The sequence below is a fragment of the Sciurus carolinensis genome, chromosome 1 (assembly GCF_902686445.1).
Source record: "Sciurus carolinensis chromosome 1, mSciCar1.2, whole genome shotgun sequence".
NCBI lineage: Eukaryota > Metazoa > Chordata > Mammalia > Rodentia > Sciuridae > Sciurus > Sciurus carolinensis.
In genome coordinates, this window is record NC_062213.1 from 111,693,854 (window position 1) to 111,835,375 (window position 141,522).

Genomic DNA, 141,522 nt, shown 5'->3' on the forward strand with positions numbered 1-141,522 from the left:
TCACCCCACCTTGGAGGTGAGAAAGCAGACCCTGAAGTTGACCAGCATATTCTAGGCCACCCGGGTGGATAGATGACAAAACCAGAACCCAGCAGCCTAGCCTCAAAACCTGTGCTCCCAGGTGGACCCCAAAGGGAGGATGGAACAGGAAAAGAGTCAGAGGGGTACTGAGTAGGCTCTGAGCCAGGCTCACTTGACATCCTGGCTGATCTGCCGCTCCAGCCGCTGCCGCCGCTCCTCCAGCTGCTCAATGGGGCTCTCCTCGGGGAACTCATACGGGGCACTTCGGAGTTCACTCTCAGCCAGTGAGCGGCTAAACAGCTCCTGGCAGGAGGGAAGCAATACAGGTCAGGGGGCCTCTCCCTTGGGCCCTCAGCCCCAGCCCTCCCCTGCAAAACCTGGGCATGGGTGTGGGCAGCAGGAGCTGGGGATCCTGGGGGAGACTGAGGATTGGGGACAGCCAAGCGTGAGGTGAGACAGCCGAGACAGAGGGGTGTGGGAACAGAGGTGGGGGCGTGGGGTGAGGGGTGGGGGGTGCCAGGCGATACCTCGGCAATCTCCTTGCATTTGCCATCCATAGACGTGCGCAGGTCGAGCGGGAAGTGCTTGAGGCAGGGGGCGGGGCCCGGCAGGGATCGGGCAGACTGCAGCGGAGGGGCCCCCAGACCACCCCGAGCCTCTGCAGAGACAGTGATGCCAGGGTCAAGGGTGGGACGGACAGGGCCTGGGTGCCCCGGAAGCTGAGGGCTTCTGCCTGCCCCAGGCCAGCCCCTGAGGAGGCCAAGGCCTAGACAGTGGGAAGTCCCTCCACAGAGGCTGAGGAAGGAGCCTGTGAATGGCTCCCAAAGGACCTCACCCTCAGCCTAGCACAGGGAAGGACTCCTCGCCATCCCAGGCTCAAGGGTGGAGGTCCTGCATCTGCCCCTAGGACACCTTCATTTCATTTCACCTGAGGCCCAGACAAGGGCCCACTTCCTCAGGTCATGAGAATCTACATGTGACTACCTCCCAGAGGCAGGTACACATGTGTACACGTGTATGCACTACAGAGACACACACACTCAAACATACACCAGGCACTCATTAAGGATCAAGTCGCTTCACCAAGGATCCCAGTCCACAGCTTCCAGGGCAGCTGATCCAGGATCAGACCTGCCCTAGGACTAGCAGATTCTCTACTCAAAGGGGCTGGGGGCCCCCCTGCTATCCCAGACCTACAGGGCACAGGGGAGGCCACAGCAGGCACTCAGCTCTGACCTAGGGAACCAGTCCTCAGGGAAGGGAAAGGCCTGGTTGGCAGAGAACACTGCCTTCTCCCTGGAGGCCTGCCCTCTCCCCAGGACCCCAAGGCTGCCAAGATGTGGCTTGGCCCCAGCCTGCCCCTCCCACTGCTGGCTGCCCCTCCAAAGGGAGCTGCCACAAACAGTCTGCGCCACTCAGAGGCCCCAGGATCAGGGCCGGAGGCCCCGTGGAGGGCCCTGGGGAAGGGAGTCTCAGAAGCCAGGGGTCTTCCTCTGGTAAGGGTAGAACTCTTCATCTGTACACCAGGAAGCTGACTGGAAGGGCCTTGGAGCTGCACTGATTGAGCAACCAGTCCACTGGGAAGGACCCTGCCTGGGCCAAGCACCCCAGCCTCCCCAGCAGGAAGCTCTCCACAGACAATTTGGTTCTCCTAGGCAGCTGTGAAGGGTGTACCCCTCCAGCTCTCTTTCTCCTCTCTATTCTGGCTTAGGGAAGGATTAGAGGCTCTGCCCAGGTAGCATGCCTTAAGGTTTCTGTGCCCATTTCCCAGTACTCCAGGTCTGGTCCCAAGCTGGACAAAGGGAAGAGAGAGGTGACTGTCCCAAATCCAAGACCCAATCCCTGCTCACCTTGGTCCCTGCCTGAACCCTACCTGCAGAGTTCAGGCTGCTCCAGCCAGCAGCCCTGTGCCCCTTGCCCGCCTGTTTGCTGAGTGAAGCTGCAGTCAGTCCCCCAGGACAGCTCAGGGGCCGGCACGGGCTGTACCAAGTGCAGCTGCAAGCAGGGGAGACCCTGGATGGCCAGAGCCAAGGGCTGGGGGAATTCAGCGGGGCCCAGAAACCCAAAGAAGGAGCATCAGATTTGGGAGATAAGAGGAAGTCCAGAACTGAAGAGGGCCTTAAGCTCTACAGTGCTGGGGTGGCCCAGCCAGATACAGGGCTCCCAAGGGGGAGAAGAAGCTAGGCAGGCTGATATGGCCAGAGCAAGCTGGCAGGGAGGGGCCAAGCCTCCTTAAAACCATTGCCCTGGGGGACAAAAGCAGGCAGGGCCTGGCTGGTCAAAGGGTAGGAAGAGAAAAAAAGAAGGGACAGCAGCTCTCTTCCTCTCTGAAACCAGCAACCACAGTTCAGCTTCCTCTGCCCACCACTATCCTCTTGGCCCTGACTGAGGGGTCCTTTAGGAGAAAAATGGTCTCTGCTGGGAAGAAGAGCTGACTAACAGCTAGATGAGTGGACCAGTCTAAGTAGGGGTCAGTTACTGAGGCTTTTTGGCCCCCAAACCTCCAATTCCTGTTCTACACCTAACTGTCAGCCAGGACAAACCCTCCAGGAGGAGAACTTTAGGAGAGGGGACTAGCATTTAGAGGACTCACATATGATATGGCTTCTACTTACTGGCTCTTCATAACCTCTGGGCGTGGGCTATAAACGGATGAGAAGCGGCCCCTGCCCTGCCTAGCTGCAGCCCCAGCACTCAGAGAAAATGCTCTGCATATATTCTATAAAGTCCCAGGCCAGGGCTAAAGCAACTGAGCAGAGAAGGGCAGTGAAGACAGTAGAACTTGACAGGGACAGAGATGAGATGACACCATGTCTTACTTAGAAGAGGAAGGAAAAGATGGGCACCTCCCCACCCTCAGGGTGTAAGGTCTTTGCTAGCCCAAGAGCCTGGAACCTATATACTACTCCCCAGATATGGCCCCAGAACACTTCTAACCTCCTCAAGGGAAGTAGACACAGGCTTCCAGGGCTGGTCTGTGCTGGTTCAGTAGCAGTACAGTCAAAAGTTCTAATCTTAAACCCTCTCCTACCAGGGTGACCTGGGGCCTGCACAGCAATGCTGGAGTTTGCAGGACAGGTTCCAGCAGGCAGAGCCACCCTGCAGCCTGCCAGGCCACTGCAGAGAGCCACCTGGGGTTCACTAGAGGCAACACATAGGCAGTAACCTCCATGCTCTCTGAGGCCAGGCCTAGAAGACAGCACCTACTGGTCTCTTCTCCGGAGACTAGTGCCAGAGGTTCCTGACCACAGTACCACACATCCACACCCACACTCACAAGCGAATCAATTAAAAGCCAGAGAGGGCTACTCTACCAACTCCAATATTCTGGCCACTTAGTAACCCATCCCCCAGACCAGAAGCCCCTCACTTACTGCTTCAGCAGGCAAGGACCCCAAGTATCAGATGCTCTCACCACCTGACCACCCAAGGGTCTCTGGTTCAACATAAGGGCAGCATGCACAGAGAGTACAGACCCTCACGACATTACAGACCTCCAACCAGGCATCTTCAATGGTACAAGAAAATACTGGAAAGAGACATTTGGGATATAGGTACAGATAACTGCAGGGAATTGGGAGGGTTGAATGACCTGGTCACCAAAGCAGGGTCACTGCTCAGCCACAAGGCCTAGAGGCAGCAGACGGCAGGTTTCTGCCTGCTGGAACCTGTCCTCAGTAAGCACTCATCCAGGAAGCCAAGCCTTCACTGAGATAAGCACAACATATCACACCACAGGCTCCAAACAGTGCACAGATACCCAAAGAGTGGGAACCAAACCAAAGGATGCAGGGCACAAAGCACACAGTTCTGCCCCAAGGGCAACACTCTCCTAAGGAGGCTCACAACACAGGCCAGGAACAAGCAAACAGCAGACCATAGAGGGAGTCAAGCCCAAAGCTCTGGGATGCTGGCCAGCAGTGGATGTGCCCAAATATCAAACCCCCAGGGAGGGGGTCCTAGAAAGAGAGACCAGTCACAGGAGGACAGCCTGGGTCTGCCTGGGAAAGGAACAAGCACCAATCAGGGTGGCCAGTCCGCAAACCAGTCAGTCCCACACACCCCCACTCCATTCACATACACTTCACACGCAGTCCTAGCATATGCACATGCAGACACGTGTGCATACACACCTCTTGCTGCACCCACACCCACACCCACTCCTTGTTACAGAGGACAGCATCTCTGACATAGAAACCTCAGTCATCCCCACCCAGTCTCCCTCTGCACACCACCTCCCAAGCAGGCATCTCTTGGACCCAGATCAAGGGGCACCACTGCAGAGAGAGGGCAGGAGAAAGGGCCCCTTTCCAAGAGGTGCAGGGACCTGGGCAGAAGGTGCTAGGGCAGAGCCAGTTGCCTAAGGCCAGAAACAAGCACACACTCACCTGGAACTGCAGTGGCCGACTGCAGGCTGGCCCGCTTCTTAAAGGGATATTTGGCCTTGGGCTTGCTGGGGCCAGATGAATACGATGCCATGGCTGGGGCCAAGGCGACAACACAGGAGTCTGAGCAGCACCGGCTGGGGCCCGGCTCTGCCACATCCAACCCCTTCCTCCGCCCCGCCCCCAGCGGGAGTGACTGATGCAGGAAGCAGCACCCCGCAGGCGGAAGAGGCCCTGGCCACGATTGCTGATGTTGTCTAGGCAACCTCGCGGAGTGGGGCCTCCATCCCTGCCCCTTATTCTTCCCCTCCCTCCTCAGTCCCCGCAGTGACGTGACTGATGGTGGCTGTGCCTGATGGGGGTTAGGGTAGATAAAATAAGATGCGGCAGGGCCAACCCCCAGCTCTGCACTAACCCCGCACAGGAACCCTCACCCCTTGCCCAGGCTCTAAAGCAAATGGGCCAAAGTCCAGGCTAGCTGGTCCAGCCAGCCTGGCAGAAAAAATAATAATAAATAGGAATTGAGCAGGCGCTCCTCCAAGCTCGGAGCACATTGCTCTCAGGGCAAGGCAAGTGTACTGGTGAAAACCCAGTGCCTCTGGGGGCAGAGTTCCCCATTTTTCTTCTCCACCTGACCCCCCAGCTCCCGGGGTAGTCCAGGTCTGAAAGGAGAGTGCAGAACTGAGAATCCCAGTCCAGGAGGGAGGGGCCTGTCCTGGGAAAATTCCACTGTTCAGCAGAAACGGCCTTCTAAGAAAGCAAGGAGGTCAAGAGGCAGGGGCGAGTCTGGGGTCCGGGGAAAAGACCCCAGACTCTTCTGACTTGTCCTTCTGTCCTTTGCATATTCAGATTCTGCTTCCCCAGGCCCTTCCAGGAGGAGCTGGTCGACGTCCCTGGGTTCTGCAGGCTGTGCTGCGCCAGGACCCCCACCCTCTTGTCCTGGCCACAGCACTTGTCTGTCCCAGACTCCCTCCCGAAACACAAGCGCATACACTTACCTGAGGTCATGCTGCCAGAGTCTCGAGGGGCACTAGGGAATCCTCCCACGAAAGTCTGCACAACCGGGAAGCCCGGGTGGTGAGGGAGAGGAGAGGGGATGGGGGCCCAGATCCCGGCCAAGTTGCCCCTGCCCTGGCACTAGGAAGAGGGGAGTAAGGCAATTTTTCAAAATTGCAAGCTGGCTGGAAACGGATTCCCGCCGACGACGGCAGCCGGACTGGCCTCCGAGACCCCGGCGTCCCGACCCCCAGTCCTGCACTCAAGAGGCGGGCAGACCACGTGCTCCCCTGAGAACGGTACCCGGAATTCGTCTTGGCTTCTTTCAACACTCCCTGGACTTTCGGGATCCGACTCCCACGGCTGGACGGAGGGGGAGTCACGCAACAGGTGCTACCCCACCAAAACCCCGCCGGCGCCGCGCCAGCCTCCGCAGCCGTAGGCCCCGCCAGGTCCGTGGCCCCGCCCCTGCCGTCCCCGCCCGGCGGCCCCGCCCCCGCCATTTTTCCTCCTCCCGGCTGCCACGTGGGCGGCCTCCACGCCACTTTTGGCCTGGCCCGGCCCTGGGTCTTGGGCAAGTTCGAAAAGTCAGCCTCCCCATTAGTAAAATGGGTTGGGGGTAATGAATGTATCTCACTCGCAGGGATTATTGTGAGGATTAAATGTGAAGCCCTTTTGCACAATTCCTGGCACAAAGTCAGGGCCCAATAAACTCGTAACTGTTATTTCATCCTGGGATTCACTTTGAACAGAAGTTCTGTCCTTGCATTCTCCGCATTCTCACCTGGGTCGTCGGTTTTTTTTTCTGGCAGGCATTGGTAGTCAGGGTGTGTGCCCTGCAATGCTAGCATCCCTTCCTACATTAATTTCTATATTTGATAGCTAATGAGCTTGAAGTCCGTAGCTGGAATGTCTGGGTTCAAATTCGGATTCCACCTACTTCCTGAATGACATTGAACAAGTTACTTAACTTCTCAGTGCTTCTGTTTCATCATTCATTTTAAGTGGAAGAGTACCTGTTTTATATGACTGTTAAGATAAATGAGTTAATATAAATGCTTAGAACTGTGTCTAGCCTGTAGTTACTACTCCATGATCATGTATTATCATTGCTTTGGGCTTGGCCTTGGATCCTTATTGACATCCTATTGATTCATCTTGCAGTCTGTAAAGAAGTGGAGTTTGACTCTTTGGAGGACTGCAGACACCCTATCCAACTAGAATCCCCACTCCCAAGGGGCAGAGAATCCTTATCTAAAGGGAACTTCATTGAATGTAATTAACTATGAGCAGCAATTAGTCTCTTCCCTATTCTCTCTCTTGTGGGAGCCCTGTGCCCCCACACCCAATTGTTCTAATGCTGTTTGTCCAGCTCCTCCCAGTTCTCACCTCCTCCACAGAGTTCCTTCCCAAAGTTGGTCACCTATTCTCTCTCCACCCTAGATTCTGGACTCAGAACCCTATTCTTTACCTATATCTGGTGTCAACCCCATGCACCCCTGCATCTGCTCCTCACCCCAAACAAACTTTAAAAATAAAAAAGGGTCTTGGGCTGAAGGTGTAGCTCAGACCTCTTGCCTAGCATTCCCTCCAGGACCTGGGTTCACTCACCAGCACTGAAAAAAAAGGCCTCCATAAACATGGCAGGTGGGAGAGTGTATCAAATAATAAGTCTAAAAAGAGAACAAGAAGATACTGTTTGCTTATCAAAAATAGCAAAGATAAGAAAAATATCCTAACAGAGCAAGCAAAGTGAATATAATGGGAGACACACACAAACACACACACAACTGGTGGCCATAAAAATTGATGTAATTGCTCTGAAGGCCATTTAGTAATATATAATCAAGAGTCCCAAAAAGGTTCTTACTAATTGATTCAGTAATCCACCTTCAGGAAATTGTTCTAAAAACCACTGCCAGAAAAATATGTATGCACAGGGTTGTCCATCACTGCAATGTTTATCACACAGTTAAAGGGCCTACATTAGAGAAATGTTTACAATTATTGTCATATGCATACAATGAAATATAGTCATTAAAGTTGGAGAATTATTTAATGATGCGAAAATGTTTACAATATGAAATTGAAAAAAACAGATGCAAAAAAACTGTATATATGATATGGTCCAAATTAAGCAACATATATACGCATAGAAAAGAAACACCAAAAAGTTAACAAATGATTATCTGTAAGTGGTGGGATTATGGGGTATATATTTTTTCTTTTTACCTATCTGCATTTTAAAATTTGTCTACATTATATATCCTTTACTTTCATAACCAAGGGGAAAGAAATAACAAGAGCTTGCAAACCCCTGTAATCATCTCCAGGGTGCCCCCAACTCCAGACTTGAAAAAGGAAGCTATTCTTAATATGGTCCTCTAAAGTGGTCTCGGGAGCTTCAGGAATTTTGAGGCAGTTGGCTCTTGAGAATGAACAAAATAGACCTCAAAATTAAAAATCAAGCACAATGTAACAGTGCAGGTCACCTATATGCTAATAAGATGCAAAGTTTGACATAATTTTAAGAGTCATAGTCTTGCATTAGACCAGGCCTCTTTAGTATCTGCCTCTTTAGATCTACCTACATATTTAGCCAATAGGTGGAATTCCCTGCTCTCCACCCAATCCAGGCAAACCAGATGAGTCCTTTATGAGCCTCTGTGGTCCCATGTGCAACACTCCTCTATATAACCCTCCCCTACTCCTGGCCATCTGGTAGACTGTGGCTGCTAGGAAGTCTGCCTTGGTTACAGCTAAGCATCTATCTCGCACCTACTCAACATCAGAAAGAATCTCAGTGGGTTTTCACTGTCTTCAGAAAAACAGAGCTTGGGAAAGGAAGGAGTGATCCTCCTACAGCCTCTGCTTTTTTCATATTGAGGTCTTAATGTTGAGCCTTTGGGATCTTTCCTACCTCTAAACACAGCTGCTTCCCTCCCAGCCTCTTCCCACCCCGGTTCTTTAATTGGCCCTCCTGGAACCCAGGCTCTTATTTAAAGGCCCCCAGTTTCTACACATTCCTATTTCTCTGAAGAACTGCTTCTCTTCTCTTCTGGCTCGCTGATGATGCCTGCTTCCCTAGGCCAAACCACTCCTAGAAGACACTAGATCTGGGAGGAGAGGACACCTGCTCTTCCAGAATGATCCTTGGCCAGGGCAATTCCCTAAGCCCCACCCTATGCCCAGACTCTTCTAGAACCAAGCTATTTAGCTCTTGTTTCTCAGCTTCTCCCAGCAGCCACCTCCTCTTACCCTGTCACCTCAGCCACCCAGCACTGTTTATTACACCATGCAGCTGTATCCTTCTGTACTTGTTTTTCAGTCCCCATTGGATTTTAGCCAAACCCTTTAACCTGGCATTCAAGGCCTTTCACTGGCCGACCCCAATTTCCCTTTCCTGTCCTCATCTCCCACCTCTACCCTCCATGCACCTTTCGCTTCAGTCCAGTTGCATCAAATTTTCCAGTCTTCTCTGAGCACATTTTATACCTCATGTGCCACTATGCCTTTTTTCATGCTCTTTCCTCTCCCCAAATGCATATTTCCATTTCTACTGCCGGTCTGCTTCTCTAGGGAAAGTCTGTTCATTTTACAACCACCCCTTCCTTTCTTTTACCACAGAACCTACCAGTGTGGCGGTTAAAATGTGTGTTTAACTGCCTCTCCTACCAGGGATGAAGGCTAGGTTTTAAACAGCTCTGAATTCCCCAGCATTAGCAGTGTTCCTTTAATTAAACTGTTGTTTTGTAAATTTCCCCCATCTCCTCTTTTGTACCGGAAGGTCCTGAAGGCATCTTCCTCCTAGTCATATCCCAGCACTGTATGTGGGACAAGATTTACCACTGATAATGACAAAAAATCCTAAGATCTCTCCTTAAGTCAGGAATATGCCCCAAATTTGGGGGAAAAGTTATTCCTCTTCCCCTCAAAATGATGTGGTGATAAAGGGATGTGAACCAACATCTGAGTGCTAACCCTGAGTCTTGACAGAAAAGTGGTTACTCAGGTAAGAATTTCCTGTGCTTCACTTCACTTAACTCTAAAATGGGAACTGCACTACCTGCCTTACCTATTTTACCAGAACAGCACCTAAATGTAACGATAAAGCAGAACAGTCGTAGGGAAGGCACAGAGCTGGTGACTGGAGGTAAGATCCCTGACGGGCATATCCTGGCATAGTATGGTGCCACTGTTGTGGATCTCAACATGTTCTCAAACCAGGCAAGGGTCAAGAGTTCCCTCACTAAAGCTAACAAAGCAGGACACAGAAGTCTGCAGCAGTGGAGGCTAAAAAAGGAACATGCTCAAGTATCTTCCCCACGTGTGAAGCAAGTTTGTGGCTCCTCTTATGATGCAAGTGCTGCTGTTCCTGGGTTCCCAGTTTGCCCTATGGCTGCTTATTGGGGGTTGCGGGGGGCAAAGGGTGAGTAGTGGCAAGGAAGATTACTGAATTGTCTGTTTATTGAGATATGTGACCTTGAACAAGTTTCGGAACCCTCAAGTCTCAGTTGTCTGGTCTGTAAACTAGGGACAACAGCACTCACCTTGAAGTTATGAGAATTAACTGCTGAGTTACATAAATTGTTTAGCAGAGTTCCTGGCAGTCCCTTGCTTTGAAAGGCACGTCTTCAGCACAACTCTGGCGTATGTATAAATTCCCAATACTGTAGGTAGGGCAGGCAAGGCAGGATGGCAGTGAGGTATAATTACTGAAACCTTATAGCCAAGATGCCAAGATGTCACAATTTCAGAGAGTCCTGTTTTCCCTTAAGTCAATAAGCACTCGCCAGTTTTCGATTGGGAAAACACCATTGCACCAAAGCCACTCAGCAGCTGCCTGCTTCTCCAACATCCCTGAGAGACTGGCCTCCCAGGTGCCAGCTGGAAGAGGTCAGAGAGGAGATCAGCCAGGGCTCAGGGTGTTTGGTAGGTGGCAGACCCATGTTCAACCTCCCACTTTCTTGTCCCACTGGTCACTGCTGGACAATTCCATCTCTAAAAGGGAAGAGAAGTTAAATCTTGTTAGCTTAATAGTTCTCCAGGTTGATTATACATGGGAATCACCTAGGGAAAATTTTACACCTTCATGCGTGGACTGCACTCTGGACCAATTAAATCAGTATTTTTTAAAAAGCTTTCAGTAAATGCCAACGTACACCAAAAATCGAGAACTGATGTAGGCCAGGATTTTTCAAACTTCGCAGATGACAAAAATTATATTAATTTAAAATACAGTTTCCCAGGCTCTGGAATAAACATTATCACTGAAATCTACTAATTCTAAAACATGCCTTTTTAAAATATGAGTACTATTTTAACATCTTTGAAAGCAAAGTGATCTTCCAGTCAGTGGCTTGTAAGACTTCATAAAATGGAAACAATCATGCCAGGGGAATTCTCAGGATGAGGCAAACTTGGGGGAAAAACAATTCCCTAGGGCAGTACTTTCCAACCTTAATGTCCTTAGAGTCACTTTTAATCTTGTTAAAATGCAGATTCTGAATTGGAAGTTCTGGATTGAGGCCCCAAATTGTGCCTTTCTAACAAACTTCCAGGTCATGATGTTGCTGGTCGTTACACTACATTTTGGGTAGCAAAGTTCAAAAGAATCTTGGTCTGAGAGGCTCCACCCATGATTCATTTAAGTGAAACAATAGCATAGAGAAATATGACCAGTGGAAATTCTTCAATGTCTGTGAGTTAACTGCCAAATTGCACCCTCATTTCTTCCTGGTTAGGGCAAGTGGGATGAGGGCCAGAATGAGATGCCCCAACTTCTGAAGACTAAGTGAAGAGTCCAGTTGCCCCAGAAAGCAGAGTTTGTTGTGTGAGGCAGCACAAACCCCTCTCTAAATACCACCTGCCAAGTGAAGTCAGGCATCAAGCAGCCTGGTGGTCAAGTGTAAGCAGTCCTATCCTCTCTACCATGGATCCTTTTCCCTTCACTTATTCATTAACCAAATCTTTAATGAGAATCCACTAATGAACTGCAAGTTCTGAGTGGTTCAGAGATGAATCAGATTTGATCCCTGACCTTCAGTGGGGTTGTGGGGGAGGATTCACAACAGCAAACAGATTAGTAAAACATGAAGGGCTAAATGCTAAGAACGGAAATAACATACAGAGATGGGCCCATACAAAAGAACAAAGATAGTAGCTTCCTGGAGCAACAACCACTGGAGGATTTGCATTAAATAGTCCTAATCTTTCCAAGGAAGGGAACCACCCCAAACAAAAATTTTTTGCCAGGACCAATCTGCTGTAATGTACAAGTACACTTTGATGCTTTGAGGCCCTTAAAACCAAGATCATATAATTTGGAGGTTCAGCATGAGGAATGCTTCCTACACTTGTGCCCCTAACCTCTAGCTCTACAATGCAAATAATTCCAAGGGCACAAGTGACTTTCAGGAGATGAGACCCTCAAAAGGATGGAGGTAGGCATATTTCATTCCAAAGAGTCCTATAACCTTCCCTTCTGTGTCAGAATCTGACATTCACTTCTCTCATTACAGAATGTTTGAGTCTTTGCCTTTTGCTTATTGGCAAAGCTCTTAATTGGCTTGACCCATCACATTACTAGACATAAAGACTACAATCCCTAGACTAAGACCGAGGTGTCCAATAGGGGTAGGGAGTCTCAGCCAGGGTAGGCAGGGTACAACAACCTACATACAGCCTGCTCTCTTACCCAGCCCCATGTAAACCAACCTTTAGGGAAGCAAGAGATTGATACTCCATCTGGACTTATTTTTTCCTTTTTTTCCATCTCACATATAGGAGAAGCCTAGAAACCTGAGGAAGTAGCTGAGGAGGGGACAGCAGAAATGGGGAGTGGAGCCAGTGCTGAGGATAAAGAACTGGCCAAGAGGTCCAAGGAGCTAGAAAAGAAGCTGCAGGAGGATGCTGACAAGGAAGCCAAGACTGTCAAGCTCCTATTGCTGGGTGAGTGAGATGGGATGACATGCCAGAGAAGGGGAAGGGAATGCTTCTTCCTGCTTTCCTTTAGGGTTGAGGGGTTTCAACACACACCATGGGGAGAGAGGACTGGCCAGTTTCCCTCTTCCCTATCCAGTCTCAAGCTAGGAGGGAGCTTGAGGGCTGTTATGTGAAGTCTGGATAGCCACCCCAAGAGGACCCAGAATGCCAAAGCTACTGGAATTTTTCTCCTCTTCCTTGAACTAGTAATAGTTCAAGAGTGAGACTGAACTCACCATCTCCAAATGTAACACCTCATTTTGGTTTTGCAAATCCAAGAACCCTAACCTTGCAGACACTTACCCAATCTGCAGTGAGAGAACTCTCAGTCAAGGAATCAGAAAGAACAGGACATTTCCTCATCAATGGATTCAGAAGTCTTAACATATAATCCTCCCACATAGTCCCAGGCAGAGGCTCACTGGTTCTTGCCAAATTCCTTTCAGTAAAAATTTTGGAAGTAGAGAATCCTGAGGTGGGAGGAGCAGTCTCCTGCTGCTTTCTATTAGGTAACTTCCTCTAAAGCCCCTGACAGATGGGAGGTTCATCAACTTGATGAGCTCCTAAGCAGATCACTGGTCTGTACTGAGAAAATAAAAGCATCTCAGTGGGTCAGTCAGGGAAATTGATCATGGCCATAAATAGAACCAAGACAAGAAAATTTGACAACTGACTTAAGGGGGTCAGGGGGAAAGCACCAGTAGTATCACAAGACTAACTGGGCAAGTGGGGCCTGGCTACCTGGGCTGGTTTTCCAAGCTCATGAAGAGCCTGGGAATTGGAGCAGCAAGCTAAGGGCATGTCCTTTCCCCAGGTCAATTGTGGCACAGCCTAAGGATACACCAGAGGAGCATCTCTGTAAGCTCAAACCATGCTCCTAGGAGCTCAGGAGTTATACAAGGGGAAATGGAGATAGTGGGACTACTGAGAGAGCTTTTAAGCTTAAGCAAATTTTAGGTTCAGAATAAGCAGCTTAGAGGACCAGCACAGACTAAGTGGGAGGAGGTTGAAGGATCAGGGTAGTATAGACTGAGGGTTGAAGGGAATGTCAATTTTCAATGTGGAAAGAAGAGTGTGAAGAGGGCATTAGGATATTTTAGTCAATAAAGGGAACCATGGAGAAAGAATAGTTCTGTGAAGAGGCCAGCTCTCTCCAATCCTACCCAAAATTACTCATTAGTGTTTGAGTCAAAAACAGTGAGAAAATGTATCCAAGGAATTCCCCTGAATCAATCAGTGATTTTCAATGGGGAGGTTTCTGACCCTCGGGATGTTTGGGAATGTCTGGAGATACTTTTGGTTGTCACAACTAAAGAGTGGGATGATGCTGATCTGTAGTGAGTAGAGGTCAGGTATGCTGCTAAACATCCTGCAATGCATAGGTCAGTTCCCACTAAAGGAAAATCCAGCCCAACATGTAAACAGTGCTGAAGTTGAGAAATTCTGCTCTCAATCCAGAGCAAATGACCTGAGCTCAAGGTGCCAGAAATTGAGGGCAACAATCATTCATCCAACAAGTTCTCCCCTTACAAGGCTCCCAAGCAAGCAAAAACTCTGACTTTTCACAGACCATCTACTGGAATGTTGGGGAGAACTGGTGCAAACTGGAAGCATAAGCATTTCTCTTTCCAGGTGCTGGGGAGTCAGGAAAGAGCACTATCGTCAAGCAGATGAAGTGAGTAGGAAAAAAGCCCCAAAGGACTGTGGTTGGGGGAAGTACTCAGTGTAGCTAGTGGAGATACTCAGTGAAAAGTTCTTTAGCCTCAAGAAAACTGAGTATAAAGACCTGATTTCCTGCTCTGCACTTTAAGATAGCAGTAGAACTAGAGAGATGGGGTTCTTAGAACCTTTTAAATCCCCTTAGGTTCCCAATCCCTTAGGTCTGGTTATTCAGATGCAGCTAAAGGCTGGGTGTCTGTCCCTTGAAGGATCATTCACCAGGATGGGTATACACCAGAAGAATGCCTGGAGTTCAAGACTGTCATCTATGGGAATGTGTTGCAGTCGATCCTGGCTATCATCCGGGCTATGTCCACACTGGGCATTGACTATGCTGATCCAAGTCGTGCGGTATGTGATTAATGTTATGTGGTTAAGGGTGGAAGCAGAAAAGGCTAATGAGAAAAAAAAAAAAAACAGACTAAAGTCAACAGGCTGAGGAAATTTGGGTAGAAGAAAATTATTTGTGTAACTAAAATCCCATATGCCAAATTTCAAATCTTAGTCCTAGAGAAGTAAGCGACCCTCACTTTTAATGTTTACAAAATCTGCTCTCAGCTTCTCTTTTACCATTTAAATTTCTCCCTTGTGCTTCTTGCCCTGGCTATGAAACTTAGAAGCTACATCCCTAGTTCTAGTATGAGCCTTTTCCTAGATTTAAACTATTGAAAAATCGAAGGTGATGGGTTCCTATCTTCCATCTTATTTCATGGTCAATGTAGCCTTTACACTTCCATTCTCCCTGCAGTAAAGGACCCACATTCTGTGGCAGTCTAAGTTCAGACTTAGAAGCTCAGAACATCAGAGAAGCACCTTCGACCTCTGCTATCCTCTAGGCATCCCAGGGTTGGATATATTGCCACCCTCTACTTCTGGCTTCTGGGGAGCATACTTAAAAGTTAAGTGTGTTTTCTCAGATGGACTCTTCACTGGAGACTGCCTCCACTTACCCACTGGTATCAATGCAAATTGCTTTCCATTCAGCAGTGTTCCTGGAAGTCTGCTGGAAAACCATTGCTCATGTCATTCTCAGCCAGGTTTCTGCATTACAGGATGATGGGCGACAACTCAATAACCTGGCCGACTCCATTGAGGAGGGGACCATGCCTCCTGAGCTGGTGGAGGTCATCAGGAAGTTGTGGAAGGATGGTGGAGTGCAAGCCTGCTTCGAAAGAGCTGCAGAGTATCAGCTCAATGACTCAGCATCCTAGTAAGACTGACTGGGGAGAAGGTGGGATGAGGCTTAGGCAATCTTCCAGGATTGCCTTAAATTTCTGGCATTGAAAGCTGGAGACTCACAATAAACTCAATGTTACACAGCTATATGCTAGTTCCCACCACTCTGCATTACCACACCCTGGCTCACTGCCACCTACAAAGCTGAAGAAACAAAATTCAAAGCAGAGGTGCTCTGCTTAACATCTCTACCTAGCTGTGTTCTCTTAAATTGAACACTTAGCCTCTCCCTTCAGGATAAAAACATAGACCTGTGGTTCTGTCACTCTCTCAGGAGACCTGTGATGTGTGAAGGCTCTTTCAGGATTGACTTTTCAAATTGTTTGACTCAGGCAACCTACTAGACAACCATGCAGGAATCAGTCTCCTTCGCCAAAGCTTTTGTCAGGATGCCAGGGCAGGGGACTCAGAAACTACCAGAGCAAACCAAAAGAAGGTGGTCAGGAATCAGAGACAAGCAACTTTGCAAAGCTGCTTCCAAAAGACAAAGACACTGAGTTGTCAAATCTGCCTTTAACAAATGTTAGATGGGCATGAGTTTTGCAACCAAACAGACGTGCATTTAATCCCCATTTGGATCATTTACTACCTCTGGAATGCTCCCTTTCAAAGGCCATCTCTGCTAGGTGGATCATGTGCACTGTTTTGAGACACTTTACATATCTAAACAATAAGCCTTCAAGGTAGATAGTACTTTTTACTAGTCCTATTTTATACTAATTGAACTGAGGTTCAATTAACTTGCCCAAGGTCACATATAGTAAACGCCAGAAGCTGGATGTGCATTCAGGTCAGCTTGACCACAAGGCTATTTCTTACAGCATAACACAATGTCTTTTGATCCCAGGCAAGTTATTTAACTCCTCTAAAATTTTCCATCAATTATAAAATGGGATATGAATCTTGAAGGTGTATGAGGTTCAATAATTTTAATGTAATACCTGACATACATTAGGCACTAGTGTTAATTTTCCTTCCCTCTTTATCAGTCATTTCATTTCACATCTGCCTTCCTCCTCTGTTTTTTGTACCAGGAATTGAACCCAGGGGTACTTAACCACTGAGCCATACCCCCAGCCCTTTTTTGCCTTTTATTTAGGGATAGGGTCTCACTGACTTCTTAGGACCTTGCCAAGTTGCTGAGGATGGCTTTGAACATATGATCCTATCTCAGTCACCTGAGCCACTGGGATTATAGGCATAGGCCACTGCATGGAGACTCCTATCCTTTTTTTAACTCTTTTTCATGCCAACTTTCAAACATATACAAAAGTGGACTAAAATAATGAATCATCTTTTTTCAATAGTTAATTCATGGCCACTCTTTTCATTTACCCCCACACTCAATTATTTATTTTTTCAGTACTGGGGATTGAATCCAGAAGTGCTTCACTAGATTATTTTAAGGCAAATCTCAGATATCATTTCATCCTAAAAACCTACCTATCTCTAAAATACTATGATTCTTTTTTTAAAGGAAAGCATATCATCATAATATTTAATAATACCTTAATATCATCAATATCCAAATCAGTGTTCAATTTTTTTAGCTCAAATGATTTGCCTCCAATTTGTCTTCATGTCTCTAGTTTCTTTGTCTACTCTTGCCTCACGATGGAACTTTTGTCACCACATTTAAACCAGTGAATTTCATTCAAAGTCTAGAAAAGCTTGCAGTCAAGCAAACTCCAAGGACTTAAATTGGATGGAACTCCTGCCTCAAATGGGAAGTCTCTTAGCCCATTGCCTCCCTTTTTTTTTGGAAGGACACATGGCAATTTGAAGGAAAAAATAATAGATTTAATGATATGGATCCCAGACCTGTTTCTATCACCATATTACTTGTGTGACTGTGGGCAAGATGCTTTACCTTTTTGGACTTGGTTGTGGAAAATGTAATGATATCAATGCAAACTACTTTTCTTTAGCTACCTGAACCAATTGGACCGGATTACAGACCCTGACTACCTTCCTAATGAACAAGATGTGCTGCGATCTAGAGTGAAAACCACAGGCATCATTGAGACCAAGTTTTCTGTCAAAGACTTGAATTTCAGGTGTGTACATGGTTTCCTGGGGGCATCTCAGATACACGTGTGTAATCCTAAAAAGGGACCTGGGCATGCTTCCAGGCCTTTGCTGAAACCCAATCTAAATTACTGTCCTACTTCTTTCCCTTTTCCTTCCCTCTTCTCATTTTGCTGCTAACTGGTTCCAAAGTGGCCACTTTTGGGGATTAAGACCAAAGGCATGTAAGGCCATATGCTGGGCATACCTATGAATAGTTGCTTTTTCCCTCAGGATGTTTGATGTGGGAGGGCAGAGATCTGAGAGAAAGAAGTGGATCCACTGCTTTGAGGGTGTCACCTGCATCATCTTCTGTGCAGCCCTCAGTGCCTATGACATGGTACTGGTGGAAGATGATGAAGTGGTAAGTGGCCTTTCAACCCATCAGCTTTAGTAGAACAAATTTTCCCATGAAAATTTCTCTAAGCTTGTATCATCCCAATGCCCCAAACTGGGTAAGTTCAGTGAACACTGACAATCTAGCTGACTTCTGGCAGACTAATGTCTTATGCACGCAATTCTAAAATACCTCTTCTGCAGGTTGGTTAGCACTTTAGAGCTCCAGATTTACTATGAGGTTGGTCTCAGATTAGACATCCAAGTATTACTTGACTATCACAAAGCTCGTGAGAGGCATTCAGTACTTTTTAATATGGCAAGGTAAGGGCTCATCAAGTAGGCAATGCAAGGAAATTACATTTATACTCTCCCAGGCTGCCTAAGGAAATAAGGAACAGGAAATGAAAAAGTCAGAACAAGGAAGACTACAGATGGTATGTATCTTTAGGCAACATAATAGAGATGTTGAGCTACTAACCTCACTTCAGAAACCTAGAAAGGTACTGAGTGTCAAGAGAAGTAAGGAGAGACTGGCAGACTGCGGTTTCTCAAATGCTAACTTGATTGACAGCTGGACCCTCAGGTGGTTCCCTTCAACCTGTAAAGTTCTATAAGACAGAGCATTGCAGGACAAGTGTCAGAACCTAGGCAGATACATTCTCTGAGTTTGAGATAAAGGATGTCAAAGGGCACTCCAATCTTTTAGCCAAAATGTTTTACAACGCTATTCAGTTTCCAAGTTCTCTTCTATCTTTAATCCTGATTTCTGGGGTCTTAAAGGGTTTTGGAGGAGTAGTAAAAGTGAGATAAGACTACAAATTATATTTTTCTTGTTTTATTATACAATTGAGCTCAAATCAGGTGTCAACCTTCTTCAGGTCTGTTAAGGTCTGTCTCCTACATGCAGGCTGGCATGGGCAAACTCCAGACTCGGCACATATATAGCACTGCTTCTCATTCTCTCAAAGTAGCAATCAGAGAAGGAAATAAAAAGAGCGAAGTGCTTGTGGTGTGCATTGGGAAGTTCTCTAGCCCTCACCATATGGCACTAGAACCAAAGTATCCCAGTCATGTTCCTGCCCAAACTGAGATCTAGGACCCTATTTATTGGCAGTACTTATGGATGTTGAAGTCTTTGCTTATGTCCTGGTTGCCAAAGAGCTACATAACTTTTATTGTGTACCTGTATGTCAGCCACTACATAGACCCATGATTTTTAACTTTCATGGTAACAGTATAAGGGAACTGAGACTCAAGAGAAGTTCAGTAATTTCCCCCAAGTCATATAGCTATTAAAATGACAGAAACGAGGTTAGAAGGAACCCAGATATGTTGGCTGTGTTCCACACTACAAAAAGATAAGCTGTTCCCCTATTCTTTTACATTTGGAGCACTGGTTCTCTAAGGGCAACAAAAACAGGAAGTAAATAACCCATAAACCCAATCTGATATCTCCAATGGTGTTTCCTCTTACTAGAATCGTATGCATGAGTCTTTGCATCTGTTCAACAGCATATGTAATCACAAGTTCTTTGCGGCTACTTCCATTGTCCTCTTTCTCAACAAGAAAGATCTTTTTGAGGAAAAAATCAAGAAAGTCCATCTCAGTATTTGTTTTCCAGAGTATGATGGTAAGTGTCAAGGGCTCCAGACAACCGTGATACCTTTTGGTAGTAACTGGCAATTAATCACCTCATACTCTATGCTAAGGAGATATAAAGTACTTTGTCTCAAGGGAAACTTGGGCATTCAGTTAGAGGTTTAAAATCAGATGTGTCTGGAACAGAGCACATATTATATGCAGGAGAGTCACTGTCTGTTCAAAGGATACCCACCAGAAACCACAGAGATACCTCCCTCCTCAATTTCCTTGGCCTACTCAAGAAAGAAACACTGGAGGGCGATAGGCTAAACCCTCCTTCCAGAGACAGGACCCCAGTTGTATTTGTTTAACAAAATTTCAAGGATCAAGTTGGTCACCTAAAAAGTAAGTAAGCAACTGACAATTCATCCCATTTCTTCACTATTTTTCTGGAAAACCAGGGAACAACTCCTATGAGGATGCGGGGAATTATATCAAGAGCCAGTTCCTTGACCTCAATATGCGAAAAGATGTCAAAGAAATCTACAGTCACATGACCTGTGCTACAGATACACAGAATGTCAAATTTGTGTTTGATGCAGTTACAGATATTATCATCAAAGAAAACCTCAAGGACTGCGGGCTCTTCTAATCTTCACTACTCCTCAGGTATACATTCTGGCTTGGAATCTAGATAATTTCAAGCAGAAAATTATGGGTCCAAATACTGTAACATGAAAAATGAATTCATTCTCCAATGGAGATGGAGAATGATGCATGGCTGCAACAGTATCTCACATCATCTTTTTAAAGAGGGATAGCTAGTGCAGTTTAAAGAGTACAAGGCTAGGACTCATAAGATCCGGGTTCCAGCACTGGCTTTGCTTAATACAAGAATGTGAATACTGTGAACACTTCATTTCTCTAAGCCTGAAATCTCTCATCTATAAAAAGAAGCTAACTTCGCTACCTACTTCACAGGGTTATTCTGAGCAGTGCAAACATAACTGAAGGGAAGACACATAAAAGCTGCAATGGTTAATCACAGAAAGCAAGCCCATAAAAAAAGCTGCAAAGTTTGTGAAATTCACCCACTGGCTTTTAGAATAAAGTATCTCGACAAACTACCCCAAGTCAAAGGTCAAGCCTTCCCTACAGTCCTCCCAAAAACTATTAAAAACAAAGCCTGAATAAATCTACCAGTCCCTTTTTACTAATAGATCTCTATGTGCCTTGCTTGATCCAGATTGCTGGGTAAGAAATGTTAGTCTGTTAGAAACTAAGGCACACTCCGAAAAATGATCATCTTTAATAAGCATAGCTTATCCCTCTGCCCTCAGGCTGCCAAAAAGACTGAGTTTCCTTTATCTCTATTAATAACTGCTCAGCTATGTAAGATACTTTATGACTAAACTTGGAGGATATCAACACACTCCCACTTAAGATATGATTTTATTGCTGCCATTTCTCTATCATAGAATTTAGAAGTGAGCAATTTTTAAATTCTCATTTCAACTGCTACGTGTTTCAGAACAAAAAAAGCAGCTGAGCTTGCTTTAGGCACTAGAAATCTTTGCTGTTGGGGCCATGTGATGCTGGCTGAAAACAGTATCTTCCCAAACCAACAAGGAGTAAATTATTCCTTTGAACTCCTTTGAGAGGAAACAAAGCTTGCATTTATCTTGACAGGAGGTGGTGAAGTCAAGTATAGATTTAGCATTTACAACTACTAGTGAGGAAAGCTCCTGGCAACCAAGATTTAACATATAAAAGAAAGAGTCCATTAAAATGAAAATCTGCTCTGTGCCAGAAACACCCATTCACATTTAGTCTGCTACTAGCAATATTAATACTAGAGAGGCATATAAGCTTGAAATACACTGTAGAATAAATCACAGCTGTTAAAACTGAATCCAATTAATAGTCTTTCTGATTTCCTTAAACAACAACAACTCGGGAGAATTACAGAAGAAGCTTATCTGGCTATAGGTACTGACAATTAAAAACTTAAGCAAGGATTCTGAGTCTGTTCTGTATCATGGATCCCTCTGGCTGTATGATGAAACCTGTGGACCTACCTCTTCACAGAATATATTTTGTTTGTCTGTTTGAAGGGAGGTCTCACTATTTTGCCCAGGCTGTCTCCCACTCATAGACTTGAATGATTGTCCCGCCTCAGCCTGCTAAGTAGCTGGGACTACATGTGTGAGCCATAGCGCCTGGCTCAAGAGTATTTTTATATACATAAAATACTGAGAATTACAAAGGAAACCATCATACTAAATACAGGTCTATGGATAGACTCCCTGATCTCTGAAGCCTCAGGTTAAAGAATCCTTAAATATGATCTTATCTACTCAGACCCCAAATGTACTTTACACCATTTATTCTATCTCCACAGAGGATGGCCCCACTTCCCTGAAATTGTGCCAGCCTGTTAGCTTCTTCTTATTAGCTTTTCCTTTGTCCATGAATCTATGAAGAAACAGATTATGAGCCAAATTACAGAAGTCTAAACCAGGGTCCTTGGTTAGTAATGTTCATATAGAACCTTCCCTCCGATACCTGTATGGAAGCTGAGCCAGTAGAACAGATCTTCTGAAAGAACAATTAAAAATCTCTCACAGACTAAAACAGGATTGTATTTTAGTAGTCTTCTTTTTTCTGACACATATCCAAAATTTTAACTGGCTTATGAACAAATTCACATCAAGTTATCATCTACAATTTTCAAAAAGTTTATCTTGGAGGATGGGGGGGTCGGATAGCAGTTCTTAAAGCAAGAGTCCTACAGCTGTTGACAGGATCCAGTTACATTTATCTTAAAATGCTTTCAAGTTAAAACTCCTCTAATGAGTCTACACAAAATAAAATTTGGGGGCGTTGGGCACCCCTTCACCTGTACATTAGAACAAAGTAAAAAAAAATTCTGAAACTCCTTGCCCAGAATGGATTCTCCTCCAAGTAAAGGTAAGAGGACTTCTTAAATGCTTTCAGCAAGTTTCCCAAAAAAAGCATTAACCCCTTACCCCAGCTTAATCCATCAGGCCCAGACATTGTTCCAAACCTTGTATTGTATAAAGTTGGAGAAAAAGTACACTTGTACTTCTACACAAGTGGCTTATTTTTATCTCATGGACTCTTTGTGTGCATGAAAAGTTATTTTTGCATAAAAAATGGTTATAAGAAAGCCCAAAACCAAATCTATGCCATGTACCCTGTCTTTAAATTTATATTGTACAGTACCTTTGATTTTTATATACCTCTCTTTACAATCCATCAGAAATTTTCTGTAACAAACTCGTAAACACAGATTCAACCCCATTTTCTTGCACTACAACCTTAATTCTAAGAATGCTGGTCAGAAGGAACTTAAAAATATTCTGGGCCCATTACTAGCAATTTAATAGGTAGGAAGTTCAGGCCTGAATAGGCAGGGTGTCCTTATGGAGATCCACACTGCTAGCAAGTAGAACATGAACTCTAATTGTTCTTCTGAATTCAAAGCAAGTGGTCCTTCTACAGACATGCCACCAACAGCCTAAATAAATAAAGTCAATTTTCCATTTTTATAACTCTATTCTCTCAACAAAGTCTTGGTTAACTTTTAGTTACACCATCTCTAAATCACTGATATTTAACAAAACCATCTGCAAACTAAGACACAGAGGTCCCAAAATGGAATGTGAAATTAGCAAAAAAAAAAAAAAAATCACGAAAATATAAACAAATTTGTCTGTTGAAGGCATAATCTTCTTCCCTAGCATTGCATAATTACAGAATTGATGACAATAAACCAAATGTAAATTAGGCTACATTTCACATATATCTAATGATAGTTTCTCTACTTTTAACAAAATACAATAAGATTGACACAAAAAGACAAATAGTCTATGATTCCACTTATGTGAACTACCTAAAATTCAAAGAGAAGGGCTGAGAGGTGGGAAACAGGTAATTACTGATCAATAGGTAGAATTTTAAATAAAGACGAAAAAAGTTCTGGAAATGAAAGGTATATTTTTATACTCAAAAATGATTAAAGTGGTAAATTGGATGTTATGTATACTTAACATGAAGAAAAGAAGGAAATATAAAAATATTGAATTTTTTCTTTTTTCTTTTTCTTTTTGTGGTGCTGGGTATTGAACCCAGGGCCTTGTGCATGCAAGGCAAGTACTCTACCAACTGAGCTATATCCCCAGCCCTAAAATATTGAACTTTTGAATTTAAAAAATGGAAAAGATAGAAGTGTGCTTTTGTGTTTTCTGTGAATAAAGGAGCAATGGATAAAAGAAACACAATAATTCAGTCTTAAAAGCAACATAAAAGACACATTTACTTGTAACAATTCCTACTCTGATGATAAAACTCACATGTTGTTTCCCCCACCAAATAGTCCAAATAAGAATATTAACCCCCATCCCCAAGGTAACAACAGCATTCAAACCCCATTCTCTACTTGGAGATATGCCGTAGACCAAAGTGTGCTGGCCATGCTGGGTGGAGAAGGTGGTGAAGGGTGAAGAGTTCTTACCTCCCACTGCCCTCTCTACCCGGCACAGCCCCTGCAGCACAGTTTCCAGCAGGACTTCCGTGTTGGGCGAGGGACTGCAAGTGTGCCAAAGCCTCTGGTGGTCCTGCTCTGTAAATGTGTGAAGACGTTTCTGTGAGGTCAGACAGACATATTGGAGACTGCGGGAGGGAACTTTTTTGCCTTTTGGATATGAAAAAGTAAGCACCAGTATGAACAGAAAATGAAGAAATGATAGATATGTAGAACAAAGCACCCAAACTTTTCACCCTGCCTCACAAATTTAGAGTAATTTATAGTTCGACTTCATTTCAGGTCTTCAGAATGACTATGGGGGAAATGCTGCAAAAAGACCACCAGCTACAAAGAATACGTTTGTTGGTACTGCCATAAGATGTTAACTTTTTTGCAGTGCAGTATAATTCTGAGTATCATAACATTACAAAGCATCTTCAAATATGTTATTTCTGTCTGATCAGGGTCACAGATAATAGCTGGAAGAAATAATTTAGTCTAGTCCATCTTTAGAAAACAGATGAGTGATATAAGACTAAAAGTAACCTGTACAAGACTTCATGGCAGGTGACAGAAAAAGGACCAGAACCCATCACTCCGAACATCTCTCAATCTCATGAGATTTTCAGAGGTTTCTGGACCTTTATGCTAGATGAACAAGGATAAACAGAAAGAACAGGTTAATTCTGTTATTCTAACTACTGAGAATCTCTCGTGTATAAATAAGTCTTTTGGGTTATTCTGGATTTTCTCAATATTAAGGCAAAGGTAGGCAGAAGATAGGAGCACACAGATAAACCAGGCAGTTCAGAATTAATATTTCAGCTGTCAAAGATCTTAACAGTTTAGTGAACAGCTAATACATTGAGATAGTGTATCCCACAGCATATTAATATTTGATTATTTCTGCTATCTTATGAATACCACTAGATTTCAGGAAGAGAAAACATTACTGCTGGACATACGAAGACTTTTACATTTGACCCATCAATAGTTTAGAGCTAGCCAGTGCTGCTTTATTTCACCAACTCATGCTACCACATACAATCACCTCTAATACAGGATTTTCTTGTCTTTAATTTGGTGTGCATCTTTCAATTTTTACTGTGTAATAAATGACATGAAATAAATGAAATAAAAATGTTCAGATACCAAGTTTCTTGTTTTAATTTTGTATAAAAACTAAATTCTCTGTATCTAAAATGTAGGAATGTTCTTTGACCAACCAGTCCTCAGGTTAATTTTTCTGTTGGAAGGCACTAAGTCATATACAAAAAGTACTTCCTATTGTCAAATAGAAAATAACTTAGTCATTTACTAGTAATTTTGAGGTTATCCATGTACTGTTGTTTAACATGTGTGCTGATCTTTAGTTCAGAGACTGAGGAGGCTGAGGCAAGAGGATCAGAAGTTAAAGGTCAGCTTCAGTAAAACTTATTGAGACCCTGTCTCAAAAATTAACTTTAAAAACATACACACACACACACACACACACACACACACACAAAACCACCTGTCCTGGTGTACACCTGTAATACCAGCTACTCCATAGGCTGAGGCAGGAGGATAAAAAGTTCAATGTCAGGTTGGGTAATTTAGTGAGAACCTGCCTCCAAAAAAAAATAAAATAAAATAAATAAATAAATAAATAAAAAGGGCTGGGGGTGTAGCTCAGCACATGCAGAATACTTACCTACATGTGCAAGGCCCTGGGTTCAAACCCCAGCACCACACAAAAAGAAAAAAGAAAATACCTGTTCTGCCCTGACTAGTTCTAAAGTATGTTGTCCTCAGCAGAAGTAACTCATAAAAGGCAATGACAAAATTGGGGGGAAACTTTTAAAAGCTATACAAAGATAAAGGAACAAAGACCTTGACCTGAAGTTATTTCCCTACTGCCTCAAAAAACCTTTTTACTCCCTGATAGCTGACAGCAAAACCAACTTCAATTTCAGACTTGGAGACAATCAACTTTTTGCTCTTGTGATTACTGAGAACAATATAACAAAATATGATGGTCATAAAGCTATGTGGAGAGCTATGCCTGTTCAGGTCAGATCTCTGATTTGTACTACGAAGTCTGAAACAGAACACAATAATTACCTGGCAGTCCTGGTAACTAAGATACCTTTGTTCTTAAAGTATTATATAGGAAAGGGAAAAGATTCCACTAGTAGTAACACTGAGGTAAATCAGTGCTAATGAGAGGATTTTGGAGTTTTGTCGTTATTGTTTGTTTAACATCTGAAAGGGAGAAAAGAATCAAGGGCAGGTTTTTAACTGAAAGGAGAGACTGGCTTAAACTTACAGGTAACTGCAATACAACAAGGAGTTCTGCAACACGAAATTCCATAACTTGTCACACGGGTTAAACAAATGGAGAAACATATGAAGTAACTAGTCAGGTAATGAAAGTAATGTCCAAAGTCACAGTCAAAAACAGAACAGTGACCAGGATATAAGAATACAGGATGAGTTAATAAACTAGAAAAACCAGTTTTTTTAGTCTAAAAAAGTCTAAGATATACATATAACACATGAACACATGCAACATAAGTAAGAAAGAAAAGATTTTTAAAATTTTGGTTCACCTATTATAGCACCTTGTGAAAAATAATGGTCCATCAGAAAAAATAATAAAATGTTAAACTGAACTAGAGATTTAGAATTTGAACTATCCCAAGATGAAAATATCATCTCTATATCTATTGATGAATAAATAATGGGCATTGGAATTTTCATTCCAGGAAGTGGAATCAATTACAAGCCTCAATTTGTAAGTTTAGGAAAGCCTGTCTATCAAGGAGAATGCTTCTCTTTGCCCAATGTTTGATCAGGAGATGTGGCTGTCCATAAAACTATTGTTGCAATCCTTCCTTCTAGGATGTATTTATGGTTCAAACTTTAACTTTCTTAATTATGCCAACTTCTTAGATGGTCCAAAAGTCTGGTCATGTAAACTCAGAAACATTATCCATTACAAATCTCCAGCATTCTCCAGGGGAAAAAAACAGACAATGCAACTTTTAGCTTCTCTGATTAAAAATATCAATCTTCTGTCCAGGTTCACAGATGTGAAGTTTCATCCCGACATTTTTGGCTCTGCTATAAGAAAAGATCTTTTATTTCAAAATATTAATTAGTGATTTGAATGCCTAGCTGATGATAAGAATCATCTTTTGAAAGTTACAGATTACCACTCTACCAGATAAAATTCAATCTCTTCAGATAGGTCCAGGTGATTATGATTCAAGCCATACTTGAAAAGCATTGACTTAAACTGCCTCCCATCTATCCTCAAGGGATGTACATTTAGTTGTTACTTGAGATAATAGGGTTGGAATAGAGAATATAAATGGTGTCAAGACAGAAAAATAGAACTATTTTTTGTTAACAGAAGGGCTAATTAAAAAAAAGTTATCAGATAGATATATTCAAATGAAAATATAAAATGCATTTCAAAGTAAAATTAACTTTGGATTATCTATTACTTTAGATTTTCAACACCATTCCATTAAACCCAGAGTACAGAAAAACTATAATAACAGTATTTCACTGGTTCTCATTTCCTATATTACAGAATACAGTAAGGAAAGGAGATAGTCAAAATGAGTAAGACCTATCAACCCATATTTACACTGTGGACTTTAAGTCAAACACCAATTAAAGCTAATAATTTTCCTCTTTCAAATCAAGTTTTCCTACACCTAATGAAAACTGTGTTAGATAATACAGCTATACCACATGCATAGTTATGATTTTCCAAAAAGAGTAAGAAGTTTAAAAAAAAATTTCCCACTAAAGGCCCTGAACTGCTATGGCTTGCTTTCTGAAGTAGCTTTGATAACCACCAACCTTCAATGAATAAGGTCACAGCAAAAGATGAAACAGAATCCAATTAAAAATGATTGGACCCCAAAGGCACTGCTCAAATTACTGATTTGAAATGCTCAAAATGCCTTCTCTTCTTTGCCTTTCTCCAATGGTCTGCTCAGTATTTAATGACATGCTGTACATTAAACAAAAAGACCTATAGGCTAAGGTGAATATAATTCTGTACACCAGCAAAACACAAATCTGGAGGATAGATTATGATTGCATATTACTTGTACACAGATAGGACATAAATACTTCAGCCATAAGTCAAGATTCACAATACTATTACACCAAGGGAATAGTCTCTCAAGGAACCCTTCCACCTAAACCCACTCTCAGACAAAGGCTGAGCACACTCAGCAGCAGTAAAAATAAACAGAAGACAATGCTTCCAGAAAAGACTGGTTACACACAGGAGAAAACCTGGACTCTTTACTCACCATTTTAATACTGCTGCCAACTATAACAGATTAAAATCTGTAAACATGACAAAGTGGAAAAAAGTCCTAAAATGCAACATTTGGGTAAAAGAACTTACTGACTAAGGATTACTACATTTAACATTACTACAGTAAAAACAATGGCAAACAGGGATTTGGCACCACATTTACAAAGTAAAAGCATGCACTGTTAATATACTTTATAGATGTCTCCCAACAAAAAAGACCACAGATGGAAAACAAGGGGCACCTTATATAAAACTCCCTATGACTGAGAAAAACAAGCAAGAATATCAAAGTGGTCAATTTAGTAGATATGTAGCAGCAAAGTCACTGGACCTGTTTGGAATTTAGCAATTTGCATTTTTAATTAACAGCTGCCCTAGGTGTATCTGTATCCAAGAAGTTGACTTTATCATACTACATCAGCATTTACCTAGTAATTTGGTAATGAGCATAAACAAGATTAACCTTCAGCCACATAAGCTTAAAGAAAAGAGAACTAGAATCTTATTGCAGACCTCTCAAATGTAATTACCATTTAGAAACCACCACGGTTTACTTCCAACATAATAGTAACATAAATTTCATTAAAAAAAAAAAAAGCTGCATTTACAGCCCCTATAACTGGACAGAATTTTAAGTAATTATGGATATATATTCTGAGCACACCAAGAGTTAAAAACGAAGAGTTCCTACTAAGAGGAATATTTTCAAGATGATCTGGTGACATCATATGCATAGTTAAGACTGTGTTTTAATCAAGATTTTTTGCAAATAAAGAAGTAAAATTTAGTAGATGAGTTATTCTTCTCTTGATGAAAAAAATTTTAGAAATGAACTACTGGTGATTTGTTAAGAAGGAAAAAAAAAAAAAAAGTTAAGCCACATATTGAAGTTCTAGAATGCAGCACCTCAACTTCAGATCTGCCCTAAACATTTGAGATTATAAAATCCAAGTGATGTCTTGATGAGGAAACCATGCTGTATAGCTGTTCCAATTCCAATGTCTGAATTGAGTATCTCATGTCAATTAAATGTTCCCTAATACAGAAGATTGTGCTAAAGAGTGCTAAGATTCTGCATGCTTCTGCCATTCCCTGGTCCCGTCATGCTTGCAGCTGCCCCATGAGACAGCAAAAGATGTCTGGTCTCAACACTCCATACTGCTGTAGCTAGAAAAGAAGAACATTTTTAATTAGAAAAAGTTTATAAAGCCGAGAGATTACACTATAGCACTTTAGCTAAATTGTATGATGTTTTTACCTTTTACTAACATCCACCCTCTTCAATAAAGTCCACATTCCTTTAAGTTGTTTTTAATGATGACATCTGTAACAGCATCAAAAACAAACTGCACGTTTTTGGTGTCTGTGGCACAGGTGAAGTGAGTGTAGATCTCCTTGGTATCTTTTCTTCTGTTCAGATCTTCAAACTGGCACTGGATGTAAGCAGCTGCCTCTTCATATGTATTAGAACCTAAAACAGATACTTAATATTGTCAGTTCAAATTATAACCACTGTCTGAACTCAATAAAGTCAGGTCATCCATTTCCTTATGAAGAAAGGAAACATGCTGCAACTGAATAGAGAAAGAATTTTATATTTCTATCATCATTATATTCTTCATTAGTGCAGTCTCCCATTGAAACTAAAATAAAAGAATCACAAAGACTGAGGAAAGTATAAAAGAATAAAAGGAAACAAGGGAAGTAGGAGGGTGCATTTCTAGAAGACACAGTTGCTGAAAAGGTCAAAGAGAGCCTGTGCACTTGAAAAGATCTTGAAATAAGGAATTCAAAAGGGTAAGGCATATTTCTTTTCAAAATCATGCCATAGTTTTAACAGGGCTTAGCCTTAGAGTTTCAAAGTAATAATTTAGACAACCAAAGGGGCAAACCAACAGATGCAAAAGGTAAGGTGAGTCCAATCATACACTTTTAAAAAATGTGATTTAAATAGTTTATGAATTATAGCTTAATGAAACCGTTATTTTTAGGGGGGAATTAGAAACCGCAAGTAAATCCTGCTTTCAATAACATCTGTAACTTTTTCTTTTTTTTGGTACGGGGGATTGAACTCAGGGGCACTTAACCACTAAAGCCGCATTGCCAGCCCTTGAAATTGACTCTAAAGCCAGGGAAACTTAAGGCATTACATACTTTTATTCCAGTGAATCAGAGTTTGTTTTCGATGACACCAAGCATGAAAAAAAAATCAATCACCAAGAATACAAAGAAAATTTGTTAACAAAGAGTTTAGAAAAGGAAGGAATATCAAACAAAATACTTAAAGAACTGAAGGAAGACAGCTTTGTAAGTGCCTATAGTTAGGTTTCTTGAAATCTGTAGGAAACCCATAATAAATTAAAGCAGACAAATGAGTAACAAGTAAATTATATCTGGTCAGAATGGATAACTATAAGAATCTTTAATGAAGTCAAAGGAAATTAGAAATGTTAAATTCACAACAAAATGGATATGATACTGAAGGCTCTCTGCCTTGGTGAAGACTCCTGGGGGGTCCTTCAAAATTAATGTTAACCCTTTGACTTGAGTATGATTTCTCTTTCCATCCTAAAAATGTGCCTACTTTCTATAAACTCATCTAATTGCCACCTCCCTTTGTTCCTCACTCTGAACAGATGACAATTCCTGCTTTCCTGAGAAAACAGAGGCCCTGAGGTTTAAAGTATACCTCAACTTTTTAGCCTAACACCTAATTTAAAAAGTTACCAATATCTGCTCTATGGATTTAGAGATGTCTTTCCTTTCTGTTCAAACACTAATGACTCTTCCAGGTGAGGTGGCACATGCCTGTAATCCCAGTGACTCAGGAGACTGGGGAAGGAGGATCACAAGTTTGAGACCAGCCTCAGCAACTTAGCGAGGTCATAAGCAACTCAGTGAGACCCTTTCTCAACATAAAATTAAAAAGGGCTCGGGATGTGGCTCAGTGGTTAAGCACCCCTGGGTTCAATCCCCAATACTAAAACAAAAGGAATTTAAAAACTGACTACCTAGACTTTTTTTTTTTAATTATCAAGGGAAATTCACCCAACACAACAATTTTAAAGTGTACAATCCCTTATCATTTAATGCATTCATAATGTTACACTATCATACTTCTGTAGCTTTAAAACTTTTTTTTTACCATTCCAAAGAAATGACCTATTCCCATTAAGTAACTGTTCCTCATGTTCTCCATATTTCCTCCCCTGGTAAACACCAACATGATTTCTATCTCTATGAATTTAACTATTTTGGATATTCTATACAGAGGAATCACATAATATATGATCTTTTGTGTTTGGTTTCTTTTACTTGGTATGTTTTTGACATACATCCAAGATAGAGCAGAGCTATCAGTATTTTTTTCCCTTCTTTGGCTATATCACATTCATTGTATGTATATGTCATAATTTATTTATCCATCCATCCTACCTAGACTCTTTTTTTTTTGCGGTGCTGGGGATCGAACCCAGGACCTTGTGCTAGCAAGGCAAGCACTCTACCAACTGAGCTATATCCCCAGCCCCTACCTAGACTCTTAATTCTTTCTTTTCCCACCTAGTTGTGAATCTTGCGCCACCAATTAAATCTGCTTCCAACAGCCTGTCTTTTGCCATAGGAACTTACCCTAAGCCTATGAACACTCTTAAATCTGCCCTTCCCCTTAAAACCACACTGCTCAAAGGCAGTTCACACTTTTCTTGAGTTCTTCACTTCCCATTCATAATTCATTGTACCTAGCTCTACTCTCACCATTCCACTGACATGTTCTCAAGAACAGTCAACAATTTCCTAAGTGACACCTCCAAAGACCATCTTTCAGTGTGTATCTTACTTTTACTTACCTGCACATGACACTGTTGACTAGTCCTCACACTTTTTAAACTCTCCTCTCGGCTTTTACGATACTTTGCATCTACTAGTTCTTCTCTTTGTATCCTTTATGAACCATTTTCTCTCCTTTCTCATTCTATTGGTGATTCTTTTCTCTCTTCATCCTATAATATCCTCTCCCTGTATTATTCCATCCATGTTTTAATTACAGATGATCACAAATCTATATATCAAACCCAACTTTTCCCAAAGTTCCCAGGCCACTAACACACGTCTCCATCTGGATGTTCCACAGATATTTCAAAATAACAATCCTAAATATGAATTCAGATCACAGCACCAACATTCAGTTGAGACAGAAATATGGATGGGTTCCTTTAACTCTTCTCACTTCCTCACCCTTACCACATCCTTTCCATTTCTTATAGAAAGCACTTACAGTGCCTCAGCTAACAAGAGTTGTCCTTTCCTGGGAATACCTGACTCAGATCTCCCTGGTAGTCATGTCTGCACCCCTGACCTCAAGTGACTGGCCCATGGATTTTAGCCTGATTTAACCATGGCCAGAATGTCTATCCTAGGAATTCAAACTTAGGACCAAGCAATCCTAATCCAGCCTGGTCTTTCTAATGGAGGAGAAACAAAAATCTAGACAAGGCCATTTTTTATCACAAAAGCAAAGTAGCACAGGAAGCTGGTAAAAAGAGAAACAAGAATAAAGAAGAAACACAGGACAGAAAACAGATGAGGATAAAGAGTGTTTCCAGGGATTGGTGTTATAGTTTTGTGGTAGAGCACTTGCCTAGCATGTGTGAGGCACTGGGTTCCACCACATAAAAACAAATAAAACAAGGGTATTGTGTCCATCTACAACTAAAAAAAAAAAAAATTTTTAAAGTGCTTCCAGAATTCCTAACAGCTCTGTATTTCCTAGTTTCAATTCCATTCTAATACCTATCTGCATTCTTGACCTTGGCTTATATGAGCTATCCCTGGGTCCTTCCCCAAAATTTTTATCTACATTCTAGCAAAGTTCTTCCTAATTCAACTGCCCTATTTGCTGTATTTAATATCATTTATTGCATAATTTTTTTACAGCAGTATTTATACTACCTTATGCACCCCAATTAAAATCTTCCAACAATTCCTCACTATCTCTCCATGAGCTGATTCCTGACCATCTAATTACTCATCTAACTACTGCTTTCCTACCACTTTAAATTTCTAAATACCACAAGGTTCCAGAACAAGTCCTGTCATTTTTGTAACCTCCATATTGTCAAGTATGCTATTTTCTTTTTCTAAAATGCTTTTATCCTGTCTGCCTGAAGACTTCCAATTCATCTTCTTCCTAGCTCATGTAAGTTTCATTCCTTTAGAAAAAGACTATGCTGAGTCCATCCGAGTGAACCATTTCTTTGTTTCTTCCATCAATGCACATTTTAAACAATAAAATTATTTGTTTCTCTTTCTGAAACCAGATGAGTTTCTTGAGCACAATGCATCTTATCCTGTATTTTCTTGAACATATATGAAATTTTAATGGTTATCCTTGTTTACTCTCCTCAAAAAATGAAGATAGAAATTTAAGATAGAAAACTTGATTATGTCTGAAATAGTACTCAGCTTAGGGAATCTTAAGCATTATGCTTAATGCAGATACCATTGCCAATGAATACTCTCCATTTTAGGGCACACATGAAGCATTTAAAACAAAACATAGCCAGGGATGGTGGTGCATGCATATAATCCCAGCTACCTGGGAGGCTGAGGCAGGAGGATTGAAAGTTTAAGGCCAGCTTGAGCAATTTAGCAAGGCTGTGTCTCAAAATAAAAAAGCAAAAAGGGCTCAAGATGTGGCTCAGTGGTAAAGCCCCCTGGCTTCAATCCTCAGTACCACAAAAACAAACAAGTTGGTTGGACAAATGTCACTGAAGTGTTGACCTGAGATACATACTTCCAATAAAATCTTTCATGAACCCTTACCTGTATATTCTGGATAACAGATAGTTAATGGACTCCTCTTTATTTTTTCTTCAAAAAGGTCTTTCTTGTTAAGGAAGAGAATGATTGAAGTGTCCGTGAACCATTTGTTGTTACAAATGCTGTCAAACAGTTTCATGCTTTCATGCATTCGGTTCTGAAAAAGAATCAAAGGACCGTAAGTCAAACCAGGATGGGTGATGCACATGCCTGTAATCCCAGCAACTGGGGAGGCTTAGGCAGGAGGACTGAAAGTTGAAGCCAGCCTCAACAACATAGCAAGACCCTGTCTCAAAATGAAAAAAAAGGGTTGGGGATATAGCTCAGTGGTAAAGCATCCCTGTGTTCAATTTCTAGTAACCCAAAAAAGAATAGGACAGCAAAAAGTAAAAGTGGATTAATTTAATAAAAAAACAGACCATCTGGTTTTAAAGCAGTGAATGGGATTCATGGAGATATGTCAGGCACTAATAACAAAGTTGATTCAGTCCTCATTTTTACAATTCTTGGTGGGAAGAAGGGCTGGCCAAGAAAAGGGCTTAGCCCTTGTCCACATACTCAATGTGGGCTATTACATCTCAAGAGATGGAATAATTCATTTTGAAAATCTACTCTCACTGACACACAGAAAAACTAAGGATCTTAAGTTTTGGTTTAGTGAACAAGTGGACACACCCAATCTTCCTGGGAGTTATTTTCTATTTCCTGGCTACATCAGCCAGTCTTTTAACCAGAAGCTTCAACATACCATCTCCTCATCCTCAGCCAAAACAAGGTCATAATCACTGAGGGCCACACAGAAGATAATTGCTGTTACCCCCTCAAAACAGTGAATCCACTTTTTTCGTTCTGATCTTTGGCCACCTACATCAAACATCCTGAGCAAGGAAAAAGAAAGCACAAATTCAGCAAGGACACATTTATACCTCCCCCTTAACTGTAATGATTAGAAAACTTTCCATTATTACATATTCAAAACCTCTCTTATAATAGAAAATACAAAAAAGAAGCAGATAAAATGTAGCCAAAATAATTATCTGTGACTAAAAGTAAAAAAGAGCAACATGAGAAAATAAAATTTAGGAATAATTTAAGTTCTCATTTAAGTAGATAGTTGAGTTTCTTCCCTATCAAAACTTGTTACTGGACATGCCAAATGTCAGCAAAATAGGCACAGAAATGGATTAAGGGAAGGAGGGGGGAGAGAAAGGAAAAATGAAGAGCTGAATAATACAGCTTAAGATAATAGTAATCATAATAAAACCAATATTTATTGAGTGTTTACCATTGTGCCAGACACTACCCTCGACATCTTAACATTTACTCACTTTACTCTCCTAACAACCCAAAAGTTGTATTATTATCATCCTCCTTTTATAGATGAAGGAATTAAGGCATAGATATGTCAGATAATTTTCTCAAAGGCACGCTACTAAAAAGATAGGGATGAGGATCTGGACCCAAGCACTCTAACTCTAGCATCCATACTCATCCATACCACCTATCTGCCTCTCAAAATCGTTCGTCTCTAAGTCCCAAACTTGTATTCTGCTTTCCAACGTCTACCCACTGGTTCCCAAGTTTGTTTTCCCTATGTTAAGTCAAAATATTTTAGAGAGAAAGTATAAAAAAATTTGATAAATTATATTTTATGGTGGGACTCTAGGAACTCAATATCTTTTAAAAATCCTTGACTAGTATTTTCCAACTTCAAGTCTTACTTGAACCTAATAAGTAATAACATGAAATCTCAATTATTCAAGCACTTTATGTTTCACTACAGGTTAGTTTTATTCCATCACACTCTAGTAATGTGCTGTCAATAGTGTCCTCACCTATTTACTATAATGCAAAGGACTATAACAGTGTCTTTTAGCTGATAACTTGGGTCTGATGGGGTAGGCATGCAAATGGATAGATAAAAACTCTTAAAATCTACATTTGATAACAATGATAAAAATTTTAAAGGTTAAACTCTGCTATATTGGTTTGTCAGATCTAGAATAACTAGGGACCTAAATTTCCGGGGATTATTTAACTCCCAGAGATTGAGAAATATAAGATACAGTTGGTGTTTTTTTGATGAATATTTGAAAGAGAACATTCATCTTATTTCTTCATGACCCAACTCTTCCTTTTGGTTGATCTTGTACAGTTCTTTATTCAACCTTTGGTCATGCATGACACCTGAAATGATGCAATCACAAGCTGGCTTTAATACAGGGTCATATCACAGGTTGTAGGAAGGTTAACACCACATATTTCACCATGGAACCCTTTCAAGGGGAGATACCAGTAAACCAATAATTCTAGTTTACTCCCACATTTTCTTCCACAAAGTTCATAAATGTGGTAGAACATCATGAAGTTCCAAGGTGGGCTTTTAGTACATATTAACATTTACATTATCATTCACTGACAGATCAACATTTTATAAACATTACCTCATAACTGAGAGGCAAGTAAGCAATTACACAATGCCTTGCATATGGTAGATGCTCAATAAATGTTTGAATAAATGGATAGTGGTTTTGCCTAGAGAGAAGAGGAAAAGGAAGAAATGATAGTACTTCATAACAAGATATCTCTACAAGCCAATAATAAAGTGTCGTGGCACTTTAATTCAATCTGCTACTTATTCCAACAGACAGGATTTACTTAAAGAACAATCTATTAACACTAAATAATGATCAGAACACTTAATTATAAAAAATTTGCTAAATTCACAGAAAACAAAGAAACATCTCATTCCTATGTGTCACTTGATAATCCATGTGGTTTTTACTGCTCTTGTTAAATAAATCCATCAGAAAGATAGGCAGCCAGTCTATTCTAAAAACATTCAGCTTAACTATTAATACACTGCACCAGGTTCCAAATATGTTTGGTGTATTACAATTTCAAGACCACAAGTAGTACCTAGTAATATGTAACTATCTATGGATTTCACAAATTCTGGAAAGCAACTGTTTCAAAGAAAAGAAAACTGAGAAGATTTATGGCAGTGGTTATTTACCTTTGTATGCAATAATGCTATCACATTCTACATATAAGCATAAAGAAACCAAAATGTACATCATGTATTAAAGGGAAAAGCTCACTCCTAAACTCAAAGGTCTCAAAAGTAGAAAATGGGAACCAAAGAAATTGTTCTATTATTTATAAAAGACCATTAACACAGAGACAAGCTGTGGCTTGTCTTAGAATTAATTCTGATGCTATGAGAAAATTCTTTGTTTTAAAATACTAGAATTTTCTCTCTAAAACAATCACCATTTATATGTCATCATATTGCCCCAAAATACCTCTATCTTCAAGTTCATTTTCCTTTCTGCACTGTACTAAGAACTTAGTTGTACATGATTCTATGCAAACACCAATCCAAGAGCCATGCCAATATTAGATCGATCTCCTTAAAGTAAAATGGGAACCAATAAGAAAGGAATGACACTGCTATTTCAAATTTAATATAAAAATGGCAGAACAAAGCCACATAACTAATCAGAAAGTTATATCTATTTAGTTTTGTTATCCTTCTAAACATTCAATATCTGTTTTCAAGACTAAAAAAAAGTAGCTGTAAAGAATAAAATTAAAAGTAACACAAATTGGTAATCACATGATTGAGTCTATGAGTGGGTAAACTACAATTTAATTCTGAATTTAATTTCATCTGAATGCACCAAATATTTTATTCTACTTGGATAAAAAAAGAAATGTTTGGGCTCCCAATCAGTTAAAACATTCAGATTATGCAGATAATATGATTATATGTTTCTAAAACAAGGAATATCACCTAGAGAAATTTTAGAGCATACTGAATGTAAGAGAGGCTAAAGTTTGTATTAGGCTTATCTAGCAAAAAGGCTAAAGACTTACTTGAAGTATAAATCTTTGAAGGTGAAATGTGTTTCCACAATGCCTGTGGTCTTCACTCTTGTCCGAAGAACATCTTGCTGAGTTGGAATGTAGTTGGTTTGGGATATTCTATCCAGATCATTTAGGTAACTAAATAAAATATACATTTCTTTTTTACCTGATGAAGCCAATCATGTGCACTGTGAGTTAACAGACTAAACGATTCCTTGCCAAAAGTAGATTCTGAACCTGTCACTAATGTGGCAGAACAAAACCAGATCTCTGTACCATGGAATGGTAATGAGGAAAAATGTGAACCTAGCACAGAACAATTAAAGTAGGCTATGTGTACACTAACAAAAGTAGTTTTAATTCTACAGAATTACACTGTGAGGGCCAATTTTAAAAACTACATGACAATGTTACTTAAGAAAAATTCCTGAAGTTTATAGTAGGAAAACCAAAGTTCTCTGACATTTAAGCTTAATGGGTCATTTGCAGTTTTAACTTCTTGCTAAAACATTAGAGAATGGCATTTGAATTACTAAAACTAAGAAGAGAACTACAGTAAGAATGAATATTTCCTGTTTTCATTCAGGAAGGATAATAAATTTGGGGGGGCTGTTTTCAAACCAAGGGCCTCATACATGGTAGGCAAGTCCTCAACCACTGAAAAACAGCCCCTAATCCTGTTTTTGTTTTGTTAACTTAAGTCAAAAACAAATTATAAAAGAAAAATTTAATTTTTGTTCAGTGGAATAATTAAAAGACTGCTTAAAAACCAAATTCTCCCCAGCAGCTCAGGAAGCTAAGGTAGGAGGATCATGAGTTCAAAGTCAGCCTCAGCAAAAGTGAGGCGTTAAGCAACTCAGTGAGACTCTGTCTCTAAATAGGGCTGGGGATGTGGCTCAGTGGCTGAATGCCTCTGAGTTTAAGTGTGAGTATCCCACCTCAAACAAACAAACAACAACAACAAAAAAAAAGCCAAATTCTCCACTGATTCCAGGTTGAAAAACTGAAGAGCAGGTGGCACCAATATAAGTGAATCATTAAAGATCTTCTATAAAACCATATATAACCATTAATGTTTAGAAGTCCAGGTTAGATGAATAATTATGGAGGGAAAAATCCAACTTTTTAAACCACATGTAGTTAGCAGATTCAGAACTTACAATTAAAATCTACCTCTGATGACCATGGGGAGAATTATTTGAATTAATATCTCCAACTAAAAAATGTGATTAAAAGGTGAGCAAGAATCTTAAAATATTTCCAAAGTCATTTCCATTGAAAGAATAAGCAAGCTTCTCAAATATCATTTAATTTCTTATAACAATTTGTGATAAATAAGAATGAGAAAGTAGGAAAATATAATATTGGAGAAATTACCTAATGTTTAAGTGCTTTCATGTAGTACAGAGGGGGACACAGATAACAAGTACTCATCAAGTTCTCCCAAAAGTATAATGAAACAAACAAAAAAATACACTGCCAATATAGATCTTAAAAACAAATGTGGACAGGGTCAAAATGGAATGACATATAATAGTGCAATCTAAGTATTAATAACCAATTTTCTAAAACTAACATCCAAGAAAATTTCATTAACAAAAATAGGCTTCAAACTTTATTTTATGATTCAATGTTCTCTTTCTATATTAAGTCTACTATTGAAATCTGGCAAAAGATTTGTAATTGGTGCTAGTACCACAGAAATCATATCATGCAGCCCACATATAGAGAACCGGTTGCATGAAAAGGAGTGTCACAATTCTAATTTCCCTCTCCAGCTGCTATCAGTGCCAAATCCTTATGCACAGAGAACTTACTAGAGCTGGAAGCGATCCAGGACCCAGCTACAGTAGATGTCTCTCCTTTGCTTGCTTATAAATATACCATGAAGCTAATTTTGTGGTGCCAAATCTTCCATTTATACTCCAAGAAGAACTCTTTTCTACTAATCATATAAATGACCAAGACCTCTATAATTCTAAACTGAGACAATTTTTAATAAAAGAGCCTATAAACTTCTAAGAGTTTCTATTACTTAAACATTTCCTTAGGGATGGGCACTGAACTTTCTCTAGGGCCATGATGTTATGTAGTTATGGATTCATAGAGCAAAATTACTTACTATGAAGCAGAATCATTAAGCTGATACTCCCTGGACCTGTTGAAGCATGCCTGCACCCCACCATCTCGCCATAACCGTTTAATCACTCCTGCTAGTTCTGAAGTCATGACTCCTTCTTCAGCACTGCCAGCTAAAACAAATAATTGGCGAGCATCATCCTGAAGAAAGCAATTAAGAGAGAGAGATGATTCTCCATTCTTTAAAACTTGATTATAGTCTCATTAAAGACACACACAAAATGTCACACTTTAGAGGTGTTTCGAAGACCTTTTCTAGTAAGGCACCATGGGAGAATTTACAATTAATTGTCAATCTATCTCACTTCATTATAGTCTTAGTCCAGAACTGAGCTGAGGAATGATTTTACGGCGCCCTAATTTCTCCACACCACACCACCATCCTCAGAAAAATAACCATCCTGGTTACTCATGATTACTAAAAGAAAACTGGTATGTAATACATTCCCATTCTATTAAGGGAAGCCTACAATTAAATATAGTAATGAAAAGACCAGCACATTAAGAGGTTAAGTTTAATAAGCCCTTAGCCAAACTAATCAAAAGAAAAAAAAAAAACTCAAATTAATAAAATTAGAGATGAATAAGGAGAAATCACAGACATCACAGGATATTATTAGGGACTATTAGGAAAACAAATTCCAATTTTGGAAAACCTAGAAGAAATGGATATATTTCTAGACAAATACAATCTTGCCAAAACTGAATGAAGAGGAAACAGAAAACCTAAACAGATCAATAACTTGTAACAAGATAGAAGCAGTAAAAAAAACCCTTCCGAAAAGAAAAGAAAAAAAAAAAAAAAAGCCCAGGATTCTTAGCAGAATTTTGCCAAGTCTTTTAAGAACTAATACCTATACTACTCGAATTACTCCATGAAATAGAAAGGGATGGAACACTTCCAAATTCATTTTATGAAGTCAGCATCATACTTATACCAAACCAGATAAGGATATCTCTGATGAACTTAGATACAAAAATACTTAACAAAATAATAGCAAATTGTGTTCAACAACATAAGATCATAACAACCAACTTGGTTTTATTCCAGAGATACAAGGATGGTTTAATAGTAATTCATTGCATAAAAAGAATTAAGGCCATAAATCACTTAGTCATCTCTATAGATGCACAGGAGACTTGACAAAATTCAGTACCCATTCCTGAGAAAAACACTGAAGAAACTATGGATAAAAGGAACTAACTGAATATCATAAAGCTAGCCTCACAGTAAATGGGGAAAAACTGAAAGCATTTCCTTTAAAATCTGGAACAAGACAAGGATGTCCACCCTCACCACTCGTATTTAATATAGTGCTAGAAATTCTAGCCAGAGCAATTAGGCAAGAGAAGGAAATAAAAGGGACAAAAAATATGAAATGAAAAAGTAAAATTATTACTGTTTTCAAAGATATCATCCTATACCTAGAAGATTAAAAAAAAAGGCTACCAAAAAACTGCTAGAGTTAATAAACAAATTTGGCAAAGTAGCAAGTTACAAAATCAACATACAAAAATCAATAGCTTTCCTATATACCAACAATGAATCTGCTAAGAAAGAAATCAGGAAAACAACTTCATTCAAAATAGCCTTCAGGGAAAGTGGGGAACTAGGAATAAATCTAACCAAGGAGGTGAAAGACCTCTACAATGAAAACTATAGATCACAATGAAGAACAAAATTGAAGAAGACTTCAGAAGACAGGAAAACCTCCCATGTTCATGGACAGGCCAAATTAATATTGTTAAAATGGCCATACTACCAAAAGCAACATACAGTTTCAATGTAATCTCAATCAAAATATCAGTAACATTCTTCACAGAACTAGAAAGACAGTCCTAAAATTCATTTGGAAGTATAAAATTCAGAATAGCCAAAGCAATTCTAAGCCAAAAAAGCAATACTGGAAGCTTCACAATACCTAACTTCAAATTATACTAACAGAATCATAGTAACAAAAACTACATGGTACTAGCATAAAACCAAAATAAGACTTGACCTTTATCTTTCACCCTGCACACACACACACACACACAAATCAACTCAAAATGGATCAAAGAGTTGGGAATTAGAACAGAAACTATGCAACTCCTAGAAGAAAATGTAGGGTCAACACTCAAGCATATATAGGTACAGGCAACTATTTTTTCAATAGGACCCCTGAAATTCAGGAAAAATGCCAAGAGTTAATAAATGGGACAGCACCAAATTAAAAAGCTTCTGCCCAGCAAAGGAAATGATTTGGAATGTGAAGAGAGAGCACCTACAGAATGGGAAAAAAATCATTGCTAGCTACTCTTCTGACAGAGGATTGATATTTGGAATATATAAAGAACTCAAAAAACTTTTATTTGAATATATAAAGAACTCAAAGAACTTAACACCAAAAAATAAAATAACACAATTAATAAATGGGAAAATGAATTAAATAGGCAATTTTTAAGAAAAAATACAAATGGCCAACAAATGTATAAAAAATGTTCAACATCATTAGCAATTAGGGAAATGCAAATCAAAACTACACAGAGATTTCATCTCACAACAATTTTAAGAATGGCAGTCATCAAGAATACAAATAATAATAAATGCTAGAGAGGATGGAGAAAAACACTTTTATGCTATTGGTGATACTGTAAATTTGTACAACCAATCCGGAAATCAGTATGGAGGTTCCTCAAAAGATTAGGCCTGGAACCACCATATGACCCAGTAACACCACTCCTTGGTATTTATCCTAAAGAATTAAAGTCGTCATATTATAGTTATACATGCACACCTATATTTTACAGCAGCAGAATTTACAATAGCCAAACTATGGAGCCTAGGTGTCTATCAATGCATGAATGGATAAAGAAAATGTGGTATGTATACACATACACATACACACACACACACACACAATGGAGTTTTATTCAGTCACAAATAAAATTATGTCACTTGCAGGAAAATGGATAGAACTAGAGACCATTCATTATGTTAAGCCAAATCAGTCAAACTCAGAAGGTCAAGGGTCATGTTTTCTCTCATATGTGAAAGCTAGAGAAGAAAAAGGAAAAGAAAGATGAAGGGGATCTCATAAAAATCAAAGGGATCAATACCGAAAAGTGATTCAGAGATGGAAGATGGGGAAGGAGGGAGGGAAGTGCCGGGGAGTGATATGGCCAAATTATATTGTTATATTGTGTGCATGTACAAATATGTAACAACAAATCCCATCATTACGCAAAGCTACAATGCACCAATTAAAAAATGTGTGTGTGTGGCGAGGATGGGGGGTGGGGAGGGAGAGTTAAAGTTTAAACATGCCACAGGGAATAAAACAATCAAATTTAAGGAAAAAATTATTTTCTTCTTCCCCTTTAGCCCAGGAAGCAGAACAGAAAGAAGAGATTTAAAGCATTTAAAAACCCTGGAAGACTAGAGGAAAGAATAAATCCCTCAGGGAAAAATTCAAAAAGTTTATAGATTTTTCCCCCCAAAATAACAAGGTCCTAAAAGAAGGGAACAAAGACAGCAGAAGGAATAAGTAACAAAGAGAGATATAAGCAAAATGTCATGTGTCACACACATTGTTTTATAAGTAGTACAGCTTTTAAGCTTAAAATATGTGAGAGGTAGAGAGGTCAGAAAGGGCTATAAGAAATCAGTTTCATTCTATTCATCCCTACTTATAAGTTTAAAAATAAAAGGGTCTCATGGAATGATTTTCCTAAGTATTTTATCTACCTTAAGAGATTCCAGATAGAGAAATGTGAATATTAAAAATAAACATATACACTATAAAGAAAAAGTACAGGGAAAATGGGAGCAGTCACATATTAATATTAAGCAGTCATCAAGACAAAATAAATAAGCAAAAGGCATTTCAAATCATAGATAAAAATCATAAACAAAAACTCCTAAAACTTCACCATTATCCAAACTTTACATCTACCTAAGCAAAACAAAACTGCCCACAGTACATTTTTGCCAAACTCTGGTTGGGTCTTTGGTCTTAATGTTTTTTTGCCTAATAATATTCCCTCCTTTAAGATTCTTTCCATATTCTTTCCTATCTAGTCATATTTAAGGCTGAACCTTCTCTAAAAATATTCATTTAAGATCTATATTCCTCTTTTCTTTTTCAAAGATGATGTTTTTTTTTTCTTTTTTGCAGTGCTAGGGGTCAAACCCAGGCCTTGCACATGCTAGGCAAGTGCTCCACCACTAAGCGACATCCCCAGCCCTCAACGATAAAAGATTTAAACAAAAGAATCAATGATTAAGAAAAGTTTAAGCATTACACAAATTGCCAAACACACTCAACAGTGAGCAAGCCCTTCTAAATATATGGCATAATGATTTATCTAATTTTTGAAGATTTGGCAGTCCTTTGATTTGAAATCTGACCTATATTCATGTAGGTATTCGAATAACCTCATGAAGCATTATTTATTTATTTTTTTTAATATGATGATATTCTACTTTAGAAATTTCAAAATAGAGGGAGCCATTACTACATATTTTTGCTCTTCTGGTTCTGGAAATGCTCTTTTAGCCAAAAACATTTTTCCCTTACCATTTAATCTCTCACCAACCTACTCTTTCTTCCCCATGATAAACCCTCTCTATAGGTCTATAAAGAGGATCTTTATAATGAGCTTCATACTTTCACCCTTAAGCAGATATAAAGAAGGAACCTATCCCACACTCAGCTCTATTCTTTCCATTCACTCTCTAGGTAACCACAGAAAAACTAAAGGAAGAGAGGAACTGCAAATATAAATTTTATATGTGAAAGAAAAAACAAAGAGAGAAACAACAAAATTACATAGGACTGTAGAATAGAACAGGCGGTACTAGAAAGTTAGATGATTCAGGAGCCTGGGAGAGATTAATGATGTCAACTCCATCCAGTGATATAGGAGTATTAGGACCTAAAAATTAATGACAACATACTTGATAAAGGAAATAAGTGAAAGGGAGAGGAGAAAGAAAAAAGGGGGAAAGAAAAAGGAGAAATAAAGAACTGAAATGGGGAAAAAGTCAACAGAGAGAGGGAAGAGAACACATACAGTATTACTAACTAATTATCAGATACAAAAAATACAAAAGAGAAGCAGAGTGAGGTGATAGGGAAGAATTAGAAAGTGGAGGAAAGTAAGATCACAGGAAAAAAGTTAGTACAAAGAAGAGGGGGTAGAAAGAAAAGGAAAAGGACTAGTTCTAGGAAATAATTCTATACTTTTCTTGAAATTTGGCTGATGATAACATAAACCATCTCCTGCCTTCATTGTGGCCCTCTCACCAATAGCATCAAACCTCCTAATTTATAAACTAGACCTTCAAGGTCCACTAAGTATTATTATAATTAATCAATATAGCTTTTTAATATTTGATATGTGAAAGGCATTAAAGAATATACTATAATTTTGTACAATCCAATTCTATTAGCCTGTGGTTCAATGTAGTATAAAGATGTAATATTCTTGAATTCCTAAAAATCACCCCCCAAAATTTGGACTTAGTGCTCATGTTGTTACCGAGTTTATTCTGGGAAAATACTTTTGCTTTTAATCTCTACACCTCACAAAGCAAAGTTACGTATCATGGCAACCTTTCTTTTAGATTATTTTAATTTACTATTATCATTAACGACTATAAAATAAATGTCAACAGTGTTGTAAAAGAAGCAACTGAATAGAAGTCATTGCAGAAATCTATAGTATATCTACAAAATTCCACTTCCTAGTCACTTGTGGTAGTAATCTAGTATTTTCTAAAGCAGATTGTTAACACTGTTCAAATGAACACACAGTACTTTGTTACATCTTATGTTGTTACTTAAATTCATTCCCCTAAAACATGACCTAAAATTTCTGCTTAACTTACACATACTGAATAAAAGCAAGTGAAGAGGAAATGAGAAACACTTACTGCTCTGGCAGTTTCCCCAAAATCAATCTTTAGCCGTCCCATGGCTCTGATGATCGCAATGATAGACTGTATAGTATTGCTGTAGACAACAACTTTATACTGTTTACATTCTTCCTCTGAATAACCATCCTCATGAATGATTCTTTAAAAAGAAAACCACAAATCAATACCATGGACCTAAAATGAAAAGATACTATGGACTTTTTACCCATTGGGAAGAAATCTACAAAAAGCCATGTTCCAACTCACTTCATCTGTTTCACAATGGTACTTTTACCAGATTCTCCAGCACCTGAAAGAAAACAAGAACAGATTTTCAATTTCTCTGATTCAAACATAAAAAGTATGAAATCAACATAAGTGATAACTCTAAATTAATGAAAACCACAGGTCCTAGGGAATCTGGGTGAGGCTGTTATGTCTATCAGGAAGAAACTATGGAGGTTCTCCATTAAAGCATTTTACTCTCCTTACATAACTCAGCAACAAAGAATAATCTATTCAAAGTGTCCCAGGACGTGCTTGCTTCAACAGACATACTCAAGAAGCATTTCTAGAAACTCATCATAAAACATCATATACACAGTGAATATAAGCAAAAAGGTAATGATTATTTAATTAATTCCTTTGTTGACTACTTGATTATGAACTGGAGGAACATTTCAAAAGTAATACTCTCATCATAGGACTTAAGAGACATTTGACTTCTTGTCAAAACAGAAGCAGAATAAAAGCATTGTCTTCCCCACCTTTTCACTATACATCTCCTCCAGACCTTTAACACTATAATTCCCTCATTGCAGAATAAGAATCATTGTGAGCTAATGATCACTAATGTCAAATAGGCCTCCGGAACTCCTTGACAATCTGCCTGCCAGATCTTCCCTAGTCAATTAACTCTCCCACCTTCCAAGATGCCTCAACACCATCACCTCTCTCTCCAACATTACACCCTGATGATCCTGCCCCCATCTTAGAAAAATTAAAGTGATCAGGAAAAATTATCTCATTTTCACATAACCAAATCTACCAATCTATCTGCACTTCCTTTAGTATGCTTGACCTTCATCAATGGATGAACTGGATGACTAACCTCTCTCCTTACACACTACTTCATTTTACCTGCTCACAGTCAAGACTTCTACAATTTCCTATGTTACTCAAATGTCATCAATTTTTCACCTCTTACTGGGTCATCCTCATCAGCATACAAACTGTATGCTGTACTGACTTCCATCTTTAAGTCAACAAACACACACCCATCTCTACCTTTCCTTGACCCCACTTATTTTTCTCAAGCTACTACTCCATTTTCCTCCTTATAGCAAAATTCCTCTGACATATCAGGTATACTTGCTGTCTCCAATTCTGTACCTTCAATTCTCTCCTTTGCCCATTCTAATAAGGCTTCTATCCTCACCCATCTACTAAAACCACTTCTCAAAGTCTCCAAAAATTTCCATCTTGACAAACCCAATGGTCATTTCTCTTCTTATTCAGTCTTTCAAGCACAATTTGTCCAAGTTGATGATTCCTTCCCTTGAAAAACTTTCTTCTCTAGGTATGCTTTCAGCTACCACACCTTCCTGGTTTTGATTCCTCAGTTTCTGCTCTACAGTTTCTGAATTCTAAAAGATGTACTGCTTTAAGGATCCTTCCTTGGTCCTTTTCTCTATCGATACCTAAGTTATATCATCTAATCTCATGGTTTCAAACACCATTCATAAGCTGATAATAATATCTAACAAGTATGATATGCCAGCCTGCTCTAAGAACTTTGCTGTTATTAGCTCATTTAATCTTCGCCACAATTGTGACATAGGTATTATTATTTTCATTTTACAGATGAGGCAAATGAAGAGAAGAGACATCAAATAACATGCCCACAATTATACAGTAAGTCGCATAACTGAAATGTAAGTTTGGCTCCAAAGTGGTGTAAGTTAACTTTTTTACTCCCAAATATAAATGTGCAATCTTGGTTTCTAACCTTGGCTCTGGAAAAATATAGCTAATTCACCTTCTTGATAAATCACAATAGACATTTAGTAGGCATCTCCCATTTAAAATGCCCAAAACTGAATTACTGATTCCCCACCCTCACCGCAAAACAAACTCTACTCCTCCCTTCTCATCCCAGTTAATGGTACCAGCATTCATCCAGTTGCTCAGGATAAAAATGCCAAGTGACATATAACTAACATGCAGATAGAATGGGGGTTCCAGTGCAGAATCATACATTAAATATTAATAAAGTTTAGTTTTTTTAAAAATAAAAACATATAAATAGTTTTAAAACAGTTTGTTCCTTGTACATTGGAAAACATGTCCTAGATGACGAAAAAGCTTCCTAAGTGGATCAGTGCTTCAGACCATGCCTTTCCTAGAGTTTTCACTTAGTGGCTGGAATAAACTGAAAAAAGTAAATCAGATCACGTCACAACTCTGACCAGTTGGCCCATGGCCACCATTTACACTCAAAATGCATGGCAATAAGGTCCAACAGCCCTTGCCTACCTTCTTACTCTCATCTCTTTTAGTCTCCACTTTGCTCTCACTGCTCTTGTCAGACCAGCTTTCTTACTTTTCCTCCAACATACCAAACTGGTTCTCACTGAGCCAGATCCTGACTCAGTCTTTGCATTTACTCTTCCCTCTGCCTGAAATAATTTTTGCAAGATTTTCTTCTTCACTCCCATTTCTGCTTCCTTCAACAGCCTTTTCTGACTAACCTATCTAAATAGCTTCCACTCTGTCACGCACTCCTTATCCTGTTACATTTTTTCACATCATTTCTTCACACAACAGATTTGCTTATTTCCTGTTTTCCCTACTAAGATATATGCTTAGTGAAGGCTTATTTATCCCTGTATTTCCAGGGTCTCTAACTGAGCCTGACATAAACTACTTAAATATTGTTGAACAAATGATTAATTAATAGTCAATAAGTATGATCTCTTACTAAATATTTCTCAACTTCATCAATCGAAAATGTAAATTAAAAGACAATTCAAACCACATAAAAATTTTAAACAACTACATTTTTTTTTAAAAAAAGAAATTTGTAGATGGATACAATGCCTTTATTTATTTAGTTTTATGTGGTGCTGAGAATCAAACCCAGTGCCTCACACATGCTAGACAAGCGCATTACCACTGAGCCACAACCCAAGCCCAACAATTACATTCTTGCAGAATCAAAAAGTACATTTATATATGACTTTATCTGTTCTGATTACTATGGTCAATAACCAGGGATGACACTGTATAATTAATACTTAGCAGCACACAGTGACTTTCTTATGATATTATTAGAAAGAAGTGGATTCTCCTATATATCTAGGAAAACTAATGATTTAATTTCAGAAATAAGAACACAAATGCATATGAGTTATAGGTTAAATTGTATGAAACAGAATCATTCTATATTAATAAGAGCTAATAGCTAAGAAAAGTATAGGTTCATAAAATAATGTATACCATTCTTTTATATATTGAAAACAGCACTTTTGCCCTTCATGTTGGACTCTTTTGAATGACAATCAATACTTTTATTAATCTCAGCATCAATTTCCACCTCTCTCATTAAGTTCTACCCTATTAAAGTGCTGACTTTAAAACAAAACAAAGCCTTTCCCAAGGCTCCCTTAGAAAACATCAGTTTGGGGCTGGGAATACAACTCAGTAGCACAGCACTTGTCTAGCATGTTCAATCCCCAGCACCACAAAAAAAAAGAGACAGAGGGATCAGAGGAAGAAAGAAAAAAGAAGAAAACAAAGTATCAGCTTGTCCTTCCCTTTATTAGCACACTGTATACCTCCCCCAAGCTTTTATTAGGCATCCAGTTCCATCTCATGAAAGATGACACCTCTTAACTGCTCACAGAACTAAATACAGGATTTGTTTCAGTGGGTGTTGCTGGGTATTTTAAACACATGAAGAGTGAATCACTGTATACTAAATGTCCTTGACCCATTCGGCTTCTAGATCACTAGGAGAAGTGCTACCATCTTATCCACCTTCCAAGTACAAAAGTAAGAAGTCATCTAGAACCCACTTGCTCTTCTCTCTTACCATGCTGTAACATAATCTTCTGTTTTTCTTAAATTAATCCTTTCTATTCTTCAAATGTCTGATTGAGTCTGACACTCAGCCTATTATGTGCTACTGCTACAATTGTCTCAACCTTCCAACTCAAAGGCCTTGTCCCTTCAAATCACTTCCAAATAGCACTACTAAAAAAGCATCAGTTTAACAATTCTCCAAATTCTTCAAACGCTTTTCATAACCCTTTCTTATTCGATCTGGGCTCTTCTGTTTTACCTAAGTCCCCCATAGTCCACTGTTAGTTCCAGTAGTAAGGTCTTCAATAACATCTCACTCTTAGGTTTTCCCCAAGCTGCTTCCCATGTCCCACCTCCTTTCCCCACTACATAGGTGGTGTTTGGGACTTTCTAATTTTATCTACATCTTTTTGCCTATACTCCTTCAAAAATTCATCCAAATTTAAGAGGAAATTCAATTGCCTATGTTCCTACCAAGAGAAGTTAATACCAGGATACAAAGAATGCAGTAAATGCCAAGACTACTTCAGAGACAATTTATGGCTTAGAGAAGGAGGAAATGATGACTTTGAAGGCCGAAGGGATGGCACAGGGCTGGGTGTAAACTATACGCAAGAGAATATTGGGATGGTCCCAGAAACAGAAGGGAATGAATGGGACCAGTTAAACTTAGAAGCAAGAGAATATTGGGAAGGTCCCAGAAACAGAAGGGAATGAATGGGACCAGTTAAACTTAGAAGCATTATCCTTAAAAGTATTATCTACCTAAAGGATATCCTATATAAATATGAAGAAAGAATGAGATAAAAATGATAAGATTTTGGGGAGAAAATGGAGGGAGGAAGCTATGTTAGATGGTCTCATTCTTAATAAAAGAGGCAAGGCAATCTGAAGAGAATAAAGAGGTAAAATTAATTTAGAAAATCATCTTATAAACACTCAAATAGAACAAGAGAAATAAGCACTGTTTAGATACATAGTTACCATCAATCACTGTTAGATGAAAAACAATTCACATATTCTACTGCAGAATGTTGCATTTACCTAAATATGTTCTTAATTTTACTTTTAAAGAAATTCCTTAAGAATAGGCACACTTCTTATTTGCCCCTTATACGCACATAACATTTATGGGTTTAAAAAAAAAAAAAAAATCAGTCTGTTTTTTAAATGCCTGATACTCAAACATACTTTTTTCTTTCATCTGACTAAAGCTAGTTCAAAGAAGGTAAATGATTATATTATACTCTGAATGTGTTTTCACTGTTCAGAATATCATCAAGTAATGTCAAGGCCTGCCAAAGTTTCATTTAATAAAAACTCTTGATATTGATATTGGTTCAAAATCCCAATAGAAATGGCATAACTATTCAGCAGTTGTTTCACAATAAAAAAAACCCTACATGGGATCTGGATTCACACACACAAAGAACTTATAACCTAAGAGCTACAGCACACTACGTCAAAGCATTAGTCATTTTCTCCACCCCACTCTCCTTAAATATATTTTTAGCTCTGTCTACTGCCTCCTGTCTCATACTTTTCTAACCCACCTTTGTCTCCACTGCTTTTCCTTAAAGTTTCCTCACAGGCCTTTATATCACTACCACTTGAGATGAGGCATTCCAGTGGTACCTGAAACACCTCCTTTTCCTTCTAAATACTTGTTTCTGTAGAGAAATCCTGAAGTTTTTAATAACTCAGGATTATAACTGGAGCACAAACCCTCCTCCACAGGTCTGCACAATGAAGTTCCAGAATGACACTATTTTTGGATAAACTTTAGCCAACACTAGACCAAGACTTACTCTTATACAGGTCCCATTATTATACATATGGCAACACATAACTAGACTTGATCAACAAATAAACTGGACATTTTTCCTAACATATTCTCACTTTTCATTTACAACACAGGCAGTTAAAGAGATTTTTTTCCTTTTTTTTTTTTTTTCTAATGACACCATGTACTAATAAACTCTAATGAAGAGTGAAATTTAGTCCTAACTCTGCCAAGTCTAGCTGTGTGACCTTGGGCTAATAACCTAATTTCACAATGTCTGTCTCCTTATATAAAAGATGGAAGCCTAGATGTGATCCATAGTTGCATTCTAATATCCTACTATTCCATGACTATAACTACTACAACACTAAAAGCTGACTAAATTTCTTATTCTGACAGAGTTCTCAAATCAAACCATGATTCCCTACCTTCCTATCAATTCAATTTACAAGAGCTATCATAACACAGTTATTAGCATGTTCTCCAACATGCACTCCTGCTCCAGAAGGGGCAAATAATAAAATTAGAATACATGATAGTAAGGAAGAGTTATATGGGATGCCAACTCGTATTAGTCATGCTCACGGGTAATCTATCACTACCTAGTCTCAAACTAGCAGAGCCTTCAAGTTAGAATGCTATGGTTAAAAAGAGAAAAAAAGAAAAGAAATGTGAATACCTACAATTCAAAATCACAGGAACACAGTTCATGCTATTTCCAATAGGGATACCTATTGTTCTCACTGGTTCCTTCTTATTAACAGGTAGAAAGTAGCTAACAGTAAAAATTCAGACAAAGGTTAAAAATAACATTTCATGTAAAGTGCTTTTCAAGGTACTAAATACAAAAACCAGTTGCTTCTTAATTCATTAAAATGAAAGATTAGAAGAACTGCAGATGAGGGCAAATGTCACTGAGCAAATAATTTTTATTCACTCTTTCTTTTTTCAACAAATATGCCTCCTACATGCCCAGAACTACAGGACATCAAGAGTTCAAAGTTCAAGTTTCCTTAGTCTAAAATAAGGGAATAATTGTTTACTCACCTCACTATTCCTCTAAACATCCTATGCCTTACATGAATAAACATCACTGATGACCCTACTCAAGTCAAACTCCAACTTCTTGCTGAAGCCTTCTCCATTCCTCCCACAGTTACCACTCCCATCCTGATGGCTGGTAAAGATTATTCACTTTTCACATCAGTCCCAGGTGTTAATTTCCAAAACTAAACTCCAGACCATCCCTTCCCAGTCACCTCACCTCAATTTTGTATCTAGCCCAGCTCTGGCTACTCTAAAAATACTACATGACTACCTTCCTAGCTCCTAATCTCCTGGTTTCTCATAAACAGTTAAATGGTCGTCTGGATTTTGATTAAAATAATTAGGAAATCTTTTTTAGCATGATCTAAAAACCCTTCCATGCCCATATGTCTCCCTTTAACAGTACCCTGACCAGGTCTAACCTGGCCCTACAGGGAATGATCAGACACTGTTATGCTAATACTTGGTTAATTTTTTGGTAATTATTCAGATATGTGCCTGTTTAGAATTCCACTTAGTCTTAAACTCTTTAAAAGGAAAAGCTGTGAAAGCACAAAAAGGTGCCTTCTTTCTTTGCCCCTCTCCTCCAAAACTACAGCAGAGTAGGCACTTAATAATTATCTATAGGATGATTAGCTTGAGTTTTCTTGAGTTTCAGTGGTTGCCCAATCTTATTTTGTAAGTGCGAGTTGCAATGGATGGAATTTTTAACGTGGGCAGTTAAAAGAAACAGATTTCTATTCCTCGGCTATCTTTACTCAGCTCTACACCCACTCCTCAACTCTCAACCCACTGTTATAATGAGAATAAATCTGGACTCACCACACTCCTTTCCCTCATTTAAACTTACTCTCAAACCCTGTCCTAGCTCCCTAGCACCCACCATTCTGTTTGTTCCACTGGCATAAACTGCTACAAATCTGTCCTTGTAACCCCAACACCTGAAAGTGTACAAAAAAATATAGTGAGCACTCTTTAAATATTTGCTCAGTGGATGAATGAATGAATATCTTATGGGTAAAATAAGTCTGTGAATTTGCAATTAAGACAGATAATGGGTCTCTCTTCTGAAAAAGATTTTTCAATGAAGCAATCACATAACAATCACCAAAAAGGCTTAAAGCACATATAAGAAAATTTTTATAAAACTTAACTGAGCAGGGTACAGTGGCCCAAGCCTGCAATCCCAGCAACTTGGGAGGCTGAGGCAGGAGGACCACAAGTTCAAGGCTAGCCTTAGCAACTCAGCAAGGCTCTAAGCAACTTTGTGAACTGCTGTTTCCAATATTTAAAATGGGTGTGTGTGTGTGTGTGTGTGTGACTCAGAGGGTCCTGGTTTCAATCCCCAATACCCCACCCCCCCCCAAAAAAAAAGTGCTGAGAGTCTCCTTAAATTGCTAAGGTTGGTCTCAAAATTGCAATCCTCTGGCCTTAGCCTCCTGAGTCACTGGGTTCACAGGCATGTACCACCACACACACCTAGACAGAATTTCAAAATAAACCCCCATAAACCCCCCCTGCCCATAAACCTCCCTATAGAAAAATCCTATCTCCACTTAGTGGTCAGTCGCCAACATAATCTGGGCCACATCCCTTCCATGAATGGATCAGTAATGAATGCCTGACACAGTACTCACCCAGTCACAGACTGTCAGGTGGCTATACCATGTGAAACCCACCTCCAAAAGATGAGCGGGAAAAATCAGATTATCTGAAGAATATGCAATAGAAGATACGGAAAACATTGTCCTAAACTAAAAGCTCACAACGTGAAAGAAAAACCATGCTACCTTTACAGAGCTTCATGAATATCAAGGTCTTAAGTAAAAGTGTGCAGAAAGACTTAAAGAAGCCATGAGAGAGAACAGAGAGCATTCACTCCAGAAGTAAGTTAGTGAGGAAATAAAGAATGGATGGGATCAAAGGGACCAAAAAAGAGAAAGAGGCAGAGGGGAACAAGTAAAGATAAGAAAGCCAAAAGAGGCAGATACAGTGAAGGCAAGAAGAAAAACAGGAAAATCAGAAATGGCTTGGCCAGAACTGCCTCAGTTCCTGCAACCAGTTCTTCAACTCTTCTGTATTCCCACAAAAACCTCCCTGTATTCTAACAATTTTTTAAGCTAGTTTGAATGAGTTTTCTATTCCTTGCAACAAAATAAATAAGCAAATAAAAGGAACTGTATGGAATTGGCTTTAAAGAAACTAGTGTTACTTTTGGGGAGAGCCTTTAAAAAGTTTATTGATTTTGGTAAATATTAAATGCTGGGCTGGGGAGATAGCTCAGTTGGTAGAGTGCTTGCCTTGCAAGCACAAGGCCCTGGGTTCAATCCCCAGCACTGCCAAAAAAAAAAAAAAAAAAAAAAAAATTTAAATGCTAAAAGGGTATATTTGTAACATGTAACAAAACAAATTTCTGTATACTTATTCCTCAAAATAAAAAATTAAATATTACCATTTATCTTTGATGCCACCTATGTGTCCCTCTCAATATCAATTACTGTTACATTAAATATTTCTAAAGGGTAAGTATGCAATGAGGGAAGGGCAGATAAAAACCAAAATATATCCATAACTTACATGGCAGTGTATGGTTTGTTCAGAGTTTCATGTCTTTTGCCAATTACATGAACGTGATCCTATAAGAAGTCTTATAAAACCAGACAATGGATTACTAATCAACCATTTTACGTTCATAAATAAATCATTTGAGGAAGCTGTTGGTTGATTTTTTTTTTAAGAGGCAGTTCACTCAGTTCCAAAAATATTACCAAAATGTCACCACTTGAGAATACGAACAAAGTAACTTTAGTAATGACAACTGGTCAATGAAGGGGGAGAAGCTAAGTTTCTTCCTCAACTTTGCAGGACACAGAATACTTAAGGGAGCAGCCATTTTGTGAATAAGGAGGACGACTACTATCTGTATGCCCCAATGTTCTAATTTTGACCTCTTGTGAGTAAGTTTCCTTTTGCTTCTTTGAAAGCAAAGCAACAAAAGCCATTTTGGTACTAATACTAAATTATTTGGTCTTTATATATGACATGGCTGAAAACTATTTTTTATTTAGAGTAACAAGGAACAGAAATGCCATGAACAACTGTAATGGATAATAATCCAAAGACCTCATTTTTAGTCCATACAAATAGTTCTATTATAGTGGGAGATGTTTCAAAAGTTAATAGGAATGCTAAATCCATTCATCAAAATCCATATATCCATCCAGGAGAGGTAGTACAAGCCTGTTATCCCAGGTTGAGGCAGGAAGATCATGAGTTCAAGGTCAGCCTCAGCAACTTAGTAAGGCCCTAAGCAACTCAGCAAGACCCTGTCTCTAAATAAAACAGAAAAGGACTGGAGATGTGGCTCAGTGGTTAATCACCCCTGGATTCAATATCCAGTATCCAAAAAAAAAAAAAAAAATCCAAACATCGCATAGTTTGACCTTTAAAAAATGTCAGAATCAAATCCTAGAACCCAGAAACATTGATGGCAGCACAGAACACTTTTCTACATAACTATTTAATCAAATGTAAAACAATATCACACTTTTAAAATTCACCAATAGCAACACATTACAAATTGAGTTGCCAGGTAAGAGTTTATTTCAATCTCCTTTAATATATAAATGTTCACCAATGCTGTTAAGCCAAAACTCAGAAGTCTGGGTTTCACTTATGTATTTTCTTCTATTTTTAAAAAAGTAGGTAATAAAAACAAAGCAAAGTCTAAAGACTTTGGGATATTACTTGTGTTTGTGTGTGTGTGTGTGTATAATATGTCTTAAAAACAGCTATTAAAAATTTCAAATAAACACCCTCCAAATCTGCATACCTTTCCAATCTCATCTCCTATCCTCCTCCTATACCAATCCTTCTAGTCAAATCTACTTGATCACTCATGCTGAGCCTTTGTGCACACTATTCCCTCTATCTGAATACATTCCTCTCCAGTTCCTGCTTTAAGCATTCCTATTTATCTTTCAAAGTCTATATCAAATGTCACATCCTTCAGGAGGACTTCTTGATATATCTTTTTTTTTCTTCCACCTTACAAAAGTGACTGCCTCTCAAATCACATCCCACTTTCATTGCCATTGTTTAATTGTATATCTACCTCACCTGAACTGCTTAAGAGTCTTGTCTATTTCTTATTTCTATCACTAGGCTATAAAAGTGCCATCTTCATATTTAAGACAGAGATACATAATCATAAATAATAAATGAGCCTCCTACTGGAGAGCACAACAATGAAAATCAAAAAGCTTAAAAAAAAGTAGCTTTGACTAAATGTGATGCAGTACCCTAGCCTGGATCACATCCTGGAATGAACCTGGAATGTGAGAATTTATTAATGTTGCAAAATGATTTAAAAGATTTACCTCATTAACTAAAGAAGTACTAACATTATTTTCAGAAATACTAAGTAACTTAACAGATGTAATCATATAATTACATCAAACAGAGCTGTTTTTTTAAACATTTTTTAGTTGTCAATGGACCTTTAACTTACTTATTTTTATGTGGTGCTGAGGATCAAACCCAGTGCCTCACACATGCTAGGCAAGCACTCTACCTCTGAGCTACAACTACAGCCCCAAAGCTCTGTTGTGAAGTTAATGATTCACAAGTTCTTGGGGAAATAAGAGCAAACAGAGGGGAGCCAGGTCCGGTGGCAAATGCCTATAATCCCAGCAGCTTGGGAGGCTGAGGCAGAGGAGGATCACAAGTTCAAAGCCAGACTCAGCAACTTAGCGAGTCCCTAAGCAACTTAGCGAGTCCCTAAGCAACTTAGCGAGAGACTGTTGCAAAATAAACAATTTTTAAAAGTTAGAGATGTGACTCAATGGTTGAGTGCCCCTAGGCTCAATCCTCAGTAACAAAAAATAAAAATTAAAAAATTAAATCCAATTTGAAAAAATAAAACCAATTTTTAGTATTTGACCTAGCGTAAAGATGTTACATAATCAATATTTACAGGAAAAGTAATTGCAAGATGACCAGAAACAAATTTCCTTGCTAATTTTAAATATGTCTGGTGGAAATAATCCCTATACAACCAGTCTGGTAAGTCTTATTAGTGGGCCAGCTGAATAAAAGTATACAAATGTCTGGATCATGGCAAGACCTATGTGATTCAACAGCTGTAGATTTACATAAGCAGCTAGAAAAAAATCAGAATATCATCTACTTTTAAGTAACAAGAATTTTTGAGATGTAAAATACATCATTCAAAAAACATTTTACATGAATATTAGAATTTATCAATTTAAAAATATGACTTGGTATCAAAAAGAGAAACCCACAGGAGCAAAACAGTAATGGATCAATAAACATGCTAATATCTCAGCTAATTTTTAACAATTTTTATTAAACCTTTAAGTATCTTTCAAGTCAAATTTAGAAATCAAAGAAGTTCAGGACTAAAAACTAGCTCCTGCTAAAAACTTGTTTCTAAGATCTCTAAGCCATTACACAGGTACAGTCAAACAAATTTGGTCTTTGGTACCTTGTTCTTGGCTTAGTTTACATCAGATATATTAACTTCTGTTACAAGTTAAAAGCAAAAATAGGCTATTTCAGGGGATGTGGTTCAGTGGTACAGTGCTTGTCTGGCATGTGTGAGGTCCTGAGTTTGATCCCTAGCACCAAAAACACACAGGATATTTTACACAGAGCCCTATATCAAAACTAGAACAATAAAACATCGATCCTAAACAATATTATTCAGTGCAAGCAGCTTGAATTACAGAAATAATACAGCTGTTTACTAAGCAGGTAACAGGATAGTCTGGATAGATAAAAGTTTAAAGATAACTCCAACTTACTAAACACTGTAAAAGAGCTAAACTACAATAAAGACAATTAAAATTGAGGGAAATTCAAATACTAGTAGAATTTATTTTCTTTGTACTCTTTTGAACATTTACATCATGAATATTTTTCTAACTTCAGTTTTTAACTATCTTTTCAGAAGCTGTATAGGGTTAAACAATTTCAATCACACTCAAGAATAAGAAAAATAACACAAAAATAGCACTTTATAATTTACTTAAATATTCCATCTGGCTAAGATCAGTTTAAATCCCTCACCAACTCAGAAAAAGGAAAATGAACTTCAAAGATTAGGACTCTAATCTCTCAATTTTCAGGCTCTTTGCCCTGTATTAATGGTATCTCCTATTTTGAATTGTGTAATTGCAGATGCGTTTTTAGTGAACACTAGTCTACTGTGTTCTGTTAGCTAGAAAACATATTTTAAAATAAACATCATTAATTTGAACGAATTTAGTGCCACTGCTCTAGACATTTCTTTATAATGAGACTTGCAACATTTTTATTTTCTGGTCTTTACTGCTATATTCTAGTTCCTGAGTATTTAGAGTACCCCTTCCTCCCCCTTCCCCTCAAAGTTCCACTCTCTAATGAAACTAAGCCAGACTAACTAAACATAAGAAAACAGCAGAGACAGCTAAAATCTACTTTACCAAATGTTTTTACCCACTCCTTAAGAAAAACCTAGGGCGGGGATATAGCTCAGTTGGTATAGTGCTTACCTTGCATGCACAAGGCCCTGGGTTCAATCCCCAGCACTGAAGAGAAAAAAAAAAAAAACAAAAAACCTAGAAACAAGGTATAAGCAGCAAAATAATCTGATTTACCTCTCTTCTTACTTTTGGACAATTTTTTGGTGCTCATAAAAGGTTTATGGGGGGAAATAAGAAAAAAACAGGGGTGATGATACGTGAATCCCCCCAAGATACATTTGATTATGTATATTTTAAAACATTCTAATGTAAAATAGAAGGTAATTAACTTCAGGTTACATTAAATATTCTGAGTTGGATATGCTGATAACAGGAGTTTAGAATAGAATCCTGCATCCTACCTCAAGGTGAATTTATATCTATCCCAACTATACAAAATGACAATACTGGGAATGAGTAGACATGTTCTCATGAATTAATGAGAAATTAAAGCAGTGATATGTTTAGTTGCTCAACAGTTCCACCTAATTCCATCATACTTGATTTATATTTAGTGAATTTCTACTAGATGGCAGGCATTGTCATCTATTAATTAATCATTAATTCTCTAGTCATGCCTTTTTAACTGTGCAACCCACCCTAGCACTTATAAAATTACAAAGATTTATAAAATTCAGTCTTTTAAAATTCACAATACCCCATCAATCCTGTCATACTTCCACCACAAAAGACTAGACTGGTGGGTACCTGACAAGGCTCGACTGATGTGATATTCTTTTCCAGGGTCCTCGAAGTATGTGATAGATGACACAAAACACTAACACTACCAGATCAGGCAGCATGAGACGTAGAAGGTGTCAAAATAAGCCAAAGTTGAATACTGGTGGGGTTGGGAGGGTATCAGAAGTGAGCAGAGAAAGTTTAAATGAACTGGTGACTTAGCCAGCAGAGCACAGCAAGTGGCCATTCTGCCCTAGGAGAAATGCGGGTGGAGGTAGTATCACACTCCATGAGAACGCAACCTGCTTATATTTCATTTCTTATCTATATTTTTGGATGTCTAATGCCTATGAAGTCATCTACCATGTCCTGTCATAAACCTCTCCTTTACTTGTATTGATATGAGTACTGTTATTCCTTACAGGCTCTTAGCATTATATTAGGTCTTATATAGACAAGAAATACCTAGTCCTCCTGAACTAAAAACCATATACAGTTAGGAGCAGTTACATATATAAGTAACCATGCAATAAGGCAGACAGTAGCAAAAAAAAGTACCATGAAATCTCAAAAAAGAGGGACACCATTCATTTCTCCACCAACCAGGAGGGACACTGATGTGGAGGAAAGTAATTGCCATGGCTTCCAGAACTTTGATGAATTCTCAGATGCAGGGCCTTCTATTTTTTTTTTTTGCGATGCTGGGGATCGAACCCATGGCCTTGTGCATGCAAGGTAAGCACTCCACCGACTGAGCTATCTCCCCAGCCCAGATGCAGGGTCTTCTGGCCAAGCATCTGGGGTTTCATATTGCTGGAGCATTCACAGTCATCCTGGGGGTTGCAGTCCTCTATAAGTTGTTATGGCTGAACCAAGAAAGACGACATATGAAGATATCTACAGAAATTAAGATTCCATGAAAGATTCTGAGGAGATGAAGAGGGCTGGAATCTTTCAGAATGCAAAGTGATTTTGGAATATGAAGAATTTCTTTGGATTGAGGCTTTAGATGTTTGTTACAGACTTGTACTCCTGAACTATAAAACATCAATATGTGGCCTAAGGAACAATTTTTCTTGGTAAATAAATAATCAACATATGAAAAAAAAAATAAAGAGGGATCAATCATATCTAATTCAGAATAACAAAAAGGTTTCATAGGAAAAGGAACAAAATGGTAATCATAGGACAGTAGTGTGTGAGTTATTTTTAAAATGTATTTACAAAGAAAACAGAATACTGGAATCCTAGGTCTACTAAAAGAAATTTTTTTAAAAAATTTTGCTGGTATAGAGAATTTGAAATCTGGTAATGACCAAGTGACAGAACTGGGCAACTGACTGATAATAAGAGATGGAAGCAAGAGAGGAGTTGAAAACAAATGCAGCTTTAGGTATAGATAATGTTGTAAATGTTGGTGTTAGAATGTAACAGGTAAATCTGGGGAGAGAAATAAAGAAGGAAGGCAAATTCTCTGTGGGATGTACTGACCTGGGAGTAAGTAGCAGCAAGTTTATTCACACACTGGGGGAAGAGGGGAAACCTGAAACATTCCAAGTACAGAAAAGAGACTTCTCAAAAACTCCAACTTAAAAAAACTGTCCTCTAAAAGGAAATAAAAGACTCCTAATCAAGACTCTTCACAAAATCTGGCATTTTTCCTTTTGCATTTTAAACATTACAATTTTTTCCCCAGCTACTCATTTGCCTGAATATGTCTCTTCATATTGCTTTATCCTGGTCACTGATGAGGGACTTTAAAGAAGGGAGGTTAGGTAGTACTATGGAGGAACCCAATAAGAAAAAAATAAAAGGTTCCCCTCCTCACAAAAACATATATAACCAAAATTTTGATAGTAATTTTTTTCAAAGTTCACAGATCTTCTGATGACCTAATGAGTGACAAGCATCCTAAGTTAAAAAAAAAAAAAAAGCATGCTGTGGAAGAAACCAAGGAAGGGAGAGAGAAGATGGATGGTAGGAAAAAAGGAAATATCTCAAAGATCCACCAACTCCCTTTCCCCCAGAAACAAGAAGGTGGAGCAGCTCAGCTGTTTGAGAGAGGGACAGAGTAAACAGCACTTTGCTTCAGGTTTCACTATCTTACAAAAGGGGTCTCTTAACCAGGAGCCACTGTTAACAGAAACAAATTCCTAAAATCTAAACAAAGTTTTGTAATAGTGCAAATAAGTATATGAGCTAAAAGGAGGATCATGAGTTCAAAGTCAGCCTCAGCAACTTAGTAAAGCCCTAAATAACTTAGTGAGGTGCTGTCTCATATTTAAAGTATAAAAAAAGGGCTAGGGATATGGCTCAGTGGTTAAGCATCCCTGGTTTCATTCCCAGTACCTCCCCCAAAAAAGAAAAAAAGAAAAGAAATATAAACATAGCCCTGATTAGAAAGTCACATGCCCTGTGGAATCTAAGTACTGTGCATCCTACTTATGATCATCACTGTACTACAAGAATACCATGGTCAGGGAAGATCACATTATGACGTATGTCCTAAAAAAGGATCATATTTCAGTCTGCAAAAGTGAAAAATGCACTTATATAAAAGATATAAAGAATAACAAGTGCCTATAAAGAAACTTTTCTGCAACATCTATTTCTATTTGCTATGCTATTTTCTTTTTCCCCCACAAGACAAATCCTCACAAGAAATTTAACTTCTATAAACTTTATCTCAAAAAAATGGCAAATGTTATAATGAATATCTTCCTACAGGAGAATAATAGCATTTTTATCAAAAGTCAGTCTTATTTCCAGTAATAAGCACATTCAGCCAGTAAAATGCAAATTTAAATGAACAATCATTACATGATACAGGATTAAAGATAAATTTAAATATTCTATAATATTAGTTTTAAATGCAATTATCTGCATGCAACCTTAATTCTTGCCATAGATTTAATTCCTTTCACCACAAGAGTATTTACAAAATTCTTTGGAGAACTTGGAAAAAAAAGTATTAATATGAAAAATAATCAAATAATTTTCTGAAATATCTCTGAAAAAAAGTAGCTAAAATGATAAGCCTCACAAACATAATAGATAAAAAAAGTCATTTACTGAATAGTATTTGGAAGGCACTAATCCTAAGCATTTTATATGCATTATCTCATTGCACATTGTTACAGTTTAGATATGGTGTCCCCCAAAAGCTCATGTGTGAGACAATGCAAGGTTTGGAGGAGAAATGATTGGGTTACAGACTTAACCCAATCAGTGATTTAAACCCCCTGATAGGGATTAACTGAGTTGTAACTGAAGTAGGAGGGTGCGGATGGAGGAGGTGGGAACTGAGGCATGGCTTTGGGTATATATTTATATCTGGCCAGTGGAGTCTCTCTCAGTTTCCAGATTGGATGTGAGCTGTTTCCCTCAGCCACACAGTTCCACCATGATGCCCTGCCTCACTTTGAGCCCCAAGGAATGGAGCTGACCTTCTGAAACCATGAGCCCCTAAATAAACTTTTCCTCCTATATAATTGTGCTCCTCGGGTCACTGAGTCACAGCAGTGAAAAAGCTGACTAAAACACACATTATAAAACAAGTATCACCATCCCTACTCTACATAGGTGAATATAATGATTCATATGGTTAAGTTACTTGTTTTAGATAGTGGTAAATAAAGGTGGAAATTTAATTCAGTTTTATGTTTACGCAGAAGCAGTGCCTTTATCCAGACATTTGGAAAAGTTCTGCTTCTTCAAGTTCTGACTGCCATCATACTAGTGCTTCCAAACTTCAGTCACATCAGGGCACACACTAAAAGTGATAAACTATGAGCGGTGCTGCATGCCAATAATCTCAACTACCAGCAAGGTTGAAGCCAGTCTGGGCAATTCAGCAGGACTTTGTCTCAAATTAAAAAATGTTTAAAGCAGGGGTGCTGGGGATATAGCTCAGTGGTAGAGTTCTTGGTTCAATCCCCAATGTCCAGGGGGAAGAAGTAAAGGAGTATCTTTAAGGCTCACTGGAATAAATTGGAGGGGCTTGGTAAAAAATATTCTTTGTTATGAAATTATGACATGAAAAAAAGCAAAGTATTACAGATGATTAAACTGAAATAAATCTTTCTAATAATTTTTTCAAATACTAACTTCAGGAAGTTTAGAGAATCACATCAAAAATGTTCAAATATTATTCCAACTACTGTAAAACTCTGATGTTATAAAAATAATTTGCAAACAGCTCACCTATATGCCATCCTATCTGATTGGGAAGCTTTTCATAATAGAATTCTGCCTTTCAAGAGAAAATTGTGATTGAACACTAATTTGGCATGTCAAGATCTTTCCAATAAGAAAGGAAATTCAAACTAAAAGTAATCAATGAAGAACAATACTCAAGTCTTAGCTAATTTAGCCCATACTAGCACCTTAAATTAAAATTTCTATGTTACCTGTCGTCTGTAACATACACTTTTAATTTCATAATAACAATAAGAGCTAATATTCACTGAGGTAGTACTATGTGCCTGGTTGTGTTCTGCTTCCCCTTTTCATTTTTAATCCACATAGCAACACCAAGAAATTTCTCTTATTTTCTCCATTTTAAAGAAACTAAGGTAGAGTGAAGTAAAGTAAATAACTTTTCCAAGTTTATAACTAGCAAGTGGGAATTAGGATTAGAAGCCCATTTTGTTAATGATCATTCAAAACTACATCCCTGTAAGAAAGAAAATCTACTGTGAGCCAGGAGAAACAAGAGTAGATAGATTTCAACTTAAACTAAATTAGAAAGTTTCATAGTACTGAAGTAAAAATAAAAGTGGCTTGCATGCACATCAAAGGAGATATTCTACAGCCAAAAAAAAAAAAACTCAGATACTGTGTTGGGTGTACTTTGCTTATAGAAATAGCATGAAAGATGATTTTAATTTCGAATGTGTCTTATGGTATGGCTCAAGCAAGAGCAGCTGTTTTTGCAACCTATTTGAATGTGTTGACTTAACTTTCTCAAGAATACTGAATAAAAATCATACGTAAAAAACAATGAAGCCGGTAAAAATTAAAAGCAAATGTTTTAGTACTTTTGATTTTTACTTATTGCTTTTTCAAGTTCTGTAAGTCACCATATGTTTAAGTTTGTTTTTAATTAAATTCACTATTTGTAAAATCCTGAATAAAAATTTTTCCAGACATTGGAAAAGTTCTGTGTCCAAACTCTGACTGCCATATCCTGCCATTTGGAAGAGAGCCTCACAGTTTACAACTATATTACAATAGGCTAGTGTCCTGAGGGTATCTCTGACTGTCAATGTAAATCAAATCACTCACAAAAAGATGAAAACCTGCCTTTAATTTCATAACCAAGTGATCAATAAAGAAAATGCTAATGTCTCGGGTGTTGTGTTTTGTATCAAATTTCTTAGGAACCCCAACAACAAACGTCCAACACTAGCTAATTCATGCTGGTTAACAATAAATACTTAAGAAGCATGGACTATGCTCCAAGGAAATGCTCATCCATAGAAAATTCCTGTTACACAGAGAGAGACAGTCCAAAACTACAATTCAAATTCATGCCTTCTGGAAGTTCAAGTATTCAAAATTGGAAGCTCAAGTTCCAATGCGCAATGTTCTGTCTATATACAAAAGCAGCTGTCACTAGAGCTTCTACAATCTACTAACAACTTTAACACAAAGAGAAGAGGGTCCGGTGGGCGGTGCCACATGCCTATAATCCCAGTGGTTCAGGAGGCTGAGGCAGGAGAATGGGGAGTTCAATGCCAGCCTCAGCAAAAGCAAGGCACTAAGCAACTGTCTCTAAATAAAATACAAAAGGAGATTGGGGAAGTGGCTCAGTGATTGAGTGCCATTGAGTTCAATCTCCAGTACTCAAAAATAAATAAATAAAATAAAAATAAAGAAACTAGGAGAAGTATCTGGCACATTATGGAGTACAAAACTGAGTCTTGGGTTACAGTGTTGGATTCTGTAACCCAATACAATGGAGCTTTACATTGTGAAAATCTGGCACTTCCCTAAAGTAACTCCTTTTTCTCAAAAATCAATTTGTTTTAAAAAGTAAAGTTTTACTGCTTATAGAAACCATGACTCCTACTTACTCTAATAGACCCCTAGAAAATACTACCAATGAAGAAATATGGCTTGATTTATTGATGTTAATGCCAGAGTACTTTACATGATTTATAAAGCCTCTCAGAAAACTTAAAACTAAATCATGCTGAGTAAAATGCATCTGACTGTACATAAAACCAGTTAAAATGGACATCAGGAACTTGGAGAAGTCCTAAAGCCAGTATTTTTCCTTTAAAAAAGGGACAAAAGATAAATCAGCTCCCCAAAACTTCAGCAGTCTTACAGTAAATATGTTCAATTCCATAATTTACCCTAAAATAACTCCATTCCCAATGCACACCACCCATAGCAACTATTCAGCAATTTCCAATGTGTAATCTATTGTCCACTAGACTGCCACAAAACTCAAACAAGTCATTCTTTGAATTTCCTCAGTTCATACCACCCCCCTCCTCCTCCTATAAAAAAAGAGTTATAAAGTCTTGAGAATAAAAATGGTTCAAAAAGGTAAAAAAGCATAGACGGTCTCTGCACCCAAGCTCTTTTCCTTCATATCTAAGAACTTACTATTTATCTCAAAACGTAGATACCTTCATGTTTGAACACGTTAATAACAATTCAAAATGCTCTAACAAATGACAAGGCCTTTATGTGACTACTCTGTCCAAGCCTCTCCATTTAATCATTCAAGTCTTGCAGCTTTATCCTGTCATCAAGTATCGCCACGCTCAAACTCCCAAACCATTGTACAAGTCCAACATACACTCTTTCGCGTCCTCCGGTTACCGACACGCTCCAACACAATGTAGAACCTTCCCTAATATCGGCTCTTCCTTTATGAGCTTTTCCCAAATTCCTAACACAATCTTAAAGCTCCGTATTCCCAAACTCTCTAAAAAGCCATACCAGCCGGAGTTACACCCTCTCCAGCCTAATTCTTACAACCTCAAAACCCCACCCCCTCATCACGCCCTCTCGAGCCTTAGCCACCAAACTCAACACCCCGGCACGCCCTCCAAATCCTTTCGGGGTACTTTCCACGGGTCTGGCTAGACCCCTCTCAGGCTTCGGAAATGCCTGGCTCTCCCGATCACATTCCAGCCCCGCCCCCAGCCCCTCACCGAGTAGCAGCAGCTTCACTTCTTTGGCCGCTTTCTCCCCGTCCTCCCGCAAATTGCGGTCGATCATCTTGCTCCGCTCCACCGCCGCCTTGTCTTCGGCGCTCAACGTGCAGCCCATGGCGGCGGCGGGAGAGGGAACCGGACCCGGGCTCACTCACACTCTGCTGAAAGTGCAGCTCCGCGGACTCACAGTGTCTACTGCTGGGCGGCGGCCCTCTCCGTCAGCTCCACTAGCGCTCGGAGGAACCGGATATCCGGCGTTTACGACACTTCCGGCGACGCCCTGCAGCCGTTACCACTTGAACCACTCCCGCTCTAAGAGAGGAGACGAGACCGAAAGCGGAAGTCCCCGGGAGGGCGAGGGTTCCGCGGAGCTATGAGGTTCTGTGAAGCTCGGTGCGCACCGCCCAACGTTAATTCCCCCCTTACCTTTTGGGTAAATGTATAAAAACTGGGGTCCCCTGTTCGTGTGCTCTTCTGAGGTCACAGAGCGGGTTTGTGCGGTGGGGGTTGGGATTCCCTAATAAGAACCCTCAGCCAACACTGGAATTTCTACTGGGAAATTCTTTGGGCATAAAACCCCTTTGATTTGTGGTTCTGCTGTAGCGACCCAGAGCCCTTGCCCAAGTATATGACATTTTTCTGCCTAAGTTGCGTCAGTCTGATCTGTGGAGTGACAACAAACGCCCAGCCTGAGCTCCGGCCATGACTGACATCAGAGATCTGTAACACCAGTCCTGCCTAAAACTATCCTTCTCTTCTGGCCCACTGCCTCCTGCTCCAAAATATATCCTAGTCCATATGACACTACATCCGAATTGACTTGTGGCCTTTACAAAAGGCCATTTGAAAGGTGTGTATTGCGTCCATAAAGTTAACATGCTGCCCATTTCTCCAACATAACTCTCCTATGTTAGGGGCTTAGAACGTCTAACAAAATAAATGAACGTCAGCCCCACCTGGAAACAAACCAGTGCATTCTCTTAAAATTTCCTGTTGTGATAACCACAGTAAAAGGGAAGGTCTAGTAAAAATTGGCTGTCGACTCTATTATCACCTAAAAATAAATCTGTGAAAGCCCCATACTGATACCTTGGGAACTACTGTGAAGCCAGTTCTAAATTAGCTTTACTGCCGAACAGCCCGAAGTTACTCTCATGGTACATTCTATGAAGAGGGACTTCTTTGCAGCCCCTAAAACCTTTCCCTGTGATTAAAAATTACTTTATTACCATAAAGAATCTAAAAGAATACAAGGTCCCAACAGAAAGGTCTATATAATGATGATTCATGAATTAGAAGTATTTAATTAGAAAATTAGAACCACCTCAAACAGCCTCATGCATCATAACTCTTATGCCAATTCTTAAAAGTTTTAAGTCCCTAGTTACTTCTAAATGATGTTAGAATGAAAGGAGCTCTCTATGATACTCTTCCATTATCAACACTTCTGGGGAAAAAGGGCCAGAGGAAAGGGAAGAAAAACCAATATTTATTGAGTACCTATTTACCAATTATGGCTAGTCGCTTCCATGTCTCATCTCTTAATCCTCACAACAACCCTGTGAGGTAGGTTATAATGATCCCCATTTTTACAGATGAGGAAATAGGCTCAGAGAAATTAAGCAGCTTTTCCAGGTTCAAACAGTGAGTAAGCAGGTCTGTCTGACTACAAATTCTCCCCTTTTCTAGACGATATCTAAAAGATATTGCTCTGGGGACACCAGATAACAAAAGGTCTAAGGTTTTCATTTAGTATTGGAAGTCACCCTGGTACCACCAGAAAAAGTAATTGGCAGAATGGTTGCCTCAGCCTGCTGATTCTTCTGTCTTAGGGAGGTCAGGTTTTACCCAGGAACAGCTTTCAGAGCTAAGGATTACATACTGAACTTTACCAAGCCATCCTGGTGACTAGAAAACTCCTGGAAGGTGGTCATAGCAGAAAATGTTGGGAACGTTCTCATCATAATAAAAGAAAAACTCTTAATTTCCTTCATGATCCATTCCTAGAGGGAAAAACAAATTGCAAATGAATCTATGTCAAACTCTGTAGTAAATGTCAGTGAATTCACAGTGTCGGGTAATTTCAGCCTGAATTAGAGATATCCTTGCACTTAAAACTTTGTTCTTGGATATATCAAAAGAAAAGGCAAAATAAATTAACAAAATGGCTGCCAAGCAATATTTAATGCCTTCCCTTTTCCTCCCACCCCTGCCACATATACCTGTCCTATTTCCACTGGAGTCACACTGCCATCTGCTGGCAATACCTCAGGTCTACTAGATGATTAGTGATTGAAAGTTTTTACCCTATCTAGGAAGGAGATTCCTCCTATGACTTTATCTTAAAAGGAAGTAGAGAGGTAAACAGGTTTTGAATCACAAAGGACACACCTTTGCTGTATATACATTTTTTTCCTAAGGGATTTCCTCAGTGTAATACACACTGGACTAGAATGATAGTCTAGTAGTAGGAAGACTGGAACCTGCAAATTTTCCTAGTTCAAAAGGGGAAAATCTATGTTTGCCCAGCTTCATTTCATTTACAACCCCCACACTTCCCACAATCTGCAGGAAACCTCTATATATCATTGCAATGAACTCTCAGATGTTAGAACTGTGGATATATTCTCTAATATATTTCTCAGGCATATTTTATAATGCTTTATCAGATTCAAATGCTTTATAAAGATACAAAGTATCTAATTATGAACTCCTTGAAGGCAGTGACCCACACATTCTCTGTGTGGGTCCCAGTGCATCATGGGTGTTAAACTATTATGTACTAAATTGAACTGAAGGAGTCAATGTTGGTATCAGTATAATTTTTATCATAAAAATTATTTATTGGCTGTTCAAAGGGGAAACAGCCCCACTCCCACCAACACATTTTCTCCCTGTGATGCTCAGTAAGACAAGAATTTGTTCAAATATAGACCACACCACCTTTGAGCCCTGCCATGACCCTTTAGTGTTACCTGATTCAACTGAGGGAAGTGAGATGGACAGGTGGTCCCAGATTCCTGTCCAGTTTGCAATTATTCCCTCTCGGTTGAAAATACCACCACCAAAGCCAATCAACACAGTTCCTACAGTCTCGATCAGTAAGCAACTGAGCCCAACTCATGTGCCCTCTCTTCAACCCAGGGCTGCAAATAGGAAAGAGATTTAAGTCTTTGTCACTGAAGCTAATTTTGAGAGCGATGAATGAGAGTAAGGAGGCATTTAATGGATCATGGAAACCCCACCCTTCCCATGCCCAACCTTAGTCTCTTGTACCCGATTGTCCAGGGGGCTGGAGGTGGGTCACTGCCATGAGGAGAGAGATCAGGGAGGCCAGTCCTGGAAAGAGAAGATTTGCAGAATTATTGATCAGGGTGATTTATGTGATCTGCCTGTATCCAGCCACCTTACTAATTCAAATGCTAACCCCCACCCCTAACTATCCAAACTTTAATCATTCTAGCTATTCATCTGAAAAGATAAGGAGAAGAAGCCATCCTGTCTTATTCTTGCCTCTGCTGAGATTAGTCCCCACACTTGATCTTCTACATGCAAGAGAAAGGCAGAAAAACAGAATGGCTTTTCCTGAAGAATGGGAGAAAGAGAGCTGCAGTCACCTTTCCTGTCTTCTATTTCATGTACCCTAATTGCTGTTTCCCCTTGTTCCTGGCTAAATGCAGGGGGGAAAGTACCCTGCTTGTCCTCCTTTATTAAGGAAACCTCAAGTATAAAACTACAAAATGATTTATTAACTCATGGAAACCCTTGATTGCAGTTTCATTCTTTTTAAACCCAATAGGGAAATGAGACACAGGTCATCTTCTTACCTTTGCTTGGGTGAAATTACCGCCCTGGACAATTACATTGAAAGACAAAATATCCTCAGTGGTCCCCAGAATAACTCCAAACCTTCCCTGCTTCCCTAATCCTCCAGCTCCTATATCTAGAGTTTCCCTGCTTCCTCAGGCATGTAAAGTTCACTGGTTGAAAAGCTTCACCTCACCTTTGTGACCCTTTTCTCTCATCATCGTCTCACCATACCCAGGTTCCCTCCCCCAGTAGTCAAAGATCACAGCCAAGTCCAAGACTTTTGCCACATATCCCTCCTGTTGGCTCTGGTCCTGACCCAGGAAACGCTAAGCAGAAGCTGTGTGCGGAGACCCCGGTTCTAGCCCTAGCTGGGAAAAAGGTGGTCCCACAAGGCAGTCCTTGCAATCATAGCTGGCCTCCAGCCCCATCTCCCTCCAAGTGTCCAGTGGCCCATCATGACTCCAGCCGGGGTGAGGGGGCAGGGCGGAGGTAGTTGTCCGACATGATGATGTCACTAGTGAGTTGCTGCTCCAGGAACTCAGAGGTCTCCTCAGCTATCTGGCCTGGGATTCGAAAGTCAACAGCAGGTGGCTCCTGCTTAGGACTGGGTAGGGGTCGGGAAACCCAGTTCTCAGATGGACAGCCAGTCCCCTGAAGGAACTGCAGGAAGTTCTCCTCAATGGAGCCCTCCCGGCTAGGCAGCCTCAACTCTTCCTCTGGAGCTGGCTTGAAGAAGCACACAAACTGCTTGCTGAGTTCCCCCCGGATCTGCCGGTTGAGACATCCATAGAAGAAAGGGTTGGAAGTGAAGCAAAAGTAGCCGATCCAGGTCACCACACTCTCCACCTGCCCTGTTGAAATAGGCTGAGCGCTCAGGGCAACGTAGAGGTGGAAAGAGAAGTAGGGCAACCAACAGAGCAGGAACTGACCCCCGACAGCCAGGAGGACCACTGCTGCCTTCCCTCCCCCAAACGTCCGGTGTGGAGTGGTCTGGGGTGCCCCCGAGCTGGTGACCATAGTGGAACGGCTGCTGAGAGACTCTGAGCGTTGCCGGGGTGTCTCCATCCACGTGGGCAGTGGCCCGTGTTGCATCGCAGCTACACGGGCCACTCGGAACATGCTGCAGTAGACCACAAGGATGAGGAGCAGAGGCAACAAGAAGTAAAGGACAGCAAAGACCACCACAAAAAGCTGGCAGTAGGCACTGTGGCTCCATTGAAGTGAACAGCCTGGGGCTACATTGGGACCTCCTTCTTCCCAGGAGACCCTTCCCAACACTGGTACAGATGCCATGGCCAGGGCCTTCACCCACACACCCACCAACACTGAGGCCACAAGCCCCAGTGTCATGCGCACTTCATAGCGCATGGGGTGGACTACGTAATAGTAGCGCTCTACATTGATGGCAGATACGGAGAGGATGGCCAGGCTGACAAAGCATACACTCAGGAACAAGTAGAGGCGGCAGGCCACCTCCCCAAAGAGGGCATGGTCAAAAAGGGCAGAACTGGAGAGCATGGCCAGTGGCATGAGGGTCAGGGCAGCCAGCAGATCCACCAGGCAGAGATGAAAGACAAATACAAATTTTCGGAGGGCAGGTGTCTTGGCGATAACGGCCATCACAGCAGCATTGCCAGCCACGGCAGTCAAGTCCAGCAGGAGCATGAAGAACAGGGCCACAGATTCTGAAGCTATATCCCTCAGCCCCACCTCTGGAACCCCACTGGCAGTAGAGGGACCTGGAGTTTGAAGGACCCTCCCCAAAGTGGAAGAGTTCCCTGATGACTGAGGGATGGGCGAGGACTCCATGGGGCCGAAAGAGGACACCCAGGGCACCTTCTGTCACAGGCCCATCCCCCATTCTAGTCCACGACCCTGGGATGATGAGCCCAGACCCAGGCTTTCCAATATTGTGGGTAGGTGGAGCTCCTGCTGGAGCCTCTTAATCACCAGCCTTTGAAGTTGGACTGCTCTGTGGCCAGAGCACCAGGCCAGGCAGTTGCAGTCTTAGGAACTCCTATCCCTGTTCTGGCAGGAGGTGGCTCCCAGGTTGGCCTTGGTGACTGGGAAGCAGGAGACATGAGAGATGGAGCCTTGACCACTCAACAGCGCTCCCCCTCCTGAATGGCTGCTGGTTCTTCCTTTTCCACTCTCCTTCCTCCATTCTCCATACCCTTCTCCCCTTTTAAGAGCTGTTATCCAGAGATTCTGAATCCTCTATCTCCCTTTCCCGGGTCCTGCTGAGTTCTGGGACAGTGCCCCAGTTTTAGGGTTGCTTATGCGAATTTCCGAATTTCTGATCTCCTCCAAATGGGGAGTAGAAGGAGCATAAGGTTAGGCTTCCGGTTCCAGGTCTAGGCATTACTAACTCTGCGACTCTTCTGGGCTCGTTTCCTCATAAAGGTATCTGTAAAATGAAGGGAATAGTACCTACTTCACAACTGTGTTTACAGCGAGATTCATTAACTGCGGTACTAATCATAAGCTTCCCACGTGTCCAACCCTGTTCTAAGCTCTCGATGAATATTAACTCACTTTAGTCCTCATGCAACCTTATAAGATGAGTGGTACTCTTACCTCCATTTTGCCAGGAAAAAACCTGAGGCTAGAGGTGTTAAGAAATTTACCCAAGGTCACACAGCTAGTAAATGGCAAGGTCCAGGTACCTACCCAGTAGTCTGGCCCCAGGGCCAGTTCTCTTGCTCACCATGCCCTGCTGTGCATGAAGGCGCTCTTTACACCAACTGAAATACAGTAGGCTTCTAGTAAGTGATTGTTAAGTATGAACTCTCCCTAAAAAATGTCTCTCACTGCTATAGGACTGTCACCTGAAAAGGAGAACTGTGCTTTAGTTTCTTCTGACATCACCACTCCCAAGACAAAGAGCTGTCACTTTGGGGATGTTAAAAAGGACCAGTGAAAATAGAATGTCCCAGCTGAAAGGAAACTGGTAGGCCAGCTTACCTTCTGATGCTTCCAGGGCCAGAAGGGCATAAATCACTTGAAAGCTATCCTCCTCTACCTACCAGAAGCTTCTCAAGGCCAATGTACCCCTGCGGGAGGGAGAAGAGCTACTTCTCACCTTCCCAGCTTCCCGTATCTGGGTATTGGACTGAGCCTCTAAGGATCCCTGACCCAAGGACTTGTTCGTTTTGGACTGTCACCTAGGTCACAGAACAAGGAGTGGGAGTAGGTACTGGGGTAGACCTGAGGTGAAGGTGCCCAGATAGCAGCATGATCTTGAAGTAGTAAGCATAAAGCCGACAAGGAAACTAGAAGAAACCAGCACCTCTCATTTCTCCTGATTAAATGGCAAGATCGCATATGTTTTATGTGTGTCATTATCCATGTTGAGTTTTCTTATCATTGAAATGGGTTGCCCAATGTAATTAATTTTTTTTTCATTTACACATATCATTCTTGCAGTGTGGATTCCCTCAATATAGTGTGATAACTTACGCAACTTAGAGGCAAACTGCAGCATGCCCCATTTGATGGCCTTTCTGTGGACAAGTTAAAAGTTTCCTGGGCCACAGTTTCCTCACATGTGAAATGGGAGGCTAGGACTGGATGTCCTCCAAAATCCTACAGATGATGACATTTGATTACTCTGTGTTGGCGAGTTCCTTGCTACAGAGGGCCTGGTGGTTGCTCAGTTTTAAACCAACCATTTCTATGACTTCAATGAAGAAGACAACATGGCCTCCAGGGCCCACTCTCCTTCAGTTATTATTTTAAAATCATCATGGGTTTTTGCTGTTACCATGAATCTCTCACTAATCCAACTTCTAACAGGCTGTGCAATAGGTGTTCAGTGCAATCTTGTGAAATGAATCAGACTCAGATTGACTCAAATTGAATCCCTAACTCCTAGTACTCCAGGAATATTTTGTCAGTCATCTGTGTGCCAACAGGGTACTCTCTTCTGGAAAGGATAACCCAGGCTCTTGAATTCAAGACTGCCCTAACTTTGGACATCTGCCTAGAGACATGCCTCTCTCCAGAGATAGCATAAAGCTCATTTCACAGTTGGGAAGGCCACATAGACTCAGGGTCCTCAGAGAAGTCGAAAAGAGGGCAAAAAAGTGGAGATGTCAGCTTCTCTTAAGATGATCTACCAGGAAAAATACCTGAAATGCTAGAGGAAGCATCCTTGTCTCTTATGCTCCAAGCCACAATTTACCCATCTCTTCTACCTGTGAGGGGCCCAGAAGATATGACTCTGAGTCCCTGGTAGCTAACAGAAGAAAGATACACCATGGGTGGATAGGGAGCAAGAGTCTAATCTAGCAAGCCTCAGCCAAGGTCCCAGACTAAGAGAGGCAGACATGGTTTCTGTATGGATGTGGAGGGGTGCATACAACCATGACGGAGCCCTAGGTAAGAAGGCATTAGACATTTCTCTTTCTCATAGCTCCTTCAGTCTTGCCAGCATTTCCACAATGCCTCTCAAACTCCAGGACTCCAATTTACCTCCTAACAGACAGACCAATATAGCTGGCAACTGGGCACTCCCTCTGATCAACTGCCTTACAGAGGGACGGGCCTTGGTGTAATGCTTTCATAGGGTAGACCAGGGAGCCTTGGTCCATTCCCAGCTCATGTCATCATGCCTTCTACCCCAACAGACACTCTCATCCTCCCACTGCTTCCTTCCAACACCACCCACCTCACCTCCAGGACCTCTTAGTTCCTGGAAGGTTTTGCCACCATAGGGACTGAGGTCTGGCCTCTAGTAGGGGCATAGTCAAGTAACAAATATCCTTGTTTCAGGACGCAGGATGCACACAAGTGCCTAGCCCAAGGCCACAGAAGTGTCGTTGAGATTCATATGCACCTGTTTCTCACACACAGAGCCTCCATCCCCAGATCAGAGCCCATTCTTCCTTCAGGCAAACTCATGCCCCTCCTAAACCAGGGGATATTTCCAGAAAGCTTCAACACCTCTCCCAAGCAGAGTTGCCCACACCCAGGACAGAGTTGCCCATAAGCCTGGATGCCAAAGGACCAATTTCTAAAATGTGGGGAACCCATCTCTGTGACATGGAGCAAGACAGATGGAGAATGCTATCTGTTGCAGAATGTGGCTACTCCCACCAGCAGGAGATCATCAAACCCCCATTTCTAGGCTCCGGAGATGCCAACACCCCAACACCGCCTCTGGGATACCTGGGAGCCCATCCCCTAACAAAACTGCCCACCATAGGATAAGATGAGCTGGTCCTTGGAATGCTACCCTTGCGTAGGGTGCTGCAGCACTCACCACCAGGCCCTGGATCTGGCCCGTTCCTGGCCTAGTCGGCAACTCCTACCTTTGCTGAGCAGCTCCCGGCTCCCATGTGATAGCTCCTCTCAGCTGATGCTTCTCCAAGGCTGCTGAAGCCTGAACCACTGCAGTGAGCGTGAGAGGCAGCCGGCAGAGCAGGATGCTCCAAGTGCTTCTGGGTCCTAATGGCCTCCTGCTTCCCACCTAGCCCCTTGGAACCACTCCTGAAGCAAACAGCTGGGTATTAGTGCCCCAGTTAAAGTGCTCAGGGGTGAGCCCAGTGCCTCTCACTTCTCTCAGGTTGCTGAACTGCTTCTTAAAAGTTTCACGGAGCCAGGTGATGACAGGCAGGGGAGAACTTCCTGAAGTAAAAAGAGCACTTGGAGTCAGAAAATTCAGATTGAAGGCCTGGCTATGGCACTCACTGGCTGTGTGACCTTAGGCAAATCATTTCCAGTTTTGGTCTTTGTTTCTTTTGTGTTCAACGGGCTTAGAGGATAGATGATCCCTGAGGTTCCTGACAGCCTTGTCATCTCATAGTTCTGTATGACTTCAAGTCCAAGGTGCTTTTGTAGCAGGTAGGTCAGTGCAAACACAGCGCCCCAAGGTTAGGCCAGGGAAGGGGAGGCTCCAGGGAACGGCCCCAGGTTTGATTCCTTTGGAAGATACCAAGTGTATACAGTGGACAGATTGAGGCGTAGTGGTCAGGTTCGAAGGGAAGCTGAAGGTCTTTTGTTAACCCTACATTTGTCCCCCCTCCCCTCCAAAAAACACATTATTATGTTCCTAGATCATATACTTATTTTGGAGTGGGGTTATGAGGGCTGATGGAGATAGGGGAATCCCTCTGAGCTACCCTGTGCACCTTGACAACACTGCTCTCTAAAGGCAGAATGGGAGCCAGGTATTAAGGAAGGATCAGATTGGTCTAGATTTATAGGACTGGGCAAAGCTGAGGAGCACCATCCACTGAGCATCATTATCCATGTGATGGGCTTTGGAGATGAAGTAGGGGCATGGCCTCCCACTATCTATAGAGAAAACTATAGCTTCTCAGGTACATGCCTGATACCAAGGGTAGGATCCTGACACAGCAGAGCTGTCAGGTATTCTACAAGCCAAGACATCTACATTTCCAAGGTAAAGAGACTGCTCAAAATCACAGCTCCACATGGCAAAACCATGAACTTAGACAGGAAATTCAGACATGGTATAGACTCCGGAACCTTGTGCCCTGCTGCTTGCCCACCAGGAACTCCTTCTGTCTCCAAAAAGGAAGAAACTGAACTCTAGAACTGTTTACTGAACCCAACAAAGAGTCATAAGAACAGCAAATTACCCAGCAAACTCAGAAGGGCAGGGTGGCTGCCCCAGGCCCCAGGTCAACAACAAAGAGGCCACTGACCAGTCCAGAGCTCACAGAATCATTTTCTGCTATCCCCAGTTACCATTTCCTGAGTCCTTATGAGAGCCAGTCCCTTAACCCTCATACTGATTTTTTTGCGGGGGGAGGTTCTGGGGATTGAACTCAGGCGCACTCAACCACTGAACCACATTCCCCGCCCTATTTTGTATTTTATTTAGAGACAGGGTCTCACTGAGTTGCTTAGTGCCTTGCTTTTTGCTGAGGCTGGCTTTGAACTCGTGATCTTCCTACCTCAGCCTCCTGAGCCTCTAGGTCTCATACCTATCTTTGAGGCAACCATTACTCACCTTGTTTTATAGGTACCAGAGGTGAGGTAACTTTCCACAGATCAAATATGGCCAGAGTTAATTTTCAAACTCAGGGCTGTTTGAAATCAAAGTGTTTGTTCCCTCCCCCTGGCCCCATGACCTCTATGGAGTCCTGACATGACACTCTGGGTAGAAGCCCAGGCTGGCATGGCCCTCTTCCAAGGGGTTCAGGGAGAACCCGAGCAGACAAGACTCTTTGGAATAGGATTATAGAAAAGGCACTGGACCATGGTCAGAAAATGTTTATTTTAGTTTGGCTCTGCTCTCCTGATTAGTTGGAAGACCTGTGAGTTGACCGGCTGTGCATTAGTTTTCCTATCTATAAAATGGGCAAAATTTGTCACTCCTCAGCTTATCTAGTAGGATGAGGAACTCTATCACAGTTGCAGCTCAGAGCTGGGGGGAGCTAGTATGGTAGCCATGACTGACCAAACAGGTGGTATGGTAGCTGCAACCAAGGTCATGAGACCTCTCCCAGAGAGCTATTGAAGAAGGTGGTACCAAGCAGGTGGTGGATCCTGGAGCTCCTCCTGGGTGCTGGAAATCATCTTGGTTCAGGGGAGAGAGAGTGAGACAAAGAGAGGTAGGTAGGCATGGACAGAACTGCCTGGCCAAGCCTTGGTGGCAACTGATACTATTAATAATAGTAATGATGATGATGATGGTAGTGCTAGTTGTTGTTGTTGCTCTTCTCCTCCTCCTCCTCCTTCTTTCTTTTTTTCTTTCTTGTGTGTGTGTGTGTGTGTGTGTGTGTGTTGTACTGGGGATTGAACCCAGGGATGTTCTACTGAGCTACATCCCCAGCTCTTTTTATTTTTTATTTTGAGACAGGGTCTCACTAAATTGCAAACGCTAGCCTTAAACTTGTGATCCTCCTGCCTCAGTCTCCCGAGTCACTGGGATTACAGTCATTCAGGTTGGTGCTACTTCTTGAGGGCCCAGTCTGGGGAGGTACTTCTTATGCTATACCTCATTAGATGATCTCAATCAGGGTTTGGAGTGAGCTGTTGACATCACATCACCCCACCACCACCACTCAGCTTAGCACAATGAAGGAAGTGAGGAAACTATGGTAGAAACACTGGGGTGAGGTTCCACAAACCATGTCAGAGATTCATGGTCCACTAAATACACCCAGGTTCCCTGGTACAGGATGAAGACCAGGACCCCTTCTCCCAGTGTCATGGGGAGGCCCTTGGTGCTGAGGACTGGTCCCTCCATCCTAGACTTGCTTCTTGGAACAACTCTATCCCACCCTTGCCCACAAGCCCCTCTTGACAGTGTTCTGTTCACCCGGCCCACCCTTTCCTGCCACCATGAGACATGGATACTGACCAAGTTTACTTTTCATTCATGTATCCATTTATTCAATATTGAATGTTTTCTATGAGCCCACAACTCCTTCCCTAGAGCCCTTTGTCTGCTTAGAGGTACCTACTACCTTCCCTCTATGTTCTCCCTGCCTTCTGTCAAAATCTATTCTGAGGAAAGAGGTTGATAAATCCATTGGTAATGATAGCAGCTTAATGGGTTCCCTCTCCCAGGAATATTAACAATTTATCAAGAAACAAAGTGAAGAAGCAAGATGTTGGGATTCCAGTATCGACCAGGGAAGTCCCTGAGATCCCACAATATAGCACTCCCCAGTCTGGCCTTACCCCCAGGAGGCCAGCATTGTGTCCCCTCAGCACCTGCCTCCATCCAAATGGACAGCCAACCCTCCCACTCAGGGAGCAGGTTCGCAGCTGAGGACTCTCCTCAGCAGCTCAACACCAGCGGTCCTGCTTCCCACCTTCCCCTACCCTCTTCTGGGGGCCAGGCTGAGGCACTGGGAGAGGGGCTCAGGAAGGCAGAGGTGAGAGCCTTTCCACTCCCTTTATTCCCCCACAGTCTGGCCCACACCCCCTGCCAGGAGCCGAGATCCAACAGTATATTCAGCCTGCAGCTGCCACTGGTCATGTGAGCCCATTGCTAGGTTACAGGGACCCAAAAATAAATCCTTTCCAACCAGATTAGAAACTGGGGGCCTCGGGTGAACCAGGCTCAAAAGAATGGCAGGAACATCCACAGTGTACATGTGCAGACCCGGCTATGCTGCCTGCCTCCTAACCATTAGCCAGGCCTCAACCCTGGACCCCTAAAGGAAAGTTCCAGACAGTTCCTGGGCCCTTAACAACACAATAAATAGGCTTACAGGCTGAGTGGCCTCCTCATTGCCAATCAGGGGCTGCTTGAGCTAGCTATACCATTGAACCTTCTCATCATTGAGCTCTTCCTCCATTTGCCCCACCCCATGTCCCCACAAAGCAGCATTTGCCATTTGCCCTGGGGTCCAGGGGCATTAAGTACCAATTGTCCTTTTTTCAGACTGGAAAAGAAAGATCTAGCAGTAGGCACAGTCCTGAGCATTTCACATGAGTAGTCTCACTCAATCTTCTGAGTTAGTTTCAATAACTCCATTGACTGGTGAAGAAACTGAAGCTCAGAGAGGTTAAGTGACTTTCTCAGAATCACACAGTTGAGTAAATGTAGATCCAGGGTTTGAATGTACATTTATTCAGACTGGGGATAGGACAAGAGAGAGGACGGGAAGTTCAGCAGAGGAAAGCAAGGGTGGGGTCGCTAAAAATCATTCCCTGGGGTCTAATAACTTGATACTTCTACTTGCTCTGAATTAAAGGTGTTGTCTCTACCAGTCACCCACCTCCACAGCCTCCAAACCAGGACATGACTTACCCAGGTCACCTGCCTGCTTCCCCACTGCATCAGGCTCTATCTACTTCTTGAGAAAAGGCAGTCCAGGACCTGGTTTAGGTCATTCCTACCGCTGAAGGCTGGGGAGGGACATATCCAAACCCCCCAGTGTAAGAATAGCAACACTGAAAGGGTCCTAGGAGGTCAGGCATCCAACCCCTTATCTTACGGATGAATAGACCCAGAAGAGAAAATAACTTTCCCTGAATGCACAGCTAGAAAGTAAAGGATGTGTGACCAGAACCCAAGCTTCCAGGACCCTACCCCTTCTTTTGCCTGTAAGTTTGCACAGACCTGTCTCAGGGTAACTCGGAGTCCCTCCCAATACCTAGTGCCCTTCCTCAACCCACCTCATCTCCAAGGCCCTCGTTTCCCATGCTCTTCAGCAATATGCTCCTCCTCTCTGGTCTGGTTCTGACCTCACCTCCCTGTGCAGGTCCTGGCCTCCCTGTTCTGAGCACACTCCTATAGTCTCCTGAAACCTCAGGGCACCCTGTTCCCACCTCCTTCTGCTCCCAGCAGCCCAAACTACAGACTGTATTTCACTCAAGTCAAGAAATATTTATCAATTCTCTGCTACATGCAAAGCTCTGAATAGGGGGTGAGGGAAAGGGAGACAGATGAAATGAATACAAACCTCTCTTGGTGTTTACAATCTAGGATAGACCAAAGTAGGTATAAGCTTCAAAGGAGAGTCAAAGTGCTGGGGAGATTCAGAGGAAAAAGTAAACCGGCTCCCTCAGGAAGTCTAGGACGAATTCATGAGAGGGTCTTAAAAGAAGGGTAGGATTTTATTTTGTCTAAAATTTTGCTAATTATTATTATTGATATGTATTTTAATTGTCACATAGTAACTGTACCTATTTATGGGGTAATGTATGGTATTTCAATATAGGCATATAATGTATAATGATCAGATTAGGGTAATTGGCCTATCGTCTCAGACTTTTATCATTTCTTTATGTTGGGAACATTCAAAAGTCTCTCTATTAGCTACTTTGAAACAGTCAACAAATTATTGTCAACCACAGTCATCCATCCCCCTGTGCTATTGAACATTAGAAGTTCCTCCTGGGGGTAGGATATTAACGGGGAACCATCAATGGAGGCTGAGAAGGTGAGCAGCCCTTCTCACCTTCTGAGATGAGGTGAGATGGTGGAGAATGGCAAGTTTAAGAAATATCGGGCACTGTGAGTTGTCCAGCTTGACTGAAAAATAATCTGCCTGTAAGGGAGAAGTTTTCTCACAAAAAGGAGGATTTGTGGAACTGATGGAAGACCTTGCAAGCCAGACTGGGAAGTCAGCACAGCAAAATGTTTTAAGCAGGGAGTTTGGTACCACAGATGTGCTCATCTCCTATGTTTTCATGAGTCAGTTGTTTACTATTACTGAACCCACAAGTTCCAGAGCAAGGGACTGAACTAGAGACTGGGAATTTTCCTTGTTGTTCAAGCCCAGAGGGAGGAGCACAAAAGTTTATACGTCATGAAGGAGCTAGGGCATGTGAAAGTATGGCAGAGTGAACTCAGAGGAGAGGGCAGGTCAGAGATGAGGAGAAACAGAGATCAAATGATACTCATGTTTCCAGGTGGGGCTTTCAGATCCTTGGCCCAGGTACCCATGCCTGATCTCCATGCCCATTCTTTGGGGAGGAGGTGGAGAGGGGTGGAGTGGCAATTTGAGTGTCTAGAAATTCTCCCTACAGGTTGGTGGTGTCATAGAAGCTATCCAGCCTGATCTGCAAGAACATGGCACCTTGGACCACTCAGCTGGTTTTTCCAGCCTGAGATGGCAGTTTAAGGTCAACATCCTTAGCTCCATACTGAGAACAAAGGGCTGGACTCCACAACGTACTCCCAGTTGTCTGGTCTCTCAGTCTGGCAGCGTCTCTAAAACAGCTGTCCCTAAGCTCCTCATCCTCAGCTAAGCCAGCCTATGCTGACTTTTCCCTCTCTAGGCTGGACACCGCTGGGCCTAGAGATACTGGCCTTGTAGCCCCTTTCCCAGCCATCCCTTTCCCTCCAAAGTCCTCTCCCTACACTCCTGGTCCACCCAAAAACAGGACTACCCCCTATTCAACTTTCATGTCCATTGGTTCAAGGAGGGCCACATGCCCAGACTCAGATCTCTCAAGGCTCCTTAGGGTTGCACAGAGGGCTTTGTGAATGACCCCTCATACAGGCGTGACTTCACCCACTCTCCTGCAGTCCTCTTAGAATGGCATATGGGAGTTGTCTCTCCAGTGGCCTACCCCTCAAGGGTCTAAATCAACCTCAGACTCCAGCAAGGGATCCCTGGGTGGGGAGGACCTAGGTAGGAAAGAGAACCCATCTACTCCATCTCGGGCCCCCAGGATGCACTAACAGACAGTAGCCACAAGAGGGCAGTGTTGCCATAGAGCTGCGAAACCTCAGCATCCCAGTGACAGTCTTTTCTCCCTGCCAACCCCCCACCTGCTTTCTTCTTCCTAGGGACTTACATCTTGTGGGACATCATCTTTTTACACTGTTGTGGTCTCAGTTGGGGCAGGGGGACAGGCAGTAAGGTCTTGGCTCCCAAAAGAAAATCTCTCCTACTCCTAGAAGGTTGTGAGGCAGATCTGACCAACTGGGATCCAAAAGCAGCCCGGAGCAGATAGTGCAGAGTGTACCCATATGAAGAGGGCAGTGCATTTGGGGCTCCTCTCCTAGCTTCACTGATTCCCAACTTCAAATGAGGAATTGAGCTATGATTCCAGACCTTCTCTGAGGTTCTTTTTCGCTCTAGATTTCAAGTCTGAGTCAGCAGCTTCTGTCCTTGCATGGCTTCTCTCTCCAGGGCCCTGACAGCTTCAGAGGCTCAGGGTCTGAGCAAGTGGGGGGTGAGTGCAGGAAACATCAGTGGGCACTTCTGATCTCTTCAAACCAGACCAATCTCTGGGAATTGTGTTCATAAAAAAGTGCAATGCTAGGACTGGGAAGGGAACCAGAAAGGGATGACCAGGTTTGGGTGGGTACTAGAAAGACCCCTCTGACAGACTCTATCTGATGGCTTGCATTCAACAGGGTAGGAGAGCTAGAGCCTGAGTGAAGAATGTCCCCTCGCCTGCCCAGACTACCCAAAAAGCCAAGCGATCATATTGGGCTGCCCTGCAGTAGAAGATGGAGAAAGTCTTGATTCCTTCCCTCCCAGATCTCCTTATTCCCAGACCCTCCAACAGTCCCTTCTACCCCCAAAATTGCTTCAACTCCTAATCCCAGTTACCTGAAAATCTCTCACCTCCAGAGAGTGGAGCCCACAGTCTCAATTCCAGGGTAGGTGCCTGTCTGACCTTTTCATTTCTGAACTGCCCTGCCCATTCCTATCCCCTCAGATCTGCCTTTGCTCAAGTCCATACAGCTGCTTCTTGGCCTCTTTCACCCAACCATTCTCTCCCAACTCCTGTAATTTTACAGCAGACCTCTGGACATTATCTACTCAGCACCTCCGCTTCCCTGATGGGCACCTGATCCGGCACTTGGGGCCTGACCCTCCAAGTATAGGGTGTGTCCTGGTTCTTTTATCTCATCTCCTCTTTCTTCCTTGATGCCCCATTTTCTCGCTTTTCTGTCTCTTATTTGGTTTCCATCCTTTGATATCTCTCTCTCTCTCTCTCTCACCTTTTCTTTCTGTAACCTGTTCTCAGAACTCTCCAAGTCTTGGAGTCTCTTGGCCATGGGCCCCTGCTCTCCCACCACTCTGTGTCTGCCTCAATGTACACCTTCCGCTTGCCATCTCTCTCCCCACCCTCACTTCCTCCTCTGCAGTGAGTACACGGAGAAGCTGATCCATCCCTCCCTGGACTGAGGGTATAAATAGCAGAGGGAGGCTGGGCTAGCAGCCAAACCTGCCTCCAGTCTCTTCCTTGCAGTCTGGAGCTTGGGTATCCAGGACCTAAGGTGTGGAGGTTCCTGTGCAGGGCCTCAAATGTAGGAAACTGGAGGGTCGGAATTGAAGGCCACTGTACAGAGTGACAGATGCAGGCAGAGAGAAGGGTGCAACAATAAGCTGCAGGGGATGAAGGGGGGGGCTTCATATTCAGGTCAGGTTCTCCCTGTAGTATGGTTCTGGAGTACTGACTTCTGCTACTGGAGAAGGAGCTCTGGGCCAGAAACCCTCCCAAGGGCCACTCAGGGCCCTGCCCACTCCTCCAGGGCGCAGATGCGTGGGCCCAGGTGGCTGCCAGCAGACAGCAGCTGGGGACTGGAGTGGAAGTGGCGCCCTCAGGAAACAGGCTACACGCTCACCCCAGCCAGCTCCCCGGCCTAATTAGAGACCGGAACGGCATTGATCGTCCCTGGGCTCATTATGTCACAGCTGGGGAACAGCTGGCCAGTCTTTTCCAGGCCATTAGCTGCACCATGAAGTGGAGAGAGGGAGGGGGTGAGCGAGCAGGATCAATACCCAGTCTGTCTGTGGGGGAAGCGCCTGGTGGCTGCCTCCTCTGGCACTCTGAGCTACGTTTCTTTCCAGGGCTGCGGCTGCAGCACTGGCCAAGCTCCTTGGAGTTCACACATGAAAGCTCAACTCCTCCTGTCCTGAAGCTTGGAGAGAGGGACTCGGCCTCCAGGCTGACACTGACCTGGCCCACAGGGGACCCTAGAGACTTCTCTCACAAGGGATCAAAAAGAACAGAAAAGGCTCAGGTTACTTATCCTGGTCTCAGAGGGGACCTTAAAAGTCCAGCTCCTCTCCACCCCCACAGCAAGATGACACCTAAGGCAGCTGCTTCTCTTGGCCCAGGGCCACCTCTCTGTGCCCCTGGGTTCAGCTATGTTTAATTTCCTGTGGGGTGGGGAGATCAGGGGATCCTCTGACCCTCAGGGAATAGAGGTGCTGGAAAGAAGGAGGGGAGAGACGATTGTTCTCCCTTTCTCCCTCTCCCTTTCTTTGGCCTGGGCCAGCAGATGCTCAGCTGGGCAGTATCCAAGGAAGACGTTCACCTGCCTGACCCCCTGACCCCACTGTCAGAGGGGAGTCCATTAAGTAATGAACCAGCTTTTTGCTTATAGGCATTATAAAGTATGAATGCTAGAAGATACCTTCAAAATATCCCAAGCTACACTCCTCATTTTAAGGAGTGAGACAGCTAGTTCTAATAAGCTTTAAACTCTGACATGCCTGGCTGACTCTGCTACCAAGTACACATTTCAGTTTTCTCTGTTCCTCTCCTATAGTCTTTGAATTGAGTTTTAATATAGCACTGAGGTCCCTGGGGCACAGGTTCTCAGGCCACTGATGGAGACTTTGCTCTCCAAGAAAGCAGTGGAGCCTGCTGGGCTTCTCCCTGTCCTACCTCAGGACCACCAGAGGAAACAGCATAGTCACTGGAGCACTGAGGGCTTTAGCTGCTAGGTTCCTGGGCCATGTCCCTACTCCATTGAACAGAGGCCAGGCTGGCCACAGTGCTCTCTGCTCCCCCAAATCCCTACAGTGACCTCCATTCCAGAATCAGCAGTGAACAGAGCACAGGAGTGAGAGGCCTGAATTCTAGACTTGAGTTCCATCTGGGCCCAGCTCCAGCCCTGAAGTCAGCAGAACAAGATAACTAGAAGCACACAGAGGGCAGAAGGGCCCTTAACATTCATATCTTATATGTGTGGAGGTGGTTTCTGATGGCTTTGCTCAAGGATATGCAGAGGCAGATTGGAGATCAAGGTTCCCAGTTCCCAGCTGGTCAGTGTTGGTCCTTTCACCACAGGTTGTTGTCCGTAAGATCTGCCACAATGAACAAATCTTCCTCAGGGCTCTCAAAACAGACAAGGGATCTGGGGTCAGTAAAAAGCACACTGGTCACATCACTGTCTCCAGAGTTATTCCTTTTCAGGTGAGCCTCTGTCAGGACAGGAACAGTTGCTACCCAAGGATGGAGCAAAGACCACTGGGCTCTGCTGTGTCTGACATGGAGCCATCTCTCTATCTGGGTCCAAGTGGTGCTCAGGACAGAAGGAGCTTAATGGGTACCTGGTATTTCTAGAACTTCCTCTAGCCTGATGCACAGGGATGGAGTGAAGTAGAAATGCAGTATTGTTTCTTTTTGGCCTTGGGAGGAAAGGGGGAGTCTCCATGGGCTGGAAGATAACATGGCAGCTGGACTGGGAATCAGGGAAGACACATAAGTGAGCCCCTGGGGCCTGCTTCCTGAGGCCCCTGGCAGAGCAGCCTCATCTCCATTTTCTTCTCTTGGCTCAGGAATAGGGAGTGATAACCTTAAGCAGCAGGGGCTAAAAAAGCCAAACCCCTGTGGTTCCAGCTGGATGGGGCTGGGGAAGGGATTGCCAGACAACCTGGAGAGGGAACTAGCATAGGATACTTCAGGACCAGAGATTTGGCAGGGGGGGGGGTGTCATTTGGGCAAGAGAGGGGAGCTCCTAGAAGTCAAGAACACTGGAAGCAGAAACCCCAGGGCAGGAAAGGAGCCCTGGAAAAGGCTCTGTGGTGCAGAGGGGCATTGTTAAAGTCCTTAGGGTATGTCCCTTGGGTGTCATTTATTATCCCTGTAGACTGTGGAAAGTCCCAGATCTGATCAGGGCAAGTCTTGATCTGTGAAGAATGCTAAGAGCGATATTTGCCTCCCAGGTTGCTGTCGCTCTAAGGCTCATAGGAGGGAATGTGTATGAAAGGCTATGGAAAGTGTTCAAATTGTAATGATGGTTTTCATTACCCCACACTGCTGTCTATCAGCAGTGTGTGGTGCTAAGACCCTGATTTCTAAGTTGCTAGAGAATGGTTTGCATCATAACATTATGTACACAAGTATTTTTGTCAGAGTGACAGAAGCAAAGGGGCTTTCTAGAAGTAGTCCTTCTAGAAGGGACTACCCAGTCCATATGAGCAGATGTTTATGAATCTATAACAGCATGTGTCAATCCCCACAGGATCTCTGCTCACAGAGAAGGCACTGGAAACCTAGGCTTCTAAGACATGTGCACACACATATGCATATACAGACATAGACACATGCACCTGGCAAGCCTTTCTAAGTGCTGGGCGTCCTCATTTCTCAGTCCATGATCAAGTTTGCTTCTCTGAGAATAACACTGAGATGGTAACTGGATGAAGAACTGAAAGAGATATGGGGACTGAAGGAACAGTTTTATATTCATTAGTTGTGGGTTTCTGGGAGAAAAAAGGTAATACTATGATTTATATTTGCTGCCATGCTTTATGACTTGCAAAGCTCTGTCACATAAATTATTTTATTATTATTATTATGATTATTTAAACCACATGGTGCTTTTGTGAGATCAGTATAATTACCTGAAGCCCAGAGAGTTAAAGTGCCTTCTTCCAGATCATCCAACTGGTAGGTGACAAAATCAGAAGCCAAGCTAGTTCATTTATTCCAAATCCTGCTTACTCTCTGACATTTTGCCCTTTCTCACCTCTTGGTAACTCCAAGTTCTTAGCAAGCATCTCTCTTGCCAGAGTCCGAAGGTGCAGGGGTTCTGTTCCACCAACTTGTTTTGTAACTTTTTATTTTGAAATAATTTCAAATGTATAGAAAATTTGCAAAGAATTCCTGCATACTTTTCACCCTGTTTCTCAGTTTGTTTTATGTTGAAATTTGGCAACAAAACTTGCCCAGTTATGTCTTTTCTCTCTCCTTCTCTCAACTTCCCTCCCTCCCTCTTGTATATACATACTTATGTAATTTCTTATCCACTGGAGAGTGTGAGAGTTGTAGACACAATACCCTATTACCCCTTGATATTTCAGTGTGTTTTTACTAAAAAGAAAGACATTATCCTACAAAACACCAGCAGGACATCATAATCAGGAAACTAACCTTAATATAAAACAACCATCAAATCTGGAGACCCCATAAAAATGTCACTGCTTATTCTAATAACACTGTATACAGGTTCAGGATTCAATCCAAGATCATGTGTTGTTTTTGTCTTTCTAGTCTCCTTCAATCTGAAACACTTTCTCAGTCTTTCCGTTCCTTGTTTTTTTGTTTTGTTTTGTTTTGTTTTGTGTGTGTGTGTGTGTGTGTGTGTGTGTGTGTGTGGTGCAGGGGATTGAACCCAGGACCTCCCCAGCCCTTGTTCTTAATATTTTTGAAGAAACTTCACTTTGTTACTTGGTAGAATGGCCCTCAATTTCATTTGGCCATTACCTTGATGACTGGATTCAGGTTGTGCATTCTTGTTGTGAATACTACAGAAGTGTGCTGTGTTCTCAGTTCATCTCAACAGGGGGTACACAATGTTGTGTTGTCCAGTTACCCAAGATGTTAACTTTTATGACTTGGTTAAGTTTTCCCACTGTAAAGACAATTAAGAAGTATTGTGTGCTCATCAATTAATGAGTGTTTGTGGGGAGATATTTGAGATTGTGTAAATATCATATTCCTCATCAAACCTCTGCTAGTTTTAACATACCCTGATGGTTCTTGCCTAAATCATTTATTACTATGATGATTACCAAAAGACAATTTTCTAATTTTATCCTTTTTTATATATTTATCAGTTGATGTGCTAATCTAAGATAAAGGCTTCCTTCTCTCCACATATAGATAGACAGATACATAGATGTATATACATACATACACATATGTATACATAAGTATAAATTCATTTAACCCTATTTTACTCAATAGGTTGCAACCTAATATTAAAATTACTTTGATGCCTAAGTTGTCCAGATATGGTCTGTAAACAAATGCTTCAAGTAGGTTCTCAGTCCTTTTATCATATTTTCATTATTCTTTGAGCATCTCCTTAATTTCTAGCACAAGATGTTCCAGGTTCACCTAGTAATTTCTAGGCTGATCGGTCCTGATTTCTTTATATATATATGTGTGTGTGTGTGTGTGTGTGTGTGTGTGTAAAATGATATTGGGAAGCCAATGTCTGGTGCTTGGTGTGCTTGTTGCTACTGCTTCTCATGTCTTTCAGAGAGGACGTGTGAGTTTCCTTATTTATGCACTGTACACACACACACACACACACACACACATATATATATATACACACACATATCTACATCTGTTTATATTAAAAACGTGAGTTCAAACTAATTCCCCAATCTCATGTTGAACTACAGCGTTTATTCCCTTTCAACATATGTAACTCCTAGCACCAGGAGAAATACAGCTTCCTCTATCCTCTGTCTTTTATCTGTTTGCTTAATCTTTGGTTGTAAACAAACTCCTAACCACTCAGGCCATCTTCACTGCCCCAGGCTCACCAAACATGCTGGTCATGGAGCTCAAATATTGGTCCTGGCTGCACTGACCACTCCAGCTATTCTGGCTCAACCCTCCATCCAATCAAAGGTAAGGAGGAGAGGAAGTGCACATTCTGTAAGTTTTTAAAGGATTGGCTTTATTGAAAAGTTCATCTTCATCACACATTGAAATCAATTCCATCATCATTCAGACAATTATCACATAACTCAAATGTATTTGTTCCACAATAGAGCACTTTATTATTTAAGAGAAATAGAGCCAGTATTTATGAAGCTAATTCTAGGTTAAGCTGAGAAACACATTATAATAAGTGTATATTCATTGCATTTTTAAAGTTCTCTCATAATCTAGTTTCCTATTTTTTATCATGCCAATTTATATGACAAAGTAGAGGCCCTTTGCCCTACTTATAAATTAGGAAACAAAATTCCAAACAATGCATGGTAGAGATTGATTGTTTACCAAACCATTTCCTCTCACCTCCTGTGTGCATAGCTTGACTACATTTCCCAGCATCCCCTGCAGTCAGATGTGGGCATATGACTGAGTTTTGTCCAGCAGTATGTGGCAGAAATGATGAATGCCACTTCCAGACCTGGCCCATAAAAGCTTCCACATAATCCTGCATGCTCCCTGCCTCTTCCCCCATCTGCTAACTAAAATACAGAGGATCTGGTAGAGAATTCCAAAGCCTGCAGTAATAAGCAGAGCCACAGAATGGATAGTTACTGGATGCCTGAATCAACCTGTGGAAAGCCCTCAACTAAATACCTGCATTAAACAGTTATATGAGTGAAATATTGACTTCTTCTGAAATTAAGCTACTAAGATTTGGGGGTTATTGGTCACATCAGTTAATTCACCTTAACCATTGCAGAAAGCAAACAAATCATCCAAGTTTTATCCTTTAGAAGTGATAAAGCATTATGTCAAAGGTGACCTTCTGATTCCCACCTGAGTGTTTGTCCCATCAGATCAGGTCAGGTAGCATGGACTTGGTATCTTGGGAGACCCTAACCCTCTTTCAGAATCTTTCATTATTTCAAAAGTAGCATTTTTCTTCTTTGCACAAGTATAACTGCCTTTTCTTCTCTCCCTTTCAAAAGGGCTCTATGACCCAGGTGTACTTTTTCATAGATTCATTTCATCAGATGAAAACATCTGGTTTATCTAACAGCTGAGCCCCTGGCAGAGGGAGGCTTACCCACCTTGTAGAGAGTTTCCCCAGAGAAAGGGGACAGCCCTTTGATTTCCTGCAAGTGGGCTCTGCAATTGGTGTGAAATTGGTGGCAGGGCCCACACTCAGGGATGGACCAAAATGCCTAGAAAGCAAGTTGATTTCTTCCTCTGTACTCAGTAGGCCATAGAAGTTACTGCTCCACATCCTGTCTCTTTGCAAGCTGGTAATTACTGGTTCAGCAAGTTAGCACGGTCTAGGCTGCTAGAAAGGGAACTCTTCCCAAAGAGGGTAATACTTGCCCTTCTCCCTTCAGGCAGGACCAGGAAGAAGGTAGAAAACAATGCAATAATATGGGCAAAAGGAAAATCCATTTTGGAGGTGTGGCCACAAGAGGGTCTGGCAGCTTTCTAGGCTGGGACTCCAAGGGGACACCACAGTCAAATTTCAGAGTTAGAGTCACAAAATTATCTTTCTAGGACTGAGCAAAATGCCAAGGTCATCATGCCTCATTTCATAAAGAGGTAATGGGGCCAGAATGAATAAGGAGCCTATCTAAGGTCACAGAGGTAGTCATGGCAGGACTAGTCTGGACTCTTCGTACTTTCCTACTTTGCTTGCTAGTCTGAGTGAAGTCACTCATTTCAAGGAGTTGGAGTAGCAGATGTAATTAGGATACTAAGTGCTGGAGTATGTGGTCCCTAAGGACCCATCACACCATGCCCTTGGCCAACCTCTAGCCTCCCTGAAAGCCTTTGCCTGCTCCTGTGAGAAGCCAGCTCCCGTCACCCACCAGGGACTGACATAAACAGTCTGTCTGGGGTGAGTCTCTCAATTCCAAGGTGAAGCAGGAGAGGGAATGTTTCCACTCAGAACTCCAGAGCATCTGGGAAGGGAAAGTATCTCCAGACTGGGAAAGCATGGAAATTTCCCTGAACCCAGAAACATGCTTGGAATAGTATCAACTGCCGCATCACTGCTCCAGCCCAGCCTTGTTAGTGAGGCAAGCCGCAATCAGGGAGATAATTAGCTTGCTGTTATTTATTCCCCGTGCTAATCAGCAGCCCACTGCTTGCACAGTGGAGAGGGCTCCCGCCCCCAGAGCTGTGGGGGTTCTTGGGGACCTTTAGTTATCAGCCAGGAAACAAGTAGCAGAAGACAAAGGGCTGGGGAGTGGGTCAGACTGAGGAGATTGGAACCTCAGGACCCAGGCTCCGTGAGGCTTCTGCACAGCACACAGATGTCAGGGGAGAGGCAGTTCTGGGATCACCAGGAGCCCAGGGCAGCACTACCCTCCTCTTGGTTTTGTTCTTGGGGCTGGCCTCTGGTCAATAAAGGGCGGCTGGTGCTCAGCTCCCTGTTCTGCCTCACTGCAGTCAAATTGCCTTTTTCCAAGGCGACTTTCAAAAAAAAAGATGACATTTATCAAAGCCTGCTGAGTGGTGACCTTGGTGGGAGGGAGGAAGGACGGGTGTACTGTTTGTGGAAGCAGGCACAGAAAATGGGGAAAACCTGCAGGGAAGGAAATGCTTTCAAACCTCAAAGTTGTTAGAACGATCATGGGAAGATGGTTGTGTTTGGGGACAGCCACTCCGTGCTCCACTGTACTCCCTCCTGCCTGCTTCCTCTTCCTCACCAGCACATTCTCACTGGCAGTCCAGACTTTCCAGCCTCAATGACAGAAGATACTCTGTTCAAATTCCAATCTCTAGGAAGGGCTCAGGCTGTGATTCGATAACTTTGTAAAATATAGAACCTCATGCTCAGTAGCAGTTCCAGAATTTCCATGTAGCACATGCTAAGGGACTGCCATTTGGTTGAAAGACACAAGGTTAAAGGGAGTGACTGGAAGACTGTTCTAGAGCTGTGTTTGTACAGCAAGTATATTGTTGTCTTAATAGATAGTATACATCAGTTCAGAGTAGCATGGCTAAAGATCCTTTGTCCCACCACTGCATAGGATACCAGTCTTGGAAGAAGACTTGGGATGAGCTACTCAACCTCTGATCCCATGTGGGACTTCTCCACAAGTTGGCTTCCTTTTCTTCTCTGGCCTCCTAGGCCTTTTACAAACAAGCTCTCACTGTCACCATGCTTTGTGACCATCTGTGTCTCTGTTTCCTTTACTAAACCATGACACTTGCAAACAGAGAGTTTCCTATGCATCTATCTTTGTACTCCGCTTTTCTACTCCTATACACTCACTAGACTTCTTGCCATGTGTGAATGGGGGTGTGTAGGATAGAGTGAATGAAAGAAATAAATGAATGGACATCCACACACTGGTCAGGCACATGAATACTTCCTGCAATGGGAAGTTCACTACCTCAAGATGGAAATGATTCATTATTGTACAAGTGAAATGTCAGAAAACATTTCTGAGCACGGAATGGAAATCTGCTTCCCTGGCACTTCCACTCAATAGTACAGCTCTGCCCTTTAAAACCCAAGAGGAACAGAAATTCTCCATCTAGACATCCATGGATGGGCCTTAAGAGGGCCATGTCTCCCAAGAAAAGTGTATAAAATCATATGTGCCTCTGTCCATGCACTTAGGGGGAGGGAATCTCTTGGTTTCACAAATAGGTGTGTATTACCAAATTTCAGAGCCATACTTCATGTCTATATTCCCTCTTTCTCATGAAAACCAATAATAGACAAATCAAGAGGCCTCAGAATGCTTACTTTTTTAGATTTTCCTTCTTTTCTTTTCTCAAGAAAACAGACCCCCAAGGCATGATGTACCCTGAGAAAATCCAACTCTGCTAATGTAGACAACAGGTGATTGGATGGGACTGGTCCACATACTAAAATTAACCATGTGTGGGTGGGGCACACAGAAGTCAAAGGAAAACACTTGATAAGAATTTTGTCCAAAAGAATGATCCATATTGGATAGTAATGCAATTTGACTCATTCAAAACAACTTTTGAGGGAAAATAAATATGCTGCTAGAAACAAAAAAGTAGGTGAATTTTGGGTTGCAAGTCTCTTCTGCCATTTCAAAACACTATTTCAAATCTTCAAGTTGTGGCATCCCCAGGCCTCACAGTGACTACTGCTAGTGAGGCAGCACCCCAGTCATGCTGAAACCTGTTAGGTATAACTCTTCTTTTCAGCTTCAAAGATTCTAATATATAGCACTTCAACTTTTAGAAGTGCTTATAATGACTTTCTCCCAAAGTTTTAAAGGTTTACATTGCTCAGTCATTCATTATATAGGGGCTATCAATATGTCCCCATATATTCCCATTTAATTCTCACAAAATCCTGTAACAGTGGTTCTGTAATTTGAGGTCACAAAGAATCACCTGGCATCACCTTAAAAACAGATTCCCAGGCCCCCATTTTCAGCATTCTAAGCAAACGTGTGGTGGGCTTTGGAATCCTCTTTCCAAGTTGGAAATCTCCTTGGAGATCCTGATATAGGCAATTTGAAGCCCACACATGAAGAACACTGCCCTAAAGAGTAGTGTTCCCCAACTCTCTTGATGATCAAAATGCTTCCCAGGCTTCATCTACAAAGATTCTAATTCAGTGGATCAGGGACTCTGGAATTTAGTAGGATAGGTAGGATAGGTATTACAACTTGCATTTCATACGTGAGAAAACTGAGGCCCAGTGTAACTTATATATAGTCACACAGCTATCCCACAATGTGTGAAACTAGAATCCAGCTGTGTTGAAGTCAATTCAATGCTTTTTCTACTGGGCTCCAAAGGCCGTACCACCTACATAGAATCCTGCACTTAACAAGCAGTTGATAGACGTTTGCTACATAGAATCGAACCCTTATATCTTACTCTTTAGGTCCTAGAGGAAAGAAACTATTTCCTAAGCAAATTTGCATCCCACTTCACCCAGCCTCACTCCAGGTTATGTAACACAGTGTTCTTCCATAGGGTTCAACAGGTATTTATGAGCAAATGCATATATTATGTTTACTGTACTGTACACCACTCCTTTGACTACCCCTGGCTGTGCTCCAGACTGTAAATGAGCTGTACAGAACTGAACTTGATATTCCAGCTACGGTTGACCCAAACTGAGTATAGCAGAAGCTCCTTTGCCTGTGTGTTAATAGCTCTGCTCTCTGGAGAGCCAGATCTTGCTCTTCCTGGTCTGGAATGTAGAAGAATAAGAACTGACAGCTCTGTTTCGGACCCTGCCCCCCCCCCACACTCACTGAGCCCCTTCTGTGACTTCCTTATGGCTTAATCCTAGCTTCCCACTCATCAACACTTAGAACTTTGACCTGCCCATAACCTGGACCCAGTATCCTAGAATTCAAATTATAAGCCACAGTTTTGTTTTGTTTTTCCAGTTCCATCTGCGTGGTACAATCCCTGGCAATGTTACAGTGAACTGAAAAGAACCCTAACCAAAGATGCAAGAGAAAGGCCCCTCCTCCCTCTTCATGTGTACGCAGTAAATATTGTCTGTTAGAGGCTCTATGAGGGTATATGAGCCTGTTAAATCCTCACAACAATCCCATTAGGCAAGTATTCTTATTATGCCCATATGATAGGTTAAGTAACTAGCTTAAGTCACATATAAGTGACAGAGCCAGGATCCAACCCCAAGAAGCTTGGCTCCAAAGACTGCTCCTAACTGAAAGCTACACTTCCTCTCTAGGCTCTTAGCTCTGTTGGAAGCCAGCTTTGAACTTGACTGCTTAGGTTTCTTCTAGCCTGCGTAAAGTTCTTTCATTATAGGTAAGGACCAGACCAGCCAATATAATAGTCTGAGAATCAGTTAATAACAGTATATGTGGTTGAAGTACTTCAAATACAAATGAGTAGGCCTCAGAGTTACTAGATGAGAAAGATCAATTAACTCAAATCGCCACAGATCAGGGAGGAAAAATAAAGTCTTTGACTATAAGCTTACTAGTTTAGCAATAATTCCTCCCAAAATCAGAAAAGGACTGACTTCCTAAACTTGAATCTTGAATATTAACTTTCCAAATACCACACAAACTAGTCAAGGATTCATATGATGTGAAAATTAACTGAGAAGTTAGCATTAGCTAGGATTTAATTTTAGATAAAAAGCCTTTAGAAATCAAAAGAAAGGGTTGCATGTACAGAAAAGGAAAATATTTTCAGATCTATAACAAGGTACCTTTAAAAAAAAAAAACAGCAAGTTCCTTTTGAAGGAGTGCATGACAGGAGCCCCTGGGGAGTCTTGGCTATAATGATGCCTTGGAATCAAAGTGCTCCATCTCCAGGTTGTCTGTTCAGGAGCAGGTAGACTATGGTAGTGGAACCTGGTCCCTGACTCCAAGGGCTGAAATAACATATTGAACCATGAATTTGTCAGCCATATTTCAAAGAAACATCTATCTGATGACTCACTCCAGGACTATTTTGAGATATCCATATGTGTGTGTCAAAAGTCAAAAAAGTGTTCATCATGTAGCCACCTGGAATCATCACCTTTGTGAAGGCAGGATAGCCCTGACTCTGAGAGTTATAGATTAAAAAAGGCAATGTCAGATTTGACAATCTTGACTATCCCAGAACACTGAAAGGCATCCATGGCACCCCTAAACTACACCAGCATTTCCTCTTCTGTCCCTAGTTAATATGCACATTCCTGAGATTTCTGCGGATCAACTGAAGCTTCCAGGAAGTGTACAGAGTTGAGGTGGAAAAGAGGAGTGAGAAAAAAGGAGTCTGATGTCAATGTCTAAAAAGAGGGACTATATAACTCCTGGACAGGGAATAAATCAATGCATGTGCACACTAAGGGACGGGTTAAAAGTCAAAAGGGCCAGTGAAATGAGTGATAGTTTATGGAGGTGGGGTAGAAATGGCAACACTTTCAGGGACCAAACGAAAATGGGAACAAGTAAATTGTTGGATATAGAAAGAGTTCAACCCAAGGGTGAGGGCTAGAGCTTCCACGCTTTAAGCAATTATTAATTACATTCATCTTTTTTGCTACCCACTCTAAAATAGTCTAATTTTGGAGCCCCTAAGAATTGCAAGAATTACCAATATTAGCAATACTCCTGAGGTTCTCCATAAAAAGCAAGAATACTTAAAATGTTTAAAATTTTTATATTTACATTTCTATTTAAAATTTGAAAATATGTTTAAATTGTAAAATATGGTTATGCTAGAGAAGGAGAGCTTGAAAATATGAGTGAAGGAGCCAAACAGGCAATACCTTAAGTATTGGTAATTGTGCAGACAGAGGCATTGAGACCAGAGTCCCTCCACTGAGAAAACTAGGAGTTCCAAAAATTATAAATGATAAAACATTTCACAACTATTAGCTCACTTGATCCTCAAAATAATCTCATGATGTAAGCTCAGGGAAAATATACTCTTCCCATTTTCCAGGTAATAGAATGAGATTTAGTAGAATGAAGTACCCAAACTCACATTCACTGCACAGCTGTGACTTATCCAGTCCAAGTTCTATGTGTCATCCTTACCTCCATGCCAGGCACTGAGGGGACTAATATATAATAAATGTGCTAATTTAAGGTCATTATTAATTAACTAATTCAACAAACATTTTGAATGCCTAATAAGATCCAGATCTGTGGCAAATTCCTCCTTTTGAGAAGCTTACGGTCTAGTGGAGAAGCAGATAAGTAAACAGACAATTAAAATAACGTGAACAGGTCTATAAGGACATATTCACAATGTGAAATGGATCACAGAAGGAAAAGCCTAAGTGGGACCTGCAATTCCAGTGACTTGGGAGGCTTAGGTGGGAAGATTACAACACCTTACCTAAACCCTGTATTAAAATAAAATTTAAAGGACTAGGAAGTATAGGTCAGTGATAAAACAATTCCCTAGCATCCATGAGTCCCTGGGCTTGAGCCTGAGTACTATAAAGGAAAAAAAGAAAGAAGGAAGGAAGGGAGGGAGGGAGGGAGGAAGGAAAGAAAGAAGGAAGGAAGACCTAAATATGTCCAGCGTATTAGACTACATTGTCCTAATAAAGGGTACTTAACCTTAAGGAGTCTTTAAAAAGGAGCCAAAAGTTAACTTCTTTATAGGGTATCTTTTCCTAGATTTCTCTGTTCTGATTCTAATAGCTGATAGTAGTTAATAAGAAAGAAAAAATATTCTTCTAGTGTGGAAAAAAGGAATTCATACAGTCTCCTAACCTGTTAGATATTCAACCTCTTTTGCTCAAGTGCTGAGCTAACCAAACAACCTTGTATTTAAGAACACTGGTTTGATCTGTTCCAGTGAGAGAAAATAAATACTCACTATAAATAACCTGTTGCTATTTATCCTGTGTAGGTCATCTTTTGTTGTGAATTAATAGATAGTTTATCTGGCCTAAAAAGCAGCTGTGGGAGAGTTATTATGAGTCAATTCTCTGTACCAGAGCTATTCAATGGAATTGTCTGTGATGATGTGTCGTTCAGTTCGGTAGCTAGCCACATATGGTTATTGAGCATTTGTAGTGTGGCTAGGGAAACCCAAGAAGTGATTCATAATGCTATTTAATTAATTTAAATAGCCACATGTGGCTAATGGCTACCTATTTGAGTAGCACGTCTCTAGACCCTTGCTACTGTGAGAGGTCTGTAGACATCAGTATCAGCATCACTGTTAGAAATGCAGGATCTCAGGCCCCACCCTAGACCTACTGATAACAATCAGTTAATAAGATTGTATTTGTATGCACATTAACTTTTTTAAAGGACTTGATTACTTCCAATGAGCTGAATAAGAGACTAGGGACTATATTTTTGGTAAACCCCCCTCCATATTATAGACATCCACTCTGAAACTGGCGTCCAGCATAAAGGGCATTTTGTTTCCTTTGTATTTATCTCTCTCCTACCTTTTAGACTTAGTAGAAAATGGAAAGGAGAGGAGAAAGAAACCTGGAACATTGGGATCTAGAGATGTAGGGATGAGGGGTGGGGTGGAAAAAGTATCTGTTTTTCACAGATATTTGTTCAGAATAAAATGAAGTTATTTCCTCAACAATTATTGAATATAGATGATGAGTACTGGAGGGTTCATTGTATTTTTTCTCTTCTTTTGTGTAGGTTTGAAATATTTCAAAATTTAAAAAATAGATGTGACCTCAGAGATGACGTGTATTATAGCCAGTTCCAAGATGGCCCCCAAATGAGCCTCTCTTTCTGAAATTCATGCTCTTGTAAAGTCTCCTGCCATGTGGAATCAGGGCTTGTCTGTGACCAAAGTGGAAGTGACAGGTATAATTTCAAAGAGTTAAGTCCTATGACTTCTGTCTGGTTCTCTCTTGGATCTGTTGCTCTGAGGGAATTTGGCTACCATGCTGTGAGGACACTCAAGTAGTCTTGTGGATAGACCTTCATGGAGAGGTGCCAAGGTTTCCTGCTCACAGCCAGTCATGTGAGAGATCCATGTAAGGCAGTCTTTGCTAAAGTTGATTCTCTGGCCCCAGTAAAGTCTTCCAATGACTGCAGCTCCGTAACATGTATTTGTATTCAACTGCATGAGAAACCTCCAACTACCTACCTACCATGTTGCTCCCAAATCTCTGACCAACAAGAACTGTGAAAGAAAGAAAAAAACAAACTATGATAGTCAGTTATATTGTAGTAAGCCACTGAGTTATGCAGCAATAGATAACTGATGTGATGTGATTTTAAGACTCTTCCCTCTCCTCTCACTGTTACCTGGAATGAACAGAAAAGAAAAACCTTTCACACCATGCATAATATCCCTTAAAGAGATAATACATCTACTTAAAATCATGGTAAAACATATGTGACATAAAAATTCTTTCTTTGTAAAACTCTTAGTGGGCTAAGCTGTTGAGATATTAATTTCAGTCGTGGTCTTGCTGTTGTAAGACTAGAAAGAATAAAATGGTAATTTCTCTCTCAGAGTCGACTATCTCAAGAAAAGCTAAGATCTTGAATGGTAAGGTCTTGGTTTTTCCTACATCCTCATCACCCCACTCCCCATCCTCAACAACATACACTAATTAACAGTTTCTTCCTCTTTCAGGGGCCACCCTGGATAAGTCACCCCCACCTTCACCCCTGGCCTTAATCTTGAGGATCAGGTAATAGAGAAACTGATGAAACTGCTCTATAACCAGAGGGGAAAGAGCTGGTACTGTTTAGGAAGGTGGCAAGTGGCCAGACCTAAGGGATGAATTACTTTCTTTAGGGAAGAATTTTGGTTTCCCGGAATGGAAACAGGTCCCTGGCTCTCATGCAGTCCACGCTGTGTTTAGCGGGTAGAATAGGGAAATCTACGAGGGCTGTCTAGGGCAGGGGATCCCACGGCCTGGGCCTGGAGACACCAGGGTCACTCCTCCCTGCCCCCACTCCTGCCCAGCTGGCTTGCCGGCTACAGAACTGTGCCTTTCGTGGTACCTCAAGGGTTATGGGCTAGTGGTATTGAGACTAGCGCGCGGCGGGGGGGGGGGGGGGGGACAAAACAAAACAAAAAACTCTCCCCAAGTTGTTGGGACTTCATAGCCCCAGAGAGAAAGGAGGAGGAATTTCAAAACGTGACTAATGAATTTCCCGCCAACATTGACAGGCGGGAGCTGAGCCAGATTTCTTTAATTTGGAAAATTAAAAGACATGCGACGCTTCATGCCCCGGAGTCAGCTGCAGCGAATTCACTCCAGTTAGACTTACTTTCGGGTTTGGGTAGGCAGAAGAGTTGTAGGGGAACGAAGGGGATGGAGGAAGGTGGAGAGGAGGGAGTAGGAGAGGGCCAGTGTCTCCCATTGTGCCACCAGCTGAGCACCCGGGACAGGTTCACGGAGAGAATGACTTAGCTGGTTGACACCTGCCGACGACCCCGCGCGCGTCCGCCAGGCCAGCTCCGACACAAACACACGCACGTGCGCCCCGCCCCCGCCGCGCGCACGCGCCCCGAGGCTCCGGCGGCGGCGACGGGCGCGCGCGCGGTGCTCGCTGCCCCCACGCTGCTCCCTCGGCTGGGATCGCGGCGCCTCCCGCTTCCCTCACCGCTCCACGCCAGGCCCGGGGACCCGGAGGCAGCGGCCGTGCTTGGTGGGCTCCGGCGGGCACAGCGGTCGAGGCGGCAGGGCAGGGGAGCAGAGCGGGGACCGGCAAGTTCCCTGGAGGCGATGTTGCCAGGCGCGGGCCCCTGCCTAAGGCGGGTGCGGTGACAGGCAGGCCAGTGAGGCGCCGCCGGGGGAGGCCGCGACGGAGCTCCCGGACTGGCCATGGGCTGAGACGCATCTTCGCTGAGCAGGTGAAGTAACCAGAGGTCCTGGGGTTGCGGGGAGACCGCCCGGGGACCCTCAACCCCATCAGGACGCGCCCTGCCCAGTAGGATGCCCTGTTGACCTTCCTTCGGCTCCTCCCAAAGGCCCTACTGACTCCACCTCCGAACCCCACCGAGTGCAATCCCAGTGACCCCTAACAGCCCGGGCATCCTGTGCATACCCCTGCCCTACACCCGTGACCCCAGCCCAGCAGGCCCTTCTTCTTTTACCCTGGTATTTTGAGCCCATTGCCTGTCTATACAGTGCTTGGGAACCCAACATCTCTTCCTTTCTCTTCTAGCCCAATGCGGGTGGGGGCAGAACTGGGTGGGAAAAGTGGGAGTGGTGGTCCTTGGCTCCAGAGTCCCTGGTGACCACAAAATCTGTCCCCTTTCTCTAAAGCCTGTAGTGAAAGTGACCCTTCTGTACCCCACCAGAACATGCCGGGGTGACTCCCTCCCAGATCCTCTTTGTGGCCTTCCCGGCCCTCTCTAGTGACGCTATGCAACCCCAGCTTGACCTGCGAGGCCTCTGGCTCCTGCTGCTATCCTTGTTCCTGCTCCTCTTTGAGGTGGCCAGAGCTGGACGACCTGTGGTTAGCTGTCCAACTGCCTGCCTGTGCGCCAGCAACATCCTCAGCTGCTCCAAGCAGCAGCTCCCCAATGTGCCCCACTCCTTGCCCAGCTACACTGCACATCTGGACCTCAGCCACAACAACCTGAGTCGCCTGCGAGCGGAGTGGACCCCCACACCCCTGACCCACCTGCACTCCCTGCTGCTGAGCCACAATCATCTGAACTTCATCTCCTCTGAGGCCTTCTCCCCGGTACCCAACTTGCGCTACCTGGACCTCTCCTCCAACCATTTGCGAACACTGGACGAGTTTCTGTTCAGCGAATTGCAAGCACTGGAGGTGCTGCTGCTCTACAATAACCACATCGTGGCAGTGGACCGCTATGCCTTCGATGACATGGCCCAGCTGCAGAAACTCTACTTGAGCCAGAACCAGATTTCCCGTTTTCCTCTGGAACTGGTCAAGGAAGGAGCCAAGCTACCCAAACTAACACTCCTGGATCTCTCCTCCAACAAGCTGAAGAACTTGCCGTTGACTGACTTGCAGAAGTTGCCAGCATGGATCAAGAATGGACTGTACCTCCATAACAACCCCTTACAATGTGACTGTGAGCTCTACCAGCTCTTTTCACACTGGCAGTACCGGCAGCTGAGTTCGGTGATGGACTTTCAGGAGGATCTATACTGCATGAGTTCCAAGAAGCTGCACAATGTCTTCAACTTGAGTTTCCTCAACTGCAGTGAGTACAAGGAGAGTGCCTGGGAGGCTCACCTGGGTGACACCTTGACCATCAAGTGTGACACCAAGCAGCAGGGGATGACCAAGGTGTGGATGACACCAAGCAATGAACGGGTGCTAGATGAGATGGCCAATGGCACAGTGACAGTGTCCAAGGATGGCAGTCTTCATTTCCATCAAGTGCAGGTTGAGGATGGGGGTGTATATACCTGCTATGCCATGGGGGAGACTTTCAATGAGACACTGTCTGTGGAGTTGAAAGTGTATAACTTCACCTTGCACGGACACCACGACACCCTCAACACAGCCTACACCACCCTAGTGGGTTGTATTCTCAGTGTGGTCCTGGTCCTCATATACCTGTACCTCACTCCCTGCCGCTGCTGGTGCCGGGGTGTAGAGAAGCCTTCCAGCCATCAAGGAGACAGCCTCAGCTCTTCCATGCTCAGCACCACACCCAACCATGATCCTATGGCTGGTGGGGACAAAGATGATGGTTTTGACCGGCGGGTAGCCTTCCTGGAACCTGCTGGACCTGGGCAGGGTCAAAATGGCAAGCTCAAACCAGGAAACACTCTGCCAGTGCCCGAGGCAACAGGCAAGGGCCAACGAAGGATGTCAGATCCAGAATCAGTCAGCTCGGTCTTCTCTGATACGCCCATTGTGGTGTGAGCAGGATAGGTTTGTGGGGAGATTCTGCCCCAGGAGAGGTAATGCACCCCTGAAGGATATGAGGGGATGGAAGAGAGGGCTGGCTGCCCAAGGGAGTGGGTTCCTCCTGGCCTCCAGGGAATTGGTCAAGGGTACAACAGCAGGCAAGTTTCCAATGAGGGTGTGGCTGCCGCGAGTTTCAAATATGGATATATTAATCCTCAGGCAAATGCTACACCCCTTCCCAAAGCCCTGGCAATTCTCAGTGTGGCAGAGGAAGAGGAGGGTGTCAGAGCTGGATGGGAATAAGGAAGGGGTAAGGGGAAAAGCACATTCCCTAAACTTTTTTGAGGTCATCCCTAGCTCCTTAAGAGAAAACATTTGAAAAACAATATTTTTTTCTGTCTCTTCCCACCCACACCTATGAAGTTGTGTGTGTTGGGGGAGCCTCCACAGGAGCCATACTGGGAAAGCTGCAGTATCTTCTTTGGTCAGTCACACTTCACAGCTGGGGAATTGAAAACCTTTGGAAAATGAGTCAGGAAAAGGCTGAGACCTGAATCCGTGGCACTCCCCATAGCGCTGTGAGACTTCCCACTGAAGTCATCTTCTTTCCCCCTGAGCCCTGGGTGGATGGATCTTTGCAGGAGCCTGGCCTGTCACCTGCTCGTTATGGTAGCAATGTGGGGTGTGGTATCTGTGCCTTGTCCAGAGACTTGTGGCACAGACACCTGTACAGCATGAACTAAAGGATCCCCGTCACAGAAATAGGTGCCAGCACAAAATTTGTAGATGGGGTGGGCTTCAGATAGGGTAATTCCTTGGATGGGGAAAGCCTCAGTTAATATTTGATTTCCAGCATGTGTGTATCAGACCAGGTTGGGAGCTGCTGGAGACAGAGCATTTATGGATGCCTGCCCCAGATGTGATCTGTGGGCCCACTCTCACTAGAAGAATGAGGGTAAACCAGCCTCTATAATGTAGCAGCCAGCTGGACCTACCTGATTTTCTGTGTATGCCATCTCTTCATTTAATCTCCTTATCCAGCTCAGGCAGGATTCTGAGTTTTCCCTAAAATGCTGCTCTGCAAAGGGAGGAGTCTAGGAAAGTCTGGCCCCAGCCAGGAGAGACTGGGCTTGAGATAGAGGGGACCCAGTATGTATCTCCTCAAATGTTGACAAGGCTACCTCGCTCCTTTCAGAGATCTCCTGCTGCAAAACCAAAGCATGAGGTTTTGTCATCTGAGGGGTTTGGAATTGGGTGGTCTCTGTCCCAGAATGTAGTTTGGAGTGCAGCTCAGGTGTCTGCCCTCCAGAAGGCTGCAGGCAGTCCTGCAGCAGAGGTAATCAGTGGTACTAAACTTCCAGAAGGGAAGTTCTGCCACCCCATTCCTCCCAGCCAGTGGTCTGTGCAGTTGTGGTTGTCAGTCCAGAGGAACATAAAACAACAAATCCATTAGGTTCCATCCAGGGTTGCAGAATACTTTGGGTATGGAGATGACTGCTCCTTTAACTTCTCCCTTTGACCATATCGCAGGTCCGGGAGGTGGTGGTTCTGAGCTTTGGCAGGGGGATGAGCAAGGCAAAGGTGAAAATGTTCTCTAACGTTGGTCTTTATCAGTGTCTCTTCTCTTCTTTGTTTCTTGTCCATTGGAAGTTCTCCAGGTCTTCGAGTTTTCTGGCCTGCTTTTTAGGTTCCAAGAGGTGTTATTTACCTGAGGGTGAGGGCTGCTTGCTAGGAGGGCCTGACTCATACACTGCCTATTAAGATGGGGAAGGGGACTGGAAGTCAACATCTTCTTGTCTGTTCCTGGGATCTCAAGGCTGCTGTCCATCCTTTAGTAATATCCTAGTTTTGTCAAGAGAGAGGTGCAGCAATTTCCCTCAAGTAGTTGCATGCTCATAGGTATGCATGCTCATAGGTATGCATGCACACCAGCACCTTGACCTCCACCAGGACAGTGAACCTGTAGTCCCCACTAATTGTCTACACCTATGTGCATAACATCATGCACACAATTTTCTTGTGCTGTAGGAGAGACGGTGACCACGCCAGGCTCCTCAAATACACAAACTTGTACTTTAATTTCTGGACTCCCTGTATCTTCACTCATATCTCCATGGCTCTGAATCACTTCCTTGCAAAGGCTGGAGTTAGGGGGACTGTGGGTTGAAGACCTTGGGAAAAGGGTGATGGGGCACTAGCTGGTTCTTCAGACTCCTCAGAAGCTTCCATAGAGACAACATATTAGGTGTTAAGCTAGAATCAGGACAGTGAAGGGCCCAGGAGGAAAACTGGCAGGGGGCCAAGCAGCTGTGACTTGCTGTTCCTATTAACTGCCCTGATAAGACAAGAGTAGAGAAGGAAAGCTGTCTGGTTATATTCTAGGGCTCTAACTCTTTAAAGTGAATGTCAAATGACGCAAGCCTTCTGGGGCATTTCAGCTGAGCTTCCGAGGACTAGGAGGGCCCTTTTCTTCCTAAGCCCTACTGTGCAGCTCTGAGTCTCCCTATTATACCCACTAGTTTGACTCCTAATTTGAGACACCTGGAAGATGTACCTGTATGTACCACCAAGAAGTTTAACTGATTATCTTCTTGCAGTGGTTTCAGTTGATAGAACCCAAAGGTAGCTGTCTACTTGGGTAATTGAATACTCAGTATAAGTAAGTTTCCTAGAACCCTGGGTAGAAAACTGCCAGGTATGGTTATAAGAAAAGGATGACAGATTACCTCCTCCCCTCACCCTCTCCTGCACCCATAAACCAGACATGTCTCCCCAGGAAGCAGGTGTCCCTGGAGACAGAATATGATAGGGCTCTACAATCTGTCTATGTAATCACTTGTGATCTTTTTTCTTTGCCTGTATTTGTGCCCCTCCCCCACACACACAGGGGCCTGGAGAAGGTACACCCTAGCTGGGGAGAGCAAAGCCAACTGATTCCAGTTTTGTGTGTCTTCTGACCTCTGTACTTCCTTCTTTTATGTTCAGGACCCTGTTCCTCCCACTTGTGTACACCCAGGGTGGCAAACCTCAGAGCCTCTGGACTCTGAAAACTAGACAATGACGATTAAACCTGGCTTGAGTCTCTGTTCTGGAATAGTCTATGGCTGGTTTATTTATCTTTTCAGCCTGTGGATGAGGTTCACTGTACCTCAGAAGGATGTGGCTTGTTTGGGGAAAGAGTCTTTAAATGCTGTTGTAAGGACATAGGTAAAACCTTGTAGGCATTAAGAAAGACTAGGGGGAGCCAGACATGATGGCACATGCCTGTAATCCCAGAAACTTCGGAGACTGAGGAAGGAGGATTGCAAATTTGAGGCCAGCCTCAGTCATTGCTTCCAATGGACATAGCAAGACCCAGTCTCAAAAAAATAAATGCACAAAAAGAACTGGGGCTGTACCTCAGTGGTAAAGCACCCCTGAATTCAATCCCCAGTAAGAACAACAACAACAAAAAGACTAGGGGTCAGCAAACTTTCTGTAACAAGTTACATAGTAAATATTTTTTTGTAGGCCACATACTCTGATATACCTCATAGTCTGTTATGCCACTATAGTGGGAAAGCATCTACAGACACTAATGCATGGTGTGGTTCTGTTCCAATGTATTAGTCAATTTGCTGCTGCTATAATAAAATACCCAAGGCTGAATATTTTACAAAGAAAAGAGATTTATTTAGCTCACAGTTTTGGAGGATGAAACTCTAAGATCAGATGACTCCATCATCTTGTCCTCTGACAAGGTCCTCATGGTGGACAGCATCACAGTAGTGCAAATATAGGTAGAAGAGATCATGTCATGAGACAGGAAGCCAGAGAGATTCAGGGGCAGGCTTGGCTCTTTTTATAAAACTTGCTTTTGTGGGAACTAACTGGGGTCTCTTCTGAGGGCGATGCCCCCAATGATAATTACTTCCCACTAGGTCCCACCTTTTAAAGCTTCCCCCACCTCTCAACACCACACTTGGGACCAAGTTTCCAGCACATGAACGTTTGGGGGACACACTCAAACCATAACTATACCATGGCATCCAATAAAATTTATTTATGGACACTGAAATTGTAATTATATATATATATATATATATATATATATATATATTTTTTTTTTAGTTTCTCAACCATTTAAAAATGCAAAAACTATATCCAGTGGCTCAGAGACCACACAAAACTAGGCAGTGGGCTGGTTTGACCAGCAGACCATAGCTTGCCAAACTGAGATTTTCAAAAGAAATGTCACTAAAGGTTCAGATGGCAAGAGTTTAGAAATCCCATTACCTGGGCTAAGATTATCTAATTGAAGATTTCCTGGGTCTCTTCAGTCTAGAATGAGCTTACTATCAGTACCATAGGAAAATGTTTGGATTGAGTTTTTTTAAATGGTAGAAAACTCATTTTCACAATTTTTTTTTATTACCAACATATTTTCATGTTGCAACTGGTAGCCATCTTATTTAGGGTAAAGGTGTATTCATGTAATGATCAGGTTAGTTAGTACTCATTGACAGTTTGGTATGTCCTGGGCATTGCATGGATGAAAGAATGCAGTCCTCACTTTATTGATACAGACATAGCCTATCCAAAACTGGACTGGATTCTAAACTAACCAGGCAAATTCTTTGGCTAGTCTCTGAATGCTTCTGGAAGGGGACTATCATGTCCAAAGGGGGAGAAGACATGTTATAAGGAAAAAAGAATCAGCGCCTGTAATCCCAGCAGCTCAGGAGGCTGAGACAGGAGGTTTGTGAATTCAAAGTAAGACTCAGAAACTTAGGCCCTAAGCAACTCAGTGAGAACTTCTCTAAATAAAAAAAAAAAAAAAAAAAAAAAAAGGGCTGAGGATGTGGCTTAGTGGTTAAGTGCCCCTGGGTTCAGTCCCTGGTACCACAAAGATGAAATAATAAATTTTAAAAATCAGAATTTGTATAATTACATGTTTTCTTATATTTATAAAATCTTAATCATTGTCTGGAAAGTTGTCTTTTTTACTTCAGAAGGAACAGTAAGAGCTGGTGAATCCCCAGTACAAGAAAGAAAGAAAGAGAAAAAAAAAAAAAAAAGTCAGAGAGAGAGAGAGAGGCCTAGATGCCTCTCCCAACCAGCCACATCAGACACATCAGCCTTATCAGTCAGTGAAATGACCGTTGTTGGTGTCAGAGCTTTCCCATAGTCCACACATATATAGTGTTTCATCTTTGCAAAGCAGTCTTTGCTCTGGCCGACAGGTGGCCAAGAGGATGAAGCTGGTAAAGAGAACAGGCTGGAAGACACTAAGAGTTCTTCCCTCTACTGCTGGCCTGTGCCACACCCGGTCTCTGAACCTGAGTTTTGACACTTCTCTCTCCATTACTCGAAGGAAATCTATTTATCTTTTCAACCCTTCTTGCGGGCCCCACCTCCAAGCCACAAGAAGTTCCCTAGATCCTGGCCATGGGTGTGATTTTGTCTGCCTTGCCTTGCAGCACTTTCCCCTGTTCCTCTTGAGTAGCACTTCTGGAGCCTAGAGGAAGCTAATTAGTAACAGCTGCCTTTTAGAACAGAAAATGAGAGTTCAAAGTATGGGCCAGCTTAGTCTTTCCTCCACCTGGTCTCTCAACTCCTCCCCTTTTTGTATTTGTTATCACTTGTCTCCCAGGAAACCAGTGGTGACGCTTCACTTTCCCTATCCACCTGGCAGAAAGGGCTCAGGCCCCTGTGGTAGGACTGCTGGCTTTTCTGTTCATGCTGCAGTGAGTCTATGCTGGGTGTGTTCTCTCCTATGGCTTAAGAGAAAGATAAAGCAGCTGCCAATCAAGCTCCTTCATTAGGCTTATCCACTGACTGGTAGAAGATATCAAACGGTAAAGACACTGAGACCTACCCTGAGGTCTTCCAGTCTCCATCAGCCAGGTTATTGTCCTTGGAGACCAGAGGGCATGGAACCATGGTCTGAGAGAACTATATTCAGTGAGCCAGGACATGGAGCCCTGTGGTGGGACTTCCAGATGCCTTCTGGCACTATCACACATAGGCAAAAAATCACTACCCCCAAATCTGGGGGTGGGTATGTGTGTGTGTACATGTGCCCACAGTTGTGGGGACTGGAATTTGACAGTATCTGTGCTGCTTTTTCCTCACCTCCTTCCACTCCCTCTCTTGGTCCTAGTTTGCTTTTGGTATGGGCCTAAGCAGAAACAAGCATCCTTAGGATGCACTGTGAAAGCCAGGCGTGGTGGTGCACACACCTGTAATTCCAGCTGCCCAGGAGGCTGAGGCAGGAGGATTGCAAGTTCAAAGCCAGCCTCAGCAACTTAACAAGGCCCTAAGCAACTCAGTGAGACCCTGTCTCTAAATAAAATATTTTTAAAAAGGGATGGGGGTGTGACTCAGGGGTTAAGTGGCCCTGGGTTCAATCCCTAGTACCAAACAAATAAACAAACAAACAAAAAACACTGTGAGGAAACTGGGAATCTGCTTTCAAGATAGGAGCATTAGGGGGCCGTACATGTACACTCCATGAGACAAGGGTTGACTCCTCTGATACCACAGAATAGCCTGAAGTGGTTCCTTAATCTCCTTCTAAGAGAGGTTAGAAACTCATCTGGGGGGCGTGGGTGTAGACTAGTGGTAGCATGCTCATTTAGCATGTATGTGGCCCTGTGTTCAATCCCCAGCACTGCAAAAAAACTGAAAACAAAACTCATCTGGGAAATCCTAACAACAGCAGGTGGATTAGAAATGGACTGTTATTCTCTGACCACCTTGGTGATTAGCCGAGCCTTCTGGATGGTGGTGGGGAGTTGTCCCACTGGAGGTAATTTGTGTCTGCTTTAGCATAGTTCAATGCTGAAACTTCTTCAATCACCCTCAGGGGTAATTCTGGGGCATAACCTTCCCACTCTTCAGCTTTTGTCTTCTTTATGCCTGTGCTGGAGAGAATGGCTGAGGCGAATGCCCTCAATGCCTGACTAGTATTTCATTCTTGGATCCCAAGACAGAAAAAAACAATCCAGATAAAAAACAAATATTCGAGCCTTCATGATGCTGTTGCTCCTGTGTCTCTGTATCCACTCCAGGCAGATTGCTGCTGTTCTCAGACAAATGAAATGGAAAAGTATCCTTCCTCTAATTTAAAATTTAAACAGAACTGCTTTCATGCTGCGTGTGTGTGTTGATTCCAATAAAGCATTCTGAGGAGGAGGATACCATGATCCTGCTTGTAGAACCTGAAACAGAAGGGAAACCAAACCACCGGCCCCTGAAGCCATGTCCCTTACAGTTCTATATCCTCAGTGTCTAGCATGAGGGCCTGAGGCTACAGAGTGTTAGGGTAGCAGCATGGTGTTCACTACTACTGCTCCTCCTCTTACTGGCTTGTGTGCCCACTTTTCCCTCTGAAGGGCAGAAATAGGAAGTAAAGATTTAGATAGACTTGTGACCAGCAGCTCCTGAGTAAGACCAGCTCTAAGCACTTCTAGTTAAACCCAGGGGGCAATTATACTGACATACAGATTTGCAGTCAGCCCCACTTAGGGCAAAGCTCACAAGTCATGGCCTTGGAGGCATTTCTGGCAGTAGTGGGTAAGAGCTAGAAGGAAGAAATGTGTCCGTGTGCTCTTACAGTGGTCAGCACAACCTCTCTGAGACTTGGGTCCCCCAAGCATAATTATCTGCAACGGTTAACAGCCTCCCTAGGAAGCGATAAGGACCAGAGCCAGGCTTAGTGAAAAGAGAAAAGGACAAGAACATAGTAATACCACCTGTTTACATTTGTTTAACACTTTGAACTTTCCAATGACTGTTAACATTCATTTTCTCAACATCCTTGTGAGGCAGGTCAAGTAGCAAGTGATTTACCCACAGCCACACCAGTATTAGGGGCTGAGTTAACCCATACAGCAGCTTTCCCAGCTCCCAGGCCAATGCACCTTTTGTTTCATGACACACAGACTCTTTATGCCAGCCAGACACAGGAGCATCAGGGGCACTGAACCACAAGCCTCCCTGCTCCCTAAGCTTGCAGAGAGGCACCAGAAAAGCTGCAGTTGGGGTATCCAGACCCGGGGTCCCATGGAGGCCAAGCAGGGAAAACAGAAGGGTAGGAGTACTAGAGGTTCAGGGTCCTCAGCACTGCCACCACCAGTCTCAGCTAAGCATACACTGCTTATGACATATACTGACCTTTGTCAGGAGCTTGGGCCTTCCTAGTTTACTGAGCAGACTCAGTGCTGCTCCAGAGGAGAGAAGCCTCAAGGTACAGCTAGGAGGCAAGACGCCTAACTCCCTCCTCTCCCACAGTGCCTTCCCATTCTGTTACATCCTGTAGCCCAAGAAGAGGGGGAAGGTGAGGGCTGGCTGACTCAGCCTGCAAGTGCTTAGAGATCTGGAGCTGAAAGGCCCCAGCACCATTCAGCTAATGATTATTATTAACTCTGAACAGGCCTTGGCACAGCAGCCAGCTGGCTCTGGGAGGATGCCTGGATTTCCCACAGTTAGGTCTAGAAAACAAGACCTACGGCAGCCATGGATCAGGGCAGCAGGGTGGGACAATGAGAAAGGCCCGGCAGGCCAGTGTCAGGGAGTGGGGAAGGGTGATCTGCCTTGTGAGGGGGTAAAGAGAAGGCATAGACTGGCAGGTGATAGCAGTCTGTCTTGGATGGAGCTGACAGCCAAGGAGGTGAGGCTGGAAGACTGCCTTAGACGCAGAACTCCTGCCATTCACTACCACCCCCAGTCCCGGTGGAGCTCATGGGAAGTGGTGGTTATAGGAATGATGGGGACTTAGGAGGGGTATGCAATCCCAGAACAGTAATCCCATTACCGTCTGCATTTGGATACAAAACCATCTATATTTCTAATGTCCTCAAGGTTGAGTCTGCATATAATCAAACTTGGAACACTATCAAACATGGAATCAGGACTTAGTGAACCCAATATGGAAATTTGTGCAAATGACAATTTAAAAAATTTTAATCTGAGCACCCTGGCTTTTTTTTAAAAAAGCAAAATAGGCTGACTACTAGCAGCTTTCCCTAGTCAAGGAACAAGGGCAAAAGGGCAGCCATTTGCTTGTCCCCTGAGCCCTCTGCCTGCTGCTGAGGAGCACAGCTAGTGCCCCAGACAAGAGCAGATACAGAAAGGCAGGGGAACAGAGGGTGCAGGGAGGAGGGAGCACACTGCCAGGAGACACAGGCAGCCGGCAGCCACTGAGATCCCAGCTGGACGTCAAGTGCCCTGGCACTGAGTTCTCATGGCTGTCCAGCTGCTGCCCCAGGATGTGAGGGCAGGTGGTAATGAAGGGAGAAATGGGAAGATGGGAGGGAAGTCCCCCCGCTTCAGTCTAGCCTGACAGAAAGAAGGACTCCTCCTGGTGACCTTTTCCCTATACTGTAGTCAGACCAGTTAAGCAGGAGGAAATGACCTGTGTCCTCATCTTCTTTGCCCTGCCCCTGCCCTCCAGGCCCACTGGTCAGAGAGACAACAGCTGGGTCCTGTCCTTCTGCAGAATATATATGACTCCTTTCCTCCCAGGGCTGGGAATAGACATCAGATGGCACAGCCCACGCAAACTGCCGGCTGTCAGCACGCCTGCCCGCCCGCCCACCAGCCCCCGCACCACCTGGGAGGAGGCAACACCTCAAGCAGGATTGGGCTTTCCAGCTTTGCCTGCTTGCTCTCAGAGCAAACTGGTGAACCTTACCTGGCCCTCCCATAGATAGGGTGGGGCCCTCAGCACTGGTCATGATAAAGAAAAAAGAATCCCTGGATCAAAAGGACCCTAGTTGAGAATCTCATTTCATACAGCCCAGGATTTCTTCCAAGTTCATATCATGTTGAATAGTTTAAGAGAGGAAAGAGGGTAATCCAAGAGACAGGACAAATCACCCTTTGTACAGCATGGGCCTCTCTTAGATGCTCAGTGTCTAGAGATCTCCTAGGAGATGCCATCTCACCCAGGAGAAGTATAGTGAAGACCACTGAGAGGAGACTTTTGCCCTTGCAGTCACCATTCCTTTGCTATTGAATCATACCAGCTTCTTGTTTCTGAGCCACCTGGATAGGAGGTTGGAGCATCCAAGATACTGACATCAAGGACCAGGCCTCTCCCTGGTCCTGGAAATTGAAGATTCAGTCCCTATAACTCAGGCCAACCAGTTTCCTGTGGGCTGTATCTTCCTGCATAATAGGTTGCATAGCAGCTTTCCTGGCTCAGCTGTATTCCATTCTTGCCATAATCTAGGGAGGTCCCATCTCTGACTGAGCCAGACCACAGCTAAATAGTCTGGCATTTAGCCCTTACCACCAAGGGCGGCCTGGGGAACAACATGCAAAAGGAACAAGGAGGGGTCTCTACAGGGAAGAGAGTCTAGCCCAACTGACACCAAATTCAGCCCCCTTTTGGGCCAAAGACAATTAAAGAAAACTTAGATGACTGACAAGGGGAGAAGTGAAACCAGTAAGACTTCATTTTCCTCAGATCACATTTCCTTGGCCCTTATTTTGTTTTAGAAGCTATGTGCTAAGGCAAAACCCTGAGTCTTAGGAACACAAGATGCTAAGGATTACTTTGCCCTGAGAGTAGATGTCAGGGGAAGGAGTACACCCAGGTTTTGCAGGCTAGATCCTGAGGTGGGCTGAAGGAAGTTCTCAGCTGAGCTAAGGTGCCCAACTAGGCATGGTTAAGCCAATGCACTTCTGCTACTCCAAAAACTTTAAAGTGACTCTAGTGCCTTTGCCATTTTGGAGTCCTCACTCAGGCCCCTTCTCACTACAGTGCCCGACCTCTGTTCCCTGATCCAGGGGACAAATCAGCATAGATTTCTGAAGGGCTACAAGGGCTGACCTGCCCCTTCAGGAGAGTAAAGGGAGAATTAATGTAAGAATTATATCCTGAGTCTGCTAAGTGGTCCACATGGTCCAGAGCTGGGAGGGGGTCCAGTGACATCAACCTGACAGACACTAAATATAAAGAGATGAAAGAAACTTACAGTTTGTTCAGAAACATTCACTTCATAGATGAGGTCCTGAGATATGGAACTTACCTAAGGGTGTACAACAGAGCCAAAGAGGACAATAACCAAGACCCATGGGCTCTCTTCACTACATCACATTGCTTTCTTAAAAGAAGCCTAAATATCCATGGCTACCATTCATAACTTACAGGAACCCAACTCTTCATCAGGCACACAAGCAAGAAATCACCACCACCACCACCGCCACCACCTAATCTTCTGTTTCCCATCAAGAGTGAAGGCTTCAGGCTCAAGTTCTCCATCACTTTCCACTTGCATCCAGTACACGTCCCCATTTTGGCTCACTGAGTCATCCCTCAATAGCAGCCACTTGGGTTTCTGCAGCCCTGGCCCAGTCATGAAGTGTAAAACCTCAACCACTTCTGAAGGGGGTCCTTTGAAGGTCACCAAGGAATGACTGAAATCCAAGGCAAGTATTCCAACCAAATTCAGAGTCCGGAGGCACTCACATTTCCATTTTCTTCCTTGGCAAGTAGGAGCTGGAGATCTGGTGCATGATCACCAGGGCTGGGTAGAGGGACAGTGCCAGGCACAGGTACCAGGCTGCACCTTTGATCTGGGCCTGGAACCACACTGAGTACATGCCCAGGAGCACTGTAACTGTAGCCATAAGGTAGACCACCAGTCCACATGTCAAATGGTAGAGCTTGAGGCGAGCCACCCTGGAGACCCTGGCTGCCCGGGGAAAAAGTAGGCAGAGCCCACATAGTGCCTGGCCGCCAGTGGCAAACAGCGTCAGCGCTCCTACCCAGCTGTGCCAGGATACCAGATGGGGCAGCTCACTGCGGATCTTGCTGGAGATGATGAAGCCCAGGCCCAGGGCAGCGCAGAGGATGGCTAGGGTCTGCTCTGCCCAGTGGAGCCAGATCCAGGCCTTTCGGGAACAGAAGAGGAACAGAGAATGCTCAGGTGAGAAGAGGAGGATGGCCTCAGTCATGAAGAGGCAGAACTGTGAACATAGGAGAGGGCCAGTGAGCCTCAGGTCTGGCTTGGAAGCCTGAGAAAAAGGAGGTGCTTTCATGTGTCCATGCAAAAAGGACAAAAAGTAGAGGCTAAAGAACTTCACCAAGACCTTCTGCCTCATAAGGTCAGCCTTGGAATAACTAAGAATCAGCATTTGAGTGCACATGTCATTATTCAGGCTGATAACCCCCTCCCATATCTTGACCAGTGGAACAGGTCAAGATGTTAAACTTCCTTCTGACCTTTGGAGATAAGGGGGACAATAACTGGATAATGCCCATTCAAGTTCCTCCTTTCAGGCTTCATTGGAGAAATATGTTCCATATCCACCCATCCTTCTCAACCACCTGACACTTAACCTATGGCCCAACCCTCCATATTTCCCAATCCCATAGGTTGCAGGGAAAGATGAGGCTCTAGCTGTCTCCTCCACCTCTCCGTGTCTTAGAAAAGGCTAAGCCTTCTGAAACCTGGATGCTTCTCCAGAGGTGAAGCTAAGCTTATCCAAACAAATCAGCTGCAGATAGAAGTGCACAAACTCACCGCCAAGGCCATGAATACAGGGTGCCAGGAGAAAAGACCTAAGAATCAAAGAGAAAAGGCTGATGGTTGGGCCCCATTGTTCCTGCCCCTGTGGCTAGGTGGACCCCAAAGAATCTGGCCTCAGTGCAAAGGTCAGCATACCCATTCCCAAGCCTAATAAAGAATCAGGAACTCAGGGCAAAGTGAAGAGGCCAAGAGAGCCACCCTGAAAACACACAACTTGGCCTGGGTTCCTCATTCGCACCTCTCAGTTGTCAGTCCAGTCCTCGGCCTCCCTCCTTCACTGCATCCTTCATCAGGATGCATCTGTTCAATCGTCGGCTTTTTCCCCCACAGCACCCAAAGTCCCACCTTTCCAGGATTCCCCAGGCCCCGCCCACCAGGCTCTTAAAATCCCACAGCGGATCGCCCTTCCACTGCTCGTGGGGTACCCCACTCCAAATCTACCAGCGCAGTGCAGCGCTGCCCCTCCAGCATCTCGGCTCCGCCCCCTTCCGTGGCCCCGCCCCACACACTCACTGGTTCCTGGCCGGGACAGTGCAATCAGAAAGATGGTGAAGCCCAAAGCTACCAGGTGCGCCAAGATCCCACTGCCTCTCCGTAGCCAGCGAGTCAATCTCGGCTCCCTCGCTGGAGCTGGAACCAGACCTACCTCAAAGGGCTGCATGGCCGTGCTGGGCCGGCCTGCACAGTCCAGCTGCCAGAGGCTTCTTCCGGGTTTGCAATCGCGGAGGCGGTGGCGGCTGCAGGAGAGGCTCCTCCCCCGGGACGCCGCCGGCAGTGCGGCAGAGGGGCGCACAGCGCCCTCTGGGGGTTGGGGGGGAAGCGTGTCTGCTCAGAGGGTCCGCTCCCCAGAGACAGGACAGCTCGCACAGCTTCTTTGTAGCTGTGTCTACAAAACACCTTCTTTGTATGTGTCTACAAGGGCCTGTATCGCAAACAGCCCATGGAAATTACTTGTGTGGCAACTAGTTTCCAGTGAAACCACTTGGTATGATTACCCAAGAGTGTGAAACCCGTGTTTTGAGCAGGTTTCCAGAAGTACTGGATTGCCCTGGCTTCTCTTCTCTTACCATCTCTTCTGGTTTGTTAAAGGAACAAGATCCCCCACCCCCCACCCGGCCTAAAAGCAAGGAGAAATAAAAGGAAAGGACAAGGGCAAAAAATAGTGCCTGTATGTTGTGAATTTGAAGAGCAAAGGCAGGAGATGCAAGTCTCATCCCCCATTTGCACAGTAGCTGTCCCCAGAGATACACGGGAAGAACTAGGGCACTCCCAGTCCTTGCCGCCCCCACAACAGCTGCTCAGCCCTGAGGAAAAGGTGATCCTGAGCAACCAGGCCTCCCACACCTCAAGTTTTGCAAGTGATCTCCCTTTTCCCCCTCCTGTCTCTAAAAAGATGTGGTCCAGCCCAAGGAGGCCTACCTAAGAGAGGCTTTACCAAGTCCTTATGAGAACACGCACAGGCCAGGAAGAAACAAAAACAGGCTGTCCAGTATAAATCAAGGACATCCTGAGAGCAATTCCTAACTCAGGTGAAGTTCCCTAAATGGCTGAGAAAATAAGGTTGCTGTCAGACACAGTGGTACACACCTTTAATCCCATCTACTCAGGAGGCTGAGGTAGGAGGATTGTGACTTTGAGGTCAGTCTCAGCAATTTAGCAAGACCATATCTCAAAAGTAAAAAATAAAAAGAGCTGGGGATGTAGGTCTAGGGTAGAGCCTAGCATGCATGAAACCTTGGGTTCAATCCCCAGTATGAAAGAAAGAAAAGGAAAGGAAAAGAGGCTGCTGGTAGGAGGTGGGAAGGGAAGGAATAGCTGATGAAACTGAGGCAATTATTTGAAAAGGGATGGAGACCTACAGCTGCTGAAAGTCCAGAAAAACACCATAACCCAGCTCCCACAGACTCAGGGCAAAGATCCAAGACTAGAGCCAGAGGAGTGGCTCTCCTCACCCTCCAGTTTTTCTTTCAGGGGAGCCTGCTCACTCAGACACATGCCCATCATCCTATCTGGAAAAGACTCCCCAGTGATAGAAACTCCAGACATCGTGTGTGTGTGTGTGTGTGTGTGTGTGTGTGTGCGCGCGCGCGCGCGCGCGCACGTGTGTGTATAAAATACACTTTTTTGCAGGCAAATACCTGGAGCTGGATTCTGGTTACCTACCATCTCAGTCTCCTGGGGTGTGGTTGGGGACAGTAAGGATACTCATTTTGCTACATTGTTTTTCTTCCTTTTCTATGTTTCTGTTTTTATATTTTCTTAGCAGCAACAGAACAGGGAGTCAGTCTTGAGGTATTTTAAAGAGGTTTTTTTTTTTTTTTCTTAAAAAAAAATAATATAAAGTTATAAAAAGCGGCAGCAGCCTGGGGCCCGGATCTGGAAGGGAGGAGGTGCTGGCGGCTCCATTGCAGTGGGCAGGCACTTTCTTGTTAATGGGCTTTTGACTGTAGGAAGACAAGAGGCAAGAGACAGGATCAGGGTGGGGGCCTACCAGTTGTCCTACCCAGTGAACTGGGACTACCAAAGGGTTAGCTCTTGATTTCCTTCTGCTGGTCTGGTAAGTCAAACAGAGCAAGGGCAATGCGAATGCCAGTTCAACAGGGGTGGCCTGGAAGTGAGGCTGGAGAACACATATGGACATGTGTGTGCGCGCCACACACACACACACACACACACACACACACACACATTAGGACCACAAGAGCTGTCAAATGTGCTCTCCTATGGGTGTTAAGGGAAGTGAGTATGCATCTGGCCCATGCCTAAACAGGGATAACATCTCCCTGTCCCACCTCCCATGGGACCCCCTTGGCAGAGATCCATGGATAGACCAAAACAGATTATTCCAGAGCTTTCATTAGAAAAGACAAAGAAACCTAGCTGCAGGCTTTCCTAGAAACCCTGGAGAACCTGCCTGTCACTATAGAATCTGGAGGTGGGCACATGTACAAGGTGGGCACTTATGTCTCTGTGGACCTTCAGTTGTGTCCTTGCCCTTCAATGCCCTAACACCTAAAGGAAGAACCAAGGAAGACCTGCCCACCCACCAGGCTGCTCAGCATGTTGGGCCACAGCTCAGGGACCCAAACTCCTTTTCCCTCAGAGGACAGAAGTACTTCCAGGCTCTGGAATGAGGGCCACAGGCAATTCAGAAAGAAATAGCCCTTTGATTACAGCAAAAACAAGAGGAGGTGCGCAGCACGTCCTGAGAATAAGGGAGAGGACTAAGGATAGGGAAACGATCCAGCAAAAGTGAAGGTTGTTTGCTAAGGGCTAACCTACCTCATTGTAAAGTAGATGGCTTAGGAACTCTTCCCCTTTTTTCGCATCCCTGCATGGTCATCTGCCTGGCACCTTCTCCATGTCAGGTACCCATTGTGTTCCCCATCTCAGCCCTCCTGACCCCTCTCTGCCACACTCTCTAGGGAACTGAGCTGGTACCTTCAGTGTAGAGCACTTCTCCTCAAAGGCCAGGGCCGGGCCTGGCTTCTTGCGGCGCACAGAGCAGGCCCCTTCAGAAGGGGCACCAGCCTGACAGTGCTTGGCCTTCACTGGCCGGCAGTAAGTGGCCAGGTTTTTCCGCTTCTTGGCTACCTCTTCCTCAGAGAGGCAGCTGGTTGGCAGGGCTTTGGCTGGGTGTCCAGCTGCTCCCCGGTTCTCCAGCTGAGAAGCCTTGACTGGTGTGGGAAGCTGATGAGGGGAACCCCGACAGTCCAGGGGCCCTGCCCGCTTTACTCTTGGCCCCACAGTCCCATTAAGCCCCATGCCTAGGGCTGTTTTAGTCTTGGCTGAGAGGCCCCGGCAGCCAGAAGGTTTGCCTTTTCCAGTGGGCTCCAGGATACATGTCCGTTTGAAAGTGGTGGGGCCAGGGGATAACTTCCGTTTTCGAGAAGGGGCCTCCACCTCTGCCCCATCCTTGCCTTTGGATGATTTGCTGGCCTTGGAAGGCGGCAGCTTGCTGAAGGATGGGGATGGTGTGTTGGCAGGCAGTGGTGAGGTGATGGCCTGGCTGCCGCCCATGCACTCCGCCTGGCTGCAAGCGGCTGCCACACTGGGGGAGCCTGCAGTGTAGCTGGGGACAAGGCTGTCCTTGGTGGGGGGCGTGGAAACTGGGCAGGCAGGTCTGGGGGGTGGGCCTGGAAGTCGGGGGCAGTTGCCCATAGAGGATGGGCTCAGGGGAGCAGATAAGGGGGAGGTGACAAGGTGGGATGGAGGTTCAACTGCCGGTGGGATCTTCCTGCAGTAAAAAGAGAGCCCCATTGTGACTGCCAAGCAAACAAGAGGGCCTCCCCAACACACACCAGTTTCTCTGCCCCACCTAGAAATGGTCAGCAGAGCCCCAGAGTTGCTGCCATCTGCTGGGAGACACTGGAATTGAGCCTTAGGAAGAAGGCTCAGGGAAATAAGTACTCAAACTGTACATAATATGTGAACTAGTGTGCAGACCCATGAACAACTGCATTTTAAAAGTTTACTTGGGCATCCCCTATCCTAAGTTACCCAAAAGGTACTGTAAGTCATGGCTAAGGGTCTAGATTCAACCTCAGATCACCTACCCATTCATGCCCCGCCAGGTTCCCCATCCCCTTCATGCAAGTCTCCATTTGGGGTCTTCCTGGCAAACAGCCAAGGCACACTAAAGGGCATGTTAAAGATCTGGGTTTCTGAAGTCTTGTACACCAGGGCCTAAGAAAGGGATATTCCAGACCCAAGAAACTCACTTCCACATGTGTGAGCTGAGGTGCCTTTCCAGCATGGAGCTGAGTGCTGAGCAGAACCGGTCCAGCCGGCGGCTAAACACGTAGCATCCTGGGCTCACCAGCCGACTCCCAAAGGTGCAGAACTAGAGACAGAAAAAATATCATGGTTGGTGGGGCCTGAGATACAGGGAGGGCATTTGTACATAAGATCTGACCTCCTCCCCATACTGTGGGCCAGAAGGACTGGCCATCCCCACCCCAGGCCCTACCCCAGGCCCTGCCCCAGGTCCTTACCGCCTGTGGCCGCGGGGGCCGGGTTGCATAATGGCAGTCAGGGGGGAGGTGGAGGTCCTCAGATGTCCCCTCCTCCTCACTCTCCTCGCTGGAGGCCTGGGCCCCACCCCGGGGCAGGGGGAAGGGGAACAGGCCTGGGTCCCCATCACCACCACAGGGACCTTCATCATCCAACTCACTTTCAGAGGAGGCCCGGGACCTGGAAGGGCCAAAGGGGATGTGAGGGCAATGTGATTGGTGTGGGGTCAGGGTGGGGGTGTCCCTGAACCCACCAAGCTCAAAAAGCCAGGGCAGACACCTTGCTGGGCAACCAGAGGAAGAGGGAGGAGTATAAGACGGGAGGGCATGGTAGAGCTCACAGAGTAAGAGACAAGAGCCCAGGGCCACAGCTCCCAGGGGATTCTCTTCCCAGCCCCTTCACTTCCCAGGCCCTGCCTCCTCAGGGGGAAAATCTGCTCCAGATTTGCTTCCTCCAGAAAATCTTCTGAGCTTAACTGCACCCAGCTCTGGTCAGCCCAGTCAACTCTCTCAACCCCCTTCTTGCATCACATATTCCTGTGAGCCTGTCTGGGGGCTGAGCCTGTGTTTTGTGTCTGCCCCTCATGTTACAGGCAAAGAGGCGTGTGTGTCTCCTTCAGCGAGGCAGGCTCTCCCAGGGATCCAGCGCAGCCTCAGCACACGAAGGGGCCAGTGAATGAATACATGATAGGACTGTTTCACCCAGGACCCTGACCCTTTCAGCGCCCCAATGAAAGTTTTGGCCCACTGGAAATAGCTGGGAAAATGTTCCTATCCTGGTATTGGATCTGGCATACCACAGAAAGGCTGGGGTATTGTGGTAGCCTGGGCGAGAAAAGGGGAGTCGCCTACTTCCACCATCATTGCCAGGGGCTTACGTATCCCCCCCACAATCAGGGTGGAGTGAGCACATCTTGCAGGATACTTCCTGCACCTGTCTTCAAGGGTCCCTGGTGCCTTAGGGGCCAAGTATCCCCAGGTGAGGTGGGGGCTGGATCCTGGACATACCTGGGCAGTGCACAGTATGGGTAGGTCTGCTTGGTTCGAGCAGAGAAGGTGCTGCTGGCAGCAGCCACAGCTGCCACAGCCTGGATTGAGGACGAAGACTCCTGGGAGGGGCGCTCAAGTGCTGGCTCCTTGCGCCCTGGGCTCTTCTCCTTGGGAGATTCTCCTTTTCGGGAGTTGGCCTTCAGCTCTGCCACTAGCACATCAAAGTCCTTGGCCCGGCCCTGGACCTCCCGGCGCTGGTGTACGGAGTGGATCTAGAATACAGCAGGGTGGAGGGTGGGAAAGGGGTGTGAGCTGAGCAAGAGTGAAGGGCAGCAGTGTGCTCTGGCCTGGGCAAGCAGAGAAAGAGGAGTATGAGTGTTTTAGGTGTGTTTGTGTGTCCCTGTCTCATTCCCCTATGGGGTCAAAACCCTCCTTTGGGGTCAGGGGACCTGGATGCCACTTCCTGCCTGCTGCTCCCACCTGTACCCACTGGGGGTTGGGGGGGGTTCCTTTCCCCTTCCCAGCCTCATCCCTAGATAACATCTAAACTCCTCTCCTCACCCAGGCCCTGTGTCTGTGCTAGCCTCCCTCTCCATGCAATGGAAATGGGGATTACCTTGCAGGTCAGCAGGCGGGTACAGATCTTTTTGGTCTCTGGATTTATGACCCCACACTGCCTGTTGAGGTCGCACTCCTTCCCTGTGGGAAAAGTGGTTCCAGTGAGCATAAAGGGCATTTCTCGGAAGCCCATGGGAGAATCTGTCCTCTTCCTGCCAGGGGCCTGGGAAAGATCTGACTCTAAGGCAGAAGAGCCTCCAGCCCTCAGGTGTGGGGATCCTCCCATGCAGGGAAATGCTTCAGAGTATTCAGATCTCTGCAGGGTGTGGGACCCATCCCTGTCCCCAGCCTAGGCATTCCTTTTGGAGATTTCAAGCCCAAAGCAGGGCAGCGCATATCAAGAAGCAAAAGCAGCTACAAGAATCTAGATGTAAGAAAGGAGGTAATGATCAGCTGCCAAAGGGGAGGAGAGTAACTTCACCTGCTTGGATATAGGCAAGTGTCCTAGATTAGGAGACCTGGGCTACAGAAGCTTTCCTTGGATCAGGAGGTCAAGAGGTAACAGGGCTCCTGTACTCTATAAGCTATGATGATCAGATCCAGGCATTCCTGACTTCCAACCCATCTGGCCCAGGGACAAAGCAGCCCAAAGGAGCCCCACAAGACCACAACTACTCACGAGCCATCTTGCGGTGGGTTTTGGGGGGCAGCCTGGCCCCACCAGGCTCCTTCTCTGGGGGGCTGCCTTCGGCCCGGTGACTGGAACCCTCACCAGGGATTATCTCGATGCTCTCTCTGCCAGGCGGTTCTTTAGAAGGGAGAGCCATAGGGGTTTTTCCAGGGGAGTCCTTGGGGAGGCTGCCTGGCTGGCTGAGGAAAGCAGAGGGTGGGGCCACCCTGATTCCATGTCCATCGGGCTTCGGGAGACTGGACATCTTCTCCAGATTCACCACAGGCACGAACAGGCTACACGTGGAGAGAGGGTATGGGCTGGGGGGTGGGGAGGATAGGCCTGGGGCCTGGACCCTAGCCCAGAGCCATCTCCTTCCTGGCCCTGGAACTTGGGTGGGCTCCAGGAGGTGTTTAACATGGGAAAAGGGAAGCCCACATTGCCTGGAATATATGGGAGGGAGCTGCAGATAGGGTAGCTGCCTCTACTGGTGTCAACCCCTCCCTGGGTCAGGACTGGTCTTGGGGAGTCTCCAACCTCTTCTTACCAGAGGTTGTCCTTCTGGGTCTTCTCAGGAGGCTGGTGGCTGCGACTCCGGGACCCCTGGCCCTTCTCCCTGGAGGAGGTTTTGGTAGAACCTGGGGCCCTACAAGCTGGGCCCTGACCATTCACTACATGGCATTTCTGAGAGCTGGCAGGGGCTGGAGGTGGGGGTGGGGCCCGGGTATAAAGCTTGCTGAGGGGCCCATGTCTTCTTTCTGTCACCAGGAGGTGGAGAGAGTAATCAAGGTAAGTGGTATCAACTGCCTCCTTCCCCAGCACCCTAACCTCCCCATTGACTCTCATTAGAGAATCTGAGTTTCCATAGCTTAGACTGTGAATTTGCCTCCTTCCCTTTTTCACCTTGAGCCATCAAAACTCAGTATTTTAGATCCAGCTTGATGTGAACCTCTTAACTCCACTGGATGCTAACTATTGTTTGAACAATGAACCCTACAAGCCACCCCCCTCGTCCTTCACAATGCTCTGGAGCTGTCCCCAGGTCCTTCGTATTCCAGAACTGTGCTCCATTACCCCATACGACCTCCCAACTGACCCTGTTCCCTGTTAAGAGTTCCCTGTTCCACCTTCCCCTTAGCTCCTCCCTGGGGCTCCTCTCACCGCAGTGCTTCTGGAAAGCTTGAGGCTTCACCACCTGGCTACAGTGGTTACACACAACCAGATAGAAGTCATCATGGGCAGGGCAGTGCCCGAAGATGGACATGTCTGCAATGACAGAAGCCCTTGTCACTGAGGCTGGGGACCCCAGGGTTCTCCTGTAGGATCTGAAAGTGTTCCCACCCCACCACTGTGAAGGCACTTCGCCTCCCAACTGATGTGACAAGCTTTTTGCTAGATGCTCCCACTTCTAGATTTCAATCTAACCAATCCCAAAGTATATGGGCACCAATCATCTATAACCAGTATCTTCAATGACAGGTCACAGGAGCCAGGGCAACTGACTGACTCAGATCTACAAAATGAGGATCCCCAGACTTGCTGCTTCAAGCAGCTTCCTCCTGGGTGTGGTGGAAGAGGGGAGGGTGGTCCTGTCTGCCCTGAGTTGCAGCCTTAATGTGTGCTGACTCCTACCTTCTTTAATGAGGGTCATAGCATCCAACTTCTTCATGTTTTTGCTACTCTCCTCCAGCTCAGCCCCTGGAGGAAAAACACAGCTCAGAAGTCCACCCCTTCCCAAATCTCTATCTCCTACCCAAGCTGGACCTGCAGCCCAGCACTGAGAATCCCAGTCTCCCTAAAGAGCTCCAGATACTCAGAACCACTAGGAGAATCTTTTAGTAGATCCTTTTCAAATGCCCATTTTTTTCTTCACCTGCTATCTTTGAAATTAGCTAGCTCCACTAAGAAGAATCCAACCACCTCTCTTATGGACCCTTCACTCCAAGGCATGGTTCAGGATTCTACTGCTGACTAGTCAGGTGATTGTGGGTAAATATCTCTTTCTGGGGTTCACTTCCTCACTTAAAACAGAAGATCCTAAATTTTCTTCTGGAAATCTGAGTCCCTCCTTGAGATTTCTCACATGGGTCCTTTCTGTAACTCTGTGGCATCCCAGATATTCTCCCAGGCACCCACCTCCATAAACTCAATTTTGCTCCACCTGAGTTACCACAGCATTATCAACATTATACACAGCTTCTCAGGTCCTGCCCTGAGAAAACGGTCACAGACCAGAGAAACCACTAAGAGAATCTTTCAGTAGATCCTTTGGCATCTTCAAAGTCTCCTTGGTCAGTTACCAAGTCCCTCCCCTTCTTAGAGGGGCTTTGCTCAGGGTTGTCCTTGTACCTCAGTTTCTGGGTTAATGACAAAAACATCTTAGCTGTGCAAAGCAGCTCTTTCCCCATCCCCCTACCTTTCTCCTCCCCCCTCCCTCTTCTACATCCCCTCCCTGTCCCTTGGAAAAAAAAAAAAAATCAATTCTGAGTCACCAAACCCATCTGACTCCATTTCCGGTTCTCAATGCACCCAGACCCTGACAATGGCCCCATCCTTGCCCACCCAGCATGGGCCACTTCCAGGGTGGCCTGTGCTCCCACTTAGGTCTGCTCTCTGATATCCATTAACAGATTTGCCCCTTTCTAAGATGAGAAGAATGTTGACAATCTTATATAATAATGTCTAGTCATAAGGGGTCGTGAGTTAGGCATTCAAGAGACAAGGGGTAGCTCCCACTCTTTTAAATCAGTTAAATCCAAGTGTAGGGAATGATGGATGGAAAGGAACTGGAGTGAGATGTCTCAGTGGAGAACAAGTGTCATTAGAGACCGCTCCATGAGGTTTCCTCCTCCACCCCTTCTCACTTGCAAACTTCTTCAGGGGTGTGATGCCTGCTGTCACCTCCAAAGGCCACGAGGCCAGGTGTTCTCTGGGGCTCAGAAGACAAAGATCAGAAGAAGGGGGTGTAGGCCCACTCACCAAAGGCACTCAAGGGCCTAGAGAAGGTGGGGGTGGGGGGTCAGGGGAAAGAGCCAAGAGGTAGGGCAAGAGACCTGGGAAAGGACAGAGGGCTGAAGGCAGGGATGGATGAACTGAAAGGGAGGGTGTGAGGGAGAATAGATGGATGGATGGACGAACTATGCGGAGGGGGCGGGGGTCCAGGAGGACTACAGCCCGTCAGGCAAACGCCAAAAAGGAGCAGGAGATGTAGGGCAAAAGGCAAAAGAACAAGAGCATGGGGAGGGGGGCACAGAAGTGGGGTGCGTGGGAAACACGTGGAGAGGACTGTTGCGGATGGAGACAGCTGGAGCAGGTGCACGAGGAGCGGAAGCTGGAGGCCAGCAGGCAAGAAGAAAGAAAAAGGCAAGTAAATGTGGCGGCAGGTAGTGGCACCGGCAGAGACAGAGGTGGGCAGGGTGGGCTGAGAGCGGTGAGCCGGCGCTAGGACCCGGAGGCGCGAAGGTAGCGGAGCGGGCGGGCACTAGGACCCGGCGGGTCCTTTGTTTGGGGGGCCGTGGAGCCGGACGGCGGCTCCAGTCGGCGGCTCCCCTCTGCTGGCGGGGGCCCGGAGGGGGGGAGGGGAGATGGTGATGGGGTCCCCGGACTCTAGGGTGGCTGTACTCACCATCAGCCGCAGGCAGGTCGGCCCGCTCCACCCACGAGCTCCAACTCTGTCCCGCGAAGTCATCGAGACTCGGCACCCGCCGCTCCAGAGCGGCCATTGCTGCCGCCGCGCGTTCACGCACCGCCATCACCGCCGCGGACGCGCGCCCGCCCGGCGCCGCCGCCGCGCGGCCCCCTCCCCCCTGCCCCGCCGCGGGCACGCCTCCCCTCTCCCCCTACCTTTCCAGTTCACTCTCTGCGCAAGCACAGCTCAGGTCGCCTGCCCCCTCCGCCTCCTCCTTCCCGCATAGCCTTCTGGGAAATGTAGTTCCGGCGGGGTGCTGTTGCCTACCGAGCTTGCCGCAAGAGCCCTTCCGAAATGCAGGATTGCAGGCGGAATAGAAAAGACCAAAGCCCCAGGATCTCCTCTCCTAAATCTTGTGCACACATTCTCTGTACCACGAGCCACTGTCCCAAGCTCACTACAAACACACCCAACCCCAAACCTCTCTCTGCCCAAGAAGCCCCTCTAAGCAGTGCGTCCGCCAGCTGGTTGGCGCCCCTTCCCCGGCGGGCGACCACGAAGCGACTCCGCTCCCCCGTAGATCGAATAGGGTAGGTGCAGGGAGGTGGGCACTGTGAATCAGAAGGGCAAGGGGAGGGAGTCTGTAGGATGTGCTGAAGGACACAGGGGTTGGTGTGGGGGAGGGCCTCGGCCCCTGTGTAGTTCCTCCTCTGTGGGAAACCCCCGTTGCCCTGATGCAGAGCAGAGGATTGGAGTACCGTTGTCAGGGTTTGGGAGGACCTGGCTGAGCTGATCAAGATCACCTGTCAGGATGACAGAAGGCTATCTCCGAGTCTGAGCCAGCCCCGGATCTAGGGTGGCCCCGAGGCTGCTGGTGTTTGCGGCGTCTTTGCTGATCCGTCTCTCTCCTCCTGAGAACTGCGATCGATACCCTGCACCGCCTCTTCCCAAACCCTGGCTGGACCCTGACTCTATCCATCATTTTAGCTTCTTTTTCTAATGAATATCTTCTCTGCTACAAGGGCTGCTACTGAAGCCTTGGCATAGGGAGATTTCTCGTCAGATTTGTCATTTTCCTTGCTAAGGCCTGGAAAGTACCTTAATCATCCACCTCTTTCTTCTCCGCAGCAGATAACATTTTCTTCCCATTCTCACACAAGAGACAAGTCTTCCATCTCATTAAAAAAGAAATACTAATCCTCTTTTTCCCTTCTGCCCCCCTCCTCACACTTTACCCCATATCGCATCCATATAGCTAAGAGGAAACCAGGTGTGAGAGCAAATAAGTCAAGGTCTATGAATTCAAAAACTCAGACTTTCATCCAGGGAAGGTTTTAAGTACTTCGAAGATAACATTTGAGGGTCTTAACCAGAGCCCCATGGATGATGCCTAGGGGGTCCAGTAACCTGGTGAAATTGAATGTGAAATTGTACTCAAGTGCATTTTTCTAGGGAATGTAAATGTAGAATGCGACTGAGGGGAGATAGAGGTGCAAGTTTGTTCAGCAAGAACTTTATAGTAAAGAGCAAAGCATATGGCCCTCAACTCCTGACAGGAAGCTTGTTTGGGTCACAGATGGTAGAAAAGCAAATGGAAACAGCACTGTGAAAGCCACTATCTCTCGCCTTTTGACTTTGCTCCAGATTTGCTAACGAGTCTCGGTTGCTTTGGACTAATTGGATGCCACCAGAAGAGGCGGTGTCACCAGACTGGGGCCTGCCAGGAACAACTGCTCAGCCAGCAGACTCTATTGCTTGGGGTGCAAAGTGGAGAGGAATGGAATGTTATCTTGGTAGAAATGCTGATATCTGTCCAAGAACTTAAAGCAGGGGAGAGGAAGAGAGGAAAAATCCCCAGAAGGGTTCCAGTCTTGGCTCCTTCATGGCAAATGCTTGCAGCACTGTTTATTCAAATGTGTAATAACAAGCACCAGAAAACAACATGCAACATTCTCCCCCCACCCCTGACCTGCAATCCCAGAAGTAGGAGACCTATGACCACAATGTTGAGGGGAACTCATGTTCAGGAAAGATCCAAGGTGGGCACTCAGGCAGGGCCAGATTCTACCAGGGCAAAGGGCAAGTGCCCTGCCTTTTGGCCTCCTGCAGCAGTTGGAGAAATCAGACACTCTCTTTTACCTCAGGCCCCAATAGGCAAAACATTGATGCCAGCCCTGGTTGGAGGACACATGAGTCCTATAAGGACAGCCCTGTCCTTGGCACTTGGCCCAGGTAACCCTCTGGAGGTAATGAGGTGAACTGGCCTTTTAGGGAAACCATGGGGAGAGAGGCCATAGTCTCTTCTGACTGAGAAGAGCCAGCCACTTCAGGAGAAGGAAGAGTCTTCTCTACCCCAATGAGAGTTCTGGGATTCCTCCTAGGGAGTGAATACCTACCCACTTTCCCCAGCTGAAGGGCATTGCTAACTTCAGTCCCCAAATGAGAGCACTTTATCCATTTCAAATAAATTATAAATAAGGACACAATCCAAATAATAGAAGTAGTGGAAGTTGCTCAAAGACCCCCCACAGGGGCTAGCCTGAAGAAAAATGAAGGTCACCCCTTTATTCTCCGTGTCTCTGACCATGTAGGCAAAACTGACATCCCCCCGCCCCCTTGTCCTTAAGTAACTATGGGCACAACTCAGGACAGAGAATTTCATATTTAGGAACATTCTCATCACCATCTTCTTTCTTTCTCCTCAAATCCTTTTCCCAAAATCTAAAAAAGAAAATCAATTACTGAAGGTCTCAGGAGCTTTGAGGGATGTAAATCTCACACTTTCCCTGTCAAGTGGGGAAACTCTGACTCCAAGAGGAAATAATTGGCCCTAAGTCAAAGGTACTGACCCCAGGTACTCCAGTAATGCACATGCCACTATGGGTGGCATTAAGGAAGGTGAGAAGGTTGAAGGGGGTAAGCTCAGTCCTGGGGACAGATTGGCACAGGACACATTCACCTTTGGGATGCTAAGTGGGCCAGTTGGCACTGGATTGGAAAATGGTTGGATTCTTCCCTCTTCATCCTTCCCTGAGCAGTCCTATGACTAGGGCAGATTGGAGTGTTTTGAGTTGGTAGGAGGCAGATGGCCCTTGCCCAGTTAGCACTCTCTGACCTTGGAGTCCAGAGAGGGACTGAGGAGGTGTCAGGAAGAGGAGACACACAAAAGACAAATATGGAACTGGGTCCCAAAGTGAAGAAGCACCAATAGCATCAGGCTGCCCTGGACTGGGGAGGGGATAGACCCTGGCAAAAATGAGGAAGCAGGGGAGAATGGGAAGACAAAGGAGAGGGTACATCCTTTTGTAAAGATAAGAAGGGAAAGTATGAAAGAAGGACTATATAAGGAGCCTGGGGAAAACGAGCAAAGAGTAAGGGGAAAATGGGCCCATCCATCCATGTCCTGGGGTTCTGGGGCAACTCAGCCTCATGATGGTCCTTCAGGCCCTTCCAAAGCCCCTATCTGGCCCCACAGGAATGAAAGGAAGGCCTGGACAGACTTGAAAAAGAATCTTGAATGCCTCAGACCCAAGAGGCTGGGGAAGGGAGGTGAGCTGAGGGAGGGTGGGTAGGTGAGGGGACCTGAAATGGAGATGCTCCTAAGCCCCTCATCTTGTGTCCCAAGTGTGAGATGAAACCAAGCCCAAGAAGCACAGGGAGGAAGGTAAGTATTTTCTAAGGAAGTATAGTTTAGGGTGCTGGTGGATAGTGCCCCACCCTGGGGGTGTGAGGACCAAGGGAATAAAAGAAACTGATTCTGACAGCAAGTTTCCTGGCAAGTTTTTTCCTCAAGTTGCAACTTAGTTGCAGTTTATCTGCTCCCATTGAGTCCAGGCTTCATCTAGACCTTCTAAGAGCCCTTTTAAAGGCTAGTGGGCCTCCCTGGTTCACATGCAGTGGGCTCTGTGGGCAAACAGAAGCCAGAGAAGAGTGGGAAGCACATTGGGCTCTGGGAAGGCTGGAGATTAGTCACAGGGTCTAAATGACAGCCATTGAGAGGTGTCACCAAACCATTGCTGAGTCCTCCACTCAGGGACCAGGGGCAAGGCTGCCAGCCATCTTCCCCCCACAATACTGTATTGAGGCTAGAAAGGTGGCTGCTAGAGACCAGTCTCGGGACTCTGATCTCTTGCTCTCAGCCCTTCTCTGTAGCACAGTCTGGTTCTCAAAGATGGGGAGAGTACAAATGAGACCCCAAGCAAGATGCCTGGGTCCAGGCAGTACACAAGAAGCACTGAACTCCTGCCATCTGGGGCTCCAGCAAGAGAAGGGATAGGAAGCCACTGGGTGGGCTGCCCAAGTTTCCGATAACTGACACCTGCCCATCTGTAGTCCCAAAGTTCAAAGCCCAGAATGATGGGAGAAGGGAGTTGGAGAAGGAAGAGGGAGGTCCTGGGAGCCGTAGGTGTTGAAGAGGTGCTGTCCAGTTCAGGAGTAGCCAGGCAGGAGCTGTTTACTGCTTCTCCACTGCTCCCTGCTCAGCTGCACTCTCCTGGCTGGGGCCCTGGCCCTGGTCCTGGCCCTGCCCGTGCCACGGGGTCTCCTTGAACACAAACCAACAGTTCCCGGCCCACAGGAAGAAGTTGATAAAGCCGAAGAGCTGCAAAGGACATTAGGGGAGTATGTGAGAATAGTAGGGGAGAGACACTATAAGAACAGGGGGTGGGGAGTTCCTGTGTTGGGGGAAGAAGCACAGAAGACTAGAAAGACTAAGAGAGCTGGGTATAGAGGTAGGATTCAAGGTCATCTCACATTAAGGGGTTCCCTGGCAAAAGTGTCTAACTCTGTCCACAGCATGCACCCAAGATGTAGCTTGATCACTAGCCCAGTCTCACTGCTGAAATGGTTATCATGCAAAGCATAGCAAGGATCCAGGAGTCAGGGGCCAGCAGAGCATCCCATAGCAATAGGAGGGACCTGCTTGGAACATCTGTTGGGTGGGTTTGACCGGAGCTGTCCAAGGTGCTCCTTCCCTAGGACCAGGGACTGAGCCAGGGCTATATTCAAATATTTATTTAAAATGTTTAAAAAACCTAACAGCAGGAAATATTTAGGAGAAAGTGTACTGATGTTTGCAATTGACTTTGAAATGCATTAAAAATGGATTGGTGGGTGAAAGAGGTGGATAGATAAGTAATAAAGCAAGTCTAATAAAACGTTAATGGTAGAACTTAGAGGGTGAGCATGTGGGTGTTCACCATAAAATTCCTTCAACTTTGCTGTATATGTGTTTTGCAATAAAGTGTTGGGGGGACCTGTGAGTGGAGTTCCAGTATGTTCCAGAAGCGCCCTGATGTGCCAAACATGAAACATTTCAGTTATGGACCTCGGGAGGTCAGAGGCATTTTCAGAGAGGGTCTGAGATAGCTGAGATGATGGCTCAGGCACTTGCCCGCTGACGTGAGCATATTTCAATGTTTTAACAAGTAGGATGACCAAATGCATGCCTATTGGCTGAATGTACCCCTGTCACAAAGCCCTTTTCTATGTGGGGGTCCAAGCAACCAAGAGCCCTTTCTCACTCACTCTGGGTCTCCTTGCAAGCTCTGAGCCCAGCCACAGACCAAAGCTCCCTCTTCACATGTTCACATGTGTTCCCATACACAGCATGAAACAGGCAGCAAGGGATAGGAGGTAGTCATGAGGGTATGCCTGGAGCTGGGGAGTGGGAGTGGCTCTTGGGTTTCCCCCATCCCAACATGCCTTCTCAGGATCAGCATCAGGTGCAGGTGGGCACTAATTCTAGGTGCAGGGGACACCAGCCCTGAGGACACCCTCTCTGTTCCTTTTAGAATATGCTAGCTTGGACAGGCCTGGGCAGGTGGGATAGTGCTGCTTCCCTTAGGCCCCTTCAGTGGCCACAGGTCTCACCACAGAGATATTGGCCAGTCCCATGGAGGGTGTGGCCCCAGCACTGCACACTGCTTCCTCTCCATGGCACACGGACATAGCTGCAGTCAGGCTGGATGGCCGTGTGGCACCTTTGACATCAGTCAGGCCCTTGCCCCAGGCAGCTGCAGCTACCAGCCAGAAGAAGGTGAAGGAGACGGTCACACAGAAGTCCTGGGAGGAGCAGAGGGATGGGGAATACACTCAGAAAGTCCCTATGATTCCCTAGTTTTTTTTTTTTTTCCTCTTGCTATGATACTCTAGAATCCTGGGATCTCAGGACATCTACCTCTTCCTCTCCTACCTGACACCTAGATCCCCAGGGGACCCAGATAGTCCTAAGAAATCTGTTCACTGCCACCAAAGTAATCATGCCTCTTAGGCTGCCTTACCCACGTCCTCAAAACTAAAGTCAGGTAACAAGGTGCCAAGGCACCTGCTGACCAGTCTCACCCCAAAGCCCAAGTGATCTAAGCTCCCTATTCTTTATCCCCAACTTTTCCTTTGATTACCCTTATTCATTAAGAAGTAGTGGCAGAAGGCAGACTTGGGAAACAAATGGGGTTATCTAAGGTATACCTTCTACTTTCATAACTGGAATAAGGAGAAAGTAAAGGGAATAATTAACACTAATAACAGTTAACACTTATTGTGGCAAACTATGTACCAGATACTTTACATACATTCTCATTCCCCCACCCCCAGAAAAAAACCACTAAAAGGCAGATATTATTTCATCCCCATTTATAGATGAGGAAACTGAGATTTTGAGAGGCCGAGTAACTTATCTAAGGCCACACAGTGACCGAAGCCACTAAGAAACAGTGCTGGGATTTGACCCTAGGTGGCCTAACTCCAAAGCCTGCTTATTTACACTGCTCTTGTGCTTCCTGTCAGTGGAAGGATTCTATGAGAGGTTGGTAGAAGCAGAGGTTCCACATTTGGGCCCAAAGAAGCTACTATATTTGTCCTCCCCTCACCTCCATCCCTCTAGCCCATGCTCACTCACCACCAGCGGAAAGCGCCTGTTCTCTGTGTAGAGGTTGTGGAAGCGCAGATAAAGGACTAGGGCAGCCATGGTATAGAAGAAGGAAAAAATGCCAAGGGTCACAAAGAACTCAGCGGGGGCAGAGAAGTCACCCATGAGGTGCATTGTCTTGGAGGTGGAGTCATCATCACAAAGAGGCATCTCATACTGGACCCGGTGCAACCTGCAGATGGCAGGGGAGGCCATCCTGAGCTCAGGCAACCCCATATTTCCCTGCCCTAGCAGGCATCCTGAACTCGTCCTGGACTAGTTCTCACCCAGGGACTTTTACAGAGTGAAGAAAGGTATGGAGTAGTGCTTCTGGAGGAGAACTTACAGTCAAGGCAGGACCTTCCCTATGGTTTCATTCAAGTCCTACGTCTCCCTGGGCTGCTATGGGGAGCCATCCTTATCTAGCAGAATCAGACGAGGTTGAGCCATGGGACACAGAGGCCTGACTTCTAGGAACTAGCAGCCATGGAGGTCTATCCTAGATTGCTGGGAAGTACATGGCACTGTGCGGGAGTGGTTCCCTGTCTGGTTCTATGATAGTTTCCCTGAGAAAATGACTCTAACTCCACCCATCCTGTCCATCACAGAAGCCCCTCCCGTTCCAGCCCCCTTTACCTGTGTGTCTACAAAGAAAAGATTGTCTATATTCCATGTTGTTAGAGGCCAGATCTGGTACGACCTGATCCCATCATGTCCCCTCTCATTTAAAAAGAGTTTTGGCTCTTTTGTGTTTATTGATTAGATAAGTTTATGGGTAATTGATTGATTTATAGCCAACAATGTCCTCTGGCAGTTAACCCTTTTCTTGTCCATGTGTGATGTGACAGAAACCCCCACAGGCTGCCACCCTACACTCATCTACCTGCCCATATATGTTGAACATATGGCTTCATGCAGTCAGGGACTTTAAGGTCACAACCACAATATAGAGCCCATCTATTTCTGGTAGCAAAACCACTAGGCAAGTCAGCTTCATTCTGCTCCTGGGAAAGCACAGGACCATGGCGACAAAGTTCAGGTTTGAATCACTCATTCTCAGGCCTTACTTACGTTTCCCAATTTTACTATCTTAAGCAAAACAAAGAGAAAAACACAGCCTTTTATATACAAGAGACAATTTAAGTTGGGTGCTGATAATGAGACATTTCTGAAAAGGTGAGTCCTGTCTCCATTCTCCTCTGAACACTCAGGCTTCCCTTGTCTAAGCTCTCAAATAACCCAGGAAAGAATACTCTCTTCTACCTCCTGGTCAAAGTGTGCCTCCTTGTTTTCTGGGGGTAGTGGGGTACCAGGTGAGTATCCCACATTAGTTCTTCAGGATCTAAGTACTAATAAACTTCCTTCCTTCAAAGAAGAGAGGGGGCTGCTGAGGCTCAAAGAGAGCTGTTCAACTTGCTCAGACTCCTACAAGCCTCCATTCCAAATGCCTGGGGGTTTTCTGCCTGAGCTATACGACCTGCTATTGGTTGGCTATGGACTAGAACATTGTAAGGATGACCTATTTGCGTTTCCCTTATGTTCTTCTCCGATCAGTGTGTCTGAATCATTGAAGGGCAGAAAGAACCTAAGTCTTATAATTCTGTTGGAATCTGGAGCAGCACACAGATTTCTAGAGGAGGAAGAGAAGAACAACCAGGTCCTGCTAATCTAGTGAGAGAGACTGTGCTTACCTGAAGGGATAGCCGAACAAAACAATGATGGAGCTCACATCCTTGGCTTCGTTGTTGCAGCGAACTGTTGCTCCTGTCTCCCCGCTGTAGGAGCCGCAGGACCCGAAGGCGAAAATAGCAAAGAGCTGAGAGAGAGTGAAGCCCCTTTGAGAACGGAAGGCCTCATTTGACCAAGGTAAAGAACCACCCTCTGTCTCCAGTAGCTGTAGATACTGAGGGAACTGGGAGTGAGATTCCCTTTAATCTTGTTCCTCTTGAGCAGGGACTCATGGCTACTATTTGTTTTTCAGTTCAGGGCATTACATTCACCATACAGGGTGCTAGACCAAATAGCAAGTGAATAAGGTAGACTTTGAGTGGTGACTCAGGGAAAGATAAAGAGAGAGGAAATGGATGGTCTCCAGGTCTCCTCATTGGGCATGACATTGGGGACCATAGGCAGCCTCTTTAAGATGACAAGTAACACAAAACCTCTGTAATTCCAGCTTTTGGAAACTTCATCTCAAAACCAGATTTAATTTTTCTCCCAAGGGAGAGGCACCCTCAGAAATGAATTCCTCTGTACAACCCAGATCAGGCAAGCCTGCAATGCTTTTCATTTCTCCTTTGAACCAAAGAATCTTTCCCTCACCTTGTTGCTAACTTCCAGTGGTTTCCTACTCCAGAGGAGATACCATGTAGCTGGAGGGGACGTCTACCAAGCCTCCCCATGGTACTGCCAGCCTACCTTCTCTTCCCCGAAAGCACATTTCCTTCCAGCAACAGTGCTGGCTGGGCCAATGCTGACAGCCCTGGCTAGAGACCAGAGAAAAGTACCCTCCACTTGCCTTATCAGCCTCTGCTATTTTCCCACTGGTGTTTCTCTTTGTAACCTGTTGATGCTATTATTTCTCGGTGTTAAAAAGTAGAGGCGTTCCAGACCACTTGAACTCTTTTCTTCTCTACCTTTCATCACATTTAACTACCTCTTATATTGAGCAAAATGAAATTTTTCCATTCTGTGATTCTCAAATTTCTTTCCAGGAAACACCCTTTGATTAGAAAAGGAGTGGAATCTCTTATTCTCCCACATCATCAGCTCAGTCCCAGTTTCCTATGCCTCTATCTTTGATTTGTTCACAGTGTAATTATTCTTATTAAGCAATGAACTTATTCTGTGAATTGTTCATTTTCTGTATGTTTCTCTATGACTCAGTGTCTTGGTAATTAAAGTCCCTAGAAGACAGCTAATCTACACTTCAGTCCTGCATCCAGAGTAGAATTGCACATTACTTTGCTAATGCCTATCGATTTTGTGAAATGAAAAGACTCCTGGACTAGGAGTCTGGAAATCTGGGTTCTAGTTGTAGCTCTGTTGCTAATTAGCCAAGTGACTCCACTGTCTGAGTCTCAGTTTCTTCATCTGTAAAATGAGGGATTTAAAGGTAATCTAGAAGCTCTTCCCAGCTCTGAAATTCTCTCACTCTCTGAGGGTAATGCTATCAGTGTGCTCTTGGCTGGACTTGCCAACAGCTGTGCTCTGCCCCTGGGTGGTGTCAGGTGCCACTGCCCCTCCTTGCATGGCCTGTCCCAGCAGAACTCCATGCTGGAGCCATTGACTTCTCTCTAAAGGTCATAACATGCAACTCTGTTTTCAGGACACCAGCTCCAGACAAATGAGAATTGTCTCCATCAATAAAGATAACCAAGAAAGAAGATAGTGTAATCTCTCTGCAGTGCCTAGTTAACCCCACCTCTGAATTAAACTATGCAGGCTGCAGTAGAACCCTACTTGCTCACCTCCCTGACAGAGCTGGAGAGAAGTCACTGGAACCCTCTGCACCATTGTCCTTCACATACTCAGAGTTGCTTCACAAGCATAACAATGGAATGTCCCTAGTTCTTCCTCAGAGGAATTCGCACATCTTTGTGGACTTTGTGGCTTTCTGATTCCTTGTGGATTTTTTTTTTTTCTCTCTTAGCTGCTGGTGCCCAGAAATGGACACAATTAGGGTGTCATATTCTAGGAAGGGCAGCATAGTGGATGTAATTTTACCCATTGGCAGTTAGTCAGTGAATGGCTCCTCATAGAAAGTGTGCAGGTATTCCTAACTTGAGAGAGCGAGTGGTCAGTTATGGAACCTTCTCTTCACCAGCCCTCTCTTGACAGGCACTGCTGAACATCAACAGGAAGATGACATTTCTTGAGCATCTATTACGTACCAGGCAGGCTCAGTTTTAGATACTACTAGTAAATAGAAGAGAGGAGAAAAAAAAAAAAAGAAAAGAATCTGTCCTCATTGGAGTACATGCCCTAGAACTGTACTATCCAAAATAGTAGCCACTAGCAAAGTATGGCTATTTACATTAATTAACATAAAACAAAACTTTAAATTCAGTTGTTTGGTCATACCAGTCATATTTCAAGTACTCAATAACCACATGTGGCTAGCAGGCACTGTAGTCACCAGCACAGATTATAGAACTTTTCCATCATCACTGAAAATTCTGCTATGTCCAAATGATAACCTCAAGGTTCTGAAAATTCCAAGCCCTGATCTCTGATTCCTCAAAGGGCAAAATATGCCCATAAGAACTTTACCGTTAATGCAATACTCTTCTGATTCTTTGAAATTCAGGAATCTGTAAACACCTTCTATGATGACATTTTTACTTACCAGAATATTTGTTTGTTTTTTGGTGCTAGGGACCTACCCCAGGGTCTTGTGCATGCTAGCTATAGAGCTATATCCCTAGCCCCAAGAACATGTTTAAATATGAACATACAGATGATGATAGATACACTTTGCTATATGAGTGAATAATGGGAAAATCTAAGAAGAATGATCATAGATCATGTAGGTTCAAAGAGCAGAAGAACAAAAAAGGGTCTCAGAGATTATGAAACTCAACAGTTTCACAAAGATGGAAACTGAAGTCCCAAAAGATTAAGTGATTTTCCCAGAGTCACATTTAGCTAATTTAAGAGCCAGGTTATGAATTTACATCTCCTGATTCCCTTTCCAGTGCTCTTTCTACTTCATTCATTTATTCATTCAATACTTATTGAGCATCTATCTCCCTTGTGCCAGGTTCTAGAGATACAAAGACGAGTAAGACTTGGCTTCTGTTCTCAAGAATTCACGCTTAGAAGGGAATGTCATGTTATAACAAACAAAACCCAGCATTGTAGTTATTAAGGCTAAAGGAGAAGCCAGGTGCAGTGGTGCATGACTGTAACCCCAGTGACTGTAATCTCAGGGAGACCGAGTCAGGAGGATCATGAATTTGAGGCCAGATTCAGCAAATTAGCAGGACCCTAAGCAACTTAGTGAGACCCTATCTCAAAATAAAAAATTAAAAAGGCTGAGGATGTAGCTCAGTGGAAAAGTGCCCCTGGGTTAAATCCTAGTAGGAAGGAAGGAAGGAAGGAAGGAAGGAAGGGAGGGAGGGAGGGAAGGAAGGGAGGGAAGGGAGCGAGCCCCGGAGGGAGGGAGGAAGGAAAGGAAAAGAAAGAAAGAAGGAAATAAAAGAAGGCTAAAAGAGAGGTCTCTACTGTGTGTGGTAAGGATTACAAGGAGTGAGAGAGGAGCTCTATGCCGTGGGCTGCAGATGCATGGAAAAACACCTTCACCCAGCTCTCCATGGCTACTAATACTCCATCTTTCTGCCTCAGATTTGCTTCCTTCCCTAATTGTGCAGGGGACTAGGCCCAAGGAAGGAAAGGGTAACAACTGAAATGACCCTGTCACCATGCACAAGGTTCTGAAAGCAGCCTGATCACAAAGAACAGCAGCCAAGGGCTGGGGTTGTGGCTCAGTGGTAGAGTGCTTGCCTGCCTCTGTGTCTCCTTTACAAAGATGTTGGAATAACTTTTCTCAGGTGAGTGTGTGTGTGTGTGTGTGTGTGTGTGTGTGTGTGTGTGTTTGTTGTTTGTTTGTTTTGTACTGGGGATTTGATCCAGAGGTGCTTTAACACCATGCTACATCCCCAGCCCTTTTTTATTTTTTTATTTTGATACAGGGTCCCCCTGAGTTGCCCAGCTGGCCTTGAACTTGTGATCCCCTTGCCTCAGCCTCCTGTGTCACTGGGATTGCAGGTGTGCACCATTGCATCCAGCCAGCCTTCTCAGTTAAAGGATGAGGTTCCACTTCGGTGCTGACTTCCTTGCTGGTCAGAGAACACCAACAGTCCAGAGAACACCAACATCATCAGTTAGTTCAGGGCACTAAAGGCAAGTTCTTTCCCCAGATCCTCTTCTACAATCATCCTATTGGTTTGATGAACTCTGATGGTGTCCTTTCAAATCCTCCACAGTTACTGAAATAACTCCATTACAGAGACCTTGCAGTAAAGTAAATGACTTTGGCACCCCAAAGGTGAGATTTTCATTAGGAGGACACACTTAAAAGTAATATAACTTATATGTAAGCAAATGAGAATAATGACTGAGTCATCGGAGATCTTTTGTACCTTGCCATCAAACTGAGGATTTGGCAGTGACATTTGAATAATCTCTCTAAAGGCCAAGACTAGTTGGACAGTCCACACAAGGGGAGAAAATTAGGGAAAAGGGGAGGTTTGAGAATAAAATATCTCCTGGAGTGCCAGGCTCACTGTGGTCCTCCTGGGTTTACTATGCATTACAAAAATTGCCTTTTATAATCCTCCCAATGATCCTATAAGACAGGTCTGACCTCATTTACAGATAAGAAAAATGAGGCCCATAAAGATTTCATCTCTTACCCAAGTTTCTAGGACTACAAAGCTCAGGACACTAGATTTAAACCAAAACCCAACTGACCTTTAAGTCTGCCTTAAAAACAAACAAATAAACAAACAACAACAACAAAAAACCCTACTTCTCCAAAAATTGGTCTATGCCCAGGTAGATTTAGTGATATTCTAGAATTAGAATTGAGATGAGATTAATTTCTGAATTTTAAAGACACTCCAACATAAGCTCCTGACTCATAAAAGAATTACATCACTTTTTCCTCTCAAGGATTCCAGTAAAACCTTTGCTTTTTGATAATAATGACTATAAAAGTTTTCAATTACCCTTACCATAATGGCAAGATTTGTGTTTTGATTTTTTCCTCCTCTAGTCAGGACTACTTTATCCCACCAAGCAAAAATATGGGTGAAAAAAACTAAATGACATTATCACTGACCTTTCTGGTGCTGGTTCCTGTGTACTCTAATGTTAGCTCATCTGCAAAAATTCAAAGCAAGTGAAACTTGTGCCCTGAATTTATGCTATCCTGGATGACATTAAGACCAAATCATGTCTCCTTATGAGGCTACACTTATGAACAAAGACTAGTTTAGAGTTTGTTACTCACCCAGGGCCTTGGGTTTAGCAATGTGAGAGAAAGGGGTCTCTGTTTTGTAGAACTCACTCTCTTTGAAATTGAACATTGTAAAAGTCAAACAGGTATTACTTAGTAGGGCATCAGCACTGACCCTGGGAGGAAACTGGATTCTTTCCCTAGGAATTGCTTTGTGCAGCCTTTATAGAAATGTGGTAAGTACTTAGGGGCAGGCAGGAGTGAACAGGATACTTTTCAGAATGCTCCCAGGGAAGGCAAGTCCATAGTCCAGTAACTTCATTATTCCTTCATCCCTTGATAGTCTGTCTTCAAATTTCCATTAGCTCCATTTTGTCAAGTTTAATGATAAAATTGCACTCTTACATTCTGCTCCTCTGGATGGCTTCTAATGGCTCTCTGACTTCTGAATGCCAGTCACTCAGAGCCTTAATATTTTTATATGGGCCCCTCTAGCGTTCAAGTGGTGGGTCCAAGTGGCAGGAGGTGGAAGAACTCAATCAGCAGTTGGTCCCACTGCTCTTGAGGCAGTAAGGAAAGTGGGAAGTCCCCACCAAGTTCCAGAGTCTGCCCTTGGGAACTCCCCAAATCAGGGTCTCAGATATCCAGAGATAATCCCAAATTCACTATTGCCTCTAAATTTCATATTTGATTATTCTCATCCAAACCATGATTTAGTAGCTGGTGACACAGTGCTAACTCCTGCCTCCAGAGAATTTAAAGCCCTTTAGAACACAATCCTGAGTATTAATGGTAACTTATTCCCTAGCTAAATGCTGTGCTGAGAGCACATTAATTAAGTTATTCATATACCATTTGATGTATGGACTGTTTAACTTAAAACTTCTTCTGCAGTAGTG

The 141,522-nt window shown here is 43.7% G+C and overlaps 8 protein-coding genes across 19 annotated transcripts in view; 2 read left to right on the forward strand and 6 right to left on the reverse strand.

Moving 5' to 3' along the window:
- Positions 1–5,842, reverse strand: part of Ampd2 (adenosine monophosphate deaminase 2) — an 11,629-nt gene extending 5,787 nt beyond the window's left edge. Inside the window, exons 1-5 of one of the 6 annotated variants that reach the window (XM_047516651.1) lie at positions 5,706–5,842; positions 5,405–5,543; positions 4,410–4,502; positions 549–679; positions 194–324 (exon numbers count right to left, since the gene is read on the reverse strand). In XM_047516651.1, the coding sequence (XP_047372607.1) occupies positions 194–324; positions 549–679; positions 4,410–4,502; positions 5,405–5,414 (365 nt within the window). In that variant the 5' untranslated portion in view covers positions 5,415–5,543; positions 5,706–5,842. The other 5 variants (XM_047516660.1, XM_047516669.1, XM_047516677.1 and 2 more) reach the window with 5 other exon arrangements.
- A 6,393-nt stretch (positions 5,843–12,235) lies between these two features.
- On the forward strand, positions 12,236–19,981 carry Gnat2 (G protein subunit alpha transducin 2). Its single transcript, XM_047559347.1, has 8 exons — positions 12,236–12,353; positions 14,019–14,061; positions 14,315–14,456; positions 15,158–15,315; positions 17,270–17,398; positions 17,643–17,772; positions 19,225–19,378; positions 19,791–19,981. Exons 1-8 carry the CDS (start codon positions 12,236–12,238, stop codon positions 19,979–19,981), a joined length of 1,065 nt encoding a protein of 354 aa, XP_047415303.1.
- Positions 19,982–28,154: 8,173 nt separating this feature from the next.
- Positions 28,155–67,466, reverse strand: Gnai3 (G protein subunit alpha i3). Its single transcript, XM_047557160.1, has 9 exons — positions 67,221–67,466; positions 46,198–46,240; positions 45,949–46,090; positions 40,015–40,172; positions 37,902–38,030; positions 34,771–34,900; positions 34,026–34,179; positions 29,461–29,673; positions 28,155–29,369 (listed from the first exon to the last, which is right to left on the reverse strand). The coding sequence occupies exons 1-8, from the start codon at positions 67,336–67,338 to the stop codon at positions 29,483–29,485; spliced, it is 1,065 nt and encodes a 354-aa protein (XP_047413116.1). The 5' UTR covers positions 67,339–67,466; the 3' UTR covers positions 28,155–29,369; positions 29,461–29,482.
- Positions 67,467–67,618: 152 nt separating this feature from the next.
- On the reverse strand, positions 67,619–76,405 carry Gpr61 (G protein-coupled receptor 61). Of its 3 annotated transcripts, none has more exons than XM_047557148.1 (4): positions 76,346–76,405; positions 71,227–73,440; positions 70,485–70,562; positions 67,619–69,226 (listed from the first exon to the last, which is right to left on the reverse strand). In XM_047557148.1, the coding sequence occupies exon 2, from the start codon at positions 72,840–72,842 to the stop codon at positions 71,487–71,489; it is 1,356 nt and encodes a 451-aa protein (XP_047413104.1). In that variant the 5' UTR covers positions 72,843–73,440; positions 76,346–76,405; the 3' UTR covers positions 67,619–69,226; positions 70,485–70,562; positions 71,227–71,486. The 3 variants fall into 3 exon arrangements, with proteins under 3 accessions (XP_047413104.1, XP_047413095.1, XP_047413087.1); XM_047557139.1 differs by having other exon boundaries at positions 70,199–70,562; XM_047557131.1 differs by having other exon boundaries at positions 67,619–70,562.
- Positions 76,406–101,072: 24,667 nt separating this feature from the next.
- Positions 101,073–110,629, forward strand: Amigo1 (adhesion molecule with Ig like domain 1). Of its 2 annotated transcripts, XM_047553987.1 has the most exons (3): positions 101,073–101,394; positions 101,845–103,429; positions 110,027–110,629. In XM_047553987.1, the coding sequence occupies exon 2, from the start codon at positions 101,910–101,912 to the stop codon at positions 103,389–103,391; it is 1,482 nt and encodes a 493-aa protein (XP_047409943.1). In that variant the 5' UTR covers positions 101,073–101,394; positions 101,845–101,909; the 3' UTR covers positions 103,392–103,429; positions 110,027–110,629. The 2 variants fall into 2 exon arrangements, with proteins under 2 accessions (XP_047409943.1, XP_047409935.1); XM_047553979.1 differs by lacking the exon at positions 110,027–110,629 and having other exon boundaries at positions 101,845–106,465.
- LOC124985346 (probable transmembrane reductase CYB561D1) lies at positions 109,685–116,749 on the reverse strand. 4 transcript variants are annotated; one of them, XM_047554007.1, is made up of 3 exons: positions 116,411–116,749; positions 115,892–115,929; positions 109,685–115,259 (listed from the first exon to the last, which is right to left on the reverse strand). In XM_047554007.1, exons 1-3 carry the CDS (start codon positions 116,556–116,558, stop codon positions 114,831–114,833), a joined length of 615 nt encoding a protein of 204 aa, XP_047409963.1. In that variant the 5' UTR covers positions 116,559–116,749; the 3' UTR covers positions 109,685–114,830. The 4 variants fall into 4 exon arrangements, with proteins under 4 accessions (XP_047409963.1, XP_047409972.1, XP_047409954.1 ...); XM_047554016.1 differs by having other exon boundaries at positions 114,565–115,334; positions 116,544–116,749; XM_047553998.1 differs by having other exon boundaries at positions 114,565–115,334.
- A 1,441-nt stretch (positions 116,750–118,190) lies between these two features.
- Positions 118,191–126,923, reverse strand: Atxn7l2 (ataxin 7 like 2). The gene is made up of 11 exons (XM_047560569.1): positions 126,753–126,923; positions 124,760–124,825; positions 124,289–124,393; positions 123,675–123,885; positions 123,137–123,423; positions 122,516–122,598; positions 121,918–122,171; positions 120,892–121,090; positions 120,619–120,740; positions 119,339–120,134; positions 118,191–118,341 (listed from the first exon to the last, which is right to left on the reverse strand). The coding sequence occupies exons 1-11, from the start codon at positions 126,877–126,879 to the stop codon at positions 118,327–118,329; spliced, it is 2,265 nt and encodes a 754-aa protein (XP_047416525.1). The 5' UTR covers positions 126,880–126,923; the 3' UTR covers positions 118,191–118,326.
- A 1,708-nt stretch (positions 126,924–128,631) lies between these two features.
- The window catches only part of Sypl2 (synaptophysin like 2), a 14,473-nt gene continuing 1,582 nt past the window's right edge, over positions 128,632–141,522 (reverse strand). Inside the window, exons 3-6 of the mRNA XM_047542135.1 lie at positions 135,354–135,478; positions 133,654–133,855; positions 132,627–132,818; positions 128,632–131,355 (exon numbers count right to left, since the gene is read on the reverse strand). Of these exons, the coding sequence (XP_047398091.1) occupies positions 131,209–131,355; positions 132,627–132,818; positions 133,654–133,855; positions 135,354–135,478 (666 nt within the window). The 3' untranslated portion in view covers positions 128,632–131,208. The remainder of the gene's footprint in view (positions 131,356–132,626; positions 132,819–133,653; positions 133,856–135,353; positions 135,479–141,522) is intronic.

Excerpts from the sequence above, each read along its gene's own strand:
- Gnai3 (XM_047557160.1), bottom strand. The coding sequence starts at position 67,338 with ATGGGCTGCACGTTGAGCGCCGAAGACAAGGCGGCGGTGGAGCGGAGC. Across the intron at positions 46,241-67,220 it reads AGTGAAGCTGCTGCTACTCG|GTGCTGGAGAATCTGGTAAA; the intron begins GTGAGGGGCTGG and ends GTTTTCTTTCAG. Across the intron at positions 34,180-34,770 it reads TGGCTGAGGATGAGGAGATG|AACCGAATGCATGAAAGCAT; the intron begins GTATGTTGAAGC and ends ATTCTTTTTCAG.
- Gpr61 (XM_047557148.1), bottom strand. The coding sequence starts at position 72,842 with ATGGAGTCCTCGCCCATCCCTCAGTCATCAGGGAACTCTTCCACTTTG.
- Amigo1 (XM_047553987.1), top strand. The coding sequence starts at position 101,910 with ATGCAACCCCAGCTTGACCTGCGAGGCCTCTGGCTCCTGCTGCTATCC.
- Atxn7l2 (XM_047560569.1), bottom strand. The coding sequence starts at position 126,879 with ATGGCGGTGCGTGAACGCGCGGCGGCAGCAATGGCCGCTCTGGAGCGG. Across the intron at positions 124,826-126,752 it reads CGACCTGCCTGCGGCTGATG|GGGCTGAGCTGGAGGAGAGT; the intron begins GTGAGTACAGCC and ends TTTTTCCTCCAG. Across the intron at positions 122,172-122,515 it reads CCCGCCTGCTGACCTGCAAG|ATCCACTCCGTACACCAGCG; the intron begins GTAATCCCCATT and ends GCTGTATTCTAG.
- Gnat2 (XM_047559347.1), top strand. The coding sequence starts at position 12,236 with ATGGGGAGTGGAGCCAGTGCTGAGGATAAAGAACTGGCCAAGAGGTCC. Across the intron at positions 12,354-14,018 it reads TGTCAAGCTCCTATTGCTGG|GTGCTGGGGAGTCAGGAAAG; the intron begins GTGAGTGAGATG and ends TTCTCTTTCCAG. Across the intron at positions 15,316-17,269 it reads CTCAATGACTCAGCATCCTA|CTACCTGAACCAATTGGACC; the intron begins GTAAGACTGACT and ends ACTTTTCTTTAG.
- LOC124985346 (XM_047553998.1), bottom strand. The coding sequence starts at position 116,558 with ATGCAGCCCTTTGAGGTAGGTCTGGTTCCAGCTCCAGCGAGGGAGCCG. Across the intron at positions 115,930-116,410 it reads ACTGTCCCGGCCAGGAACCA|GTCTTTTCTCCTGGCACCCT; the intron begins GTGAGTGTGTGG and ends TTTGATTCTTAG. Across the intron at positions 115,335-115,891 it reads CTGTATTCATGGCCTTGGCG|TTCTGCCTCTTCATGACTGA; the intron begins GTGAGTTTGTGC and ends CTATGTTCACAG.